Source organism: Aquarana catesbeiana, linkage group LG06 (assembly GCF_042186555.1).
Source record: "Aquarana catesbeiana isolate 2022-GZ linkage group LG06, ASM4218655v1, whole genome shotgun sequence".
In the NCBI taxonomy this organism is placed as follows: domain Eukaryota; kingdom Metazoa; phylum Chordata; class Amphibia; order Anura; family Ranidae; genus Aquarana; species Aquarana catesbeiana.
This window is the reverse complement of record NC_133329.1, coordinates 313,192,296-313,336,474: the sequence shown is the minus strand read 5'-3', so window position 1 is coordinate 313,336,474 and position 144,179 is coordinate 313,192,296. Positions and strand designations below refer to the sequence as shown.

Genomic DNA, 144,179 nt, shown 5'->3' with positions numbered 1-144,179 from the left:
CTTGAAGGTGGATTGCCAGGTTTGTACAGACATGACGGCATACATTTATCTGACGTAGGATTAGATATTTAGACTTGTAAACACGTATAGAGTCGGCTGCGGTCTGGGGTTGTGTTGACAGAAGAGTTGATGTTATCAACTCTTTTGTCGATTGGGAGATTTAAGAAAAGGTTTGATGATAAATGCTGAGTCAGCTCAAGTCTCAGTGGCTGGGTTGAGTATGGTTTATTGATAAATAAAATTTTGGTTGAGAATATGATTTATGAAAATAGAATTTGATGTTATAATAAATTAATTTGTTATAAACCAATAAATCAGGCGGTGGCCAATTTTATCCAATAAATGATAGAATAAATAATTTATTATACATATATTTTTGTGTTGTGTATTTATTGATCTATGCATGTTTGTTGGTTTGCATGATGCCTGCAATCCCATACTTTCTATTTACACTCTGCTCAGGGGTGAATGCAGGCTTATACTGGCCATACACTATACGAAAAATCAGCCGAACCCACTTTCGAAAAGCGGACATTTGGCCGTGAGAGCAAACGATAGTACCATCATGTAATGACTGATAAATCGTTCAATGGACATAAATGAATCCCTTTTTTGTTCATTTTTTTACATAAACCTAGTGCAAACAGTTCGGACGGGAAACACATTAACCTTTCAATTCATCATTTGTTTGGCACAAAATTTCCAAACTTGTCCTTCGTTTTTTAGGCTCAAAAACGTCCCAACGATTACCGATTTTGTGCCCATTAACTGGCCAAAAAAACAACAAACTGGCCAAATGACCGAATTTCGGCCAATTTATCGTATAGTGTTTGGCCAGCATAAGTAGTCACTCACTTTACAGCACCTCCAGAGCCTTCAACTGTCTCATAACCAGACTTCTGGGTTGTAGGAGTAGGAACACTTTCTACTCCTAACATAATATACATTTTTTCCTGAAGTCCTGACTTTCAGAATGTAGGTCTAAAAAGAGAACAGCCATGTAAGGTCTGGCATCTTATAATACCTACTATTAACCACCTCAATACAGGGCACTTACACCCCCTTCCTGCCCAGACCAATTTTCAGCTTTCAGCGCTCTCACGTTTTGAATGACAATTACTCAGTCATGCAACAATGTACCCATATGAAATTTGCATCCTTTTTTTCACACAAATAGAGCTTTATTTTGGTGGTATTTAATCACTAGTGGCTTTTTTATTTTTTATGCTATAAATAAAAAAACTCGTAAATTTTGTGAAAAAAACGCCATTTTCTTTGTTTCTGTCATAAAATTTTGCAAATTAGTAATTTTCCTTCCTTTTGGCCAAAATTTACACTGCTACATAGCTTTGGTAAAAATAACTCAAATTAGTGTATATCATTTGGTCTTTGTGAAAGTTATAGAGTCTACAAACTATGGTGCCAATCACTGAAAATCACATCTGATCAGGCCTTCAGTACATCAGGTGTATCTAATTTCTTGAGACACTAACAAGCATGGGCGTCCGCAGCAGGGGGCAAGGGGGATCAAGTGCCCCCCCCTGGAATCGGCAACGTGACAGTGCGGGCAGTGCCGGCTAAACTGTGCTCAATGGCAGATGAAAATGCACATCAGTACACAGTCACAGATCACTACCCAAGTCAGACCTAAAGTGTCCTTGCAGAGCTGCAGCGGGGTGCCGAGTGCTGGAACACTCCCTGCGCTCCTACACTCAGCTGAGAAGACATCAGTTACACTTCTCTGTCAGGAGGAGAGAACTCCGCCCCACAGATCATTTCTAGTTCCCGCCTCTGACATGATGTCATTCAGAGGCCGGGATAGAAAGAAAGAGAGGCACCGTGAGGGAGCGCGAATGTTGCTGGAATTAGGTAAGTGAGCAATGGCAGACAGAGGGGAATATATGTTGCTTAACAGTATAATGTTGCAATGACGCTTTTCCAGTGCACAGTTCCAGGGAGCTGTAGTGGGTTTTGTGATTGGGGGTTAATTAAGCCATTAGCCAGTAATATGCAGCATGAAGGGGTTAATGTACTGACACTGGCCACAAAAGCACAAGGCCTTTATGAACATTGCCATTGATCTCTAATGCAATAGTGGCCAGTAGCAGTTAATCAACCCCTTTGTGCTGCATTAGTGGCCAGTGTTAGTGTTAACCTATTCCTGCTGCAATACAAAGGGGTAATTATTAACACTGCCACTGGCCGCTACTGCATTAGTGATAAATAGCAGTGTTCATTAACCCCTTGAGCTGAATTAGTGGCCAATGTCAGTGTTAATTAGCTCCTTCATGCTGCATGGTTTTAAATTAGCATATCACCACTGACCATCTATGCTGGGGCTAATATTGTGGCTACTGCACCAACGCTGGGGATTATTATTGCAGAAACTAACACCAATACTGGGGATTATTATTGCATAAACTGGCACCGATACTGGGGATTATTATTGCAGAAACTGACACCAATATTGGGGATTATTATTGCAGAAACTGACACCAATATTGGGGATTATTATTGCAGAAACTAACACCAATGCTGGGGATTATTATTGCATAAACTGGCACCGATACTGGGGATTATTATTGCAGAAACTGACACCAATATTGGGGATTATTATTGCAGAAACTGACACCAATATTGGGGATTATTATTGCAGAAACAAAATGTGCCAAATGTGGCAGTGGAAGGGGGAGGGTTATCACGCTTTATGTGATAATGACTAAGCCCCTCCCCTTCATGACATTATTGAAAAGGGGCGGAGCATTGGTGACCTTAAAATGATGCCCCCCCTGAAAAAATTTCTGCGGACGCCCATGCTAACAAGTCAGGAAAGTACAAATACCCCCCCCCAAATGACCCCTTTTTAGAAAGTAGACTTTCCAAGGTATTACGTAAGTAGCATGGTGAGTTTTTTTAAGTTGCCATTTTTTTCCACATTTCTTTGCAAAATTAAGATTTTTTTTTAAATCATTTTTACAAAATTGTCATATTATCAGGTTATTTCTCACACACAGCATATGTCTACCACAAATTACAACCCAAAATACATTTTGCTACTCTTCCCGAGTATGGCGATACCACATGTGTGAGACTTTTACACAGCCTGGCCACATACAAGGGCCCAACATTGAAGTAGCACCTTCAGGCGTTCAGCGAGCATAAATGACACATCTTATTTCTCAACCACCTATTACAGTTTTGAAGGCCTTGGAGCACCAGGACAGTGGAATTACCCACAAAATGACCCTATTTTGGAAAGCAAACACAGCTATGTATATTCTATGAGTCATGGGCTGCAGATAGGTACTCGGGTAACTTGATGAGCTGCAGACAGGTACTCTGGTACTCTGATGGCCTGGTGACAGGTACTCGGGTACTCTGATAGGCTACAGATAGGTACTCTGGGACTCTGATGGGCTGGTGACAGGTACTCGGGTACTCTGAAGGGAGGTGGCAGGTACTCAGTACTCATATGAACTGTGACAGGTACTCAGATGGACTGTGCAGATACTCGGGTACTCAGATGAACTGTGACAGGTACTCTGGTACTCATATGGACTGTGACAGGTACTCAGATACTCGGGTACTCAGAGGAACTGTGACAGGTACTCGGATACTCGGATGGACTGTGACAGGTACTCGGGTACTCGGATATACTGTGACAGGTACTCTGGTACTCATATGGACTGTGACAGGTACTCAGGTACCCATATGGACTGTGACAGGTACTCAGGTGAACTGCGACAGGTACTTTGATGGGTGGTGACAGGTCCTCTTTATTGGGGGGGACAATCAGTGTGTGTTGGTGTACACTGTAAGCAGTAAGGAGATGTTACCGCAATCTCCTTCTCACACACGATCGATGTGTGAGGAGGAGAACTCGGTAACATCTTGTTACCGCTCTATGTTTACATTTAGTGATCGGCTGTGAAAGGATCACAGCCGATCACGTGGTAAACAGCCGCCGGCCAATGGCTGTTTACCAGCGTCGGTGACGAGCAGTGTTCCCAGGAACACACCGCCACCGACGTGCACACACAGAGCGATCGTGCGCATGCGCCGTGCAAAGTGGGGCAGTACCATCTGTGATTGACCGTGACTTCAGCATGGCCGATCACATGGTAAACAGCCATGTCCAAGGGCTGTTCACCCTCCCTCGGTGGCGAGCGGTGTCTCCGTGGCACGCCACTATCGAAGGTACAGGGCTGCGCGCACACGATCACACACATGCCTGTTTAAATAGCTGGATGTCATATGACGCCCGTTCAGAACAAGAGAAACTCCGGCCGTCATATGGCAAGAGGTTAAAGGGTATCATATTTTACTTCTTATTTTCGGTACATGTATATTTCAACAACTTACGGACCACCCGCCACAGTTTTACATTGGTACTTTGCAGAGGAAGATCGTTGTTATGGCAGCAGCTAACTACCACAACCCCAGTATCCTCTTCTTCAGCGGGCGGTCCACTTTCAAATAAAAGTGGTCTCTGCAACGGATTCACCGTGAGATCACTTTTATTGGCGGCGGGAGAGGGGCCCCCTCCCACCGAGCTTCGGTGCCCTCCGCGCTTACCGGAGCCGTCGGTAGCAGCGGAGGCGATCGGATCCTTCTCCTGGCTTGACATGGAGACGATTGAGAGAAAGATGGCCCCCACCCGTCTCCATATCATTGCAGGGCGGAAGCAACTTCAAAACGTCACTTCCGCCCATAGCTCTTAAAGGGCCATTTTTTTTTTCCATTTTTTCAAATGACATCTTTTATTTATTTATTTTTTGCATTTTAGTGTATATATGAGATCTTTTTTGACCCAGATCTCATATTTAAGAGGTCCTGTCATACTTTTTCTATTACATTCCTTGTAATAGGAATAAAAGTGACACATTTTTTTTTTTTAACGAACAGTGTAAAAATAAAAAATTTAAAAAGGTAAATTAAAAAAGAAAAAGCCGAGCTCGCGTGCAGAAGCAAACGCATAAGTGAGTAGCACCCGCATATGAAAACGGTGTTCAAACCACACATGAGATATTGCCACGATCGGTAGAGTGAGAGCAATAATTCTAGCCCTGAATCTGCTCTGTAACTCAGAATGTGCAACCTGTAGAATTTTTTTAACCTCGCCTATGGAGATTTTTTAGGGTAAAAGTTTGTCGCCATTCCACGAGCGGGTGCAATTTTGAAGTATGACATGTTGGGTATCAGTTTATTCGGCGTAACATTATATTTCACAATATAAAGAAAAATTGGGCTAACTTTACTGTTGTCTTTTTTTTTAATTCAAAAAAGTGTATTTTTCCCCCAAAAAGTGCGCTTTTAAGACCGCTGCGCAAATACAGTGTGACAAAAAGTATTGCAACAACCGCCATTTTATTCTCTAGGGTGTTTGAAAAATATATATATATAATGTTTGGGGGTTCTAAATAATTTTTTAGAAAAAAAATCTCAGAAAGAGGCTCAGTCCTTAAGTAATTAAATACTTTTTATGGAGTAGTTTCATTACTGGCTACTCAGCATGCATTATGTGTGTCAATGCTGCCATCTTGTGTTCTGTTTGAAAACTGCATGTGTAGCAATTAGCTATGCATGAAAGCAGAAAACATTCTATTTATTTATTACAGGTATTTACATAATGCCAGCAATGTATGCACTGCTTTACATATACACTCACTGGCCACTTTATTAGGTACACCTTGCTACTACCGGGTTGGACCCCCTTTTGCCTTCAGAACTGCCTTAATTCTTCATGACATAGATTCAACAAGGTGTTGGAAACATTTCTCAGAGATTTTGGTCCATATTGACATGACATGATCATGCATATCCATGATGCAAATCTCATGTTCCACCACATCCCAAAAGTGCTCTATTGGATTGAGATGTGGTGAATGTGGAGGCCATTGGAGTACAGTGATCTCATTGTCATGTTCAAGAAACCAGTGATGAGATGATTTGAGCTTTGTGACATGGTGTATTAGCCTGCTGGAAGTAGTCATCAGAAGATGTGTACACTGTAGTCATAAAGGGATGGACATGGTCAGCAACAATACTCAGGTAGGCCGTGGTGTTTAAAAAATGCTCAATTGGTACTAAGGGGCCCAAAGTGTGCCAAGAAAATATCTCCCACACCATTACACCAGCAGCCTGACCGTTGATACAAAGCAGGATAGATCCATGCATTCATGTTGTTTACACCAAATTCTGACCCTACCAGCTGAACGTCGCATCTGATATCAAGACTCATCAGATCAGGCAACATTTTTCCAATCTTCTATTGTCCAATTCTGGTGAGCCTGTGCGAATTGTAGCCTCAGTTTCCTGTTCTTAGCTGACAGGAGTGGCACCTGGTGTGGTCTTCTGCTGCTGTAGTCCATCTGCTTCAAGGTTCGATGTGTTGTGCATTCAGAGATGGTATTCTGCATACCTTGGTTGTAACGAGTGGTTATTTGAGTTGCTGTTGCCTTTCTATCATCACAAAACAGTCTGCCCATTCTCCTCTGACCGCTGACATCAACAAGGCATTTTCCTCCACACAACTTTCGCTCACTGGATATTTTCTCTTTTTTTCGGACCATTCTCTGTAAACCCTAGAGATGGTTGTGCATGAAAATCCCAGTAGATCAGCAGTTTTTGGAATACTCAGACCAGCCTGTCTGGCTGCAACAACCATTCCACATTCAAAATCACTTAAATCCTCTTTCTTCCCCACTCTGATGCTCAGTTTCAACTTCAGCAAGTCATCTTCACCATGTCTAGATGCCTAAATGCATTGAGTTGCTGCCATGTGATTGACTGATTAGCGATTTGTGTTACTAAGCAATTGAACAGGTGTACCTAATAAAGTGGTCAGTGAGTGTATATTGTACATTCATATCAGACCTTTTCCTCAAAGAGCTTACAATCTAAGGTCCCTAACTCACATTCATGCATACACAAACTGGAGCCACATGAAAATGCCATAAAAATGCTATAAATCTATTCCCTATTTTGTAGACACTATAACTTTAGCGCAAACCAATCAATATATGCTTATTGTGATTTTTTTTTACCAAAAAAATTTAGAAGAATACATATTGGCCTAAACTGATGAAGAAATTTGTTTTGGGATATTTATTATAGCAAAAAGTAAAAAATATTGTTTTTTTTTTTTCAAAATTGTCGCTCTTATTTTGTTTATAGTGCAAAAAATAAAAAGCAAATACCACCAATAAAAAGCTCTATTTGTGGGGAAAAAAGGACATCAATTTTGCTTGGGTGCAACATCGCACAAGTGCACAATTGTCAGTTAAAGCGACGCAGTGCCGTATCGCAAAAAATGGCCTGGTCATTAAAGTGGTTGTAAACCCATTTTTAAAAGAAAAAAACTAACACCTGCAAGACAAAGCCATAATGAGCTGGTATGCATAGCATACCAGCTCATTGTATAATACTCACCTGAGAACGAAGCCCTCGCTGCAGTGCCCATACACAGCACCGGCCAGCGACATCACTCCTGGAGGGTTACTTCGGGGTATCGTGGCTCCAGCGCTGTGATTGGCCGGAGCCGCGATGACGTCACTTCCGCACATGCGCGCGGGAGCCGCCGGTAAAGGCAAACTCACTGAAGCAAAGGCACATACGTGCCGTTGCTTCAGTTTGCTTCACTGCGCATGTGCCGATGACGTTGGCACATGCAGGGGACAGGGGATATCTCCTAAACCGTGCAGGTTTAGGAGATATCCTGGGTTGCTACAGGTAAGCCTTATTATAGGCTTACCTGTAGCAAAAAGTGATCTGTAAGGGTTTACAACCACTTTAAGGGGGCAAATCCTTCCGGGGCTGAAGTGGTTAATAAAGTAACCCACATAAATTGGACACAGAAAATAAAATAAATACAAAATCAAATAAAGAAACTTACAGTACATATGCTGCACAATAATAATAATAATAATAATAAAAAAAAACATAAAATAAAAACAGGCATAATATTAAAGCCAAAGACTAAGAGCCTCTGTGCTTGTGTAGACGTATTTAGCTGTCAGTGTAGACACACAGTTAGATTAAAATCAGCAATGGAAAATTAAAGTTAGAGACTGAATATTTTTATCTGATTGCTGTGAGACAATATAGACAGTTCTTTAGTTTAGCACAAATTACATGAAGCTGCATGCCATATGATGTCCTTTGAAATCGTTGTAACCACCAGGAACAATATTATCTGTTCCGCAGAAAAAAATGTCAAGAATTTTCAAACAATGAAACAAATGGGGAAAGGGAAACACATGCAGAGCATCTGTTAACCAGGCACTGGAATGAGGTAAAGAAAACACATAGGATTGCATCAGACACAACTACAAACCAAATCATATTTAACACAACTGGAATTAGAATATTCTCTAAACTAGGTTAATTCACATAAAATACGTAACTTTTACAAAACAAATATTGCCACGGATTCTGCCAACAGTACCTGTTATCATAATTGTGAAATAAATACTACTAGTTTACCTATTACTGCTTCAAAAAGTGAAGAGTTTCTATTAGATAAGGAACATCAAGAAGTGTATAACCCTACTCTGAAAATGTTCCCTTTGTCTTGAATTCCTTTTGTAACAGGAGGGCACAATTATTGGGCACACCTGCATGGGTTTACCTCTGCTTTTCCCCCAGGTGTTAGCTGATTAATAGAGGCAGATTATGGCAGAGTAATTAGGGGAGTTTTGGCCCTCCTGCACACCTGGGGCAGGTGAGAAGGGGCCAATGAGTGTGGGGAGAATTTTCTGGAAGCAGTGGGGCTCATTATAAAAGGAAGAGCCCACTATTCCAAAATGTCGCTGACAGGCTGAAGGTCCGGTTAAAGGAAAGATTCCCCCGCCCCCCTCCCGTCGCGTGCTCTTTATGTGGTATGTCACCTTACATATAAGGGGGACTGGTATTATAAAGTTAATCAAATATAATTTGCTTGAGTCATCAAGGCTAAGCAATTTTGAGAAGGATAACTTGATTTGAGTTAGAATTATAATGTTATTATGAGAATTATTATTTTGTGTAAACCAATAAAGGTCCCGCGGCCAATTTATGGCAATATTAATGTATCCTGTTTATTATTTATGGGGTGTGTTTGGAGATGGGGGGGGAGGGTGCAGAGTGCAATCCCATGAAAAATTGCATTGCACTTGACGGGTGTCTAGCCACTGCTGTTCTGGAGCTTAAAGTATAACTGAAGGTGAAACTTTTTCCTGGTGCCTCTATGGCAGCATATGTATGATAGTAGCCCTGCCTACTTCTGCCCACAGGACCAGTGCATAGCTATAAAAAGTTAACACCCACACAACAGCCATTCCATTTTTCTCTGGTTAGTTTCTATCTGTCTACTCAAACAGGACATCCTTATTCGGTTCACCCAAAGGAAGTCTCCATTTCTTGGTTGGATGTGGTCAGGATGGAAAGTTTATCTCTCAGCCTTTACTTTCCTCTTTTTCGTATTTCAAGAAGGATCCTGTACTGATGTTTTGATTTCTAGCTCCATCATGTCAAGTCGACTCAGTAGACCATCAACCAACTCCATGGTCTAGGAACCTGTACTAACAAGATGCACTCTAATCTGTGAGTGCATCCTGGGCTTTTGGCTATAGACTCTAACAGATTGGCAGGGCTGCCACCTAGGCTTCTATCCTCACTTTCCCTGTGTTCTACAAGGGGCTTGGGGTGATTGTAGCCGGATTAACACACTTGTTGCGGGAGCATTTGGGTGCTGTCTGTTGTCCTATTTCCATCTGCGCTGTAATTTTTGGGGCAGGCTTTGGGGGCGTGTCCCCTTGAGAAAGGGGTGCACTCTGGGGGCCTGTCCTAGAAAATTGAATGTTGGTGGAGATGGGGAGAGTATCACAAATGGTGCTCTATTTGTTTTTTCTACCAGGCAGACATTCACCCTTATCTGAAGCTAGCTTCTCGTATAAGAATTATTGGGGAAGCTCTTCGAGCTGCAGGAAGTTCACAGCCCTGCTGTTGTCATGGCATCGAGAGCCTATGGGCATTTGCTTGCCTATCCCATAGTGAGATGTCAGCCAACATGGCAGGCAGGGGAGCCAATCTGGTCCTTTTATAGCACATTCTTTTAGCACTACTGATGGGCTTAGTAGTCTTCAGTACATCTGTCTTTGGCAGGAAGCCAGTAGCTTACTCACTTTCTTATGATATAATTTGCTGAAGTTTCCCACCCTGATCGCTAGTTATTGATCTATCATACATATGCTGCCATGGAGGCACCAGGAAAACAGAAAATTGTATCCTAGAATAGACCTAGAATATCCATGGCAGCATACCGAACCCACCCAGTTTGTTCCTAGCAATGTACAGAGAACGGGCTGTTGTGTGGGTGTTAACTTTTTATAGCTATGCACTGGTCCTGTGGGCATAAGTAGGCGGGGCTATTATCATACGTATGCTGCCATGGTTAGGCACCAGGAAAAGAAAATTACGGTAAGTAGGATACAATTTTCTGTTTTTTTGGAAAGAATGGAGATGGATTAGAACACCTGTCAGGTTTTTATTGCCGTCTGGGCCCCTGTTTGGGAGATTCGCCCTTTCTATTTGTTCTGTTTACTGGTAAAACCGAGAGTGAAAGTGAAAAAAAAAAGATCCTAAATTTTGGGTTGTCACGTGGAACAAGAATAGAAGGGAAATCTCTCAATGGAGACACTAGTTCTAGTGACCCTGGGGACAGCCAGGAATTACTTCACTTTGAAGGAATTTCTTCTCACTTCCTGTTTTGGCTATGGGATAGGAAGTGAGGATAAATCATCCCAAAGGGACACAGATGGGGAGAAAAGTGTTGAACCCCTCCTTTACTCTTTATCTAAATTGAAAAAAAAAAAATTGCCATTAGTTCTACTTTAATCACTTGCCGACCGCTGCACGCCTATATACGTTGGCATAATGGCAGCGGTGGGCAAATGGGCTTACCTGTACGTCCCCTTTAATTGGCGGGGCTAGCGGACGTGAGCATGCCTGCCGCGTACAGCGTGACCGTGCTCGTGGGACCCGCAGACTCAATGTCCGCCAGTGTCCCGGTGATCGTGTCACGGAGCCGCAGAATGGGGAGATGGTCAAGGCATTTCCCCGTTCTGCCTAGTGACGTAACAGGAATCTACTGCTCCCTGTGATCGGAAGCAGTGATCGCTGTCATGTCAGTGGTAGCCCACCCCCCCACAGTTAGAATCACTCCCTAGGACACACATAACTCCTTGATCGCCCCCCTAGTGTTTAACCCCTTCCCCGCCAGTGTCATTTACACAATAATCAGTGCCTTTTTTATAGCTCGCTGTATAAATGACAATGGTCCCAAAATAGTGTCAAAAGTGTCCGATGTGTCCACCATAAAGTCGCAGCCACGATAAAAATCGCAGATCATTGCCATTACTAATAAAAAAAAAAATTAATAATTAAAATGCCATGAAACTATCCCCTATTTTGTAGACGCTATAACTTTTGCGCAAACCAATCAATATACGCTTATTGCAAATTTTTTTTACCAAAAATATGTAGAAGAATACATATCAGCCTAAACTGAGGAAAAAAATTGTTTTTTTATATATTTTTGGGGATATTTATTATAGGAAAAAGTAAAAAATTTTGCGTTTTTTTCAAAATTGTTGTTCTTTTTTTGGTTATAGCGTAAAAAATAAAAACCGCAGAGGCGATCAAATAACACCAAAAGAAAGCTCTATTTGTGGGAAAAAAAGGACTTCAATTTTGTTTGGGTGTAACGTCGCGCAGCCGCGTACTTGTCAGTTAAAGCGACGCAGTGCAGAATCGCAAAAAGTGGTCTGGTCATGAAGGGGGTAAAATCTTCTGGGGCTGAAGCAGTTAATAGCTGTATATCTGCAGTGTGGGTACATCTAAGTAAAATTTGGAGTAAAATTTGGTGATGTCACTACTGTGCTGCTCACTGTTTTCCTGGGGGCCCGCTGGAGAGAAATTTGTACCTGAGATTTGCAGTGCAAAGATCATCCTGCTTCTGTTTAATTTTGTGGATCTGGGCTTCCTTCACCTCAACTGTTGTTTTTTTAAACACTACCCCACTAGTCATCCGGGGACAGCTCTGACATAAGGAGACATTGCTTGCTTTTCTATCAACAAAGAAAAAAGCCTCCAAGAGGCGCTAGGACCTTGTTGTGAGTTCATACAAAGTAGTGAAAGCACTTTGGGAGCTCACTGGCTCAGGTTAGGCTGCTCACAGAAGACAAGGCTACTCTCCAGTGAGTACCCCAGCAAGTTACAAGAAAAAAAGCATGCGCTTATGGAAGGCGTGCCAGACCAAAGAATAAAAGAGTCAAAATTAATTTATTAGCTTGTGCTAAAAAAAATCAATTAACAAAATATCTTTCATTAGGGCTACAGCAAAACACAATATAATGTAAATGTGACTGACTAGTATAATGATAAGTCTATCAATCATAGATAACATACATATATACTGTATATGCGTGCACTACACACTACATATACAGCATGTGTAGTTAAGTATGCACATATACAGTGAGGAAGATCATTATTTGATTCCCTGCAAATTTTGTAAGTTTGCCCACTTACAAAGAAATGAAGGGTATATCATTTTTTTATAGGTGTAGTTTAAATGATAGAGACAGAATATCAACCAATAATCCAGAAAAAATACAATACAAATGTTATAAATTGAGGTTCAGTGAGTAAAATAAGTATTTGATCCCCAAGAAAAACATCACTTTGTATTTTGTGGATAAAAGGAAAAGAGCTCAATTTTTGGGTCATCTGACCACAGCACTTTCTCCCAATCCTTCTCTGAATCGTTTAGATGTTCATTGGCAAACTTCAGATGGGCCTGTACATGTGCCTTCTTGAGGAGTGGGACCTTGCGGGCACTGCAGGATTTCAATCTATGACATCGTATTGTGTTACGAATGGTTTGTTTGGTGACTGGTCCCAACTGCCTGGAGATCATTCACAAGTTCCTCCCGTGTAGTTCTGGGCTGATCCCTCACTTTTCTTATTATCATCCTTGTGACGAATGTGGGTATCAGATCCCTGGCCTCTTCACTAACTCTTATGTAACAATGCCATTCTCAGCTGCACCCAACACAAACATTTTCCGGCTTGCGGGACTACAATCTAGGTGCCAGCAGCCTGGGAGCGATTGTCACTGGGCTAAATAAGCAATTAACCCTTTAACTGCCACCACTGACCTTTGATACGGAAGGGTCAGAACTTCCATCAATTTTGCATTACAATTATGATTTTAGAATAATCATCTGTAATACACACTGCCACCACAGACAGGTATGTTAAGAGGGTTTATCCTATACAGTAGCACTCTTCAAGAGACAGGTTTCTTTTTAGCTTGCATTAAGAGCTTAGGGACAAGGTTAACACTTTTCAAAATAAGGTTTTAATAATCAAAATGTCAAAATTTTTTTAATATTGTGAAATATAATGTTACGCCAAGTAAATTGATACCCAACATGTCACACTTCAAAATTGCGCCCGCTCGTGGAATGGCATCAAACTTTTACCCTCAAAAATCTCTATAGGCGACGTTTAAAAAATTCTACAGGTTGCATATTTTGCGTTACAGAGGAGGTCTAGGGCTAGAATTATTGCTCTCGCTCTACCGGTCACGGCGATACCTCACATGTGTGGTTTAACCACCATTATCATATGCGGGCGCTTCTCACGTATGCGTTCGTTTCTGCGCGCAAGCTCGTTGGGATGGGGGTTTTTTTTTTAAAAATTTTAATTTTTATTATTTATTTTACATGATTTTATTTATTTTTACACTGTTTAAAAAAAAATTGTGTCACTTTTATTCCTATTACAAGGAATGTAAACATCCCTTGTAATAGAAAAAAGCATGACAGGGCCTCTTAAATATGAGATCTGGGGTCAAAAAGACCTCAGATCTCATATTTACACTAAAATGCAATAAAAAAAAAGAAAAAAGTAATTTAAAAAAATGACATTGAAAAAAATGTGCCTTTAAGACGTATGGGCGGAAGTGACGTTTTGACGTCGCTTCCGCCCAGCAGTGTCATGGAGACAAGTGGGCGCCATCTTAGCTTCACTCGTCTCCAGGCACAGAAGGGAGACAGGCGCGAGCGCCTCCGCCGCTACGGACGGCTCCGGTAAGCGGCGGAGGGCACCGGATCACGGCAGATGGGGGGGACCCTCTCCCGCCACCGATGAAAGTGATCTTGCGGCGAATCCGCCCCAGAGACCACTTTTATCTGACAGCCGACCACCTGACAAAAACGGGGATAACGGGGTTATGGCAGCTAGCTGCTGCCATAACAACGATATCCGCCGACAAACTTTGGACGTACATCGGCGTGCGGCAGTCGGCAAGCGGTTAAGTTTTTAATTGGGCGGACGTCTCTGAATGGTCATTTATGCTCTGAATGCCTTTTACGATCCCCATTAATTCTGGGTATCCTTTGATGGCATGCTACAGTGGAGGAATTAATTATTTGATCCCCTGCAGATTTTGTAAGTTTACCCACTTACAAAGAAATTATTATTATTATACAGGATTTATATAGCGCCAACAGTTTGCGCAGCGCTTTACAACATGGGGCAGACAGTACACTTACAATACAAATCAATACAGGAGGGATCAGAGGGCCCTGCTCGTTAGAGCTTACAATCTAGAAGGAATGAAGGATCTATAATTTTTATCATAGGTATATTTTAAATGGTAGAGACAGAATATCAACAAAAATCCAGAAATAACACATAAAATGAATGCTATAAGTTAAGTTGCAGTTCAGTGAGTAAAATAAGAATTTGATCCCCAAACACAGGTTTGAACCAAACTTTGCCTGCACAGGAATGCCCTGTGCAGGACTTCCTGTAGGATACATAATGCCTCTGGTCATATTATAATGAAAACATTTCTTTCTACTTAGACAGACTTTTAGGTCTATTCTACAACAGCAGCAGAACTACAGCGCTGTAAAAAAGTATTTGCCCCCTTCCTGATTTTTATTTTTTTTGCATATTTCTCACACTTAAATGATTCAGATCATTAAACAAATTTTAACATTACACAAAGATAACCCGAGTAAATACAAGATGCAGTTTTTAAATTACTATTTCATTTATTAAGGGAAAAACGCTGTTCAAACCTACCTGGCCCTATGTGAAAAAGTAATTGCCCCCTCCCATGCTGAATCATGAATGAACTGTGATTAGCCACAATTTTTTGGAAAGCTGCGTTAAATTTCACTTGCCACAACCAGGCCTGATTACTGCCAGACCTGTTGAATCAAGAAATCACATAAATAGAAGCTGTCTGACAAAGTGAAGCATGCTAACAGATCACAAAAAGCCACACACCATGCCACAATCTAAAAAATTCAAGAACAGATTAGAAACAAAGTAATGTACATGTATCAGGCAAGGAAGGTTTTCAAAGCCATTTCTAAGGCTTTGGAACTCCAGTGAACCATGGGGAGAGCCATTATCCACAAATGGAGATAACCTGGAACAGTGGTGAACCTTCCCAGGAGTGGCCGGCCTACAAAAATTTCTCCAAGAGCATGACAACGACTCATCCAGGAGGTCATAAAAGAACAACATCTAAAGCACTCAGGCCTCACTTGCCTCAGGTAAGATCAGTGTTCATGATTCAACAATAAGAAAGAGACTGGGCAAAAATGGCATCCATGGGAGAGTTCCAAGGCCAAAGCCACTGGTGACCAAAAAAGAACACAAAGGCCCATCTCACATTTACCAAAAAAAATCTTGATTATCCCCAAGACTTTACGGCAAATATTCTGTGGACTGATGAGGCAAAAATTTTGCTTTTTGGAAGATGTGCGTCCCGTTACATCTGGCATAAAACTAATACAGCATTTAATAACATCATACCAACAGTCAGACATGGTGGTCGTAGCGTGATGGTCTGGGGCTGCTTTGCAGCTTCAGGACCTGGGCGACTTACCATTATTGATGGACCCATGAATTCTGAGCTCTACCAGAAAATCCTAAAGGAGAATGTTCCATCATCAGTTTGTGACCTCAAGCTCAAGTGCACTTGGGTTATGCAGCAGGACAATGATCCGAAACACAATAGCATAACCACCTACAAAGCAAAATTTAGGTTTTGGAGTGGCCTAGTAAAAGCCCGGACTTAAATCCAATTGAGATGCTGTATCATGACCTTACAAAGGCCATTCATGCTGGAAAACCCTCCAATGTGGCTGAATTAAAACATTTCTGCAAAAAAGAGTGGGCCAAAATTGCTCCACAGCAATTGTGAAAGACTGAAACAACTTGTAGACAAACTGGCACCTCCTACAAAATCAAGCGCTTATGGTTTTTGGTGAAGCACTATTTGTGCCAACTAATTGTATATAACACACATATAACCTATTTTAGGATTTTGAAGCTGCTACCTAATAAACCTGTCCAAGACAGGAGAATACAATTATACACAGACACAAATGAATACATTCATCAAGACAGCGCTAATTAACAGGCAATATTCCGCTGTCATTAGTGTGTTTAAAAAACAGTCTATAAAAGACAATAATATAGTCCACAGAAAGATTATTCTAACTGTATCACAAAGGTGTATTTTAGTCCAAAATCAGGGGAGTGTTTGATTGCATCCTCAATGGAACATTTTCACCATCACCAACACCTGTGTGTAATCGGGGGTGAAAAATCCCCTATGAATCAGACTCTTACCAGACACCGCTGGGCAATAAGCTCCAAACATTAGATCATAAATCAATCCTGCTGATCCTGTTGTTGCTGGGATGACGGGACAGCTGCTTATAAGCTCATTCACATAGAAAGAGAAGCGACTCCATAGCGTAATCCCGTTTTAACTGAATTTATAAAAAATGTTCCCCCCTTGTAGGACATACACTTACAATGTTATACATTTAGAAAGCATTTGACATAGACAATCATGCCAATGGGGATCGTAGCGCTGTTTCCTACCTGCTACAGCTCGGCTTTCCAGCTCAACTTGTTCAAGGAGATTCTCAGAAGGCCTGCCCACATTCACTGATGGTTGTGGTATAGCCCCAACTGACGCGTTTCATCATCTGTGACATCATCTGAGGGTGTGGCTATACAACACGACATACCATTATATAGGAAAACACCTCTGCAATCTGTTAGCCTGTACCAGCGCCTCTATAATTGAACAACTAGGTCAGCTGTGAATGCAAATGACTATACACATATACCTAGGCAATGCAAAAGCAACCTGCAACAGTATTAATCCCTATCAACGTGCACCGTTTTGAACTGTGCAGCGGGGTCAATACTCCCTGCCTCTAATGGGAATTACCGTGTGATCGATACCCACAACTTAAGAAAAACTGCAATATATACTTGATAAATCACAAGAGTAGCAACAAGCGCACATCCATATCGTACGGATCACCTCCGACCTCATAGACAATACGATGTGCGCCGGTTGGCCAGATGGACCAATCTATCAAATTATCCATTTCATTAAGCAATTTAAATCTGGCAAAATGAGGACACAACTTGCAGATGTTTATGACATAAAAAAGAGATATAAAATGTAATGTAAAAAACATTTTATAAACACAATATGAAATCAGATCAAAAACGGCATATGTCTAAGTTAACTCTGAATCGGAAACGGTTCATTAATTAATTCTAATCATGATAATAATAATATCCTAACACACAATAGCAAATTTTAAAATATGAATTTAAAATATATAATATACCCTAGAGACTGATCTCCCGTTAATTATTTAAAAATAGTAGTTCACCCTGATAGGATATTTTCATTATACGGTGTGTTCGATTCTATTAGTCACAGATAGACCAAAAGTCTTCTAATACTCTACATGTGGACAAAATGGATGAAACTTGAACATATGTACCTATGCTAAGCTCTTATTAAAAAAATGATTACAACATGGATTGATCTAATCGTGTATAGCTTCCAAGCAAAGATAATATATTAAATGTGAAGAATTAAATTACATATAATACATACATAAGTGAACATACATTAAATCACATGGGCACTGCAGGACATAAACAAGTGTAGTGCCACATGTGATAAATTCCGAAATTTTGAATGTTCTATTGTTACCAGTGGAAGTGAATTCAGTAAGGCCTCTAATATGGCTATTAACCAGTGTTAATTTTGGCAGCAAATTTTGATTTAGTTTTAATCATAGTCTTAGGACTAAAATGGCATTTTCGTTTTAGTCCCATTTTAGTCTTCTGCAATTGTTTTAGTTTTAGTCGACTAAATCTCCAGCATATTTTAGTCAGCTAAAATGTCCTACGTTTTAGTTGACTAAAATCTCCAATACATTTTAGTCGACTAAAATCTCTAGTACATTTTAGTCGACTAAAATCTCCAGTACATTTTAGTCGTCTAAAGTCTAATTGTTGTAATTAAATTCTAATCCATTAGTTAACTTTTCTCTACAATTTCCAAACTCATTATATACTGCTGGAGTGAAAAATCTAATATGTTATTAATTATGTTATTGAGGTATGAACATGCACTACAGACCAGCGTTAATTTTGAAGTCAAATTTCAATTTACTTTTAGTCTTAGTCTTTTGACTAAAATGGCATTTTAGTTTTAGTCCCATTTTAGTCTTTTGACTAAGATGCCATTTTGGTTTTAGTAAAATTTTAGTCATCTCAATTGTTTTAGTTTTAGTCGTATTTTAGTCGACTAAAATAGCATTCATTTAGTCGACTAAAATGTTTTAATCGTTTTAGTTGACGAAATTAACACTGCTACTAACTTGTAAACATGCTTTACACCTCCTGCACGAAAAAATCCAGCACGATCCCAGAACATACATGGTCCATTAGGTGGATTTAGGACTTTCTTTACAATTCTGTCTCCAAAGATAGGAGCTTTTCTATAGATATAAAAGGGAAAAAAAGGTCTTGTGTGCGTGCAGATACAGCCCTCTGCAGGGACAACTGGATGGCAGCGTCAGCCGATGAATGCAGCGTTCCAACGGAGGGCGATTTCAGCGCGTCCACCTGGAGGGGGGCACCCACTGGTCCAGGGGGCCGTGAGTGCAAAAAAGGCAAAAAAGTGCTCCGATGGTGTAGTAAGATTAAAAATATTTATTGCTAAATAAAGGCAGAAAGACAACTCCGCCGTACAATAATAATAACAAGTAAAAAGCCGGCATGTAAAAAGCGAACAACCGTGTAAACATGGGGCGAACTACGTGATGGCGTACAGTGCGTAGCCACGCCCTACATGTTTCATCATAAATTACGTCTTCAAAGGGGGGCTTTTCTATAAATAAATGTCGGATTTTCTGGTAGGGCATTTTTAACCACTTCAGCCCTGTAAGGGTTTATCCCCTTCCTGACCAGAGCACTTTTTGCGATTCGGCACTACGTCGCTATAACTGACAATTGCGCGGTCGTGCGACGTTGCACCCAATCAAAATTGACATCTTTTTTTTCCCACAAATAGAGCTTTCTTTTGGTGGTATTTGATCACCTCTGCGTTTTTATTTTTTGCGCTATAAACAAAAAAATAGCAACAATTTTGAAAAAAAAAATATAAAATAATATTATAAATAATATAAAAATATTGAAATAAAAATATTTTTTACTTTTTGCTATAATAAATATCCCCAAAATATATATAAAAAACTATTTTTTTCCTCAGTTTAGGCCGATACGTATTCTTCTACATATCTTTGGTAAAAAAAATCACAATAAGCGTTTATTGATTGGTTTGCGCAAAAGTTATAGCGTCTACAAAATAGGGGATGGTTTTATGGCATTTTTATTAATATTTTTTTTTTTACTAGTAATGGCGACCGCATCGGACACTTCTGGCGTGATTTTGGGACCATTCACATTTATACAGCGATCTGTGCAATTAAAAATGCATTGATTACTGTGTAAATGTGACTGGCAGTGAAGGGGTTAACCTGTAGGTGGCGCTGTAGGGGTTAAGTGTGTCCTAGAGAGTGATTCTAACTGTGGGGGGGAGGGGCTGTGTGTGACACAACACTGATCACCGCTCCCGATTACAGGGAGCTGTGAGCAGTGACAGTGTCATTAGGCAGAATGGGAAGATGCTTGTTTACATTAGCATCTCCTCGTTCTTCCTCACCGTGAGACGATCGCGGGTATCCCCGTGGACATCAGGTCCACGGGACCCGCGATCACAGTCACGGAGCTCCCAGCGGGAGCGTGCGCCCACAAGCCGCCTCTTAAAGGGCAACGTACAGGTACGTTAATCTGCCTGTATATGCCCTTCTGCCGCAGTATATTAGCGTGAGGAGGTCGGGAAGCGGTTAAGTGCCCTATCCATTCTTGCCTGTCATTCTTTGCACCCTCCTTATCTTGCCTTTATGGACCTTGCTTTGTGCACTGGTGCGCAGCCATGTTGGAACAGGAAGGGGCCATCCCCAACCTCAAAAACCATCAAAAGGGAAGTTTTTTCATCCAGTGTGCATGGGGCCTAAATATCTGTTTGTAGATTGTTATTACCAAACATTTCTAAAGGTACGGTTGTGACTTTTTTTGAGAAGGGTGAAGTTCCTCTTTAAGAAATAGCAATGGTCCTAAACGGCCTCAGGATTGGGTGAAGATAATATGGTTCTGAATCTATGTAGTCTTTTTCATATAAGGTAAGGGCGTGGAAAGGTAAAGGTGTGGACAGAAGAGATGATAGATAATGTTGTACCATTTCCTGTACCTACTTTAATCTCTGTGAGCAAGCCCTTAGTGGTGAAATTCATCAGTAGCACGTTGTATGTTGGGTGGAGACAGAATGTATGCATTCATTTTGGGTTTGATGGAATAAAACAATACGAAGAATTTAAGATGGAGTATGACTCTTCCTTTATCTGTGGATAACTGTCATGATTCTTTAGCACGGAGATATCATTTTGTAATTGGCTTCTAGGAATTTGGTACATACAGAGGTTTTCAGAGTAAAGTATCCTTTGACCTTGTTCTAGCAATATGGTGATTTGTAGGTCTTTCTCCCAGAGTCTGAGGTATGGTACTACTTGGCTTTCCTTTATCCGAGAGAAGAGTGTTTAAAGAAGGGAAAGGGAGAGCCTTAGTGCAGTGGCCCCCAACCTTTTTTGTGTCAGTGATATCAGTGCTCACAGTCCCCCTTTACATCACAGTTCCCTCCTTAAAGCAGTCCCTCAGTGTCCTCAGTTCCCCTTCACAACACAGCCCCCCCTTTACATCACAGTGCCCCCTTACATTAATGTAACGTGGACTGCACTGTAAAGGGGAGGGGCTGTGATGGGAAGGGGACTGAACTGTAAAGAGGCCCTGTGATGTAAAGGGGAATGCACTGTCTTTTACTCTCTGCCTCCCCTGCACAGTCCTACCTTCGGCAGGGCAAGATTCAGCCTGTGTGTCCTCTCCAAGGTCTCCCGCCCCACTGACGATGAGCTCACTAAAATGCTGTCATCCAATGAACGCAATATATACTCACCAAATACCCCACTATGGGGGAATCCGAATTTGCAGGAATTCTCCCACAGAACTGATGGGGGATTCTGGTCTAAACGGGGAGTGAAAACAATCATGCATCTATTTTCAGATAATATGTTCTGCTCTTTTGAGGAATTTCGTCAGGAATATAATCTACCCGTACGGCCTACTTCCTATATTTGCAGATACGTCACACTGCAGCAATGCAGTTTGGCCTTCATAACATAGTTGTTCAACTCTCTCCGCTAGAACGATTACTGACTGACTCTTCTCACACCAAACTAGTTTCATCACATTATAGATCCCTCCTACATTCTACAACTCATAGGGTCAGCAGTACGGCCGATAAATGGAGTGCTGACATCCCTAAATTGACGGAGGACATCTGGCTGGAAGTTCTTCCCCTCCAGGTTCCCTCTGTCATTTCTTCCCGTGACAAGGTGATATAGACAAAATTGCTATACAGATCCTACTTTACACTATTTTTACTGTATAAATTAAATAGATTACCCTCTGCGTTATGCTCTCGATGCAGCACGGCTGATGGCACATTCTTTCATCTGATGTGGGAGTGCACTCCGATTAGGAAATTCTGGTCAGAGGTCATGGCCTTCATCAGCTCCTTAACTCAGATACCCAATATCTGCAATTCTCTACGGTGTTTACTGGGATATATTGATGATGAAGGTATATCTAATAATGTACAAACTTTTCTGCGCATAGTATTGTTCTATGCTAAGAAATCGATAACCATCCATTGGAAGTCTCAATCCTCGCCCACTATAGCCTTTTGGATCACTACCATTAATCATGCTATACCATTATATAAGTTGACGTATGAAGCCAGAGGATGCCCAAATAAATTCCTAAAGATTTGGGGTTCTTGGGTCAGCTCCTAAAGTACCATACCATTGGCTCCTTGAAAGACTAAATGAAGCCCCTGATCATTGATTGGTTCCAATTAAGCAAAATAAACATTTGACCTTTAGGTTGTTACGTATCCACTAAATGTATACCAGTTTACCAGACTTTGTAATGGTTCGAGCGATGTTTGCTCCATATACAGTTTGTTTTCTTTGTTGTGTATGGAAAATAAATTAAAAAAATTACTTTAAAAAGAAAAAAAAGGTGTACAATGTACCCCATACTTATTCACATGGGGTGGCGGGATCTGGGGGGGCCTCTTGTTAAAGATGGCTTCGAGATTCAGATAAGCCTCCTGCTTGCAGACCCCCACAACCACCACCCAGGGTTGTCGGGAAGAAGCCCTTGTCCCCATCAACATGGGGACAATGTGCTTTGGGGTGGGGGGGCGCAGAGCCCCCTCTGCCCCAAAACACCCACCCCCCATGTTGAGGGCATGTGGCCTGGTATGGCCCAGGAGGGGGGGGTCGTTCTCTCGCCCCCCGTTTCCTGACCTGCTGGGTTGAATTCTCGGATAAGGGTCTGGTATGGATTCTAGGGGAGACCCCACGCTGTTTAAAAAAAATAAACTTTTGGCGTGGGGTTTACCCTTAAAATCCATACCAGACTGAAGAGTCTGGTACTGTCTTGGGGGGGAGGAACCAACGCTGTTTAAAAAAAAAAAAAAAAAAAAAAGACTCAAAGGGCCTGGTATAGTCAGATCAAAGTCAGATCACATTCATTGAAGTCGGACATGAAGGCACAGGGCAAAGTCGGAAGTCGTACAACTTTCGTGTTAACATAGCCTTAAAGTCACTTGTTCCTTGATGGCAGCCCTGCTGCATAGATATTTTGTCCCTATGAACATCATCTGCACACAACACTGTTACTGTTGTTGAGACTACAGATCCTGACTGGCCCTGCTACAATGATAACCATAAGATCTCGTCAATAGGTGCAGTTGCAGGAATTTTAGTTCACTGTATGTACAAGGCAGCAGCTCTGTCCTATTTATAATACATGTATTTTCCCTTCCAGTATATTCAATGTAATATACAAAAAATATACTCGACCATCAATGTATCTGTGTAGCAGCAGATGGCACCCTAGGCCATATTCTTCATGTAGAAGCTGCAAGTTAAGAGTGCATTCATACATTGTTTGGCTGTCACCTTGTTTACAAATGTCTCTTCCTCCTCCAGCTGGGTCTGTCTGCACCCCCACCGCAGCAGGAAACCGCTTTACTGTCAAAATGAACAGGACTGGGATACTCTAATACAAAGTTCCCAGTGGAGGCAGGGAGTGGAGATTTAAGTTTGCCTCTTATAGCAGGATTCAGAGCACATTTACTAGTAATCTAGTAAGGAAAATACTGCCAGTGTAATAGAGTAATAGGATCTGCAGCAGGTACAGGTAGAACAAGGCATGAGCAAGCAGGAAACCTGTAGGCGGCGCTGAGAAAGTTATGGAATGTGCAGAATGGAGTCTGCCTGCCTCTATGCCAAAGAAGGACAGAATTATCTCAGTACTAATGACTGTTAAAGATATCTGGTTACCTTCCTGTCTTCATCCTTATCAGTTCTAAAAATAAAAAACTGCATTATGGATACAAAACGGCCATTATGTTAAAGATGCACTCCAGGCAAAACTGGAAAGTGTATGTAACCCTTAACTTAAAGGGTGACTTTTGTTGGGGGAAAAAAAAAATAGCAAATAAAAAAAAATGTTTTATTTTATTAAAAATGACCTTTCCTTTTCCTTTTTGTAAAATTCAATGCTATATGACAACCTAAAGGCGTTCTGTACACAGTTGGTGTACAGTACGCCCCCCAGAAATGTAATTTCATGCTTGAGTGATTGGCTTACTGATTTCCCTGGAAGTCTGCACTAAGATACAAGTAAAATATTAAACACTGTCTCCAAAAGGAATTATATTTTTGGCAAGATACTCCCATAGGGTTAAATCTTTATTAACCACTTCAATACCAGGCACTTTTGCCCCTTCCCGCCCAGGACAATTTTCAGCGCTGTCGCACTTTGAATGACAATTGCGCGGTCATGCTGCACTGTACCCAAACAAAATTTTTATCATTTTGTTCCCACAAATAGAGCTTTCTTTTGGTGGTATTTGATCACCTCTGCGGTTTTTATTTTTTGCTAAACAAACTTAAAAAGAACAACATTTTTGAAAAAAAAAAAAAGTTCTCTTTGTTTCGGTTATAAAATTTTGTTTTCTCCTCCCTGACGGGCACTGATAGGATGGCACTGATGGGGATGCACTGATATGTAGAATTGATGGGCACTGATGAGCACCAATAGGCGGCACTGATAGGCACTGACGGGCAGCAGTGATGTTGAGGTACTGACAGGTTTTACTGCTGGGCACTGAGATGGGCACTGACTGGCACTGTGGTGGGCACTGATTGGCACTTTGATGGGCACTGTGAGCTGTGTTTTTATGGGGCACTGACTGACAGCTTATGGGCACATTTTAAAAGGTGTTGTGGCACATCTGAGGGGGCTGTGCTGATTATCAGCATAGACCCCCCCTCTAACAGGGAGAGCCGCCGATCGGCTCACCCTGTCAGCGCAAACCGAGAAATACCTTCCTGGTTCATGCGATGATCAGCTGTGATAGGTCACAGCTGATCATGTGATAAGAAGCCTCTGACAGAGGCTTCTTATCACGATCGGAGATGCGGGGTGTCAGACTGACACGCCGCACTCGCGTTTGCCACGCCGTGCGCCCACTGGCATGTTATCCTGCTGGACATCATACAACGCCCAGTCAGGATAACAAAGCCACTTCCCGGCCGCCATTCTGCATACGGTGGGCGGGAAGTTGTTAAAGTGGAGTTCCACCCGAAAATGGAACTTACGCTTTTAGGATTCCTCCCCCCCATCAGGTGTCACATTTGGCACCTATTGGGGGGAGGGGGGAGCAGATACCTGTATAATCCAGGTATTTACTCCCACTTCCGGGCATAGATCGCTGCAGTATAAGCGGCTATTTATGCCATGTCCGGCATATATATATATATATATATATATATATATATATATATATATATATATATATATATGACTGTGTCTTTAAATTAAATGTTAGGTCTACTGCAGTTATGGATCCCCCATCAATAATGTGGGGTAAAAAAATGTTACAATAAAAGTGTAACTGTGCTGATCTCACCAATATTAAATATATCTTACCACAAAACACGTGAACAAATGTTATATGTGATAGATCAAAAATTATTAAATAATCAGTAAACTAATTTTCCTTAGTCCAACATAGTGATAACTAAAAAATAATAATAATCTTGTATTCAATGAATAAACAGTCCCATTGATCCTCTGTATAAATTGATCATCCGAATTCCACGTGCACAAATTCACATCCGTGACTGGAAAAAACTTTTCACCAATTCGTGCCATACCACCACCTTCTAGAATGGACACTCACCAGAAACAAGTAAAAAATGCGCCTTTGGTTTATGCTGGGTTAACCACTTCACTCTATGTTTGAAGATTCCCAAATTGGTTGCCAGCGATTATTCCTTATACCTTGAGGCTTCTGGATACACGCCGACATCACTTCCTGCACCAGCCCGCACCAGATCGAGGATTGAACTGCACGCCGATCTCGGGACAAGGAAACGGCGCTAGCTAGCCCTGTAACTAACTGCTGGAAAGACTTAGTGCCGGTCCAAAGGCACTTTATTTGTGAGTGTACATTTTTATATCATTTTTATTGTCTTAAATAAATTTAAAAAATGTTGCGCAAGGATGCTTGTCTGCTTTCCATGAGATATCAAGAATAGTGTGGAGGTATAAGGAATAATCGCTGACAACCAATTTGGGAATCTTCAAACAGAGTGTAGTCGTTAACCCAGCATAAACCAAAGGCGCATTTTTTACTTGTTTCTGGTGATTGCCCATTCTAGAAGGTGGTGGTATCGAACAAATTGGTAAAACATTTTTTCCAGTCACGGATGTGAATTTGTGCACGTGGGATTCGGATGATCAATTTATGCAGAGAATCAATGGGACTGTTTATTCATTGAATACACGATTATTATTATTTTTTAGTTATCACTATGTTGGACTAAGGAAAATGAGTTTACAAGTACTGATTATGTAATAATTTTTGATGTATCACATATAACATTTGTTCACGTGTTTTGTGGTAAGATATATTTAATAACATGAAGTGCTGGTTCACATTGGTGCAATGTGGGAACACAGAGTTCCCACATGACATCCGACTCGCACAGACGTACACACTGCCATATGCGAACTTCTGGGAGTGTCAATTCAATTTTAATGACACCCCCATTTCAGCTCACGTCACACTGCGAACTGACAGTTTGGATATGAATCGGATCGCATGGGTGTGAACACCCGTGCGATCTGATTCTGGTGCGGATCAAAAAAAAGGTCCTGTGTGCGTTTGGTCCGAATGCGATGCAAATTCAGCCATACTATATGTATGGCTGAAATCGCATGTGATTTGCACTGCAGTGCGAATCACATGCGATCTCGCAGAGAGCACCTATGTGAACCAGCACTAAAAGGTTAACTTTTTTTTTTCTATAAATGCAGATTAGGTTACAAAATTATTCTAATGTGTAAAAAGGTGCCTGTACTAGTAGATTAAGAAAAGGGATGGTCAACACTCAGGATGACATCCAAAAAATAGTATTTCTTTACTAAGTAAACATGTACAATGCAGAAAAAAAACAAAACAAAAAACAACCTACGCGTTGTCGGAAGCCTCGAGGTCTGAGCACCGGGCGGAGCTGTTATGTGGGAAGGTTGTAGCGCCTGTACACCTGTTTTTCCTATTCTAGTAAAATATTCACAAACGGTTTAAGCCAAAAGGCTACAGTCACACTAGCATTACCGAGTTTGTGTTATTTAAATGCAAGATCAATTATCTGGGAAATCTAAAACTGCTTCCCAGATCAAGCGCTCTTGTCTTCTGATGTACCGTTCTTGCCCTTCACCTGGGTTTACTTGAATTAACGTTTGTTTAGAGCAGGGGTAGGCAACCTTAGAGAGATGGAGATCTACTTGAACAACACTGATGAAGTCAAAGATCCCCTGGGCACAGTGTCCTGTTAGTGCTGGTTCACACCAAAACGTGATGCTAAAAAGGCATGCTCCATGTGTGTTTTCTGCACCATGTTCAAAACGCACTGCCTTTGTGATCTACTGCAGATGATGATACCTTGTTAACCCCAAACGTAGATCGTAAGCGCAGTGGACACACAAAAAAAAAAAAAAGTAATACAAGATGAGTGCAGGGTTTAGTGGTGCATTGCACTCAGAATGCAGGGTCAAGCTGTGCATTGCGCTCAGAATGCAGGGATTGGGGGGGGGGGGGGGGTTGATGTGAAGAAGTGTGATAGAGGACACTATTATGGGGGTGGTCCTGCCCATAGCAGTGTCCACGGCCCCCTTCACATAAACCCCCCCTTATACACACACACTCACTAAGTATTCTCCTCTTCCCCTCCCATAGCATCCTACCTGTGCACACAGGAGAGCGAAGGACAGCACAGTTCTGGACAGGGGGCAGGAGCTAGCAGAGTGATTTTTCATATTAACAAGCTGGCGATTGGTTACTTAGGACCTAGCAACCAATCACCTGCGGGTTAACGTGGCCAGCTCTGATAACAGCGGCTGAGGAGGCTGAGGGTGGAGAGAGACAGAGAGACGGCTAGCAATCGAAAGTTCCCGGTCTACCTGTCACTTACGCGCAGTCGACAGGTAGCTCGCTATCGACGGGTTGCCGACCCCCCCGGGTTTAGAGTATCTAATCTGCCCCCTGGAGGCATGGAATGCCATTTTCAATAAACACAGTTAAAATGAATGACCCTAAACGAGTTTTTCCATTAACCCCTTCGCGCCAGCAGTACGCAAATATGCAGCCTCTCGGCGCCTGGTCCTTAGCGCTGCGGGGCCACATATTTGCGCTGTTGTCAATACACCTGTGCGCGGTTACCGTTTCTTTACCGAAAGCTCTTGATTGCTCCTTGTGATCGAGTTTTCAGACCACGTGACCGCCAATCACAGCACCATCTTGAATTTAAACGCATTGTAGGGTGTGCCCCCAAATATGTTTTTGTATATCGCCAATCACAGCAGTCACGTGATCCTAAGCCACGCCCCGACTCCCGGCGTCATAAACCTCTTAAAGGGCCAGGAGGCGCCGGCGTCAAGAGGTTAACCTTATCCTGCTGCTGTAATACTTATACAATACATACTGTATATGTGGGTGGGTAGCAATGGGCCAGATTCGGCCTGTGGGATGTACTTTAGAGACCTTTGAACTGAACATAACAGTACTGTGCAAAGTTTTGAGCAGGTGTGAAAAAAAATGCTGTAAATTAAGAATGCTTTCAGAAATAGAAGTGTTAATTGTTTATTTTTATCAACAAAATAGAAACTAAATGAAGGGAAGAAAAACACATATCAAATCAATATTTGGTGTGACCACCCTTTTCCTTCAAAACAGTATCAATTCTTCTAGGTACACTTGCACACCGTTTTTGAAGGAACTCAGTAGGAAGGTTGTTCCAAACATCAAGAACTAACCACAGATCTTCTGTGGAAGTAAGCTACTTCAAATCCTGTGATCTTGTCATGTAATTCCAGGCAGAGTCTATAATGTTGAGATCATGGCTCTGTGGGGCCAAACCATCACTTCCAGGACTCCTTGTTCTTTATGCTGAAGATAGTCCTTAAAGCGGTAACAAAGAGTGAAAAACAAAAAACTTTCCCCTGCAAGTTAATGGTATAATGTACTAGTATGAAAGACTAACCCTAAAACAGATCCCTCCAGCAGTGCACCACTGACAGGGCTTCCATCTTCACCTGGTCCATTGGCTCCAGCCGTTTGAATGGCTGAGCCGCGATGTCACTCCCGCACAGCACTCTGAATGGATGGCATACTCACTATGCCGTCCAGAGTGCAGTGCGCATGAGCCAGGATGTCATTGGTAGCAGAAATCGTGAATATCTCTCTCCTGAAAGGTGCACATTTAGGAGATATTCCTTATACCTACAGGTAAGAATTATTAAAAGCTTACCGGTAGGTATACATCACCAGTGTTTACTGCTGCTTTAATGGCATTGGCTGTATGTGTAGGGTCCTTGTCCTGCTACAGGTATGGCATGATGGATAAGTATCTGCCTGTATTTCTCAGCATTGAGAACAGCATTAATCCTGACCAAATCTCCAATTTGCAAAAATGCAGCCCCAAACTTGCAAGAAACCTCCACCATGCTTCATTATTGTACCGCTCTCCAGCCCGTCAGCGAACAAACTGCCTCCTGCTACAAATTTTGATTTATGATGCTATTTTTCTCTGCCCATGTTCCTATGTTTTCGTGAATAGTTGAGTCGCTTAGGTTTGTTTTAGGTTGGTGACAAGAGTCTCTTTAAGCAAAACCATTTGCTTCATGGGTAGAGCACTAGTTTGCTTTAAAATCAAGTTGTTTTCCTCATTCTAATATTCTGGGAACCCAGACTGTTACCACATGTGAAATAGCTGGCCTAGGTATTCTCAGCCTTGTCCACTGTAGCTCTTCCATGACCTCTCCCAAAGAGAAGCAAATGATGCCCAACACACTAGAGTTACAGGGTCTAGAACAGTAGATTTGCCACTTTCCCCCCTCTTCTGGAAAGAAGGATTTAAAAACCTGGAATCTGGTATAAAAACATAGCAGATATTAGTGAGGTTCAGGCATGTGATGAAAAAGTTGAAGGTAATGCCACCAATCAGGAGCCATCATATGGCTGACCATCACAGGAAATGGTTTCAATGATGGCCCGTCCATTAGGAGCACACGGGCACAGCTCCCCCTATCTACATGCAGGGCGCCGGAGGCATGGATTCCAATTGGGGGGGTTTTGAAGCACGCGATTAGAGCCAGAGGCTCTAATAGGCTTCAAAAAAGGGTGGGCTCGGGGTACAGAGCCCTGCACCTGAAGCCCACCCAGTTGAGAGACAATAGCGAATGAACATTCGCTATTGTAACACTTATTTTCCTCCCCAGCCAATCAGGAAGCAGTCACCCGATTGGCCAAAAGGAGATCTGATCAGATCGGCCGCCAGTAGGAGGGAGGAGACGCTGGGGAACCGAGACAGCAGCCGTCCGCAGCCCAGAGAGAAGCCCCTGCCACCCAATGCGCTGCCCGCGAGATGGGGTAAGTGAGGGGCCCTGACTGACGAACAGGGGGGTGGATTGTCTGCCGCCCCCCCCCCCCCCCCAAAAAACACACAAAAAAAATAAAAATAAAAAAACACACATCAGCCGCCACTGGTTACATTTGTAGGCTATGGGCCAGGACTTTAATTCCCCCATTTGAGAAGATGGTAGTAAGGAGTTTTAAAGCGCAATTCCAGACACAACAGAAAATCTTCCCTCCTCATTATGTCTAGGGGTGCATGAACAAGGATAATATTTATCTTATTCCTTGCTCCAGCAGAGTTCCTCCTGTGATGCAGCCAGTGCTGCAAAGCCCCCTTTCCAAGTTACTGTTGGTCACAGTCTCACTCCTTTGTCCTCCACCTACAATGCAGAGTTAATAGCCCTGCAAAAGTACGAGCTGAAGCAAAAAATCCACCCACAGACTGGAGCTTTGTGGAGAAGAGGACAGTGCCAGAGCTGGGCCAAGGGTAAGTAATACAGCCTGTTCATGCACCCCTAGATATATTGAGCCCATAAGCCTTGCAGTGTAGGGGGCCCAATGCAAGGGTATAATGTTTGTCCAATTCCTGCCATTGGGCTTTAACCAGTTGACGACTGCCCCATGGCACATGTACTGCTTCAGGGTAGCCACGCTGCACAGAATCACTAATATATATATTATATAAACACACACATTATATATATATATATATATATATATATATATATATATATATATATATATATATATATATATATATATATATATATATATATATATACACATATACATACACAGTACATACACATACATATTCTCTGCACTTTCAGGTTTTGGGCGTTAGGGCACGCCGCCGGGAGCTCGCTCCTGCTGTGGCTTTACACAGCGGGAGCTGTTTAGCAAGTCCCGCGTACCTGATGTCAGCTGGAACCCGCTCATCATTCTGTACACAGGCAGAACGGCAGTCTACCTATGTAAACAAGGCAGATTGCCATTCTATCTGTACAGAAAGCATGGATCCTGTGTTCCTGTGAAACAGGATCTATGCCTTCCACCAGTAAGAGCACCTCCCCCACTGCACTGAATCACGTTAGACCAGGGGCAGGCAACCCCTGGCATGCAAAGCCTCTTTTGCTGGAACTCGACTCCCTCCCCATCAGCAGAGCAGCACAGGGAGGTGTCAGTGAGACACTAATGCATTCCAATTTCAGAATTCCCCACGCTGCACCTGCACTGAGGGGGAGGCACTGTGCCCCCACACATTGTAAAAGATGGGAAACATTGTTTGGTTCTCTAACTTTTGCTGTAGCTGCAATCGTCAGCTTTTGTGATGGGGAAGAGATTGGGTGCAGTTCTGCTAGGGAGGGGGTGGTCCCTGTTTCCAGGAGGAAGACTGTCTTGGCCACTGCTAAAGCCAATCACAGTCCTGATAGCCCCGTCCACCATCCCGAGGAAGATGACTCGCTTGGTTGCCACTACCAATCTCAGAAAGAATGGATTTCACTGTGATTGCGAACACCACAATCAGGTGACAGTTTGTGGAATTACTGTTGAGCTTCTGGAAACTTTGCTGAAATTATTCCTGAACCTTTGCGTCACTTACTACTGAACCCCTGCACTCTGAGTCCCTTTAAGCCACAGACAGTATTCAGCACAATGAAAATCACTACCAACCACTTTTTCTCAGCTGTGGGGGGCCAACTTATGATCCTGCACACAGGCCCACTGCTTTCAGAAAATGCCCCTGACCTGAGCTCATCATTGTGCATCCATTCCATATGTGTGACATCACATACAAGCACGTGGGCTGGATGCCAGAGGTGGATGAGCAGTGGGGGGGGTCAGTGTTGGGCCAGATGAGCAGTGGGGGGGGTCAGTGTTGGGCCAGATGAGCAGTGGGGGGGGTCAGTGTTGGGCCAGATGAGCAGTGGGGGGGGGTCAGTGTTGGGCCAGATGAGCAGTGGGGGGGGTCAGTGTTGGGCCAGATGAGCAGTGGGGGGGGTCAGTGTTGGGCCAGATGAGCAGTGGGGGGGGTCAGTGTTGAGCCAGATGAGCAGTGGAGGGGTCAGTGTTGGGCCACGTGAGCGGGGGGGTTCAGTGTTGGGCCACGTGAGCAGGGGGGTTCAGTGTTGGGCCACGTGAGCAGGGGGGGTTCAGTGTTGGGCCACGTGAGCAGGGGGGGTTCAGTGTTGGGCCACGTGAGCAGGGGGGGTTCAGTGTTGGGCCACGTGAGCAGGGGGGTTCAGTGTTGGGCCACGTGAGCAGGGGGGGTTCAGTGTTGGGCCACGTGAGCAGGGGGGTTCAGTGTTGGGCCACGTGAGCAGGGGGGGTTCAGTGTTGGGCCACGTGAGCAGGGGGGGTTCAGTGTTGGGCCACGTGAGCAGGGGGGGTTCAGTGTTGGGCCACGTGAGCAGGGGGGGTTCAGTGTTGGGCCACGTGAGCAGGGGGGTTCAGTGTTGGGCCACGTGAGCAGGGGGGGTTCAGTGTTGGGCCACGTGAGCAGGGGGGGTTCAGTGTTGGGCCACGTGAGCAGGGGGGTTCAGTGTTGGGCCACGTGAGCAGGGGGGGTTCAGTGTTGGGCCACGTGAGCAGGGGGGGTTCAGTGTTGGGCCACGTGAGCAGGGGGGGTTCAGTGTTGGGCCACGTGAGCAGGGGGGGTTCAGTGTTGGGCCACGTGAGCAGGGGGGGTTCAGTGTTGGGCCACGTGAGCAGGGGGGGTTCAGTGTTGGGCCACGTGAGCAGGGGGGGTTCAGTGTTGGGCCACGTGAGCAGGGGGGGGTTCAGTGTTGGGCCACGTGAGCAGGGGGGTTCAGTGTTGGGCCACGTGAGCAGGGGGGTTCAGTGTTGGGCCAGATGAGCGGGGGGGGGTTCAGTGTTGGGCCAGATGAGCGGGGGGGGTTCAGTGTTGGGCCAGATGAGCGGGGGGGGTTCAGTGTTGGGCCAGATGAGCGGGGGGGGTTCAGTGTTGGGCCAGATGAGCGGGGGGGGTTCAGTGTTGGGCCAGATGAGCAGGGGGGTTCAGTGTTGGGCCAGATGAGCGGGGGGGGTTCAGTGTTGGGCCAGATGAGCAGGGGGGTTCAATGTTAGGCCAGATGAGCAGGGGGGTTCAGTGTTGGGCCAGATGTGCAGGGTAGTACTGTGGTGGGGCAGATGTGCAGGGTAGTACTATGGTGGGGCAGATGTGCAGGGTAGTACTGTGGTGGGGCAGATGTGCAGGGTAGTACTGTGGTGGGGCAGATGTGCAGGGTAGTACTGTGGTGGGGCAGATGTGCAGGGTAGTACTGTGGTGGGGCAGATGTGCAGGGTAGTACTGTGGTGGGGCAGATGTGCAGGGTAGTACTGTGATGTGAGAGTGCATGATGTAAATTTCTCACTACTAAAGTAGTTTACTTTATAAATAATCCTTTTCGTGATTGAAAGTGAGAAGATTACATTTTTTTTGTTATAAAATCGGCACGCTAAATTTCTTTGAAAACATTTTTTGGCACACTGTGCTCAAAAGGTTGCCTACCCCTGTGTTAGACAGTTAACCCTTTGTCCCAGTGTCAAAAGTGTCCGATTTGTCCGCTGCAATTTCGCAGCTAGAAGTCGCTGATTGCTGCCATTACTAATAAAAAAAAAAATAAATAAAAAACTCCCTAAAATATATTCCAGAGTTTGTATAACTTTTGCGCAAACCAATCAATATACACTTATTGGGATTTTTTTTTACCAAAAATGATGTGCCAGAATACATATTGGCCTAAATTGATGAAGAAATTCGATTTTTTACATTTTTTTATTGGATGTGTTTAAGAGCAGAAAGTAAGAAAATTTTTTTTTTTTTTTTTTGTGCTCTAAACAAAAGACCAACAATTTTGAAAAAAACAAAAACAAAAGTAGGAGGTGATCAATTACCATCAAAAGAAAGCTCCATTTGTGGGAAAGAAAGGACATACACTTTGAGTACAGCGTCGCATGACCACGCAATTGTCAGTTAAAGTAATGCAGTGCTGCATCGCAAAAAATGGCCTGGTCAGGAAGGGGGGTAAATCTTCCAGAGCTGAAGTGGTTAAGAAGCTATGTCCACTGCACATTATTTTCTTTACACAGTAAATACAAAATGTAAATTACAAAAACCATCTACATACAAAAACCTTTTTTGTAGCCTTGGCTTTTTAGATTCCAGCCCCCCCCCCCAACCCCCACCATATGAAAAGAACAGTAAAAAAAAAAAAAACAGGATTTTTTTTTACCTTACATTTTTATTAGACTTATGTTAAAATCATGCGAGGTAGTTAGCAATCTGTCAGAAATAAAACAAAGAAATAGAAAATAAGGTTTGTCTGCCTGTTCCTGTCCTCTGCTTCTACTAGTCCCTGGAAGTCACTAGATACTAGGAAACCGTATGCAACCTCATTGTACAATGATGAAAGACATGTAATTTGCAATGCAAGCAGGAATGGTAAGCCCGCCAAGGTAGCAGGGCTTGGCTTGCATTAATACAACAGGTATAAGGCACAAAAATACTAACATTGGGACCTGAAGACCATTTAAATTAAAATCATCTGACCCAACACACCAGGCAGAAGATCACAGAACTTCCTAGCTAGGTCAGCACAACCAGTTAAACTGCACTGCGAGACACGGGGGTAAGGGTTTGTCCTGCAATTAGAACTGTCATTAGGAAATGCTAAGCCCGCTCTAATTCTCATTTATTGCTTTAACAGGCACATGTAACAGCAGATTGTCTCATAGATGTTGCCCATATAAAGTCTGAAGCGGGCCTGTTGGATTTACCTACATATATACATGGCTCCACATTTTAGCCAAAGATAAATAACACATGGTAACAAAAACATGATATAAAATTTTTTTTACACAGGGAGTGACATATAAAGCACAGATGACCAAGGAGGGGCAGTGATTACACAATAAAAGTGTATGAACTGAAATTAAAAAAAAATAAAAAATAAAAACTAAACTGTGGAAAAAAAGTGTAGAATGCAATTGTGCTCATAAAGGAATCCAAAACAAGACAAAATTGTCAGGAGGGCCAAAGTCTCTGGCCTATGAAGCACCCTGTGCCTGTGAATCATCCCTACATATTTACATTGTACACACATTCCTCAGTTAGAACAGACAGGAGAGAACTGGTGCCTGAAATCCATGGCCATCCGGTGCATAAACTTCATTGTCTGTCCGTACTGATTTATAAATGCAGCACAAGGTTCAGATAACCCCCGAAAATGCAGGAGTAATATAATCACTAATTTACATGACCTCTCTGAAGAATTAGAGGACATTTACAACTTTTATGCAAGAAAAACTGAAATTCCATTACGCCCCATAATATGTTCTTCTTCAGGCAGAATGGATCTCTAATAACAACGTGTTGACATAAATGTTAAGACAAATCCTTCCCCAAGACATGATTAGATAACAAAGTCCTCATGTTCCTGGGTGCTAAAGGCCATTGACCGAAGGGTGTCCAGAGAATTGACAAGAATCAGCGTTCCCGTAAGATGTTTCCATCTCTTGGTGATAGGACTGCGCATTTTGTCCAGTCCTGTGTGGAGCTCCTGGATGACATCTCTGTAACTGTCACCAATCTGAGCACTCCATGTCAGAAGAAAGTCATAGGCTGGTTTCCACATAGCCTGCAAAAAAGAAGAAAAAATTGATTTACAACCTTTTTAGAACACAGACACACAAGGCTTAAAAATGGCCCTGGACCTGTATAGCACTTTGCAGATAACTTAACAAGGTTCAAAGTGCCAAGGTGAGTGTCCATGGCTTGGGGCCCTGGTACAGCTCCCAAGGTTTTATTGTGGTTGCACCGATCCGGATGCACCCCTTTTACTGCAGTATTAGAACACAGTGAGGAGTTAATTGAAGAGAAAAAAATAATAATAAACTAGTTATGCTACAAGTGATTTCTCTGTAAGGGAGAAGAGGGCAGTCACCTTGAGACACTAGCAAAAACTGAACACTCGTGCAGGGTGGTAGGGTTGCCCAGGGGGGCATGTCCTCAAGAGCTTGCCAGAGTTCAGTCATTTGAAGGTGCCAGACTAACCCAGGATCTATGAATGTGCTGTACAATTAAAATAAATCCTCCACCAAGCACAATTAACATCTACAATTGTCACATATTATAACAAGAAACAACATTCAGGAAAAAACAAACACTTTTGTTTGGCTCCTCCATGCATTTTAATAGTATTATTGTGTAAGAAATTAGAAAAACTATAGACCTGGTGTGGTCATACGCCACACGCCTCCCAAAGATATGCTTACCGCCTTCTAAAAATACTGTTTGCCCGGTGTCTGCCGATTCATCGATTTCAATACTTCCTAAATTACGGACCGGGGACAAATAGGCTGTCCAAGATCTGCAATTTTACTGCATACTTGTTCCTGATCAGTAATAATGACACCAAGGATTTAAGGCCAATGCATTTGCATGGCAGTTGGGCAACTTTCGGCACAAATTTAAGTTTTATATACCTACTTATATAGCTTACTACCATCCTGCACCACCAGAACTATTGCAAACAAAGTGGACTTTCTCTATATTAGGGAGCATTTATGCATTACCAAGTACCATGCCCTAACACTGTCACCAGGAGGTCCTGTGAGATCTACCTCTTCCTAGCTCTGATACCAGAGTTTGGATGCTGCAGCAGTGTATAGGCTCAGGAAGTATAAAGCCCTGATGAGGATGGTTGTGTATAGACACTGTCACTTTTCACCGATTGGGCTCAGCAAAATGAGTGTCTAATTTAAAATAAAAACATCACATCTACTTTAGTAATACTTGTGGTTTAAATGGTAGGTTCACATTTTTTTAAAGCATAATCTAATCCCTTTACTGCCAACAAAAGACTAGCTCAGTCTTTACAAGAAGCATGTGTACCAAGTCAACATCAATCATTTAAAAAAAAACACGCACTTTATTATTGTAAAAACAAAATTGTCCTGGGTCATAATAAATAATGTGATTATTAATGATTACTTTAGTGACTAAATACTGACTACAAACAATAAACGTCACCGTACATGCAAATTACGTTTTAAGCTGGGAAATAATTTGTTAACTATTAAAATGAATCTGTCTTTATACCCAGTAGAAGCAAACCTTTTGCTAGACCAGTCCTTAGCTTTTCTTTCTGCTAGAAGTAACTTAAAGCGGGATTCCATCCATGAAAAAAAAAAAAATTTAAAAGTCAGCAGCTACAAACACTGTAGCTGCTGACTTTAAATAGGTACTTACCTGTCCTGGGTGCCCTCGATGTCAGCCGCCCAAGGCCGACCCATCCCTCGGGTCCCGGCACTGCTATCCTAAGTAAGGGAAACAGGCAGTGGAGCCTTGCGGCTTCACTGCCAGTTTCCTACTGCGCGAGCGGCACGGCTCCCTGAATGGCCCCGTGGTGTTCTGGGAACACACACAGTTCCCAGAAGACAATGGGGGGCGCTCACCGAGGAGCAGAACACGCCGTGGAATAGGAAGAGGCAGATTAGGAAGACTGCCTAGCAACAAGGGTTTAGGCAAGTTTAAAACATTTTTTTTTTTCAAATGTTTTTTAAATTTTTTTTTAGAATTTTTCATGCAATTTTTTTTTTTTTTTTTTTTTTAGGGTGGCCCTCCACTTTAATCCTAAGGCAGAAAAGTTAACAAGATTGGGACTTTATATGAAGACACAGGGCATAGCAAGTCCAGTGCTTCCATCCCCATTTACTGAACATGGGAGGAGAGGTTGGGACTTTGTGTGAAGCATGCAACCAGGGAGATATCACAACAAAAATGTGTCTGGCAGGTACATAATAAGTTTAGAACTATATATATTGCATGAAGGCATAATGCACAACAATGATATACAGTCAATAAGATTTATTATATATAAATTATATAGTGACATAATATTAAAGTAACATATTAGTTCATATTGTAGACATTATAAAAAACAAACTCATAGTTGCGTACCTCCACAAAATAATAAACCTAGCCTTTCTTGGTTGGTACAATCCAAATTGGTATGAAGGGTAGAATGGTAAAAAACCTTGCGATGTAAACACAGGGGGCATCTAATAGCTCAAAGCATTTCATGGCTTCTCCCACTCCTCAGGAGCAGATGTAGTTCAGGTGTCTACAAGAATTGTTAAAATTAGAGTTGAAATTGTGTAATATGAGGAGATCTGTCTATAGGGAGAGGAGGAGATCATCAAATGCTACTTACAGACATACTAGTGAGACTGGGCGCAAGCGTGGAGGGCTGGAGGCCATCCAAGAAAGGGTACTCAGCCCATTTACATTCTGGTGCTCTCCATTGTCAGTATCTAATTTAGATGTTTATAGAATATTAACAAGTCTATGTTCTGTATTTCTAGCTATTATGCTATCTAGGTCTAGAGGAGTTTAAATATTTTATGTATTTTTGCAATTCATTGAGTTTTATTTTCTGTTCGGTTGTGCGGTGTTGGTGTGCTGGGCTGTGGTGTGTTTGGGCGGTTGTTCTGGCCGTTTTGCCCAGTCCCGGGAGCTGTGATAAATTTCAGGGGCCCTCCCCTTCCCCCCCCCCACTTCCAGCGCCGTGTGCATTACGTCATTTCTTGTGGCGTTAGTGCGCCAGCGCTGTGGTGTTCCTCCTTGGTGTCCTACAAGAGGCTACCTGGCGCCGTATAGAGAGCAGCGCCACTGCTTGGTGCCTCTCCTTTTGGATGCCAGCGTGTTGTTGGTGGACACCCACAACCACATTGCAGAGTATATATGCTCTCCTTCCAGTTGATCCTTACATTCCCCATGGCTGTTACCCCTGCGATCACTGGGCACTAGTGAACCTCAACTATTCACCTAGATACTGTAGGTAACTTGTTAGCATCCCCCCTCCTTCCTCCACTCCTTTATACTATTTTTTTTTTCACTGTTTGTGGTTCAAATGTCACCCCTGGTCTTTCACTATATTTACTTTTTATTGTCCTTTTATTGGGGCCAAATTAAGTCACCTATACCACCTTTACCTGCCCTTTAAGTACAGTTTTTCATTACGGTTTTGGTCCCAGCACTAGTAACACTCCCTTCATTTATTAGCTACTACATTTTATATCTTCATTTATAGTTTACTATACACATTTTTTTATAGATGGTTACGCTGCTGAGTGGCAGAAGCCACAAAACACGTCAAGCTATTAGATGCCCCCTGTGTTTACCTCGCAAGATTTTTTACCATTCTAGCCTTCATACCAATTTGGATTGTACCAACCAAGAAAGGCTTTGTTTTTTATTTTGTGGCGACACGCAACAATGAGTTTGTTTTTTTACAATGTCTTCATGCAATGTATATAGTTATAAACTTATGTACTCGCCAGACACATCTTTGTTGTGATATCTCCCTGGTTGCATGCTTCACACAAAGTGCCAACCTCTCCTCCCATGTTTAATCTCAAGGAAAACCTGTGCTTCCCCCTTCATTCTCCATTTGTGGGAAAGCAACAGGTTTGCCTTAGGCTAGGTTCACATGTCTAGCTTCGATCTGGTTTTGTTAACCGGTTCAGGTGCAAATTTGTACTTGAATTCGCACTTGAACTGTACCCAAAATGGCAGGCCCGCCCCGGACATGTGTCAACCGGCACCATTGAAAGCTGGTCTGGTTCACATGTTATACGAATCGGCTGCGATTCAAAATGCATCCGATTCGCATATATGTGAACCGAGCCTTAATTATCCCCATCCACAGCAGCATTTGCTTAACCTTCATCACTAACTCTGTTTAGTGCCAGCAACGGCAGGAAATACCCAATATGTCAATGAAGGGGGAGGGTAAGGTAAATACGTGTCTGCAATAGTGCTGTGGGCTTGTGTCAATGGCATCAGGCTTCTGAGATCATTCAGAATTCATTGAGTGTATTTGACCTGCAGCTGACCTTACCTGTTTCAAACAAGTTTTGTATTGCCATAGACTTGTATAGGAATTCAAAACCCATTTGAAGCAACATAAGTCCATCAACACAGACCCTTAAAGTGAAACTGTTGCTGGCCAATAGGCCGCAGTTTGGAGACCACTACTGTAGACTATAGATTTTTCTTCCCACTTTTCAATGTAAAAGGAGGGCAGAATTCATAAATTTACCCTTTAAGAAGTGTGTTGGCCAAGAATTAAAACCCAAATGCCAGACATTTTTAAAATTACAGTTGGCAAGGTTAATAATTGTGGTGCAGGAGAGGACACAGGAGACAGAGGGCTGGGTTGCGTATGACGGAAGCACGTACTGACGGCGGTTTCAGAGCTCAGCAGCCCAGATATATTGGAGTCAGCGTACAGGGGGAGGGTAGAAACTGGCCGGATCAGACCGGTATTACAGGCGATACAGGGGGCCAAGTGAGCACATTGCTGTAAGGGAACAGGATGTTTTTTTTTTGTTTTTACAAACGCTGTAAGAGATTGCAGACATGATACAAGAGATGGTCAGACTGCATTATTCTTGAGCTTTTCTTGCACAAAAAAAAAAAAAAAAAAAGTGTCACTAATGGCTAAAAATAAATTTATACTTATGTAAATTGATGATAGTAATTAAAAAGTTGAATACAATACAATTATATATTAAAATATACATTTTAAAAAAACATTTTTAAACTGTCAGTTTAAGTTTTCGTCTACGTGCATTTTCGGTTTTGGCACCAAAATTTCCATTCAGTGCACCCCTAGTTTATAACCTAATCAGGTTTTTTGCGGTCTTTCCCAACTGGGGAGGTTCTCTCTTACCTCCTGTCCAGGTAATGAAGGAAGTGAGAGGAAATCTCCTCAATAGAGACATGAGCGCCACTTAAACCTTTTGAGAGGCTTAAACAGAATCTGTGTGTATTACTAGCCTTTTAAACAAGCTAGTTGGGTTTTATATGGCGTAGTTCGATTTTGACCCCATGCATCACCATTGGGATGTTGGATTCTTTTAAAATTGTAATAGACTTATGGTACCTATACTTTATTTATTTTTATTTGTACCAATAAAGTTCACACACACTATTTGGTTTCAGTTTCTCTAGACTTTTTGGATTTGTTACGTTTTTAGCAGCCCAGTTTTTTGTATGCAAGCATTTATGATAGATCCATGGATTATGCCATCACTCATAGATCTTAGTGACATGCAGTATGCAACATGCCTGTAAATCGCAATCTTTGTGGAGCAGGCTTGATTGCTGTTCAGATTACTACCTCTGTAAGCAATTATCAGTTCTCTAGGGTTAGATTCACACTGCATGAATGTTTACATGCATTATGGGAAAGCAACCTATTCAATTTTGAGTTTGCTGCCAACCCACTGCACCAAAATTTTATTGCAACTGCTCCTTTTATAGTTTACACCTGTGTGTTGCTGTGCATTAAAAACGCACATGCATTGTGGTCCCATTGAATGAAAAATGAACGGTATTGCATTTGTGCTACCATGCATTTGTTTTAAAAGGAGCAGTTTAGTTCAGATCTGAATATAGGTTTGAATTATTTTTACTGTGTAGGTTATAGAGTTTTTTTTTTTTTTTTTTAATCAGAAGTCCTAATCTGAATCTGTGTATATTACTGCTGTTTTGTGCAGCATAGTTAGAGGTTTACTCCAGTCACTGCACCAGGAGATCATTTATTAATTCATTAGGAATATTCTTCAGATAACTTTGCCAAGAGTACCAGAAACTTTCCAAAGACACAATCATTGAACCCTAGCTTTAAATAAAACAACCACCATGCTCAGCACAGTTTTAGGTGTGCAGTAAATGAAGCTTCTGCTTAAAGGATTCTGTGTTACAAGACGAAAATGCACCAGATTCCTCTTACCTCGCTATCAAGAACTCCATTCTTGTCACGATGTGGTGCTTCATAGCCATCCATTTGCTGTTTGGACACTTTAGCTAGTTTCTCGGCCAACTCTCTCCAACGCTGAGCAACCTCAACCGCTGTAGTAAGCAAGACAAAATCCTGAATCAGGCGGACCACCAAACCTTGGCAGTCCATCTTCAACAAGGCCTAGGCCAAAAAAAAAAAAAAAAAAATCATTCTATATCCAATGCAAAAGAATGGATTTATTGAATACAATATTTATAAGGAACAATTACGTGTAGGAACCCACACTAACAATATACGGTATATCAAACTGGGAACCCATTTGTTATTCTGCCTTGGGTCACCCAGCAACCCATCACTCTCACTGAATAAATTATAGTCCATAAAAGCTCATGGTAAAACTGTTCTAAAATTAACATTTTGGTAACTTTGCTGCTGTTCAAGCTCTTCCGAAGTAGGTGGAAGCTCATCTGACCAGCTCGCCTCAAGTTACAGCCCCCATCGTTGAAGTTAAAGTCACTCGTCAAGAAAGAAAAGAAAAAAAAAAAAAAAAGTTAGGGGTCTGTCATTGCTTGCCTTATTATGAAAATGCTAGATTCCTGGCTGTGTCTGACTTCAGGTTGTTGTAAAGCCTAAACAAACATTTTTTTTACCTTAAAGCAAAAGGAAAGTCAAAAGGAACAGAACGACAGCCAGGAACTAGCATTTCAAAAGAAGATGACAGCAATGGCAGTCTCCATTACTGCTCACAATCGATTCTCTTTAGCATGTTTTAAACTGAGGAGGACAACGATTCTTGAGTACTGCATGGACTGCCTCCCATCTATGAAGAGACAACTAGGTAAATCTATAGCCAATTAGTATGAGCTGGCTTTATGGTCATATCTACTTAGCTATGCATGAAGATCTAAAAACTTTCCGTTTTCATGTTGATATTTACAAAGGCCACAAGTTCTGCTCTAGACACGCATAATTCTTTTTAAGTATACATTTTCAGAACGAGCAGAAGAAAAATTTCAGTAAAAATCTTTGCAGTCAACACTACCCATTCCCATTGCTTCATAGTGCTTGCCACCATGCAAACCACATAAGTAAGCTTGGCTATAGCCATTGGAGAGTGGTTAAATGTGCAGGTGCAACTAGACCATCTTCAAAGTAACAAACCACTTAACCACTGCGGTGTGTGGCATAAAGTGGACAATTCTGCCAACCTAACAAGCACATTTCAATAAAAGAAAAAAGGAGGATGAGAGCACAAGATGTGCAATGCCTTCTAATGGTACCCATCCTGGGTGGGGAAGAACCGTGATCGATATGTGTTTGATAACCTTCTTGGGGGGGGGTGGCACACAGAACTGTACCAGTTTTTTTAAAATACCAAGGCAGAATACACAGACCATGTTTAATACCATGCTAATAAATAGTGATAATAACCAAGCTATTGTTCATCCATCTGGACCTGTCTGGGGATCCACTATATTTTCCAAGCTGACCACCACCACTATAATCTGCAATATTGCACAGGGCTTTACATCACTTCAGATTAAAAGCTTATCATGATTCTATAAATACAAAAGTGTACTGGGATTAGAAAAAAATTGCTTAAATTAAATTCTAAAAAGGCACCAAGTCAATATAATTATTTTATGTAAAGAAAACACAACATCCCCTATACTTAACCCAGCCTTTATAAAGAAATATAAAATTCAGCACAGTCTGCATGATGGATAACCACATTTTCAGCTTTTATGATTGATGTTTTCCAGCTCTCTGAATGACCAGGGGCAACACAGTATTTCCATTTACTGAATACATCAAGACATAAGCATTCCAGCTTTTAAAAAGGTGTCCATCGCTGAATCGTGAAATTGTTAAGAGGCCACCGCAGTAAACAGGTCACTGACCACCTATACATCTACATTGCAGAACATGAATCGTGTGCGCTGTAGACAAGTTGGGGAGGGCTTTAGGGAGGCATACTGTTATTATAATCTTTTAGTCAATGCAGATGCGGGCTGTATATAAAATCTATTTAATATAGAAGCATGTTCCTCAGTCAATCGTCACACTAGGCTATTAGAATAAGGCATAGTGTAAAGCTGGCCATACACCACACAACCGCAGCGGCTAGTCCCTGGTCCTGCTTAACATCCCTTAAAAAGAAAAAAAAAAAAAAATACTAGTACGCTCAAAAGTGATATTTTAGATATAACAAGTCAGTGGGTGCTTCAGCCCAAGGTTGACATAAGTGACAGTTCATGCAGTTCTATTCATTGCAGTGGTAGTGTGCATTGCAACACATTTTGCTGAAAAAAACACGCATGCAGAAATTTTCAGCGCACACCACCACCGCAACACAGTGGTGTGAATGGACTTCATAGAAAACAAGGCAAATTGTCTTGTACATGCATTGGGCCTGAGTTGGTCAAGGCTGCCTAGAGCAGCCAAGGCAAACCATGTGAACGGGCACTTAGGGTTACCAAATCAAAAAAGCTGATGTCCAGGTTTAATTTCACTTTAAGTAGCCAAGCTGGCTCAAACAACCGGCTTCCTTCACTATCATGTGTGCCCGCTGGGTGCACGGTATAAAATCAGTATGTAGCCTCATCTACCTACAGTATACAGAATTGTGGTCTGGGTGGGAGATGGGATCTTCTGTTCTCACACCGGGAACAAAAAGGTGTCAGGCTAAGCGCCGCTCAGCCATTTATAGGCAGTTTTGTATTACATTATATTACAACAACTTTGCCAATCAGAGGAAGCTTTGTATTCATTGATAGAATACAAAGCCGCCTATGAATGGCTGAGTGCCACTCAGCCCGATGCTTTTTTGTTCCGGGTGTGACACACCCAGAACACAGTGCTGTATACTGCATGTAGCTGAAGCTACATACAATTTATACAGCGTCCAGCCCAATGGGCGCACAGGTTAGTGAAGGAGATAGTTTGTTTGGGCCAGCTGTGAAAGTAAAGCTTTAACTAAAACATACATAGCATGTAGCTCATCTTACCGTAATCAGCTCTTTTTGGAATGATTTCCTTTCCTTTCCCTCATTGTTATTGCACTCCTCTTTCAGTTTCTCCAACACAGATGCCACTCGTTCAGACTCACTTTCTAGTTCCACGCGACAGAAGTAGGAAAGAGGAAGGTTTCCATATCCAAGCGCATCAGCAAAGGACCTCCAGCTGCCGATGTTCTCCATTAAAAGAGTTCGCACTGATGCATATATGTACGTTAAGAATTTGCAAGGACGCAAGATCTGCTCTAATAAGGCGCCTGTGGTCAACTCTGGACCAGAAAAATAGCTTGGTTTTACTTTGCCTACTACTAGTACATTCTTTGCATGAACCAGGCCCAGTTTTCCTTGATGATACCCAATGTACCATTCTTTAGTCCATAACTGTCCCTTAAGCTTGATTTTTTCCTCACTCAAGAGAGCCATCACATCTCCTTTCTTGTACTCCAGCAAATATGGATTTTTGCTTTGACGCACCACAGTCTTAATTAGTTTCCCATATTTCAGGTTTGTTACTGGTCGATCTTGAAATATTGGATATTTGCATGTTATCGCCAGGGGAGACAAAACAATCTTTGCAACTTCTTTTTTCTTGAGAAATCTTCTTGGTCCAGTGGATTTAAGCCCAGTTTTTGGTGGTGGCCGTGGAGTCTGTACACAGTATTGTGACAAGATGTTACCCAATTCATCCCTAACTTGCACCCTCAGTGTGAAGTCAGAAAGTTGTTCAGGATCATGGCAACTAATGGGAAATATTAACCTGCTAACTTTTCCGAGCTTTAGTTGGAAACCTCTCACAATCTTTCCCTGATCTCCAGCGTCTACTCTGTAGTTTGTCATGTTGGAGAAAAGGCAAATCTGAAGATCCTGAGGCTTGGGAAGCACAAACTGTTGTTTGCCCCACAGATGTAAAGTCACTGGTGCTGCCCCATGAGTCTGTTGGCCTACTTCATTGACTATAAGTGTCTTGGGTGCACAGTCATGACCAAAAATGGCCACAACAGCCTTAAACAAAGGATGAATATGTTTAGGCCCATAAAGTCCAACAGTGATCCTTTTATTAATATAGTCCCAGACGTTGCAAGGAGGCACAATATTTTGTGCTTGAGCCACCATCACTATATACATAACTGGCTCAAGATTTTCCAGCTTCACTTGAATCGTGTCTCCATATGTGTAGGAGTGTGGCAGCAAGCTGTATGGGCCTTCTTTAGTATCACTACGCAAACATTTTATTGCTACTGTATTTTGACCAACAACATTATTGCGCACTTCCACAGATGCTTTTACCTCTAGGCTTAACGAACTTTGCACTTCCATGTTGCTCAGTTTGATTTCCATCACAGGGCTTACAGTGGTACATTTGTCATTATTGAGTTCTAAGGGTGGATCTAACATAGCTTTTAAGGAGATTTGCTGTGTCTCACCTGGAGCTACATGTCTTTCTGGAACATGTATACTAATATTCGTATCCGGAAGCTGCACGGCACCCCCTGAGCTGTCCAGCCTGCAGACAATGCTAGTCTCCACAGGCTGAGTCTGACCCCAGCCAGGATTCTGGCCCAACAAGTCTAGATCATGGCAGGACCGGGCCAGCTTGCGGTGGTTGAGCCATGCAATTCTGAAATCCTCCCTACTCTGGAACTGCTCAGGAGCTGGGGACTTGAGACCAGCAAAGAAGCTGCCCGTGGCTGGACTCTCAGACTTTGCCTGGAGGATGGACAGCTCAGAGAGGCTGTAGGAACGCTTGCTCCGGAAGAATGGGTTGTCCCTTCTGACAGGGACGGGCTCTTCAACAACATTGGTTTGATTGGCACGGGGTAACAGATCTAAGAACACATCAGTACTTGTTTCTGTAGAGCTAGCAGAAGGGGGAGCCAATGGGTCAAACAGTAATAAATCAACAGAATTTACTGAATCATCACCATTCTTCTTTTGTGTTATCAAAGGCCCATTGACAAAGGGATTTGACACAGCTGGCTTCAAAAACGGGTTGTTGTTATTGGTTTTAACAGAGTTCTGATTTAAAAAATCTGTCCAATCACCCAAGAGATCCATCTCCTTTACTCCTTCATCAGCACTTTCCAACAGTCCATCTATCATACCGCTGTCACTCAGACAAGAATCTCTGTAATTGACAGGTTGCACATATGCAGATGGTATGTAACCCATTTCTGTAGTATTGTGTGCATACCACCATTCTCCACCAGATGTGTCCAGCACATACAGATGTTCTCCCTTGGAAAATTTCAGGGTGGTGAAGTTGCTGGGACAATAATCCTTGATGGCCACCACTTCCTTAACATTCTCGAGTGACGTGGGACTATCAACACGCAAAGAGCTTGGCGATAACACTAAAAAGGGAGGAGAAAAACATGAAAAAACATTCAGTTAGAAGATGAAACTTTTTCTTGCCCAGCAAATAAAAGGAAATTAATCAACAAGTAGAATACCTGTCAAAGACATGTTTAATGAAAGTTCATTGCCCAACTCACACATAGTTCTAGGGCTGCAACATAATTTGCAGTGAAGCTAAATGGGTCCAGAACTTAGAAAATTCCTGATGCCATCTATTGTTTCTAACTCAATCTGTTTGTAAGTGTTATTTCCGTAATAAATGATTCCCTTTAAATGCTATCTTTCCCAAAAGTGATATTTCAGATTTGGGTAGGTGCTGCTGGGTTGAGTCACTCACCAGCTTCTTACATCCCTCAAGAATGGGGATTTCTAGGTTCAAACTCTAATGCCGCGTACACACGGTCGGACTTTCCGGCATACTTGGTCCGGCGGACCAGAGTGTGCCGGACAATCCGCCCGTGTGTGGGCGGCGGCGGACTTTTCCGGCGGACTTCTTCCCAAAAGCCCGCCGGACCTAGATTTTAAACATGTTTGAAATCTTTCCGTCGGACTCAGTTTCGGGCGGAAAGTCCGCTCGTGTGTGTGCTGGTCCGACGGAAAGCCCGCTCGTGTGTAGGCTGGTCCGACGGACCAAATACGACACGAGGGGATGGTATTGCATCTCGCGCTCGCTGCAATAGGAAAAACAAATCTTCCTATTGCGGCGAGCGCGGGGCATACCAGGCCCTTAGGTCTGGTATGGATTATAAAGGGGAACCCCGCTACGCCGAAAAAACGGCGTGGGGTCCCCCTAAAATCCATACCAGACCCCGATCCGAGCACGCAGCCTGGCCGGTCAGGAAAGGGGGTGGGGACGAGCGAGCGGCCCCCCCCCTCCTGAACCGTACCAGGCCGCATGCCCTCAACATGGGGGGTGGGTGCTTTGGGGGAGGGGGGCGCCCTGCGCCCCCCCCCCCCAAAGCACCTTGTCCCCATGTTGATGAGGACAAGGGCCTCTTCCCGACAACCCTGGCCGTTGGTTGTCGGGGTCTGCGGGCGGGGGCTTATCGGAATCTGGGAGCCCCCTTTAATAAGGGGGCCCCCAGATCCCGGCCCCCCACCCTATGTAAATGAGTATGGGGTACATGGTACCCCTACCCATTTACCTAGGAAAAAAGTGTAAGTAATAAAACACACTACACAGGTTTTTAAAATATTTTATTAAACAGCTCCGGGGGGGGGGGATCTTCCTCCGGCTTCGGGGGTCTTCTTCCGGCTTCGGGGGTCCCTCCGCTTCATCTTCTCCCGGCGTCCGGTTGGTTCTTCTCCGCTCTCTGGCCTCTTCTCCCGGTGTCGCAGGTCTTCGGCCGGCCCCTCCGCTCTCTTCATGTAGCTCTATTGCGAGCGGAGGTCCGGACTTCTTGGCTTCTTGGCTTCTTGGCTTCTCTTCTCTTCTCTTCCCCCAGATGTTGACACGACGCTCTCTCCGGCTGGACTGGTCTCTGAGGGCTGCGTTGTGACTTATATAGGCGGAGACCCCGCCCCCATATGATGTCACAGTCCCTGGGCATGCTGGGACTGTGACGTTTTAGGGGGCGTGGTCGACCACGCCCCCCGACCACGCCCCCTAAAACGTCACAGTCCCAGCATGCCCAGGGACTGTGACATCATATGGGGGCGGGGTCTCCGCCTATATAAGTCACAACGCAGCCCTCAGAGACCAGTCCAGCCGGAGAGAGCGTCGTGTCAACATCTGGGGGAAGAGAAGAGAAGAGAAGCCAAGAAGCCAAGAAGCCAAGAAGTCCGGACCTCCGCTCGCAATAGAGCTACATGAAGAGAGCGGAGGGGCCGGCCGAAGACCTGCGACACCGGGAGAAGAGGCCGGAGAGCGGAGAAGAACCAACCGGACGCCGGGAGAAGATGAAGCGGAGGGACCCCCGAAGCCGGAAGAAGACCCCCGAAGCCGGAGGAAGATCCCCCCCCCCGGAGCTGTTTAATAAAATATTTTAAAAACCTGTGTAGTGTGTTTTATTACTTACACTTTTTTCCTAGGTAAATGGGTAGGGGTACCATGTACCCCATACTCATTTACATAGGGTGGGGGGCCGGGATCTGGGGGCCCCCTTATTAAAGGGGGCTCCCAGATTCCGATAAGCCCCCGCCCGCAGACCCCGACAACCAACGGCCAGGGTTGTCGGGAAGAGGCCCTTGTCCTCATCAACATGGGGACAAGGTGCTTTGGGGGGGGGGGGCGCAGGGCGCCCCCCTCCCCCAAAGCACCCACCCCCCATGTTGAGGGCATGCGGCCTGGTACGGTTCAGGAGGGGGGGGGGCCGCTCGCTCGTCCCCACCCCCTTTCCTGACCGGCCAGGCTGCGTGCTCGGATCGGGGTCTGGTATGGATTTTAGGGGGACCCCACGCCGTTTTTTCGGCGTAGCGGGGTTCCCCTTTATAATCCATACCAGACCTAAGGGCCTGGTATGCCCCGCGACGGGGCTCGCAAGGTGTCAATCTAGCCGATAAAAGCGGCAAGATTGACATCCTTTTCTAGTCCCGTCGCACCTGAGTCACGTTCAAAATGAACGGACTTGTCCGTGTGTGGGCAAGTCCGTTCATTCTGAAAGTCCGCCGGAACTCCGGCGAAAGTCCGTCGGAAAGACGGGCGGACTTAGCCCGCCGGAAAATCCCGGCGTGTGTGGGCAAGTCCGTTCGTTTTAAAGTCCGGCGCACCTGGCGGACAAAGTCCGTCGGAAAGTGTGCCGGACCAAGTAGGATAGAAAGTCCGCTCGTGTGTACGCGGCATTAGAATTTCCAAATGGCTGTAGCCATTATGGGGTGGTCTAACTCTCTGGAAGTTGTAATTTTATCCAGCTATGTCAATTGCAACAAAAGCAGTTATATTCTTGGGGTTCAAAAAAACAAAAGTGGTCATTGTTTGATTGACAAAACCAACAAGTTTTAGCTGAGATTACACTTTACGGTTTAGAATAAGCAGCAATAAACCAGTCTATGCAGCCAAGTTTGTGAAAACAAAGGATGACAACTGCTGACAATTGATCTCACTTGGAAAAAACAACAAAGAATTACCTGCTAATAAGGGAGGGTCAAATCCGTGGAATTCAAATATGTTTACTGTAATCTTTGAATTGTTTATATAAAATACAAGTCAAAAAAGAAGATTATTTCATTAGGAATATTTCAAAGAATGAAATGTAGGATAGTACCTGGAATATCAGAAAAGTGACAGTATGTACAGCCAATTTGTTTCCTTCTGGGGATGCGCAAGGTATCAAGTTGTTTTAAAAAAACAAAAACAAAAACCATACCTTTAGATGCACTTTAAAAAATAACATATAGTGCTGTGAAAAACGATTTGCTCCCTTCCCGATTATCCCCCCCCCCCCCCGCATATTTTTCACACTTAAATACAAAATGCAGTTTTTAAATGAGGAAGGGAAAAATGCTGTCCAAACCTGCCTAACCCTATGTGAACAATCACGAATGAACTGTAATTAAACACATTTTTTGGAAAGATTAGTTAAATTTCTTGCCGCACCCAGGCCTGATAATGCCAGACCTGTTGAATCAAGAAATCAAATTAAAAAGAAACACATCATGCCACAACCTAAAGAAATTCAAGAACAAATGAGAAACAAAGTAATTGATATGCATCAGTCTGGAAAGGGTTACAAAGCTATTGCTAAGGCTCTGGGACTACAGTGTACCATGGTGAGAGCCATTATCCACATATGGAGAAAACATGGAACAGTGGTGAACCTTCCCAGGAGTAGCCGACCCCCCAAATTTACACCAAGAGCATGATGACTCATCCAGGAGGTCATAAAGGAAACCAGTACCAAATCTAAAGAGCTGCAGGCCACACTTGCCTCAGTAAGGCTGGATTCACACTTAGTGTGTACGCGGCTCACAGCAGATGTGCGGTGCGCCCCTGTTCTCCGTTTCAGAGATGAATCGGGCCCAAATTTTTGCTTTTGGACCTGAAACGGAGCCAAAGACGCATAGGACCTCTGTGCAATCTGCTCTGCGGCCGCCACGAAGATATGTGAACCGTCTCCATTGAGAGCCGGGAACACTGCTGTCATATGAATTGGCTGCGAGGAAATCCGCGTCAAATTCGCACTAATGTAAACCCAGGACCCTACATTCACTATATCTGGTCTCCCACGGTACACAGAACATGAAAATACAAATATTTTAGTAAATATAAACTGCTAAATACCCTTTCTAATCAGCAGTATATAGTAGTCTTGTGACTTCTATCAGTTACTGGTTAAAGCTTGTAGGAGGAGCATGGATGACACCTGACCCTCCATCTGGACAGTGCTGATTGGCCCTGTGCTGATTACATAAAAAAATTTATATATATATATATATATATATATATATATATATATATATATATATATATATATATATATATATATATATATATATATATATATATATATATATATATATATATATATATATATATAAACACTCTAGCAATACACAAACTGAGCATGTGCAGAGTGACTCCAAAGGCTCTGTGCTATCAGGATTGGGGACAGTGGAGAAAGGGGAGGATCAGAGAAGACAGGATCAAGCAGCCTTTTAACCTGCCTGGCGGTTTTCTCGAGTGTGGCTCGGGGTTAAATTTCAGTACCATTAGCGGTAACCCCGAGCCACACTCAGGATTGCATTGCAGGATCCTGGTGCAGGTTACTTACCTTGTCCCCAGGATCCTGCGATGTCCCCCCGCTCTGTCCTCTGCCCAATGTCCTGTGTGCCGGGCTCCGTTCCCTGCGAACATCGCGACGCATGGGGACGGAGCCTGGTGGCAAATTCAAAAGATTGAAAATTCATAACACATACAGTACACTGTAATCTTATAGATTACATTACTGTATGAAATGATTTCACATCCCTTTTGTCCCTAGTGCTTTGTCCAATGCCCTGCATGTAGTTTATAATATATTTACTGTTCTTTCTGCCTGGAAACTTGAGATTGTCCATAGCAACCAAAAAGTGTCCCTTTACGTCAAAAGTGGTTTTAGACCAGCTAGAAACCAGCGATAGTAAAATTAGAACACTTGCAGAATTGAGCGATAGTGAATCGTGGTGAAATTCATTTTATTATTATTATTTTTTATAATTAAAGTTATTTATTATATTATAATTTATGATTCTGTCATACCCGGGATATCTACTAGACTCTTGTTTGGACAGATTTAAGTGCGTTATTGCTAAGAATTACAGGCCTACAATATATAAAACGCCAAATTTATATGCAAAACAATTGTACAGCTTTGAGGCTACAGGCTTACCCCTTAGGTTCCACAGTGAGTATAACAAGTAGGCTTTACTGCATATACACACTGATTTTGCGGTTGTTGGTTTAGTAACACTTAAAGATTAGTGTTCACGATTTAAAAATAAGAAAGACTGGGCAAAAATGGCACTCATGGGAGAGTTCCAATGCGAAAGCCACTGTTGACCAAAAGGAACACTTTTGCGAAAAAACATCTGGATTATGCACAAGACTCTTTGGGGAAATATTCTGTGGACGGATGAAACAAAAGTTTAACTTTTTGGAAGGTGCGTGTCCAATACATCTGGCGTAAAACAAACAGCTTTTCATAAAAAGAATATCAAACCAAACAGTCAAACACTGTGGTGGTAGTGTGATGGTCTTCAGGACCTGGATGCCATAATTGATGGAACCATGAATTCTGCACTCCACCAGAAAATCCCGAAGCAGAATGTCTGACCATCAGTTTTTGAGCTCAAGTGCACTTGGGTTATGGAGCAGAAAAACGGGAAGGTTGGGACTTTGAGTGAGGCGGGCAAATGAGGCCAGTGGGTCAGTCACCATGAAAAAACAAGCCATTTATTGGTACATAGTAAGATAATGACATAATGGTGACCCCAATATGGGTTGACTGTTACATCATATACAGATACACCCTAATTGGTACATAGTAAGATAATGACATAATGGTGACCCCAATATGGGTTGACTGTTACATCATATACAGATACACCCTAATTTGTACATTGTAAACATACATAACAAACCCCTAAAAAAAACAGGTGCAGAGCGAATGGTATAAAAGGTAAAAATGTCCATGAAATACATAATATCACAAAGTAAATGGATAAAACTTTAGGATTGGTAGACCCAGTGAGAGGGGAAATGATTATTGGGTGCATGTCGTAAGCATGTCGTAAACACTCTTCAGGGGCGGTTAGGCACCAATATCTAAGGACAAAAGAAAAAGGAAGGCTAATCTAATGGATAAAATGAATATACATGGTGAAAAAGAAGGCACAGTAACTATGCATGTAGGGGGGGGCAGGAACGCCACTACCCTAAATGGATACTCACATGCCGACGGGGTATGAACTCCATGAGGTTCACGGTCACTGGGCCACCAGCTATGTCAGGTCCGGGAGCTAAGGGAGGAGCTCAAACGAGGGAGGGAAAGGGCCAAGCACACACAGGAATCCCCAATGACTAGTATGTCCATACTGTTAATGGCTGCGGGTGGTGATTCTGTAGTGAGGAAAGTGTTGTATGAAAAGTGAGGCCCCAATTGCTAGAGCCCCGATCCCCAGCACATAAGTGAATGCCCATGTGTTGTCCTCCTTACCTATAGGTGATAGAGGATGACCAACCGTGTCTAGCCCAGTAATGGAAGTGCTGCCCAGAAGTAAGCTGTCAAAAAGGTCAGTGCCTTATATGTGTGGCCAGCCACCCCCCCCCCCCCCAAGACCGAAACTCCCCCCAACGTCACACATAGCAGGCACTGGGCGAACGGAGGCTCCATTCAGCGCAGCGGCAGATCGCCGCCCACAGCTGCTGGAGGCGCCGCCGTCCACGTGTCCGCATGGATGAAAAAAACAATGCCACCGCCAGGGCGGCCAAACGGCCGTCACGTGCGTGACGTGAGGTGTGACGTCGACGCACGGGGGGAAGCCCGCCCCGATCCCCCACGCCCACCAGAGCGGACGAGGAGGGGGAAAAAAGGGGGAGGGATCCAGCCGTGCCTCGCAGCTCCCGGACACTGCACAAGGGAGGCAGCGGTCAGACACGGCATCCCCAGGGGCATCCCACACGGCTGCACCAATAGGGGGAAACAAACAAACAAAAAAAAATACAAAGCAATCAATATACACAAAGGATGAGTATAAACCATGAAGGGACATGTTAATGCCATACTAAACAACCCCTAAACAAAGGGGAGGGGGAAAAAGGCAAGTAAAACAGGGCAAGTGCCCTATGGAATAAATATCCATGATGGTGAATAATGTCCCAGAGGCCTCACAGCCCACCTCCATCCCTATATCGGGTTTTGAAGAGGCGAAGTTGGGACTTTGAGTGAGACGCGAGTCTCCATCCCTATGCATACAGGAAAACGGGAAGGTTGGGACTTTGAGTGAGGCGGGCAAATTAGGCCAGTTGGTCAGTCACCATGAAAAAACAAGCCATTTATTGGTACATAGTAAGATAATGACATAATGGTGACCCCAATATGGGTTGACTGTTACATCATATACAGATACACCCTAATTGGTACGTTGTAAACATACATAACAAACCCCTAAAAAAAAAAAAAAAACAGGTGCAGAGCGAATGGTATATGGGTTATGGAGCAGGACAATGAGCTGAAACATAAGTTCCCCCTTGAATGCCTCATAAAAAAAACAAAAAGCATCTCAAAAAGGCCGTTCATGCTGGAAAATCCTCCAATGTGGCTGAATTTAAACAATTCTGCAAAGAAGAGTGGGCCAAAATTCCTCACAGTGATGTGAAAGACTCATTGCCAGTTATCGCAAATGCTTGAATGTAATTGTTGCCACCAAGGGTGGCACAACCAGTTATTGGGTTCTGGTGGCAATTACTTGTTCAAATAAGGTCAGGCAGGTTTAGACAGCTTTTTTCCCCCTTCATAAATGAAATCATCATTTGAAAAACTGCATTTTGCATTTAGGCAGGTTATCTTTGTGTAATAGTAAAATGTGTTTTGATGATCTGAATCATTTAAGTATGTCAAATATGCAAAACAATCAGGAAGGAGGCAAATATTTTTTCACAGCGTTGTACTTTCTGTGCTAGGGTGACAACGTATCACATCTATGGAACGTTTGTCGTTGGTGACAAAATTTGTGTTAGGACTGCAAAACACTTTCCCACTTCTTTCTCCTCTTAGTGAAAAAACACAAAGATAACCCGAGTAAATACAAAATGAGGATTTTATTTATTAAGGGAAAAAAAGCTGTCCAAACCTCCCTGGCCCTATGTGAAAAAGTAATTGCCCCCTAAACCTAATAACTTGTTGTGCCATGCTTGGTGGCAACAACTGTAATCAAGCGTTTGCAAAAGCTGGCATTGAGTCTTTTACATCACTGTGGAGAAATTTTAGCCCACTCTTTGCAGAATTGTTTTAATTCAGCCACACTGGAGGGGTTTTGAGCATTATTGGCCTGTTTAAGGTCAAGCCTCAGCATCTCAATCGGATTTAAGTCCAGACTTTGACTAGGCCACTCCAAAACCTTCATTCTATGTTTGAGTTATTCAGAGGTGGACTTGCTGGTGTCTTTGGGATCATTGTCCTGCTGCATAACCAAAGTGTGCTGGAGCTTGAGGTCAGGAACTGATGGCCGGACATTCTCCTTCAGGATTTTCTGGTAGAGCTCAGAAGTCAAGGTTACATTAATAATGGCAAGTCGTCCAGCTCCTGAAGCTGCTAAGAAGCCCTAGACCATCACGCTACCACCACCATGTTTGACTGTTGGTAGGATGTTCTTGTTATGAAATGCTGTATTTGTTTTATGCCAGATGTAACGGGACGCACACCTTGCAAAAAGTAAATTTTTTGTCTCATTAGTCCACAGAATATTTGCCTAAAAGTCTTATAATCAAGATGTTTTTTGGTAAATGCGACATGAGCCTTTGTGTTCTTTTTGGTCAGCAGTGGTTTTGGCCTTGGAACTCTCCCATGGATGCCATTTTTGCCCAGTCTCTTTTATTGTTGAATCATGAATACTGATCTTACCTGAGGCAAGTGAGGTCTACAGTTCTTTAGATGCCGTTTTGGATTCTATTATGACCTCCTGGATGAGTTGTCGTCATGCTCTTGGAGTAATTTTTGTAGGCTGGCCACTCCTGGAAGGTTCACCACTGTTCCAAGTTATCTCTATTTGTGGATAATGGCTTTGAACCCCTTCCTAGACCGATAAGTGTACATTACTTTGTTTCTGATCTGTTCTTGAATTTTTTTTAGATTGTGGCCTGATGTGTGGCTTTTTGTGATCTGTTAGCGTGCGTCACTTTGTCAGACAGCTTCTATTTATGTGATTTCTTGATTCAACAGATCTGGCAGTAATCAGGACCGAGTGTGGCAAGTGAAATTGAACTCAGCTATTCAAAAAACTGTGGTTAATCACAGTTCATGCATGATTCAGCATGGGAGGGGGCAATTACTTTTTCACATAGGGCCAGCCAGGTTTGAACAGCTTTTTCCCTTAATAAATGAAATAATTTAAAAATGGCATCTTGGATTTACTCAGGTCATCTTTGTATAATATTAAAATTTGATGATCTGAATCATTCAAGTGTGAGAAATATGCAAAAAAATCAGGAAGGGGGCAAATCCTTTCACAGCACTGTATATATCTCTAGGAAGAGTTTTTGGCAAAAGTCTATTTTGCCAAACAACCTCTTCCCTGGCCCCTCGCGTTTTTACTTTTGTGTAAACTACACGGTCACATGTGCTAGGGACAATGCAAGGCCTGTAGGTTACATAATTAGTGGCCATCCAATGGCTGAAAAGAAGCACTGTGGGACCTGGAAGCAGCAGTGTTGGGAGGTGGCATTGGCTTAAAGCGGTTGTAAACCGCCGATGTTCAAAAAAATAAAAAATAAAAACCTGCAAGGCAATGGGATAATGTGTTAGTATGCAATGCATACTAGCACATTATGAAATACTCACCTTGGAACAAAGCCCTCCAGCTCTGTAAAGTCACCACTGAGAGGGCTGACATGTTCCCCCATCTGTCTTCTGGGTTTGCGAGCTCCGACTATGCGATTGGCCAGAGCCGTGATGATGTCACTCCAACATATGCGTGCAGGAGACTCCGTTTTCAGCACAAGCTCTGAAGGCCCGGCACTGTAAGCCGGACCCTCAGAGCCCACGTGTCAATGATGTCATCGGCTGCATGCACTCTGAATATCTCCTTAACTGTGCTAGTTTAGGAGATATTCATAGTACCTACAGGTAGGTCTCATTATAGGCTTACTTATAGGTACAAGTGGTAGTACAGAGTTTACTACCACTTTAACCACTTGCCAACCGCCGCACGCCGATGTACATCCTAATTTTGAGGACGGATATCGTTGTTATGGCAGCAGCTAGCTGCCATAACCCCAGTATCCCTGTTTTCGGCCGGCGGTCGGCTACAAGATAAAAGTAGTCCCTGCAAGATCACTTTTATCGGTGGCGGGAGAGACCCCCCGGCAGCGATCCGGTGCCCTCCGCCGCTGACGGCTCCGCGATCGCGTCCTGTCAGTGGCTGTGCATGGAGACAAGTGAGGGTACGATGGCTCCCACCCATCTCCATGACACCGCAGGGCGGAAGCGACGTCATAACATCACTTCCGCCCATGCCTCTTAAAAGGCACATTTTTTCAATGACATTATTTATTTATTTTTATTGCATTTAAGTCCAAATATGAGATTTGAGGTCTTTTTGACCCCAGATCTCATATTTAAAGAGGACCTGTCATGCTTTTTTCAATTACAAGGGATGTTTACATTCCTTGTAATAGGAATAAAAGCGATCCATCGAAAAGTTAAATAAAAGTAAAAGTAATATAAATAAGAAAAAAAAAAAAATTTTTTTAAAGCGCCCTGTCCCGACGAGCTTGCGCACAGAAGCGAACGCATACGTGAGTAGCGCCCGCATATGAAAACGGTGATCAAACCACACATGTGAGGTATTGCCGCGACCGGTAGATCGAGAGCAATAATTCTAGCCCTAGACCTCCTCTGTAACGCAAAACATGCAACCTGTAGAATTTTTTAACTGTCGCCTGTGGAGATTTTTAAGGGTAAAAGTTTGACGCCATTCCACGAGCGGGCGCAATTTTGAAGCGTGACATGTTGGGTATCAATTTACTTGGTGTAACATTATAATTCACAAATTCACAATCTAAAAAAAATTGGGCTAACTTTACTGTTGTCTTATTTTTTTATTCCAAAAAGTGAATTTTTTTCCAAAAAAAGTCCGCTTCTAAGACCGCTGCGCAAATACGGTGCGAAAAAAGTATTACAATGACCGCCATTTTATTCTCTAGGGTGGTAGAAAAAAAACAATATATAATGTTTGGGGGTTCTAAGTAGTTTTCTAGCAAAAAAAGCCTGTTTTAAACATGTAAACACCTAAAATTGAAAACGAGGCTAGTCCTTAAGTGGTTAAACAGCAGAAATGGTGAGAGGTTTGTGTAATCCAAATGGCATATGTATCGGTGATCCTTCTCCGGCCAGTCCCTACTCTTCTGTGCAAAATGTCAAATACTTAGTAGCTGATCGCATAATTTAATGGACCTAAAGTGCCAATGTGACATAAAGACCGATGAGAGCTACAGATCTAGTCACTGCCCTGCACCATGCAATAGAAATGGAGAGAGGTCTGTGCTAAAATCCGCATGAGCTGGTAAAAGGACAGAGAGGAATCACTGATGTAGCTCGCCTGCTTGAACTTGTATTGCAATATATGCAAAGAATCCCTGTCCTTTTGCAAAAGTCTGTAGAAATATGTAAAGATATATAGCAATGTGAAGACAAGATCCTGGACCTGTCAACACTAAGACCCCTTTCACACTGAGGCAGTTTTCAGGCATTTTAGCGCTAGAAATATCCTCTAAATAACGCCTGAAAACTGACTCCCATTCATTTCAGTGTGACTTTTTACACTGGGGCGGTGCGCTTGCGGGACATTAGGAAAAGTCCTGCAAGCAGCATCTTTGGGGCAGTTTGGGAGCGCTGTATACATCGCTCCCAAAACACCCTGCCCATTGAAATGAATAGGCAGCGCTTCATAAGCGCCGCAACAAGGGCGTTTTAACCCCTTCTTTGGGGGGTTAAAAGCACCCGCTAGCAGCCGAAAAGCACCACAAAAACGAGCAGCGCTTTAGCGCCAATGGCTGGGTGCTGCGATGTGAAAGTAGCCTACAAGCGCCGCAAAAACTAGAGGCGCTTTAGCACCAACGGCCAGGCGATGCAGTGTGAAAGTAGCCTTAAGGTGGGCATAATAGCAGTTATTTTGCCATAATGTTTATTACACATTACGGTGAAAGTCACCTGATGTCGATTTTGGTGCGCTATAATGCACAAAACCATGTGCAAAGGCCAGGAACTCATTTAAAGTGTAACTAAAAGCAAAACTTTTTTTTGCCATTTTGGGTAGAGTAAGGGAGGGTTAAAACCCCTTTCAGTTTTTTTTTTGTTTTTTTTTGGTGATGTGGGTAATGTCATGATCCTTCCATGACATATACAGAGTGTTAACTTCTTGGCGGCAAAGTGGGTGGACCCCAACACACCCTATCCATAGATGGCCAAGATTTGTGTGCTATGAATACTCATTGTGTGCTCCCAGCACAGTGACCAAGGTGTTATAGACCGCTCTTGGTCTTTTGTTCTGATCGGCTCCCAATCATGTGACCATTGTGACAGCCAATCTGAATCACAATTGTCATGTGATCAGGAAGTCTGACTCACCCTCCTCCTACCTGTATAGACCTACTTAAAGGGATGCAAGAGTTGGGTGGGAAAGGGTTAAAATACACATGTAGATGCTGCCATATTTTTTATAAATGCAGGCTGGAATTTCTGCTTAGTAACCACAATAATTTGTGATTTACTATTCTTTACTTGTCTATAATAGGCCAATTTGGAAGGATTTGATAAATATCTTATCCTTTGACAGTGCAGATCCTAGACATACACATGTTCATAGATGGATAAAATAAAGAATACATTTCCAGATGGTTGAATAATTATTCTCTGGAGATGCCAGTTTGAGAAATGTTATCAGTACAAATGATCTTTAAGGCAGTTACAGTCTAAAAGATATCCGGCTACTGTTCATAGTGCAAATGATGGGAACGTTCTAACCAGTTACCCTCAAATTTTTACACGTCACGATAAAATGACTGCAACTGTGTTCCTGTTGATCATTCACTTACAAACATACATTAGGTATTTCTGAAAGAGCGATTCTAGACAACATGTGAAAGCAAAATAATTAAACGACTGCTATAATGTCCAAAATTACACATACTACAACATATGAACATCAAAAGCAGAGAACAGGAAACATGTAAAAAAAGAAAAACAAAACAAAAAAAAACAAAAAAATTACAAAAAAGTTAAGCCGGTCATAGACAGATTGAAATTTGACCAGTTCAGCAGAAACCGGACGAATTTCAATCAATCAGTCTATGGGCAGGCTGGTTGTACTGAATTTGATTCATCCATCAACTTCAGCACAACCAGCCTGTTTTTTTTGCCCGATCACTACCGTCAGCTATAATTGCCAGCAGTGATCATTATATTCTGCAGGTGGGGAAGGCTTCCCGTCGCCAGTACACAATAGCGCCACGGGAGGGATTCCCCATCAACAATGATTGTGTTGGATGGAGGAATCGAGCAATTTTCTTTAAATTGGTTTTAAAGGCCTGATGCCTTTATGCAGGATGGTTAAAAAAATTAAAAAAATAATAAAAAAACACAACACGCCTATGTGCAGCAGCTCCCTAATACTTGAGCTCCATCGGGATCCAGCAGTGTGCAAAGAGCCTCTCTGGGGACTCTGCCTCCTCATTGGCTCCTGCTGCTGTGAATCAGCCAGTGAGCCAATGAGAAGAGAGAGGGGAAAGGGCCGAGCCACTACTCTGTAAATGGAAAATCCCTATTTCATTGTCACTGGAACGGTATTCCCCCACTGGAAGATGTACCTTTAACGCCTTTAAATAATCTATACACATCCTCTACTTAAACGGCCCTCTAATCCATTTTTCATAAAATTGTTTCTTGCTGTGTTTTTCTGCCTCCTTGTAACATCCCCCGTGAGCTTCCAAAGAGAACAAGACCATCCAATGGGAAGGAAAAAAAATAAAAATGGAAATTCCTAGCATTTAAGAGTTACAAGGTTTAATAATATGAATAAATAGCACTGGTCTGTGCTGCACAATTCGAGACACATTGATGGATGAACTGAACTACCCATTTAGAGAAAATAGTCATTTCATGCAAGGAAATTAAAAGGAGAAGTATGGGAATTACAGTTTTATACTTGCCTAGGTGGATGCAGCATCTGTCCCCCGGTGTCTCTGCACTGAGAATTGAGTCATTGAACACCGCCGATGGCTCGGTTCTCTCGGCTACCCTAGAAGAGAGCTACTGCCTGTCAGCATCTCTCCTGCTCTGTTCCTCCATGCTCACCAGAGCGCTGAGCTGTGGAGGGGCGGGGAGCAGCCATCAGTCCAGGCACCTGGGGGATCCAGACTTCCAGAGTTGGGATGATGTGGTGCCTTGACTGATCTGTGTGATGTCAGCAGAGAGTGGACTTCAGACCTCTCTACTGAAAACGGCTCACAGGCGTGCTAAACTAATTGCACTTCTGTGACCCATAGGAGAAGCCGAGCCAAACAAGCTCAGGCTGGACTCCTCCTTTAAAGTCAAGTCAAGAGGGTCAACTCACTAACCTGTACAAGTTCTTTCAAACTCACCTTGAAAGTGTACAAGTGATTTTATCTAATGAGTTTCATGGGTAATTTAATTGGAAGCCTTAATCTCTCATGAAATCATAGTTTCATTTATGGTACATAAAGTCCAAATGTATTTATGATGCAGAAGCACCAAAGAACAAAAACACTGAACAAGTGAACAAAACAGAAAAATATCTTAAAAGCATTGTTAAACCCAAAAGCAAACATTTAAATTACAGTATATTGCAGCTTAAAAAATCCTTAGATGTGATGTTTAGGCTTCCTTTCTATTTTCATCTGGTGATCCATCCGGCAAGTCTGTTTTTTTTTTTTTTTAAAACCTCAAGCTCTTCAGAAGAATGCATCAGTTTACATCAGCCTCTCAAACTTTTCAACACAGAGGAACCCTTGAAATAGTTCTTCGGCCTCAGGGAACCCCTGCTAAAAATTAGAAATCTACAACTCGTGATACATTAGTGTGATGGTCAGTGGGAAGAATGGTCCTTACACTTGTTGTCATTGGGAAGAAATACCTCCTTACAGATAGCTAAAAAAAAATCAATGGTGTCAGTGGGAACTTATTTGAGAGGCAGAAATTGCCCAATGCTGAAGGAACCCCTAGCAACCTCTGGGAGGAACCCTGGTTAAGAATCACTGGTTATCATGGATGAGACAAACCACCCAACACTGGCAGGGGTGATTAAAAACCTTTATCCCAGAAGGAAAAAAAAAAAAAAAAAAAAAAAAAAAAAAAAAAGGAAAGTTTGCGTTAACTGATTATAAATGTGCAAGCTGAAGTTTGGTTTCAATTTGTAAGTGCATCTAAATCATCTAATGCATTTAACACCAAACCCCCCGACTGACAATGATGCTTTGCCTCCTGTGCTCATTCCTCCAGAGTGGTCTCTCACTAGTACAGGTGGTGTGTTACGGGCCAGATCACCGGGTAAAAACAGAGAAAAGAAAACTGATGCAGCCACCACATCTAATAACTGGTGAGCTGCAACATAATACATTTTTGGTTTTGGGTTCAATACCACTTTAATGCAGAGCTCCAACCAAAAGGGGTAGCTCTGCTTGTTTGGGAGCGGGTGTTTAACAGGTAACCGCTCCCACTTCTGGCTCAGATTGCCCCGGTGATCTAAGCCAGAAGTTTGCCCCCTTCCTCCGCAGTCTTCTGGGACACATCACAGGCCCCAGAAAACTGCAGGACAATTCACAAGGCGCATTGCAACTCCCGCATGAGCAGTAGGAAACAGGCTGTGAAGCTTCACTACCGGTTTCCCTTTCTAGAGATGCCGGAGCCTGCAGCTGATGTCGATTGAAGAATCGGTTTGGGTGAGGATGTCGCTGGATCCCTGGACAGGTAAGTGTCCTTATAGTAAGTCAGCAGCTACAGTATTTGTAGCTGCTTACTTTTATTTTTTTAGGGGGAGCCTGGAGATCCTCTTTAATTTATCATAGTAGTGGATTTTCTTTAAAAAAACACAACCATGATACTACCACAGTGCATCCTAAAGTAAAAACGTACTACACTGAGATTACTTTCACAGCAACCAGGAAGAGACAAAGCTCATTTATTTCAGACCTCTCCTCATATCAATATGCATGTATCTACAGAATTCACTTTTCCAAAAGCACGTCTTGTGAATTCTGCCTGCTGCCCCTATTTGGCTATGAGAAAAGCGCTGATGTGTATTTTAAGCGACCTTGGTGATAGTCCCAGGCCTGCAGTACAGCAACTGCTGCTCTTTGAAGTCCATGCAAGAACAAACAAGGACATTGACCTTCTCTTCACACCAAAGCAAGCTCTTTATTTTCTGGATAAAAATCGGGTCCTTCGTGATGTACTCATTCACTTAATATGCTTAGAATGGCACAATATTAGACAATGGGTTAAATCAGATACAAAAATATGGGGATTACAGCAGTGAGATTTCCCCACACTAATTTGCGTGCCCCCTAGAAGGTCAGAACAAAGGGGTCACCCTCACAGCTGGACTCTCCAATTAGTTTCTTCTACATTACGGAGAATCCATTAGCGGAGCAGGACACGATATGGCTTTTTAATAGATCTAGTAATTCTACCAAAATATCACGTCGATAAAGTCCCTGATAGGTATAAAAAGCCAATATGTGAATCAAATTTCAGCAGCCGGGTAAATTTGAAAAATCAGTTTTCAGCAGGTATAGTCTTTTAAGTAAAGAATTAGGCCTCATGCACAAAGAGCATCTGTTTAGCACCTTTGAACGCCAGAACTCCTGGGAGGAGAAAGAAAAAACACCACGCCTAAAGCCACATATTGCACATTCATTTAAGCACATCAAGTGTTTGAGCATTTATGGAATCCATTGGCCAGAATATTAATGTATACTGGCCATTGGAATGCATGAACACTCAAAATGTACCTAGCGTTTAGGTGTGTTGCATGTTTTGCTGGTTTTCAGCTCCTCTCCAGAATGCGCTTTTGAGGTTTGTTTTTTCAGCCCGTGAACGCTCCTTCTAATATGCCTGTAAATGCATGCATTGGTACATAGGCCAACATATTAAAGCGGTGTTCCACCCAAATTTTGAACATTATCTCTATGCATTCTCTTCCTTGCCTAGATGCTGACATGCTGTGTAAAAAAAATTTAAATCACCGTAATTACCATTTTTTTCGAATCTTCTTAGCACTTCCTGGTTTTCCTCCCATGGGAGTAGGCGTGTTTCTAGCCTCTCCCAGACCACCCACAGTCCCCTGGGAGCTAGTCTCAGGCTTCCCAGCATGCATTGTGCAACAGCGTCATCACAACATCTCGGTGAATGCTGGGAGCACAGCATTCACCGCATCCAGGAAATACATGCTTGTGGGCTTCAAATGCCCACAATGAAGATGGAAACCGCCTTCAGTGAATTTTATAAGTTATTCTTTACAACAAAATCGGACACAGGCAGACTTATTACACAGAACATGTGAGTAGATAATCATGAGAAGAAAAGTTTGTGAATGAACTCCAAAAAAAAAAAAAAAAAAAAAAAAAAAAAAAAAAAAAAAAAAGATAGATAGGTGGACCCCCGCTTTAAAAAAAAAAAACCAACACGCCTGCAAAAGCGGCAGTTGTGTGGCTTTCACCTTCATCCTCAGCCTTACTACACAGTGAGCAGCTGATTTGGCACGAATACGGAACCAAATTAAAGCGCAATTTAATTTTTGTTGAGAAAAAAAAAAAAAAAAAAAAACATTCCCCGCTGGGTGATCTATGTAAATTACAAGAATGTATTACAAGAATTTTAACAAACTTTGCTGCAGATTCCTAACTTTTGTTATTCTGAGGAAATCCCTGTGTGTTTGTGTCCATGTGGGAAAGCGAGTCTAATGGGAATGGTTTCATAATTATCAATCAGGTGTGCACCCGCAGAGCACTAATGAGGAAAGCTGCAGGGCTTGCATCCCTTTAGCTTTGATTTGTTTTTTAAAGTGTCTCACCAAAAATGAAATTTTTGTTGCAGGGGGATGAGTAAAATCTGGACTTGTATCTTAATCCAGACTTCTGGGAAAATTGGTGAGCCAATCACACAAGCAGGAAATTATGTTTCTGGGGGGCATTCTGTGTACAGAACACCTCCAGGTAGCCATATTGCATTTTCAGAAAATGACAGAGCTGCAGATTGAAAAGGAAAGCTAATCTTTAATAACATAATATGAAATAATATTTTGTTATACTTGCTGCTTTACTACGCAGATTAAAAGTGAATTCCAGGTATGTTTTTGATTGAACAAGGTAGAGATTATGACATTGCGGCTCCACCTTATCCTTAGAGAATATGCAACGTTTTCTCTGAATGGGGCCTGCGCTGAGTGGGCACCCCCTTGTGGTTACTACAGCAGGGGCAGCCACTCTGCACAGGACCCTGAAGACAGCGAGATGACTGTAGTAGCAGCAGCTACTACAGGGATTGGCCAAGTATGGAAAATGCATACTTACATTGGTTGAACCTATCTGAAATTCAGCTTTTAACTGAGTGATCAGCTCATCTGTTTAATCACCGTACACTCCAAGTCATAATCAGCAGCTGAACCTCCATGCATACCAAGTGATTTGGAAAGCTCTATTGTAAATAGCAGGGAACACTCCTTTATACATGTAAATTAGTACTAGTTATGACTCACCTTTCACATCAGTAAGGTTTGGGTCAGGAGCATTGCTACTAATGTCTATCAACGTCCCCTCAGATTTGCAACGAGGCAGACCATTGGCATTCGCAGATCGAATCTTCTGAGCAGCCATCGTGTTACGGGAGCCCGCTTACTCAGGAAGTCATTTTCGGCTACTAAGAGAGACTTGTCCAGTCAACCAACCAAAAATTAAAAGGCAGCTGCAAATGAAAAACAGAGTTTGTTAGGGCAAATGTCTAAGCAAACTAAATGGGTAAGAAAAAAAAAACAAAAAGCAAAACAAAAAACAAAACAAAAAATAAGAACACACACACACACACACACACACACACACACACACACACACACAAAGGGCATGGGAATTCAATAAGGCTGATTCGCCACTTTTCTGGTGTTAATCCCTCTTGTTAATGTATTGTGCCAAATTTATGAAGCATTTGCAACACTTTTGGTTCCGACACAGACTTGTGTGACAGATTCAGGATGTTTTAAATGCGCCACTTTTACGTTGTGTTGCACTGAATGCTCCAAATGTAAAAGTGGGCCTAATTAAGACCAACTTTCTTTTGGCATACAGAGAGAAAAACTGGTTTAGACAGATTGTGAAAGTGTCTCGTTATAAAAGTGGTACACCATCAGCCAAATTCAGGTACAGGTTCTAGACCGCTACATGAATTTGGAGCATTTTTCACCACTTTTAGAATGCAGGAGAGACACTTTTGCAAAATCTGCCCCCTCCAGTCTTTATAAATTCAAGGGAATGAATGCCAATGCCACAAAAAAGGATCAATAGATCTCATAGATAAAAAATAAAAAAAAAAAAAAAAAAAAAAAAAGGTACAATAGAAGCAGCTACTAATATTCACAAAAAGGTTCCTAAAGGGTGCATCCAAAAGGAATAATATGGCCTCTATTCACCAACCACGCAACGGTTATTAAAGGTAAAACAGCTGATGACCCAAGATTCAAGAAATACAGCTGTTGTGGGAATCGACACCAACACACATGTACAGTACCTAGGCCTACCACGTAAAAGATCAAAGATATTTAATAGTGTATAGAAAGGTCTCGCATGGGAAAAAAAAAAAAAAAAAAAAAAAGCAAACAATAACAAATCACTGGAGTTCAAAACAAAAGTAGAATGTGTTGTATTCGATAACTTGCTTACACATTTGCCAAGTACCCTTGATTTTCCTGGTTCTCATGAGGTTTGCCTGGAAAATGTTATCCTTGGAAACATGCAATCATCTGTACCATTCTTTGTTTCTGCACCAGTTTTAATCTTTACATCTTCCTGGCCGATAAAAGCAAAATGTTTATAGCTGACATTTAAAGTGAACTTATCCTCAAAATACAGTCTCACTTACCTTAGGCCAGTCATACACAGATTGAATTTCTTTCTGCAACCTGAAGAAATTTGCTAGATCCCCCCCATCAACACACAGACCGTGTTGATGTTGGAATCCCTCCTGCAAGCCATTGTTTGCTCCTGACGGAGGAAGATGGTAATTATTGCTAGTGGCTATAGCAGCCACTAGTGATAATCACAGGTAAAACCCGGCATGCTGGTTGTACCCAAGTTGAGCGATCAACTTGGTACATTCAGCCTGCCCATACATGGTTTGAATCTTGGCTGGTTTCTTGCTGAACCGCCCAAGATTTGAATTGTGTATGGCCTGCCTAAAGCCCCATACACACGGGCCGAACCCGGCTGGGTTACACGGAAAAAAGAACTGTAGTGTGTACCCAGTTTTGAACTTGTAAAGGGTTGCAAAAGCTCTAAAAAAATAAAATGATTTAGTGACCGATTATATGATCTTTATGGAAGAGGAGGATTAGACTATTTAAACTTCCGGCTGCAGATGACACATCAACCCCTTGACATTTGGTAATTTGAGAGTGCCACAGAAGAGCAAAAGGTGACAACCTCTCAGGTATCTGTATAAATCTAACAAGAGTAAAGAAGCACATGGTCGAGGCAATCTGTAGGACAACACACACAAAAAAAAAAAAAAATACAGTGAGGGAAAAAAAAAAGTATTTGATCGCCTGCTGATTTTGTACATTTGCTCACTGACAAAGAAATGATCAGTCTATAATTTTAATGGTAGGTTTATTTTAACAGTGAGAAACAAAACCAAAATATCCAGAAAAACTCATTTTAAAAAGTTATAAATTGATTTGCATTTTAATGAGTGAAATAAGTACAGGCAATCCCGTTACGAACGATTACTACTTACGAACGGACCTCAATGCCAGCTGCTTATGCTCCACGCTGGTCCTGGATACCTGAGCAGCTATCTTGTAGCACCAGGCACATCCCACACTGCAGTATCACATGTCCTGCATGACCAGAAGCGCCCGGAACATCCCACATCCCTGTACAGGCTGAAGTTACACTTAAAAATGCACTGTTCCGACTTGCACACAGATTCCACTTAAGAACAAACCTACAGTCCCTATTGTGTTCGGGACTGCCTGTATTTGACCCCTTTGCAAAACATGACTTAGTACTTGGTGGCAAGAGGTTTAAACGTTTCTTGTAGTTGGCCACCAGGTTTGCACACATCTCAGGAGGGATTTTGTCCCACTCCTCTTTGCAGATCCACTCCAAGTCATTAAGGTTTCGAGGCTGCCGTTCGGTAACTCAAACCTTCAGCTCCCTCCACATATTTTCTATGGGATTAAGGTCTGGAGACTGGCTAGGCCACTCCAGGACCTTAATGTGCTTCTTCTTGTGCCACTCCTTTGTTGCCTTGGGTGTGTGTTTTGGGTCATTGTCATGCTGGAATACCCATTCATGACCCATTTTCAATGCCCTGGCTGAGGGAAGGAGGTTCTCACCCAAGATTTGACAGTACATGGCCCTGTCCAATGTCTCTTTGATGCGGTGAAGTTGTCTTGCCCCCTTAGCAGAAAAACAACCCCAAAGCATAAGGTTTCCACCTCCATGTTTGACGGTGGGGATGGTGTTCTTGGGGTCATAGGCAGCATTCCTCCTCCTCCAAACATGGCAAGTTGAGTTGGTGCCAAAGAGCTTGATTTTGGTCTCATCTGACCACAACACTTTCACCCAGTTCTCCTCTAAATCATTCAGATGTTCATTAGCAAACTTCAGACGAGCCTGTACATGTGCTTTTTGAGCAGGGGGACCTTGCGGGCGCTGAAGGATTTCAGTCCTTCACAGAGTAGTGTGTTACCAATTGTTTTTTTTGGGAACTATGGTCCCAGCTGCCTTGAGATCATTGACAATATTCTCTCATTTAAGCTCCACAAGGTGAGATCTTGCATGGAACCCCAGACCAAGGGAGATTGACACTTATTTTGCGTTTCTTTCATTTGCGAATAAATCGCACCAACTGTTGACACCCTCTCACCAAGCTGCTTGATGATGGTCTTGTAGCCCATTCCAGCCTTGTGTAGGTCTACAATCTTGTCCGCGACATCCTTGGACAGCTCTTTGATCTTGGCCATGGTGGAGAGATTGGAATCTGATTGATTGCTTCTGCGTACAGGTGTCTTTTATACAGGTAACAAGCTGAAATTAGGAGCACTCCCTTTAAAGGGAGTGCTCCTAATCTCAGCTCGTTACCTGTATAGAAGACACCTGGGAGCCAGAAATCTTGCTGATTGATCGGGGATCAAATATTTATTTCACGCATTAAAATGCAAATCAATTTATAACTTTTTTTGAAATTAGTTTTTCTGGATATTTTTTAATTCTGTCTCACTGTTAAAATAAACCTACCATTAAAAACTATAGACTGATTTTTTCTTTGTCAGTGGTCAAACATACAAAATCAGCAGGGGATCAAATACTTTTTTCCCCTCACTCTATAGCAATGCTATAAAAGACCCCCTTTCCTTTTTTCCTATACAGGAAGCCACTAACATACACTATTAATGTCAAATGTATTCTGATACACATGAACTTTATAGTGGATGTAAACCCGAAATTTTATTTATTTATTTTTTTGCTATCATACTGTAGAGTATAAGATTTCCTATCATTTGAGCCCAGTCTTGCCACACAGAGTTAATCCATCTCTGAGCAATCCTCTTTTATTGTTCAGTGAGATAATTCTTGACAAACTGAGAAAAACTTTGTCAAATACTCCCCCTTGCAGTGAGTGACAGGTGATTTACATATCTCGTGCACCAGCCTAAGACACAGGCAGTATTTTTTAATTCCCTCCCCCACTCCTTTCTTCAGCAGCTCTGCAAGGATTGGCTGTTCCACACCTCAGCATGATTTGGCATGCTGAAGTCATGTGGTTACTTTCCTGTCTTTTCACTGGATGTTAGAGATCATAGCAGAAGCTCAGTGTTAGAAATACACAGGAGAAAATGCATATTGACAAGGGGAGTGTAGAGGTGGGCGGGGAGTCTACTGACATCACGACTCCACCCACCGAGCTCCAGACAACAGACCCACCCACAGAATCTGCAGTTTTTCGGGTCTGATAACAGACAGAGGGGAGACATTTGACAGGTAAAGATACATGCAGGAGGCATGTATATCCTTATAGATAACCCCTATGGCAGTAGTTTAGAAAGGATGACATTGGGTTTACATCCACTTTAATGTCATCCCAGTCTTAGTCGGTAAGGTTCAATATTGATTTGGCCCTCCCTTTGCAGCTTCAACTCTTCTGGGAAGATTGTCCACAAGGTTTAGGAGTGTATGGGAATGTTTGACCATTCTTCCAGAAGCACATTTGTGAGGTCAGGCACCGATGTTGGACAAGAAGGCCTGGCTCGCAGTCTCCACTCTAATTCTTCCCCGAGGAGTTCTATCTGGTTTAGGGCCGGACTCTGCAGGCCAGTCAAGTCTCTCCACCCCAAACCTGCTCATCTATGTCTTTATGGATCTTGCTTTGTGCACTGGTCCAAATTATTTGGAGGGGGTTTTTATGGTGTGGGTTTGATTTTCAAGGGTTGGGCTTGACTCCTTAGTTCCAGTGAAGGGAACTCTTAAGGTGTCAGCATACCAAGACATTTTGGACAATTTCACGCTCCCAACTTTGTGGGTACAGTTTGGGGATGGCCCCTTCCTGTTCTGATTGCACAAAAGCAAGGTCCATAAAGACATGAACGAGCAAGCTTGGAGAGTAGTTGCAGGAAGGAAATTTGCGCTACTGCCCCACCAGCACAAACTAGTGCTGATGCAGGAATCCCTCCTGCCAGGCCATTGTCTTCTCCTAGCGGGAGGTGGCGGGGGAATCTGTCCCCACTGAGAGAAGATAGCGATTATTGCTAGCGGCTATAGCAGCCACTAGCAATAATCGCAAGAGAATCTGGCAGGCTGGTTGTACCCAAGTTAATTGACAGATCAACTTGGTACATTCAGCCTGCCCATTAAGGGTTTGAATCTCGGCCTGTTTCTGCTGAACCAGCTGAGAGTCAAATTGTGTATGGCCCGCCTTAGACAGATCCACCCAAATGACATTCTCCACAATGCTCCCTCAGTGAAATGTATTACACTCTGCTTTGCAAACACATATCAAATAAGTGTTGAGATATGAAGGCAATTTCTTATCATTATGAGGTATTGAGATACTGCAATGTTTATCTAACTCTCACACTTTGAAGGTACTCCTATGTAAACAGTCTCATGGTATAAACCAGAACAGACGCCATAAGCACACCACTAGATGAGATCGTACAATCAGGAGGTAACAGTTTATGAAGTGTCCGCAAGAGAAAAGAGTGACATTTAGTCAACCCTCTTTGAATTGCTACTTTTTAAACTACCCCACAATAACAAAGACAAAAACACCAATGGCAGCTTCACCTGAGAATGTACCAAAGTTATGAAGAAAACTTCCAAGAGATAAGACATTTTTGGTAACATTTTCAATACATTAACAAGATACCAGTTGCGTGTGTGCGCGCACGAAATAACGTAGGAATATAAGACATTTAATTTAACACATACAAGCACATCACACAATAAGTTTTGATAGTTAAAGGCGGTTTAAATAATTAGTAACATTTCATTTTTGGAGATACCCGCTTCCCAAGGGGCTGTCAACACACAGTACCAGCGACTTAATTTCTGCAACACTCTACAAAAGGTGATAATGGGATTTGCAGCACTGAGAAAAAAAAAAAAAAAAAAAAAAGTTAAATATAAAATTTGAGAAATGCATTTGCATTTCACAGTAGATTATTCACCCATGAACAACTCAATTCATTGCCAACGTACCATGTGGTATGCTAAATAAACTTTCAAAGACAAACTATTTATAATTGTTCTAGGTGTTGTACAAATCAGTATGACTGTTCAAGTTGTTTAAGGTGGGACGACTGATCGATTAGATACAATTTTTGCGCGATTAGCGCAGTGATGGTCCGTGTATTCTGACAATGGAGGAGTCCTGCTCTCAGAATACAATAGCTCAGCGGGGAGGATTCCTCCACCCAGCTCAAGGAAGAAGAAGAAAAAAAAAGGTTGATCAACATATGGCCAGCTTTAGCCACTTTAAAGTGGCGTTATAGCCGGTGGGGTAAAAAAAAAAAAATTAAAAAATTGACAGCTACAAATACTGTAGCTGCGGTCTTTTAATGTAAGGGCACTGTCTGGGGGAGCACTTGATGTCAGAACCCCAAGCCGATCCAGCCATCGCCTCCAGGTTGAGGTGCCGGCATTGCTAGCAAGGGAAACAGGCAGTGAAGTCTTCAGGTTTCACAGCCGGTTTCCTACTGCCCGTGCGAGAGTCGCGCAGCACTTTCTGAATGGTCCTAGAAGGCAGCGGAGGAGGAAGGAGGAGGGCCCAAATCACTCAGGGAAATGACGTACCTGGCCACATTGACATAGGACACAAGTCCAGAAGAAAAAAAAAAAAAAAAAAAAAAAAGAAGGAAAAAGGAAAAAAAAAAAAAAAAAAAAAATTGGGTGGTTGTGTACTATTGCTTAGGGCTCCATGCACACTGAAGCTCAGACGGCCATTTTTGGGCGTTTTTTTTTTTTTTTAACAGCCCATAAACTCCCCTCTATGTTATCCTATGTGTACATGGACGTTTTTGGACGTTTATCAGCAGTGGAGTTTATGGGCTGTTTTCTGAACATCATAAAATCGCGTTCAGGAGTCGTTTTTCTGACCACAAAAAACGCCAAACGCTCATAAGCGCCGATAAACGTTCAAAAACGTGGCTCACCAGCGTTTAACATTTTTGATCCATTGCAGAAAAAAAAAAAAAAAAAGCTAAAGACACGCTGAAAAACGCTAATAGACGCTATTGCAAAAATGTTAAAAAAAACGTTGAAAGACTCACTGCAAAGCTACTGGCGTTTTTATAACATTATTTTAACGTCCAGTGTGCATGGAGCCTAAGACCGAATTGTCCTTTTGCCTGAAACTCCGCTTTAACTCCAGATCAAACATTTTACATGGCCAGTTTAAAGTAAAAATTGAAGGGTTAAGAAAACTGCCTTTGTCTCATTGTAGACAAAACTGGTCTTGATGTTAACCCAACATTTTGTTGTTTTCTGTAAATTCATCACTCAAGTCAATTCAAAAGAAAATGTCAGCAGGGGTCAGTCTATTAGAGACGAATTGCAATTCACATCAGTTTCTGGGAAACACAGGACCAGCTTAAAATACAAAAACAGTAAAAACCAAAACAGAGCGAAACTGCAAGCCAACAATAAAAGTATACTGTCTGCACACACTGAAACTGGAGAACAATGGCTGGAGCAGCATGAATGGTGCCACACACCTTCCTAAACCCTGGGACAACAGAGTCTCCCAATCTTCAAGATATCTACAGTACATGTTTATAAAGAAGATCAATGCAGTTTAAGGACACATTCCATGACATTGGCAGTCAACTATACATGATGCAATCCTGGGGCAGCTTAACAGCTCATATACACGAATGTGCAATTTGCACTGTGGTAAAGTAAATATACATTGAATTTGACATGCGCCGCACCAAAGTTTTAATGGATCTCATTCAATAAAATTGAATGGGACATAAACGGGACTTTCCCAAAAAACACATTCACTGTTGGAAATTTGTTAAGAATTTTTTTTTTCCATCCTGCTCCTTTGTATTTTTTCTTGTAGTGACGAGAAAATTTGAACAAAACATCAATTTGACTCACTAATGATTGAAACACAAAATTGCTAACAAAAATTCTGCTAAATGTGCGGCCGGCCTAAAGCCCACCCCACACAAAGAAAATCGGACGAATGATGGCTCGGCTTTCCTTGAGGTTTCACAGCAGGTCAAAACTAGGGTACTAACTGTACAAAAATTCTTGAACGACAAAGGCTTCTTTTTTGTCGTTTATGGTTTCTGATCATGCGCAGTCTTTTACATCAGATTTTCCTCATGCGAAAACAGTACACATTAAAAATCATTTTTGGAGTTTGCCCCTTCGGAAATTTGTTTGCAAAGTCTGAATCAGATGTTTAAAGTTGTTTATGCACTATAAGAAAATTGAACAACCGTTCCGCGTACCAATTTTCTCATAGTGTGTATCCCACAAATGTATGGGTGTACGTGTTGCAGCTCTCATGCCTCTCGTGTGTGTTATACAAGTAAAAACAATCTGATTGGTTGATCTGGGACAAGGACTGTACTTTTGATCTTACTTCTATTTCCTTTCTATTTTTTTATGAAATTGGCCCCTTGATAAGCAATACCTGAATCACATTTAATTTACTAAAAACACTTGTCATTGAAATGCTGCTGATCTCTGGTGGCCTCTTTCCAGCCACTTCCTGTCTACATGCCCTATAAGAAAGTGACGATTTGCATCTTGGTCAGTGTCCAGAATGGAATACAAACCAAGGAAATCCAGTGCTGCAAGGCAGAAAAAAAAATAATGTGCTGCTCAACATTCCTAAATGGAACTCCCATTTCAGGTGTCGAGTGCAGAGTACGGCAATATTCACATACTGGCATTTTGAAAATGAGACCCCCTGGTCTCAACAGGGTTAGGAACCCACTGGTCTAATACGGCACACGAACCACAACAACTGAAAAGGAGTTGATGGGAATATATGGGAGACCAGAGGGGATTTGGCAGCAGGCGATCTGGGTCATCCCTAATTAAACAGCATTATTTAATTAATTCCTGTACTGTCCGTCTGCAATTATTTTATAGGGCCATGTATGTTCTAAGCGGTATCCCAACATCAAAGGCCATGCAGAGAAGTTGTATGTTGTAAGAAGCAATATGTAACATATCTCCGAGTCCCTCTGGCTGAACTCCCTGCTCGACTTGTCTTACCTCCTCCTCAGTAAAGCATGCAGGATCAGCACTCTTCCGGTTTATACTCACACAATAGCTCAAAGCTATAAATACTCATTAGTTTGGGCAGACTGGGTGGGTGTAAAACGTCCAAACTCTCCCCCCCTCCAGGGGATCTCTTGGGAAACTCAGCCAGTCACTGGTGAGAATTAGTGAACAGGACATCAGATTTCACCTTGGAGATAACTCCAGGCCAGTCTATTGTACACATTAAGCAAATCATATTTCACATGCTGGGAGACCACAAAGGCTCGGGGGGGTCAACACTACTGATGGGATTAAATATTAAACCCATCAGCCCCTGACACATACCATTTGCAGATGGCCGTATGTGCAAAGTCAAAAAGGTATGTTTGCTGTATGTAAAACGTGCAAAGTAGCTTTCTATTCTTAGGCATTTAATTCTTATTTCTTTAAAAAAGTATAAAATATATTATATTATATCTCTCTCAATATAAAGCAGGCATGTCCAGCAACAGTGCAAAGCATGACTGCTAATGAAGGCACAAGACGATTGTAAAGCCTAGATCCTTGGTTTTAAGGTTGCACCAGTGGTGTATTTTGGTTTTGTGCTGCCCTGGGCAAGAGTAAAACTGGGCACCCACTCCATCTAAATCTGTCCCACGCCAGCCGCTTCAAAATTACGCACGCCCGTGCAACGGTGACAAATGACGGAAATGTTACTATCCATTGGTGATAGCTTTACAGGTTACTACTTTAGATTTACACAGGAGGTCTGGTGCTAGAATTACTGCCCATGAACTGACATTTGCGGCTATACCTCACGTGTGGAATGATCACTGCCTGCATGCATGTGGATAAAAGAAAAAATCTCGATCTTTAAAAAAAATGGCGTCAATGATTTCCGAGTAAATCAGAAGTGATGTCAAGTCATCGCTTCCGGTTTACCGTTACGAACAGCTGATCAAAGCCAATCCCAGATTTGCTTGGCTGTCCGGCCAGCCAGCGGACGCGCCAGCTGGTTACTCGGGTCTCCCGGTGGGATGGGAGAGCCCGAGAGAGCTGCGTAAGGCGGCATCATCCCAGTACTGGCGCCGCTCCCCTCAAAAATTCTGCCCACCTTGTTTTCCTCGCTGTAGATACATCCCTGGTTGTACCGATGCAGTTTTTTTTATTGGAGAGTACGAGTATCAATACTTGCGCTCAAGTACTCACCGATAACTTTACAGTTACAAAATGAATGGGCTCAAATCACACTGCAAAGAATCGCATGCAATTTGAATAGGAATTCAGTGCGATTCCTATCAAAATTGCATGTGGTTTCCCACACCACTCCTGTGTGAACCCCGGCTGAAGTCACCACGACAAGCCAGGGTTCACACAGGAGCGGTGCAGGAAACTGCAAGAGATTCAGACAGGAATCTCACCACCATGATCTTCCCGGTGGTGCTCCAGCAGGTTCCCCTCTGAACATACAGAGTCACTCACCCGCAGTAATCACTGCTAGATGTACACAGATAATCCGCTGGCTGTGTGAACAGCCACAGATAGCTGCGGCCACCGGAGACCTGTCACTGAAGTGTACAGAGCTCAGCGGCTGCAGCTAGTCACTCACAGGTGTCAGAAATAGCAAAAGGAAAAATCAGATTCCTGCTGCTGTCATTCACACCGATGCTAGTCACCCATGTGAATGCTACCTAATTGGATGATATGAAGATTGTACTTTAATCTATACCTCCTCTCCACCTCACACAACTGAAAAAAATACAAGGCACCTTCTAAACGGCAGTGGTGCTGTGTGAGTGACTCCCTGTGTTCCCTGGGCTGAGGGAATCCCCTGGAGTAGCACTCAAAAGATCACGGCTTTCACTGAATGTAGCACTAACTACTACAGTGATTTTCATCATCCCCAGTGGCCCTCCAATGCAAATGACAAGAACAGAGATCAGCATAGAGGCTGTAACATTCACTTAGTGCAGGAGTCTTGGGTCCAGACTGGTCAATGGGAGTAGAAAATCAGTTGGCGTCAATGAGAGTAAAAAATGCCCCATCATTGGTGTCAGCGGGGGGAATAGTGCTCCATTGTTGGCATCAGTGGGAAGAATAGTGCCCCATCATTGGTGTCAGTGGGAAAAAAAATAGTGCCCTATTGTTGGGGTCAGTGACCGGAATCATGCCCCATTGTTAGTGTAGAAGGAATAGCTCCTTGTATCAGTGGGAGGAATAGTGTAATTTAACATCTGCATTCAGTATTTTAGGGTCCTTTCACACGGGACAGATCCGTGATGATCCGCCCCGTGAACATCCGCTTGCTCAGTCGGGGATCGCTCAGTTGTTCCCCGCTGAGCCGGCGGATGACAGGGCAGTCCCTGCGCGCTGTGCCCTGTCAGATCTCCGCTCTCCCCTATGGGGGGGGGGGGAGAAATCGGATGAACACGGACCGTCTGTCCGTGTTCATCAGATCCGCTCTGCAGACGGATAGAAAAATAGGATTTTCCTCCTTCTGCAGAATCGGACGCTAGCGGGGACGGATGATATCGGGTGTCAGCGGATCATCCGCTGACACCCGCTATCCCATAGGGATGCATGTATGTCCGTATTTCATCCGAAAACAGATGGATGAAATACGGACATACTGTCCGCACATGTGAAAGGGGCCTTACACAGCATGATTTTACAAACCTTATACAAAGTGGTTGCACATCCCTGAAATGAACAAAGCCTACCCTTCTATCGTGTGTAACTGCCATTATTTAAAGCACCTAGTGTGATTTCTGTCTATTCTGTCATTCATCTGCTATCTGAATGAATCACATCTAAGTTTATGCCAACACCAAGCAATCATGGGAGATGACCTGCTCCTACCTCACCCACCCACAACAGCAAGCAACTGACAGCCTCAGCTGTGCATGCTTCCTAATGAGACTGTGTAGATGGGGCTGTGACTTTACCTTGCACTCAGGTCTCAGATTACACTCGGCTCTACTCTGTTCAGCATGCGACATTGAATCCCCACCCCGACTCTGAAAGATAAGAAATACAATGCAAAATAGAGGCTGTACAGGAGAGAGGCGAACCATCTGAGCCTAGTCACTTCAATTAGTATATGTAAGGGTTTACAACCACTTAAAGGCTAGGCCCCCTTAGCAGATTTTTAAAGTGTTACTAAACCCAGGACCCTGCATTCACTATATCTGGTCTCATTACACAGAACATGGAAATGCAATTATTTTTGTAAATATAAACTGCGAAATCCCTTTTCTCATCAGCAGTATATAGCAGTCTTGTGACTTCTATCAGTGTCCGTTCAAAAACTGGTTAAAGCTTGTAGGAGGAGGAGTTTTCATTCTCTTCTGTCCTATAGGGCTGCATGACCCCTGACTTTCCACTGATTGGCCTTGTGAGGATCACATGCACCCAAAAAACAAAACAAAAATAAAAAACACACACACACACACACACACACACACACACACACACACACACACACACACACACACACACACACACACACACACACACACACACACACACACACACACACACACACACACACACACACACACACACCTCTCTAGCAATGAGAGGCTCTGTACTATCAGGAGATGGATTAAGGACAGTGCAAGAAGGGGAGGATCAGAGAAGACAGAATCAAACAGCCTTTTTACACAATGGACAGGTCTAACTCCTTAGGTTCCACAGTGAGTATAACAAGCATGCTTTACTGCATATACAGACTGAATTTACTGTTGTGGGTTTGGTAACATCAAGTAAGACTCCATACATACCAAAACCCATGTAGTGCAAGGGCCTGCCTGATTGCATACAAATTGAAACTCTTAAGGTTTGACCTCATATTATATGGTATTGGTAAATCTGAAGTCAAAAATCTGCAGAAAATCTAATAGTGTGTATGGGGTCTAAATCTGAAGCATCTGAGAAAATAATAAGAGTATTCACATTACATGCTGCATATCCAATAGATCTAAATACCTGGCTGTCTGAATGGAAGAGCTGACTCCATGTCTAGGCTGAGCAAGAGTTAACAGGAGCACCTGTACGTCACCAAATCCTAAGCAGGTGACAAACGTCATTGTGATCCTATAATCAGAAGATGTCAGGGCAAGGGACTTCTACGGACACAGCACACAGAGGAGCGGGCATGGATTCCTGGATAGTCACACAGTATTATCCAACACCCACACTCTTTGGAGTTAAAACAAACAATTATACTTACTACATGTAATTAAGATCAATAGGTACTTCATTATTCCTAATTTCTGCAGCAGTTTTGGTAATTGTCCCTATAAAACCCTTTATTTTACAGCATTATGAAATTCTTGTTTGGGTTCTAAACGTTTTCAGTGTGCTTGCCAAGCGACTAAAAAAGGTTCCCTAATCCAGTACAGCTGTGATATCCAGCGCCTGCCTGTGTCACCTACAGACCGAGAACCATATGCTGCGCACGTTTAGGAGGTCACTAGGAATAAAGAGGCAGCTGCAGACTCTTGACATGCTGTCAGACCTTTCCTTCCTCACTAAACAGAAGAATCAGATCCTCCATCCAATGAATTTACATGAAGCGCAGTTGTTCATAGCACGTTTTATTAAGGATACATGATGTAAAATCTTTTTCTGTAAGAATCTTTCTTCAAAAATAAAAAAAGGGACAGCAATATATATATATTATTGTAAAATAAAAAATTACTGACATAGTCCATGCCTCATCTGTGCTGCATATTAGTCCCTCTTCTGAACGATTTAACTTGACAGATAGTAATCCACGTTTAAACCGTCCGTTTTGCCGCATTTAAAAAAAAAAAGCAAACAATGAAAAACGCCTGTAAACAAAAACGCGAGTTACCTCGTTTAGAAGCGTTTGGCGCTTGAAATGCCTCTAAACTCAGCGTATGAACTCATTTTTTTGCTTTCCAAAAAAAGGCCTCTAAACTCAACTGCCTAGAAACAACTATAAATGACCCTGTGTACATGTACTGATAAGATAACAGAGGAGAGTTCAGGAGCAGTTGAAAAAAAAAATGCCCAACTGTGCTTAAACATCCGTTTAGCAGCAGCAGTGTACATGAGGCCTTATAGTAGTGTCACATGGGGTGCCTACCTGATACGATAAAACAGCTTGAACAGCTTCCATTCAGAAAAAGTGAAGCATGTGCAGATAGATAGAGTGGCAATACACAAAACTGCAGATCAGCCTGCATAGCGTTGCCACTATGAACTGGCAGGATCACCAGGTATTTACGAATAATCTGTTTTTTGTTTTTTTAAGAAACACTGACAACACAGAGAGCATTTGGAAGTGAATGAGGGAAGAACACACTTCTGGGTTTATATATATATAAGCCTATTGCTCCTGTGGGTACAAGTCAAGGAACCTACTTGTTTTGCAAGACCTAAAATTACATGCACATAGGGGGTTATTTACAAAAGGCGAATCCACTTTGCACTACAAGTGCAAAGTGCACTTGGAAGTGCAGTCGCTGTAGATCCGAGGGGGACATGCAAGGAAAATAAAAAGCAGCATTTTAGCTTGTACATGATTGGATTATAAAATCAGCAGATCTTCCCCTCATTTCAGATCTACCCCTCAGATTTACAGCGACTGTACTTCCAAGTGCACTTTCAGTGCAATTTCAAGTGCAAAGTGAATTTGCCTTTTATAAAAAACCCCCAAAGTGTTTATTCTACTTCTTTGCTCTGGGGTTTCCATAAGCACAACCTTTACATATAAAGAGCTACAACTGAGATCCTGAAAGAACTGAGATCCAGCTAAATGGGATGGCAGATTGGTTCCAGCAGAATTGCTTCACATACAACGTCAATAAATCCTTGAAGCGCCATGTGAGACTACTTACGTAAAGTCAGAGAATGTAATTTTTCTCAACAACTTTCTCCACAGCCAGACAGATAGAGAAAAAGGTTTCAACTGCTGGCTGATTGTCTCTAGCCATTAGACAACCAGCCGCCGCACTTATACTGCTGTATAAATGTCAAAAGTGTCCGATCTGTCCGCCGCAATGTCGCAGTCCCCCCCCCAAAAAAAAGTAATATAAATGCCATAAATATATCCCCTATTTTGTAGATGCTAAAACTTTTGCGCAAATCAATCAATATACGCTTATTGCGATTTTATTTACCAAAAATACATATCGGCCTAAACTGAGGAAGAAATATTTTTTTGGGGGGGAGGGGGTATATTTATTATAGCAAAAAGTAAAAAAAATATTGCTTTTTCTCAAAATTGTCGCTTTTATTTATAGCACAAGGAAAAAAAAAAAAAAAAAAAAAAAAAAAAAAAAATCGCAGAGGTGATCAAGAAAGCTCTATTTGTGGGAAAAAAGGACATCAATATTGTTTAGGTACAACTTCGCACGACCGCGCAAATGTCAGTTAAAGCGATGCAGTGCCGTATTGCAAAAAGTGGTCTGGTCAGGAAGGGGGCAAATCCTTCCGGGGCTGAAGTGGCTAGAGATAAAAATTTGCAGTTACCACATCACCACTTCCTATAAGGAGTAACTGCCGAGGCTGAAGTCTGCGTCATATAATGGTCCATATAGACCTATCAGTCCCTAACTCCTACAGCTACATGGCTTTTCCAGCCTAGGTTGGATTTCTATAAAAATGCTCCAGTTGCTCCACTTGTAATCGTCATCTTAGCCAGGGCTACTTCCCCATTCCCTGAAAAGATCAATATTAAAATATTGGCTATCCAGTAATTTTGAACTTATGATTCAATGCCTTTGATGTCCATACAGCTTGTACAAAATGGGGAAAACTATCACCACATTCCAAGAGGCTCAGAAATCACAACTGCGACATGCAAAGCTTTGGCCTGGGCATTTGGCACTACACCAACTTTCATTACCAAGCCCAAAATGCATGATTGTCAGACATGTTCCACCAATAACTAGAGATGGGAACCAGCAAAGCCTCTTGCTTCAGAGAGAATCTAAATTAATCTTTTACCTCCACACTTTAGCCCTGGGGAGCCTGCATAAACAATTCAGCTACTGAAACAAAGCATATACAGGCATCCAGCTGCTAAGAAAATGCATAAAACGGCTTAACCAAAAAAAAAAAAAAAAAACTCTGCTCAGCTGAACTTACTTGAGTTCCACCCACTTTTACAACTCTTCAGGATCCCTCACTAAACTGCGCACTGTAAACAAATTGGATATTTTTACATTTTTTTTCTCAGCACCTACTGTATATCTGCTGTATTCATTTTTACTTCCTCCTACCTGGCCGTGGCCCATTGCATCATTTCCTGTTTGCAATGCCTTCTGGGAAGGGGCGGCAACTTCCTCTGACACTGCCGTTGCTATGGAAACCTGACCTGAAACCTATTACACTGCTTGTGCTGCACTGAGCATGTGCGAGATCTGCAAGGATGAGATCCAGGAAGAAATACAGTCTGGCTTCAGATGCCCACACTTAAGATGGCCACGGCCTGCTGTAAGTTTATAAAGTAAAAAACTACTGCTATAAACTTACAAAACAGACCTTAGTTTACAGACTAACTTTACTACAATACATTAAGCTTGTGTATTATAGGGGTATTTTTATTTAAAAAGTATAATTTTGGCCGGAACACCACTTTAAGTTGGCCATAGATCAAAATTTGGCCGGTTCAGCACGGACCATCTGCATTTGATCAGTGAGCGCCTGTTCCTGGTTCAATAGATTGTTTGATTAACTTCTGCCGAAAAGGAGCATGTTGGAAAGATTCTCAATTGGCACCTGCACCCAATCATTCAGCCTTGCTATGATCAGCTTTAGTCAATGTCATAAAAGTTTCTTCTTCCAGGTAAGGTTTCTCTTTGAGAATGGCAGCTGCTCAAAAACAGGCTCCTAACACATGCAGCCTAAGGCTTTATGTACTGTACACACAGGCTACTTTGACCGCCGGCCAACTGTTTCCATTTTCCAGCAGTCAAAATGTTCCTATCCTGAATGCGACTGAAGCTCCCCTAACCGTTGCATCTCCAAACCTATGGTAAAAACCTATGTGTACATGGACACATAGGCTTCGAAGGAGTTGAGTTTAGGAGCTTTGGCAAAAAAACAAAAAAAAAAAAAAAACAAAAACAAAAAAAGCCAAAACTTAACTTTAGGAGCTATAGTATACATAGGCTTCATGTACACTACAGCTCCTAAACTTAAGTTTAGGGGCTTTTGACATTTTTTTTCCCCAAAAAAATTCTAAACTCAACTCCAGAAAATGTGTCCATGTACGGTGCACATCCCAGTGAAACATGGTGGTGGCAGCATCATGCTGTGGGGATGTTTTTCAGCAGTCAGGACTGGGAAACTGGTCAGAGGTGAGGGAAAGATGGATGGTGTTAAATACATGGATATTCTTGAGCAAAACCTGTACCACTCTGTGTGTGATTTGAGGCTAGGACGGAGGTTCACCTTCCAGCAGAACAATGACCCCAAACACACTGCTAAAGCAACACTTCAGGTTTAAGGGGAAACATGTGTTGGAATGGCCTAGTCAAAGCCCATACCTCAATCCAATAGAAAATCTGTGGTCAGACTTAAAGATTGCTGTTCACAAGCGCAAACATCCAACTTGAAGGAGCTGGAGCAGTTTTGTAAGAAGGAATGGGCAAAAATCCCAATTGTAAGATGTGGCAAGCTCATAGAGACTTATGCAAAGCGACTTGGAGCTGTGATAGCCGCAAAAGGTGGCTCTACAAAGTATTGACTTTAGGGGGGGTGAATAGTTATGCACATTGACTTTTTCTGTTATTTTGTCCTATTTGTTGCTTGCTTCACAATACAAAAAAAATAAAAAAATAAAAAAATCTTCAAAGTTGTGGGCATGTTCTGTAAATTAAATAATGCAAATCCTCAAACAATCCATGTTAATTCCAGGTTGTGAGGCAACAAAACACGAAAAATGCCAAGAGAGGTGAATACTTTTGCAAGGCACTGTACACATAGGCTTTTACCATAGATTCGGAGCTGCAGCGGTTAGGGGAGCTTCAATTAGGGCTGCAACTAACGATTATTTTCATAAATCGATTAGTTGGTCGATTATTGTTTCGATTAATCGGTTAATAACCTTTAACCACTTGCTTACTGGGCACTTAAACCCCCCTCCTGCCCAGACGAATTTTCAGCTTTCAGCGCTGACGCACTTTGAATGACAATTGCGCGGTCATACAACACTGTACCCAAATGAAATTTTTATCATTTTTTCCCCACAAATAGAGCTTTCTTTTGGTGGTATTTAATCACAGCTGGGGTTTTTACTTTTTGATAAACAAAAAAAGATGGAAATTTTTGAAAAAAAAAAAAAAATCATGTGTAATAGTTTGTTATTAAATTTTGCAAACAGGTAATTTTACTCCTTCATTGATATGCGCTGATGAGGCGGCACTGGTGGGCACTGATAGGCACACAGTTAAGGCGGCACTGATAGGCACAGTTAAGGCGGCACTGATAGGCGCTGATGGGTGGCACTGATGGGTGGCACGGATAGGTGGCACTGATGGGGGGGTACTGGTAGGTGGCACTGATGTGCAGCACCGTGGGCACTGATGGGTGGCGCTGGTGGGCACTGATGGGTGGCACTGGTGCCTATTGCTGTGTCACATTAGATCGCCGTGATCGGGTTTTTTTTTTCCTCCTCACGCTGCCAGTGCGAGGAGGAAAAATAGCCGATTACCGGCTCTGCTTACATCACATGATCAGCTGTCATTGGCCGACAGCTGATCATGTGGTAAGGGGTCGGGACCGACCCTACACTGATCTGTGATCAGGCGAGTCTCAGACTCGCTGATCACCGAGCGCGCAGGCCGCTCGTGCACGGGACGACGTCAATAGACGTCGTCCCGGCAATTTAGATCCACGCTGTTGCCGTCATTTGGCAATGGCCTGGATCTGAAGGGGTTAAAAAAAAAAATTGTGGTGTATAATTTAGTTAATATGTAAAGTTTAAAAAAAAAAAGGCAATTTATTCTTAAATATCTCTATGCAGTGGTAAATATAAAATAACCAAACTATATGATTAGAGAGCAAAATATCTACAGACAGAAGAGATATACTGTATACACTATTAGGGGAGAGATATGCTGTATATACTATTAAAGGGTGAATCTGGTAAATATCAGACTCAGAGATCAATTTTTTTTTTATTTAATGTCTTCCTTCAAAAAAAATTAAAAAAAAATGTCATTTTAAGAACGTTCGTTCGATTTTCTAATTGTTAGTGGGGTCAAATCGACGTTCATTTTCAACCACAGTGACAGGAAAATTTGGAAATAATAGAAAACTTCTTGGTCAAAGGAATTTTCAGACAGTGAATATGTTTTTCGTTTAGAAATTACATTCATTTTAAAAAACAGAATGTTAAAACAAGTGAAAATTTCAAACATTCTTTGATTCAGGGAATGTACAAAGATGTTACGTCTGAAAATTGATCCGTGTTGCCAACATAAGGCTTGGTACACACCTATGCAGTTTGCTTTTGATGTGTTTCTGCAGTGCATTTTGCTGTGCGTTTTGATTTTTGTGCACGTGATTTTGCTGTGATTTGCGTTTTTGCATTTTTTTGGCCAAATTGTTGTTGGGCAGATTAAAAAACACAAATTGCTGCAAAAACACATTACATGCATTTCTGTAGCTTCTCCATTATTGTATATTGAACCAAAAAAGCACCGTTTTGCGGTTAAAAAAAAAAAAAAAAAAGTCCCTGACCCTTTCCAAATATGCAGCGGCTGAAAAAAGCAGAACTTGTCCCATAGGAAACCATGTAAATGAACTGTAGTGTCTTTCTGCAAAAAGGCACCAAAAAACGTAGATGTGAACCAGGTCTAAGACGTTTAGTAACATAATGGGGTTAAAAAACCTCAAATTAGCCCTTTATAGTACAAAAAAAGCAGATAACTACTGTAAGGGGTTCATTTTTTTTACTGTAGAACTGTGAAAGTAATATTTACAGCAGCGATTATTTGCTCTATTTTTACTATAAAGGGCTCATTTTAATATTTTTTTTTAACCCTATTATGTTACTGGCCGATTAACCGATTATGAAAATGGTAATAGATTAATTTCATAATCGATTAATCGATTAGTTGTTTCAGCCCTAGCTTCAATCTCCCTCTCCTGAATGCAGAAGAATCGCTTTTAGGGCAGGAACATTGAGACTGTCACCTGAAAAAATGCGGTATTATCATGGCACAATTTTGCAGCGTTTTGCATTTTCAAAGTAGGCTGTGTGTACATGAAGCTTTAGTGTAGCAGATTTCAGCTTTATAGCTCAGAGTGGCTCACTTAGGCTTCATGTACACTGCTGCTGGTAAACGGACGTTCAGAGGCAGTTGGATGCTTTTTTTTTTAGCTGCCCCGAACTCATCCAATGTCATCTTATGTGTACATGTACACGGGTTCGTTTGAAGTAGTTTTTAAGCAGTTGTGTTTAGGAGGCTTTTCTTTGAAGGCAAAAAAAAAAAAAAATATGAGTTCAGACACCGAAGTTTCCGACACCAAACGCGTCTAAACGCGGTACCGGCGTTTAGCCGCGTTTTCGTTTAGAAGCGTTTTTTAAAAAGGTGCCCTATTTTTTTTACATTACAAAACTTAAAAATAATAGCAAATGATGTAAAATCACAAAAAAAAATAATTTTAAAAACTTGTAATTGCTTGCAATGCTTCATAGACCATTTACATACCCCCAATGAGCACATGATCCAATCCAATGCACCACTAGCATTGCTGTTAGCCAAAATTGAATTGGAATTTGACCTATATGTTGTTAGATTTGAACCAGATGACCCCCACCATTGAGCTTGACCCCCAACTTGATCAAACATAATTCCATGAAATTTAATATCTGGCTTTTTTTTAATTTCCTCACATATGCTCATTATGGGATGCATAGTAAAAGCACGGAAATTGAGGTAGATACAAGTACACTGCTGCTCTCTCAGCTGCTGCTACTCACAGAATGGCTGAAATAATTGACAGTTACTTACCGATAACTGTTTTTCTAGGATATCTTCCAGGACGGCATAACCTGAGAGATGACTGGTCCACCTGACAGGAAACACAATCAACATACAAGGTTAAAAGGCCCTTCCCTTCCCCCTGCACCTCAGTTCTCCCAAAGTAATAGGTTATCCGGGTGACAGAGAGAAACTCTTCCCGTAGTACTTATATTAAAACATGGGTGGGAAGTAGGCCTGCCGTCCTGGAAGATATCCTAGAAAAACAGTTATCGGTAAGTAACTGTCAATTTTCTCTAGTCATCTTCCAGGACGGCATAACCTGAGAGGATGGACAAGGAGTTCAAGGCCTACCTCAGGGCGGGACCACCGCTTGTAGCACCTTCCTTCCAAATGTCAGATCCTGGGGCGACAGCAGTTCCACTCTATAGTGTTTCAAAAAGGTATCCTGCTTCGCCCAAGTGGCTGTGCGACAGACCTGTTCTATCGAGGCCCCAGCTCTCTCTGCCCAAGAAGCCCAAGAAGGATCTTGTTGAGTGGGCCTTAAGGTTCCCTGGTACTGGGGAACCGGTCTGCTCATAGGCCAATGTTATTGTCTGCCTAATCCACCTAGCCACAGTAGATTTAGACGCCTGCCCTCCCTTTCTAGGGCCGCTAAATAAAACTAAAAGATGATTCGACTTTCTGTAGTCCTTTACTCTATCTAGATATGTCAATAAACATTTCCTGACATCTAATAAATTAAATTTCCTCTCCTTCTCATTTTTAGGATTATCACAGAAGGAGGGTAAAGTGATCTCCTGAGATCTATTAAACTTAGATGCGACCTTGGGAAGATATAGTGGGTCCTGTCTAAGAACCACTCTATCCTCCAGAATCAACAGAAAAGGCTCCTTAACTGACAGGGGCTGTAGGTCGCTCACCCTTCTGGCCGTGGTTATGGTCAACAGAAACGCTAACTTAAGAGTCAAAAACTTAACTGAAATCTCTTGCGCTGGCTCGAAGGGCGCTTTCGTCAGCGCCTCCAAAACCAGAGATAAATTCCATGGAGGAAATACATTCATTCTGACAGGGGTTACCCTCTCCCTTGCCAGAAGAAATCTCTTAATCAGAGGTTCTAGTGTGAGCCTCTGATCCAAAAATACAGATAACGCTGCTATCTGTACTCTCAAGGTGTTCGGGGAAATCCCCTGATCCACCCCTGCTTGCAAAAATTCCAGTACCACTGGCACTGAAGGGTAAGACACCTCCTTATCACGGCACCACTGTGAGAAGCAATTCCACACCTTGGAGTAGATCCTCCTGGTGACCAGCTTCCTGCTGCCCAAGAGGGTCTCAATTACCCTATCAGAGCACCCCTTATCCCTAAGGATCTCCTCATCAAGAAGCATGCCGTCAGTTTGAGGAATCCCGGGTCGGGGAGGAGGACTGGCCCCTGTAGGAGAAGATCTCGTCTGATTGGAAGACGGAGCGGAGGAGAAATTGACCACTTTTTCAGAGTGGCAAACCAGGTCCTTTTTGGCCACCATGGGGCTATAAGGATCAGTCCGCAATCTGAGCGGGCCAATTTTTGTAAGACCCGTGGTATTAAGACTAGTGGGGGAAAAGCGTATGCTAGATGGAAGTCCCAGTCCTGAGACAGAGCGTCCACTCCCTGGGATCCCCCTTCTCTGTTGAGAGAGAAAAAACGATCCACTTTTTTGTTCCCTCTGTGGGCAAAAAGATCTATATCCGGAGTCCCGAACATCTGACTTATCTGGAGAAAGACCTCCTGATTTAGCTCCCATTCCCCTTGAAGGATGGGTTGCCGGCTTAAGAAGTCTGCCACCACATTGGCGGTTCCTCTTATGTGAACCGCCGATATGGACTGAAGATTCTCTTCGGCCCAGTTTAAGATGTTCAGGACTAGACTCAGTAGTTTCCTGGATCTGGTGCCCCCTGACGATTCAGGTAAGAGACCGTTGTCACATTGTCTGACAGGACTTGGATCTCTAAACCCTGAATCCTGTCTCCAAAGGATACTAACGCCTGGCCCACCACCAAGAGTTCTCTGTGGTTGGAGGATGCCCCTGCCTGAGAAGGCGTCCAGGCCCCCTGTGCCTGGATGTCCCCCAGGTGAGCGCCCCAACCCCAAGCGCTTGCATCGGTAGTGATTCTTGTGGGATTCCACTGGTCCCAGGGTAAGCCCACCCTGAGCTTGTCCTGATCCAGCCACCAATCTAGGGAGGTCCTTACTCTTGTTGGAATAGACACCCTTGCATCCAATGACTCTCTCCTTTTCTCCCAGGAGGACAAAAGGAAGAACTGCAGCTCCCTGGAGTGGAGCTGAGCCCAAGGAACCGCTGGAATACACGAGGTCATTAGACCTAGGACCCTCATGATATGCCTGCGAGAGCCCTCCCTGGTTTCTTTTAAAAGAGGATACTGCTGTAACCACCTTTAATCGTTTTTCCTCTGGAAGAAACAGTTTCTGAACCTCTGTATCCACCAGATATCCCAGGAACACTTTTATTTGGGACGGTGCCAGAGAAGATTTTTCTCTGTTTACTATCCAGCCCAAGGACTCCAGAGTGAAAATCACTCTGCCTACGTCTATCTCCACCTGCTCTAGGGATTGCCTGTATACCAAAAGGTCGTCTAGGTAGGGTATAAGGGACACCCCCTGTAGGTGCAGGTAAGCTACAACCTCCGCCAGGACCTTTGTGAAGATCCTTGGGCTTGCAGCTAATCCAAAGGGAAGAGCTCGGAATTGCCAATGCTGAATCCCTTCGCTCGTAAGGACTGCGAATCTCAGCAGGGACTGGTGTTCCCTGGTGATCGGGATATGAAGGTAAGCATCCCTTAGATCTATCGTGGCTAAGAACGCACCCCTTAATAGATGCCTGCGCACTGTGTATATACTCTCCATTCGGAAGCTCTTTTGTCGCAAAAACCTGTTCAACTTCCTGAGATTTAATATCAGGCGAAATTTCCCTGACGGTTTTTGAACGACAAATACATGGGAGTAAAACCCTTGGTAAAGCTTTTCCGGTGGAACGGGGATGATCACCTCCTGGAACACCAATCCCTGCAAGCTGTCCAACAGCCCTGCAGCTTTTGAAGTTTCCTTGGGGAGACGGGTCAGAAAAAAGTTTTGAGGGGGAGGGGAGAGAAGCTCCAAACGATATCCCTCGGTTACAAGCTGCAAGATATAGGGGCTTTCGGAGATTCTCTTCCACTGAGGGACAAAGTGGGATAATCTCCCCCCTACCCTGATGCTGGCGTCACTTAGACTGCTTGGTGGCGTCTTTAGGTCCAGAAAAGAGCAGACTACCTTTTTGTGCGCTCTTTCCCTTTCCCCACCTCCTATTCGCATCCTTTTTTCCTTTAAATTGACCCTGGTTAACAGAGGGACGAAAAAACTTCCTGCCCCTTGCTCCTTTAGCTTTGACCGGGAAATTTTTTCCCCTTTTCTGCTGACCTTGACAGCACCTGATCCAGGCCAGGTCCAAAGAGTTGTGAACCTTCAAAAGGGCAAACCACATAGCCTTGATCTAGACATATGGTCCCCTTCCCATGATTTGACCCAGACTGCCCTTCTTGCGGAGTTAAGGAGGGCCGCAGATTTGGCTGTGTTCCTGACAGACTCCACAGCCGCATCTGCCAAATATGCCACAGCCTTACCTATTATTTCTAACAAGTCTGTGATTTCTTGGTTAGAAAGTCTGCCTAACCATGCGTCCACGTTTCTTGCAACGCATGCTGATGCCAAAGCAGGAGCCATGGCAGCCGCATTGGAATCCCACGCTCTGCGCAAAAGCGCCTCCGCCCTTCTGTCCATTTGGTCTTTTAGGTTCCCTGAATCCTCAAAGGACAAGTCAGATTTTTTAGAAACCTGCGACAGGGCTGCGTCTAACTTAGGGGTTTTAAAGAATTTCTGCTCTTCTTCCTCCCCAAAAGGAAACCTTCTCTTCCAAGTTTTGAGTCTAAGAGCCTTTCTTTCCGGGTCTTTCCACTCTCTCAAAATCACCTCCTTTAGAGCCTGATGAACTGGGAACACCCTGGACTGAGGCTTTCCCAAACCCCTGTACATCTTGTCCCGGGCCGACACCTGAACCGGAGGTTCTGGGATATCCTCAGAGGCATAGATCACCCTAAGTAACTGCCCCATGTCTTCCACGGGAAAGAGGTGGCTACTAGCTCTAGGACTGTCACTATCCTGGCTGTCAGCGTCTGTGTCTACACCTTCCTCTAATGAGTCCTCCTCTGACTCCGCTGGGTCCTCAAACTCCTCAACTCCCGAAGTGACAGAGGAAGGGGGTCCTTGCAAGGTTTTCTGACCCTTGTCTGAAAAACCTTCCTGAGAGGAAGTGCCTTCTCTAGAGGACAGGATTTCTCTATCCTCCGCTTTAGGTGCTATAGCAGTCTTAATAGACTGGAGGGTAGAAAGCATCTCCGACTGTACCGCAAGGAAGTCCCTCATAACCTGTGAGGTTTCCTTACTAGACAGTTTTTGTATGCACCTATAGCAAAAAGTTTTCCCATGGTCCTCTGGGAGCTTATCATTACAATTCCCACATCTTTTTGACCTGGGAGGAGGGAGATTTTTGCCCTTCATCTTGTGAGCCCCTTGAGCAGAGCTGCCAGGATCTAGGGAGACAAAAAAGACAAAGTCCAAACTTTAACCAGTTTCCTAAGACTTTCTGTCTGTGTCTCTCTCTCACTCCCCCCCCCTATGGTGTAGGTAAGACCCCTCTTACTTCACCACAAAAAACAGAAGAGGACTCACCACCACTGGCCTCTTCCTGGGCTAAGGTTGCAGCTGTTACCTCCTCTCCATCCATATCTGCTGCTTTGTGAGGTTTTCCGACCTCAAGAGAGGAGTATCGTGAGGCCTCCTGCTTTTCCCTGGAGCGCTGAGTGTCTTCTCCTATACACCGATGATCGGCGCCATTTTGTTGGAGAGTTGCTGTCTGAGGGAGGATTTTGGCCTCTAGTGTCCGAATCCGCCATTTTGGCATAGACCGGAAGTCGGAAGTTACAGCGCCCGGAACTGGAAATGCCGCCATCTTACTCCACCCTGGGAAGTCTGCTCCATACACAGGAGCTTCAGCATTCCCTATGAAGTCCAGGACCTCCAACAGCCCTACAAGGCACCAAGGTACTGACCTGGCTGGCGTCCTCTACCCCCTCTGTGGCCTAGACACCAGCCTGAGCTCCAGTTCCTTCATCACCTCCGTACCTGACTGGGTGGAAGGAAAAAGCATGAGGTATGTGCTCACAGGAGTTCCGGGCTACCCCTCTGTACCCGGGAGGCTCCTTGCCGGGGAAGACTCTCTCCCCCAGCCATTGGGGAGACCCCCTGAGAAGGACAGGGCCATGGCTGGACCCACCACCCTCCCCGGCTTTGGCGTCCAGCCCTCAGGGGGGGGGGGACCATCCGCTCCTAGCTTCAGGTCTGAGAAAAGACAACAAACGTTTCGCTGCCGGGAAACACAATCAAGAACTGAAGTGCAGGGGGAAGGGAGGGGCCTTTTAACCTTGTATGTGGATTGTGTTTCCTGTCAGGTGGACCAGTCATCTCTCAGGTTATGCCGTCCTGGAAGATGACTAGAGAAAGTTAAATAATCCTGTTTTTTGGTGCTTTGGGAGGGTCTTATGATGTTATCTTAAATAAACCCTCCTAGACACGAACACAGCTAAACGCAGCATGCAGACGCGGCTAAACGGGCGTTTTAAAATGCCGGTTTCAAGCTGTCAAAAAAAAATTGTTCAGAAGAGGTTGCCTCAGCCTCAAGCGGCACGATATGGCTCAAATTTCTCGCTGAGAGAAGATAGACCGGAGGAGCTCAGCAGCTGTCAGCAATAGACACCTGCCTGAACCCCTCCGCCTCCTGACCACCCTGGCCTATGAGCACCTCTTCAACACCCCCCCCCCCAAGCTCACCTCCCTAACTGGGAGTACATGGGTCCCACCACCCACCGCTGCCTGATGACCTGATGCTGGAGAAGGTCTCCTCTGTCATGACCCTCTGCCGACCTCTTGTGATGCATGCCCCCCCCTCCTGTCCCTCTGCCTTTGACACTGCCCCCCCCCTCCTGTCCCTCTGCCCTCCTCCTGCCCTTCTGCCCACACCTCTCCCTCTGCCCACCTCCTGTTCTGCTGCCCTCTTCCGGTGACACTGCCACCACCTGTCCCTCTGCCACCTCCTGTAACACTGCCCCACCTGTCCCTGTGCCCCCCTCCAGTGACGCTGTTCCCCACCTGTTCCATGCTGCGCTCCTCCTGTGATGCTGCCCCCCACAGGTCCCTCTGCCCTCCTCCTGTGATGCTGCCCCCCACAGGTCCCTCTGCCCTCCTCCTGTGATGCTGCCCCCCACAGGTCTCTCTGCCCTCCTCCTGTGATGCTGCCCCCTGCCCACCTCCTGCGACTCAGCCCCCCCTCCATGTCTTGTGTTTTCACCCCGGCCATGCAGAGGCTGCCGGTGGTGATGCCTGTACGAGGAGTACAGGGATGGGGGTGGACCCGTCTGCACGAGGAGTCCAGGGATCTGGCGAGTCAGATGATGGGAGAATCTGTCTGTCTGCACATTCCTGGGTCCAAGCATTCTATGCTTGGACCCAGGTAGCACAAGGTCTTGGGCCAGCCCTGCATACAGTATATATACTGTACACACATATAGTATATATACTGTACATACACACACTTGGTAAAGCTGAAAAGAAAAAAAAAAAAAAAAAAAACCCCACATCTGAAATCTATTTTTATATTAGCACGTGAAGAGCATTTACACTTTCATCCAAATTCAGGTGAGGAAAACAACATTATAACACCAAATGTGCTAAGCCACTAACATTTTATTATATAGATACACAGAGGGCTTTTCCCTGCTGTGAGTCTGTTTCCATTAGTGAATATAACAGCTAACAGCCCAAGTTAGGACTTGGCATACAAACAAACACATCTTTTCCAACACCTCAAAGTTGAAAATGAATCATGGCACTTACAAACTTGGTTGATAGCCTTCTTTTTCAACACTCCAGTCAACACTGAGAATTAAAGCAGATCTAAACCCAAAAGCAAAAAAAAAGTGTAATATATTGCAGTTCACCAATCCTTTAGATATGGATGCATCACTAGTTTTATTTTCACCTGGTGACCCAGTCAGTAAAAGGTTCACTCGTGTCTGGCTACGGGCGCAGTAATGCCAGGCATTTGAGCCACGGTTTTACTGCGCGAGCCCCCCCAAATGCCCACCTTAAGGAGGACATGCAGCCACTGGCATTAGGATGGCATTAGGAACTCCTTGATTGACTTCATGTGTGGCTTGCAACAGGTCATTTTTAAGAACCAAGAAAAAAAAAAAAAAAAACATTCTCAAAATGTATTGGTTGTCATACCGGACAACAGCTGCCAAACCAAATTTATGTTCCCCTACTTGCAAAATATAATTACACTCTTAAAATGTGAAGCTGGGATTTGCCTAATTGACTGTGATAAACAACAGGAAGAACTTTGGCAATTATATTTTCATTCCTACAGTGAGCACATCGTTCTCTGGAGAGGAATGGAGTTCATGCACAATCCGGAAAATGCTGAGGAGGGGCAGATTAAGTAAAAAGGTTAATATGTTGCTGTAAAACCTTTTTAAAAACTATACAGGAACAAAAATAAGGCCAGATGTTAGAGTGCCTGTTGATATTTTACGGCAAGTAAAATGTATCATTTATTAATAGCCCTGTAATGTGTATCAAATTGTAGACACTACCGGGTTCTGACAAGTAGCCACCATTTCTGGAAAGGTTTTTATGAACCCGAGACCCCTGAATGCAACTGTAAACCTTCAGAAATCCGGAGCGGAATGTATGGCCTCTGCAACCTCTCATTGAGGTGCGCTTTTTTTTTTTTTTCAGGGCCTACACTCCTAAAAATCACACTTTACATTCAGAAGATGCTCTGGGTTTGGAGGGTGAGCAGAGCACACTTCAGCAACATGTGCCCAGTACTGATCAGCATTTGGTGGTGCCCAATGTTTGATGCACAGATCTCGTTCATGGGCCAGATAGAAAAAAAAAAAAAAAAAAAATTATTAATAATAATAATAATAATAATAATAATAATAATAATAATAAATACCTTGCAAGGAAATCCTATACATTAGCAGTGGCCTGCCTCCCCAAAACAAGACCGCACCCTTCTCTTACTCACAGTTGTCATCCCACCCCCTCCACAGCCCAGCGCTCCAGTGACTGAGGAGGGGGCAGAGCAGAGAGCTGCCGACTGACAGTTGGCAGCTCTCTGCTCAGAGTCCTGAGAACTGATTGGCGGCGTTCGATGGCTCGGTTCTCAGTTCTCAGAGGAGCCGGGGGACAGATGCAGCATTGGACCCATGCTGCATCCACCTAGGTATGAATCTTAAAAAAAAAAAAAAAAAAGGGAAGGGAAGGAGTAAAAGCACTAACATGTTGCTGCACAGCAATTATCAAAAGTTTATGTATACAATGCCAAATATACAAGCTATACATCCTACTCCATAAAAACACACACAAAACCCTTTGCACATTGGGCATCTATCCCCTGTGCGTCCAACCCCAGTATTTTTGTGTGCCCAGGAGGCACAGTTGCAGCATCCAGCTTAGTTGCCTGCAGCCTGTCAGTCTATGGTAGATTCATATACGCTGTAGCTGGATGAATGCCTAGAACACAGAATATCTGTGTTCCAGGCACATGTCCCTGAAAGCATAGTGCCTTAAACATGAGTGTTGAGCCCCGTCCAGTTGCACGGTTTCAGCCTGCCAAAGAAGGACAGGCTGCAGTGGGGCTAGACAGTGCACCTGTGCCTCCCAGGTGCACTAAATGCCAGGACTAGACACTAGAGCTGCACGATTAATCGTATATAAGATCGCGATTTCGATTCACCCCCCCGCGCGATCTGCAAGCTGGATTAGCTCGATTTTCCGGATCTCCCAGTCAGGGGCACGGAACCAGCGTGGAACGCAAATGGCGCTGATATCGGAACTGACGTCAGCAACTGGAACTGACGTCAGTCAGCATAGAGCATAGTGCCGGCCTGGACTGCGCAAGCGCAATCAACACGCCGCTCGTTCCCAATGCCCGGGCTGGTTATTTAATACAGCAAGGGGCGGATACTTTTCTCAAAGGGGCAGATGTATATATGGTTATAAAGACAGCAAGGGGCGGATGCTTTTCTCAAAGGGGCGGATGTATGGTTAACTATACATCCGCCCCTTTGAGAAAAGCATCCGCCCCTTTGAGAAAAGCATCCGCCCCTTGCTGTAATAAATGAATAACAAGCCCCGAGCATCGGGAGCGAGCGGTGTGTTGATTGCGCATGCGCCGTCTACAGCTGATTTTCCTCTTTTAAATTTAACCATTTTAAAGAATCGTGATCTGTATTCTAAGCAAAAGAATCGCGATTCTCATTTTTCCTAGTATCGTGCAGCTCTACTAGACACACAGGTGCTAGACGTCCAGTGTCCAAAGGTGCCCAAAGTGTAAGGCTTCATTCTCACGATTCGGATCCGCTGCCACGAAGTCCTCCAGCACAACGGGAGATCTCTGTTGATCTCCGCTGAGCCGGCGGATGACAGGTCCCTCTCTGTTGACTGAGCGGGGAGGGGCTTGTCAAGCGCCGCTGGTTGCTATGGAGAGATCGGATGAAAACGGGCAGCTTGTCCATTTTCATCAGATCTCACCCGATCTGCCAGGGACGGATACGAACGTAGGGATCGTATCGGGTCGGATGTCAGCCAGCATGTCACCGCTGACATCCGTCTCTCCACAGACTAGCACGGAGCGCCCGTTCAGGTCCACCGACAAAACTGACAGACGGACCTGAACGGTCCGACAGTGTGAAAGGGGCCTAAGGCTGGCCATACATTATACAACTGTCCTTTAGAGATTTACCAAAACCATCTAATAGGAGGTCAAACCTAAACATTTTCCATGTGTATGCAATCAGGCAGGCCCTTGTACTACATAGCTGATGGTAAATCTAAAGGAAATTGAATAGGAAAATTGTATAATGTCTGGCCATCTTTAGTAAACCCAAATACAGTTAGGGATTCTACAAACAAATCGTAAAGTGTATTTCCCCTTTACAGCCACAATTGGGATAACACCTACTCTATATTTGTTATACAGGTGCACCTCAAAAAATTAAAATATCAAAAAGTTAAATTTGTTTCAGTAATTCAATTCAAAAAGTGAAACTCAGATTCATTACACACACAGTGATAATAGTTCAAGCATGTCTTTGATGATTTTGACGAGTATGGCTTACAGCTAGCGAAAACCCCAAATTCAGTATCTCAGCAAATCAGAATATTAAAATTTAAAAAAGGATTTTAATACAGAAATGTCGGCTTAGTGAAAAGTATGTCCGTGTACAGTATAGTGTGCACACAATACTTGGTTGGGGTTTCTTTAGCATGAATTACTGCATCAATGCAGCGTCGCATGGAGGCGATCAGCCTGTGGCACTGCTGAGGCGTTATGGAAGCCCAGGTTGCTTTGATAAGTTCTCAGGTCATCTGCATTGTTGGGTCTGGTGTTTCTCTTCTTCTTGACAATACCCCACAGATTCTCTATGGGGTTTAGGCCAGGAGAGTTTGATGGCCAATCAAGCACAGTGATACTATGATCATTAAACCAGGTATTGTGGTGTTTGGCAGTGTGGGTAGGTGCCAAATCCTGCTGGAAAATGAAACCAGCATCTCCATAAAGCTGGTTAGCAGAGGGAAGCAAGAAGTGCTCTAGAATTTCCTGGTAGAGGGCTGCGCTGACTTTGGACTTGATAAAACACAGTGGACCAACACCAGCAGATGACATGGCTCCCAAAATCATCACAGACTGTGGAAACTTCACACTGGACCGCATGCAACTTGGATTCTGTGCCTCTCCACTATTCCTCCAGACTCTGGGACCTCGATTTCTAAATTAACCACTTCAATACCAAGGACGTCATAGGACGTCCTTGGCTTTGAGCAGGTATATCTGAATGATGCCTGTAGTTACAGATATCATTCAGATATTGCCGGTTTCAGCCGGCGAATCTCTACACCATAGGAATGATCATAGCGGCCGTTCCGCCGCTTGATCGTTCCTTTGGGAGGCGAGAGGGGACGTCCCCCCCCTCCCGCCGCCCTCCGGTGCCTGCTCCGACTCACCGTTACGATCAGTGAGGCGGAGAGTGGATCCGCCGGCGCCGGATGTAGATCATAGAGATTTCCAGCGGACCAGATGGTCCCCGGAGTCTCTATGATCGTCGGAGGCCGGGCGCAATGTTATGACGTCACGCCCGGCCTCTCCATTAAAAAAAAACGGCGCCGCTTCGGCTTGGAAGCGGCGATTGTTTTATTTTTTTTTTTTATTTCAGGCTTCCCAGCCTAGTGGTGAGATATGGGGTCTTATTGACCCCATATCTCACTATTAAGAGGACCTGTCATGTCATATTGCTATTACAAGGGATGTTTACATTCCTTGTAATAGGAATAAAAGTGATCAATTTTTTTTTTTTTCAAAAAAAGTGTCAAAATAAAAAAAAAAAATTTTTTTAAAGCGCCGCTGTCCCCGTGTGCTCGCACGCAGAAACGAACGCATACGTAAGTCCCGCCCACATATGAAAAAGGTGTTCAAACCATACATGTGAGGTATCGCCTCGAACGTTGGAGCGAGAGCAATAATTTTGGCCCTAGACCTCCTCTGTAACTCAAAACATGTAACCAGTAAAAAAATTTCAAGCGTCGCCTATGGGGATTTTTAAATACCGAACATTGGCGCCATTCCACGAGCGTGTGCAATTTTGAAGCGTGACATGTTAGGTATCTATTTACTCGGCGTAACTTCATCTTTCACAAAATGCAAAAACATTGGGCTAACTTTACTGTTTTGTTTTTTTTAAACACAAAACAGTTTTTTTCCCCAAAAAAAAAAAACGCGTTCGAAAAATTCCTGCGCAAATACTGTGTGGGATAAAAAGTTGCAACAACCGCCATTGTATTCTCTAGGGTCTTTGCTAAAAAAACATACAAATAATGTTTGGGGGTTCTATGTAATTTTCTAGCAAAAAATTATGATTTTTACATGTAGGAGCAAAGTGTCAGAATTGGCCCGGTATTGAAGCGGCAAAATGTACTTTCATCCGAAAAGAGGACTTTGGACCAAAGCAACAGTCCAATCCTTTTTTTCTTAACCCAGGTAAGATACTTCTGATGTGGTCACTGGTCCAGGAGTGGCTTGACACAAGAAATGCGGCAGTTGTAGCCCATGTCCTTAATACGTCTGTGTGTGGTGGCACTTGAAGCCCCGACACCAACCATAGTCCACCACTTGAGAATCTGCCCCAAATTCTTGAATGGCCTTTGCTTCACAATCCTCTCAGGGCTGCAGTTATCCCTGTTGCTTCTGAACTTTTTTCTACCCCACTTTTTCCTTCTACTCAATCTTCCATTATAATGCTTGGATACAGCACTCTGAACAGCCAGCTTCTTTAGCAATTAAATTTTGTAACTTACCATCCTTGTGGAGGGTGTCAATGATGGGTCTTCTGGACAACTGTCAGGTCAGCAGTCTTCCCCATGATTGTGTAACCTACTGAACCAGACTGAGAGACTATTTAAAGGCTCAGGAAGTCTTTATAGGTGTTATGAGTTAATTAGCTGATTAGAGAGTGATACCACGAGTCTACATTATTGAACTTTTTCACAATATTCAAATTTTCTGAGATACTGAATTTTGGGTTTTCACTAGCTGTAAGCCATAATCAAAATTAAAAGAAAGAAATGCTTCAAATCTATAAGAGTTTCAATTTTTGAATTGAATTAACTTTTTGATAATTTAATTTTGAGATGTACATGTTCTCTTTCACATAGGAAAACATATTAACCATTATAAAAATTGCTGCTTACCATTTAATATTCTTTTATTTGGGAACTCTAGCACTAAAAAAATCCAAATGATGCAGGCCATACATTGTTAAAATTTCACATAATTCTTCTGAACCAGATGAAATTCTAACAGTGTTGATGGAGCCAGGTCAAAAATTGTCTAACGGTCAATTTGCTGTGGCCACTGTTGCCTGCTATCAACTGGCAGAATACAACAGCCTGGCAAGGAGGGGGATTCGTCCATCCATGATATTTGTGTGAATGAAGGAGTCTGTTAGATTTCTTTCGTATAGCACTCAGGTCAAATTTAGTTCTCTTTGTTTAGGAAGGTGCCGGGCAGCTGTGTTTGCCATAACTAATCCTGTCTGTATTATGCTGACAGATCTCATCAGTAAACTAGATTTGAACACCCTGAATCCTTACAAACAGGGGTGGCCTGTGCATTGTGAGCCCCCCCCCCCCTCACACACACACACACACACACACACACACACACACACACACACACACACACACACACCCACACCTCCGCCTTCCTCCCTATCCATGTGCCTGTCCCCTTTCAGGATGCCAGGCACATGAATTCCTATGGTGGGGGTTGGGCAGGGGTGTGCTTTTTTGAAGCACCTGATTAGAGCCAGAGGCTCTAATAGGCTTTAAAATAGGGTGGGCTCGGGGTGCAGAGAGTGCGCCCCGATCCCACCCAATTGTGCGACCATGGTGAATTAATTTTCACACTACACTACAGCTACTCCCCGCCAATCAGGAGGCAGGTCAGTGAGACCTGTTTCCCGATTGGCCAAAGCGTCAGGCGATCCTATTGGATGCCTAGCGCTGTGGAAGAGGAGACGCGCTGGGGCCAGAGAACACAGCAGGAGAGGAGGACAGTGCCACGAGCCCCATGGCCGCCCCTGGTGCTGGGGGGGCCCCCTAATCAGTGCCGCGCGGCCCAGAGGGGGTGGGGGTGGGTGGTAGCGCTGGTTGTTTGCTGCCCCCCCAGAAGAAAAGCCCACCAACCGCCACTGCTTACAAAGGGTTAAAGATTTAGCAGCTTGCCTTCACCACCTTATGTGAATCAGAGGAAACTCAGCCTGTCCTTAGCCTTTCTATTGGGACAGACTCCCTCTGAAATAGTTCAGAAAAACTTGCAGTCTGCCTTCTAAGAAACAGCAAAAAAGGTAATGTTATCATTTTTAAGTATGCCGTCTGATTGAGGCAGTCAGATCTGAGAAAACATAGGGGGAAATTTACTAAAACTGGTGCACACAGAATATGGTACATAGTAACCAATCAGATTCTAACTTCAGCTTGTTCCAAAAGTGGAGCTTCTGCTTTAAGAACTCCTCACCCCCTTACATGCCACATGATGGAAGTGGGTACCTAGTTTTGACAAGTATCCAGCTTCCACTTCCTGTTCTTTGCAGCTCTTCTGGGATGTCACAGGTCCCAGAAGATTGTCTGGCCACCAAGAGAGCGCAGTGTGCACCCGGCTGTGAAGCCGCAAGCTATCACAGTTGGGTGCCCACACTTGCAATGCCAGTGCCGCTGAGAGGTGGGGGGAGAGGAACGAGGCTTCAGGCGGCCGCATCGCTGGACCGTGGGACATGCGAGTGTGTTTATTATTAGTCAGCAGTTACACTTTTTGTAGCTGCCAACTTAATAAACTTGCAAATGAGTGGAACTCCTCTTTAAGCATTGACAATAAAACCTAGAAGTCGATCGGTTACTATGCACAGCTGCACCAGATTGTGTGCTCCAGTTTTAGTAAACCACCCCCCATAGTTTTCCCAAATTTGACTGCAAGAGTAGAAGCACATTTTAAGCAATCTCTAAAAAGCCTTTATTTATATTCTACTTCTCTGTATTATTTACTTGGTGATCCTGCCAGAAGCCTTATCTTCCTTGATCACAATGACAATTGATAGGTGCTGTGCAGCAACTTGTCCTAGAAATGCTTTCTCTCTTCTATAGCTCTGAAAAAATTGTTTGCACAGCTTTCTGGCACGCGAGAGTGGTGTCCTCCACATATGAAAAATGTGGTAATTAAGGAACTGGTGCTAGTAAAGCCGGGTACGCACTAGCATGCGAGGTTAGTTCAGTGGTCCCCCCTGCTGAGCTGTTGTGTTCGGACAGGGGGACGTGCCCACCAGAACATTCCAATCAGCGCTCTCAGCCAATCAGCTGCTGATTTTCTAGCATGCACGTCCGACAGAAACCGGCCGAACGGCTGGCTCCTGACAGACAGACCGTCAGGAACCAGGCCGTTGTCTCCTGACATTCAGCCCGTGTGTATGGGGCTTTAGATAGAAAAACAACCAATTTGACCAACAGAGCAGGCTCATGCACAGTCCTATCCCCCTGTTCTGTCATCCAGGGGGCTACACCACTATAGCTGTCACTCAACAGGGTCCTTGCTCAGCTAGAATTATAGCTCCCCCCCAAAAAGAAGGCAAGGGTTGCTGGGGAAGAAGATAAAAATTATCTTCATGCATCCCTGTACAGTTAAAAATCTTTACCTGTAAAGCATAGAACACATGGGCCGAAGGTTGGGTGGCATCGGCCCGTTCAATAAAAGCCGGCCAACATTCAGCCCGTGTGTACGGTAGCCGGTCCGACAGAGGCCAGCCGTTCGGCCGGCTTCTGTCGAAGCGGCATGACCGAAAGAGGTCTGCTGATCGGCTCCTGATCAGCGCTCTCAGCCAATGCCAGAGTGTTGCGGGAGGGGAGGGGCGTGTCCCTCTGTCAAAACACAATAGTACAGCAGGGGAGAGCAATGTACTAAACATTGGATAGTCAGTACAGCGACTTCTCCTGAACTGTCCGTTTTTTTTGTTCAATCAAGTGGGCGAAAAAAAATAAAAATTTAGCAGTGTGTATCAGGCTTTAGCTTCAAAATTGCAGCTCTACAGTACTCAACTTACTTGACAACAAAAGTATCATCTCTTCCAAGCATGCTAATTAACTGTATAGCTTAGCCTTCAGTCACACTTGAGTGTAGTGTATGTAGGCAATATGGATTTTTTGGGGGTCTTTTAAAAGGAGTGAAGTGGCGTACAGGAGCTTCTTTGGGGCAGGATCAGATGCTTTTCGGCACCATTGATCATAAGATACCTATGGAAGTGCCTGAAAGACGTGTATAGTAATCTGTTTTTTGCACGCTGCCATTGTGGCCAAAAAAGCCCAATTCTGCTTCAGAAGTAGCTCATGTTCCTTTTGGAGCTTCAGGCTTTGAGCTACAGGTGCCTGAACGCCAACAGTGACAATTTAAAAAACGTGGGTTTTGGTTTGTTGAGTTTTTTTTTTTTTAAAGCTTTGTGCTTCAAGTTACAAAACCTTCCCTTTTTAATAGGGGACTTCTACAGCAGCACAGCTATAAAGGTGCAAGCTCTACAGCAGCACAGCTATAAAGGTGCAAGCTGCATCATTAAAAAGCACTTTCTTCCCTGTTTATGTAGCCATGATAAGAAAAATAAACCAATGTTTCTACATACAAAAGACAGAAACAGCATGGAGATACAGTACCACAAAACTCATTCCACTCCAGAGGAAGGGCTGTATTTTCTTCCCTTTAATTACAGTGTGGTGATGTTATGTGGCTATTTAAGGTACAGACAGCACATGGTGCAGAGCTCTCGCTTGAAGAGGGTAAAGTTTCAATATGAAGCTGCATACAATACATTAGTGAGTGTTTTTTTTTTTTTTTTTTAAAAGCCCGGCAGGTAGGAAAAAAATATATAAAACAAAAAAATTTAAAAAAAATGAAATAAAACAAATAAAAATAGTGTAGGGCAAAAAATTACCAAAAATATATTTTGAATCTGCTATCTGGTTAACTAGCGAGCAGTTTTCATATTAAGCGTACTAACATTCAACCTGTGATCAAAGAGTTAACTTGCTTCGGAAGCAGCAAGCGGATGGAGGATCTAAGAGGGCATGGAGATGGGCCCTAATCCTCTCATCTAAAGAGAAAGCAGAGAACATCCACCCATTCCCTCCCAGAATCCCACACTGCCTGGAAGAGCGACACTTCACTAAAACGCTAGCGGAATACTTCATAATGTCTTCACAGCTCCAAACAGAACCTAAAGAATACATGACACTACATCAAAGTGCCCAAGAGTGTTTTGCTTAAATACTAGATCTGTATTGAACCATGACAACCAGTTTTTCCCTTATTCTTGGGACTCAGTAAATGACACAGCCTGAATGAACTAGAGGTAGCCAGAAGAAAGGAAATGCCAGAATAGTGAGTGAATTACATTGTAGACTAGGAAGGAGATTGAACATTTATCCCAGATAAGAGGCTGTAGCTGTGGGGCACTGCTGGGGCTATTCAATGATGAAAGATAAGCACATCTGTCTGTAAACTGTGAGAGCACCCAAACAGTCATCTGATACCGCATGTAGACAGCGTATAGCTTTTCATTCACTAGCAGATTAGATTAATGTATGATGAGGTCTGGAGACTGCATCCAACTGTACACTGGAGCACGCTTACTGTACGTCTAGTACACACGATTAGAAAACCGGAGGAAAAATACCACTTTTGACGTGATCACACAATAATCTGATCGTTCGTACACAGCCTTCAAGAACCAATCACGGCAGTTCATGCGGAATTATGCAAAGGGACAAACATGATACTTTTTCTCATACGATACCAGCACGTTTAATCAGTACAGTATTCGTCCGAAAAAAATTGGAAGCCCAGGACCATGCATGCTCAGAAATGACAGTATACATTACAATATAATACAACACATTACATCACTTCTGAAGTTTTATTCTGTTGTATGGGAATTTTTGTAACTTTTGTAAAGGCAGAAGGTTTTTTTTTTATCTTCATACATTCTATGCATGGAAATAAAAAAGCTTCTGTGTGCAGCAGCCCCCCCCCCCCCTCCAATACTTACCCGAGCCCAATCTCGATCCAGCAATGTCAGTGCCTCATCCCTCCAATGCTCTCCCTCCCGATTGGCTGAGACACAGAAGTGGTGCTATTGGCTGTCAAAGTCAGTTAGCCAATGAGGAGAGACGGGGCAGGGCTGAACCGTGGCTCAGTGTCTGAATGGACACACGGAGCTGCAGCTCGGCTCGGGTGTCCCCATAGCAAGCTGCTTGCTGTGGGGGCAGGAGGGAGGGGCCAGGAGCGCAGACGAGGGACCCAAGAAGAGGAGGATCTGGGCTGCTCTGTGCAAAACCACTGCACAGAGAGCAGGCAAGTATGATTTTTTTTCTATAAAAATAACACACAAAACTTTAGTATCACTTAAGTAACCTGTTCATTTTCAATTTGAAACTAGCATGCAAAAAAACAGCAGACGATCATTCCTCTGATATTTTCATCATGCGTACGAGGCTTTAGGCAGGCTATACATTATGCAATTTTCTTTCCTTCAACCAAATAAAATTGCTCGATTCCCCATCAACACAGTCAGTGTTAATGGAGGAATCCCTCCTACAGCACTATTGTGTTTTTCCTGCAGGGAGCCTTCCCCATTGGCAGAATACAATGATCACTGTTGCCTGCTAAAGCCGCCAGCAGTGGTTGGGCAGAAAAAAAAAAAAAGGTAGAACTTTTTATTTTAATTTTAAGACAAGGTGGCGAGAGATTAGAATACCTGTCAGTATTTTATTCCTCTCTGTATCCCCATTAGCGAGATTCACTCTTTTTGTTATGTTTACTGTTTTTACCAAACATTGAAAGAAAATCCCAATTTTTGGATTGTCCACAGAAAAGTAAAAAAGAGGGGAAACCTTCCAATGTTGATAACACTAGTTCTGGTGACAAACGGACTCCCTCCCTTTGGAGGAATTTCCTCTCACTTCCTGTTCTGGCTACGGGATAGGACATGAATGGAAATCTCCCAGATGGCAAAAACAAAAAACACAACACACACACTTGACAGGGGTTATAACCCTCCCTTACTCTATCTGAAATGAAAAATAAATAAATAATGCCTTTAGTTCTATTTTAAAAAGGAAATGCACTGGTATGCAAATGTCCAAGATGGTGATCAGCAAAACCTTCCTCAGTGACTTTAGCCACTGCCACCCTGCTCCATGGTATATCCTTCAGGCAAGTTCCCTATGCCAGCAGATCCTACTACTCGTGTGATTACCTTGCTCACTAGCCACCTGACCCATTTACAGTGCTTGCTAAATACTGTACTTAAAACTTGGCTAGGGCCGTTAACAACAGCAAGGGCTGCTCAGTCATCTGATGTGGAGAAGAAAGACAGCACTACCTAAAGCAGGGCAACAAGTCTTCTGAAATGACCCAAAGGCGCAATATTGTACATTATAGGAAGGAGGATTATTAGATCTACTCGTTTCTTCTTTTTACTGCAGATTGGTAGAGAATGTTTTGCTTTATGCTGTAACACGTGGCAGATTCTTAGTGGGAATTTGGCAGTGGTTGTGCCCATTATATCCTGACAATTTGGTTCTGAAGGCAAGGGCTTTGGGGTGGCCATTCATAACCATGTCTTGAACAATCAACTGCATTGGCACAACCAGGGAAAAAGATTTTGGGCCAAAAAGGCGATTTCTGCAAGATGTGACTGCCCAATTTATTTAATTATACTGTAGATCTGAGGTAGGTAGGCATGTAGGAGGGGACTTCAATGTAAGTTGGGGTATAGACAAAAGGAGTAAGTGAACTTTCCCAGAAAGCACAATCATTCCTTATAAAAGGGAAAACAATGAGTGCTTCCATATTCAACAAAAGCCTTCTTACCGTGATCTCTCAGTTATGCTCAGCTAATAAAGGAACACATTTTGGCCTTGAAGAAATGAATAGTCTTTTCCATCAACTCAGTCTTGGTGGAGGCTGAAGAGTTGAAGAAAATATTATTTCATGAAAAACACGCCATGGCACAGCAATTGCTGGCCTCCTGGAAATGCTAGTTGACATTCAGTGTATCTTCTTTCAAAAAAGTAATGGCAACCTACATAATTCTCACACACAGATGTACAGTACTTTAAACAAAAGACAAGTATTTATTATTTTTAATGAGCCTTTTTTCAGTTGTGGATATTGGTTTAAGGACTAGGCTGTGACTTCCATGGAACTGGAATGATTTTCCTTATGAATGTTTTTGTATACATCCTCAAACAAGAGCAGCAAAGACCTACAGTATTTAATAAATATTCTAACATTGTGACTACTTTTCTTTAGTTGTGACCAACCACTAGCTTGTTCTATGACTGGCTATATTATGACTGCCTGGGGATGGGATTGAATTTTCCTATTTTAATAAATGTTGGTTACATATACCCTCAAACAAGAACACCAAAGACCTAGTCCATCAAACAATCTAACATTGTAACTTCTTCCCTGAGGGCATGTTTCAGCCACATGCATTGTCATCTGATTGGCTGCATTAACAATGCAGACATCAGAAAATTCCTTGTTTTTCAAGAACGCCTGTTCTGCATTGATGTGCATTGAAATAAAGTCTTCCCTGCTGCATTTTCAGTGGGATGACCAACAGTTTGCCATTCAAGGTAATGCAAAAGGTTCTTTCAAAACACAATGCAAGTCAAGTATGGCAACACCCATTAATGCAATGCATGTCAACCTATGAGCTCAGCTGAAGTTTTTCATTTATCAACAGAAAAAAAATAAATGAATAAAACACACCACACACACACAAACATACAGGGCTCTGGAAGAATCTGAGACAAGAATTGTCACATTTCATACGTATTGCCTTACGTCAACCATCGAGGATGGGCTTGAATATGATTTTTTGCTATGAGACAGACAGAGTCCTATCTTCAGAAACTTTGGCGAGGCCAATTTATGATTTTCACCTACAGCTGTCAGCTCTGCTAACAATCAAGACATATTACCAAAAAACAGAAAAGTAAAGATCAGAAAGAACTAGAAAAAAAAAGCAAAGAACATAAAGGGGTTGATTTACTAAAACTAGGAGTGCAAAAATCTAGTGCAACTCTGCAAAGAAACCAATCCGCTCCCAAGTTTTATTGCCAAAGATTAATTGAACAAGCTGAAGTTACCATGAACAGCTCCATCAGAATTTGCACTCTGCAGTTTTAGAAAAAGTATACTGTACCTAAGGGTGAATTCAGATGCAATAAATCCGCCAGAGTCTTCTTGTATATCTTTGGGATTTCAGCTGCAAAATTTCCTCCCCAAAGTACCAAGCTCTGCAACATCTGACATGACTCACTAAACCTCAAAACAGAGAAAGTAGGACCCTGACCCCCTTCCATTAAGACTATAAACCGTGGTTCACACTGCCGCGATTTGTCATGCAACTAAATCTCACCCCATTAACTGCAATGGAACAGTTCTAAAATAGGTGCAACTCAAGTCGCTCCAACTTAGAAAAAGGTTCCAGCACTACTTTTGGTGTGACTTCAATACGACTTGCATTGACTTCTGTTAAAGAAGTCGTATGCAAGCAGCGATGAAGTCATGTAGGGATGTCAAATTCGAAGCCGTGGCAGTGTGAACCCCGGCCTAACTGGTACAAAGAGCTGGGAAAAAAATCGGTACAAAGATCTTGTTGGCAGGCTCCACAAGAAACATGACAAGTCCGAGGTTTAAATCAATCCATGGGCCTATCCAAAACGCAGACATCACTTTTGGGTAAGCCGAGCCTTTCGCGTTAGCTCAAGGGACTGTAGTATTTTTAAAATTGCCTGCGACATTTTCTGGCGATGAAAGGAAATCTACTACAGCCTGCAGACTATAATCATTGCAGTGAAGCATATGTGTCTTCCAGCTGCTCTGTTTGGAAAAAAACTGCTGCCAACTATATGATCATAATGGCAGCAAAGAACGCCTTGTATATACACACACACACACACACACAAAAGCTAGGAGCACAACACAGTAAATGTGCACGTCTTTGTTGTTCGATTAGGAAACAAGACAAAAAAAAAATTAAGTAAACACCCTACGGCTGAGAAAAAAAAATAAAAGAAAAGAGACGCAGCATATTTGTCCCTAACTGGTACACTCCCACAGGTGCTCCTGCTTACATGTCACCCTCTGAGACGTGGCAAAAAAAGGTCTATTTACCAAAACAGAAGTGACCTTCTCTAATGCGGCGTACAACAAAGGCAGGTATAGTACAGCAGATTAGCAGTAATTTACTCCAAGCAGCACCTCAGCAGCGGCTGGCGGTATATTACGTAGCCCTGGCTGGAAATCTCTTTTGCAATGAAGGAGTTAATTTGTCGGCGGTCTCTTGTCTACTTATTGTACAGTCTTCCAGCAGCTGGGACAATGAATGAGGATTTGCCCTTAGGAAAACCTCCTGAGAGCCCTTCAGTGCAGAGCCAGGGCCTTGTACACACACATTACCATGGATACCTCAGCGGCTGTCCCCACATCCGCTTGTTTTCTCCATTTCCAGTTGTGCGAGTCAGTTTTACACAAACAGAGAGCTGCTGAAAGCAGCGTGAATAAAATAAAAAAATAAAAACAACCAAGGGCTGCCATGTAAAAAAAGACACCAACCTAAAACCTGTCCTAAGGAAGTCTTCATGTTCCAGTCATAGCCATCATCTCCTCAGCATTGCCTTACTTTTATCATAAAACCTGTATGCCAAATGCAGGTGCGGCATGGAACATATATCCCCAGGAACCTCCGTGTAGAACATGTCCCGCGGGTTTGGGAAATGATGAGTGCTGTAAAAAAGGGAGGCAATTAATTCCCAGCAGCTCCAGAGCAAGCAGAACGCCTTGGCTTTACAGCTCGGGTGAAGAACTTTTACAACCAATTAATGGCACGCTTGTAAAAGATGAACACAGATTACTGTAAAATCACCAGAACTGTTAATCTGGTTATGTGAAACATTATAATATACTATGGCACCCTCTCCCACCCCCCTCTTCTCTCTGGGAACTGAACTAAAAGCTGCAGCCAAGTAACCTGACCCAGTCAAAAGAGAGCGGCTCAGCTAGATGACTACAGTTGTCAGCCTCACGCTACTTCTATAACACCCCCCAAAATAACCCCCAACCTGGGGAACCAACTACAACCAGATTCATCCTGACCGCGCCTGCACTATGGAATTAATGCACACACATGCTCCAGTACTGGGGGAGCTGGAATTTAATGTAAGGAAAAAGCATAGCAAGAGTAAACATTTACTGAGGACAGCTAATTTTAGCAGCCTGCAGGAAGGGTCATTAGCATGTCCTGGTGTCAGATGACTGGCTACAAAATGAGCTAAGGATATTCATCATCATAAGCCATTGGGACGTGAGCACTTTCTGTACGTAATGCTCACTGGAAAAGCATCAAGAAGCATTTGATTGTCACAGTTTGTAAAAGTTTCATTTTTTTAAGAACATGGTGTTCTGTGGTCACCCAGTACTGGCAGGGTTACATTTCCCTTTCAGCGCCAAGGTGTCAGCATATGGGAGGAATCAGGAGAACATTCCAATGACGTCAGCTTACCGGATCTTCACACAAGTTTTGTATGAAAAGCGTGCCAATATGAAAAATTCTTCTTACCCAAGGCAACCAATCAGCCGACAAGGATTTCCCTCTCCGTGCAGAGCTGAAAATGAAAAAGAATTCTGATTGGTTGCTACAGGCAACAAGAAACATTCTTTCTTGCATGCTTTTCATACACAAGTGCCGCAGGGTGACCATCAGACAGTAGCTAATGTGAATTTGCATAGAGCTGTGACGGAAAAACAGAAGTCATCATCACCTAAGGCTTCACACTAATGCGATTGCAGACATCGCATGTGATTCGCACCGCATTCTGGTGCGCATCACATGCGATGTCTGTGTGCTGCAAATTCAGCCATACAGTTTGTATGGCTGAAATCGCATCGCATTTGGACCAAAGTGGTGCAGGACCCCCTATTTTTTTTGTCCGCAATGGAATCGGATCGAATGGGTGTCCTGACCCATGCGATCCGATTTCATCGCATTTCCACAGTTCGCACTGCATTCTGCAAACCGATTTGGGGGGGGTGGGGGGGTGTCATTAACTTTATTTTGACACCCACAGCGGTTTGCAGACTGCGATGCTGATGCGGTATGGGAACCTGCACAGGAATCGCTGTGGTTTCCCCATCACACTAATGTGAACCGAGCCTAAAAGGCTGTCAAGTACAAATACTGGATTCATAGAAAAGAGCTCTGAGCCCCCCCATTCACATCTCAGCGTTTTCTAGCTCAAAGACCTAAACACTCAACAAGCCAAAAATTCTTGTCATGTATCCCTGTTCTCATTTAAGCATTCAGATGCCCGGCTCGGTTCACACTGCAGAGATGCGAGAACCCTGCAAATCCAGTACGGGTTCCCGCATCGCATGTTTCCCGCAGGCAGTTCACACTGCCCTATACGAATTGCTGAGAGTGTCAATACAAAGTTAATGACACCCCCATTTCAGGTCGCATGTCGCAGTGCAAACTGTCAATTTGGACAGGAATCATATCGCATGGATGTGAACACCTATGCGATCCGATTCTGGTGCAGACCAAAAAAAAAGGGTCCTGTGTGAGTTTGGTCCGAATGCGATGCAAATTCAACCATACAATCTGTATGGCTGAGTTCGCATTGCACAGACATCGCATGTGATTTGCACAGCGGTGCGGTATGAATCACATTGGACAGCGCACCCGTGTGAACTGAACTTTGAAATACTGTCCAAACGTTTATTTAGGCGATCACAGTGGTAAAGTGCAACATTTCAGGGCCACATAGGACCCCTTCATCAGGCATAAGGTGACATCACATACCTGACAAAGGGGTCCTGCGTGGCCCTGAGACAATGCCCTTTACCAGTGCGACGTGATCACCTGAATAAATGTTCACACAATATTCAAGGATCTGTGGTGTGCAGGCAATATATTCTTTGGCTTATAGTACCAGTTTCCAGCTGGCAATTGCTACAGCGCCAGCTTACATCATGTGGGAATATCACACGTGTAGCTTAAAAAAAGTACACATGCTACTTCTGAAGCAGAATGGGGTGTTTTTGGCCCCAATAAGTTCAATGTGAGCACACACAAAAAAAAAAAAAAAAAAAAAGGAAGGATCACAAGAACGTGTGTTATGCCTTTTTTATTTATTTAATTTTTTAGGTGCTCTCATAATAAAAGTCTACAGGCCAATTATGCAATTTAAGAAGCTCCTGTGTGACACTTCACATGCAAAACTGCACCCAAAAAACAAAAATCACCTCCCTACACAACTCAAGGGTGGATGGGGGGCCGAGAGCACTGACAGGTAAAAGTTTCAGGACTTGTCTCTCTACACATAGCTGATCGCTTTGTCCAGTAAGCCTGTATGCACTGCAAAGACATCCTGGTAGGTTAATTGGCTCCGGTCTAATCCGGCCCTAGTACATGTATGCATGCGAGATAGGGACCTAAAGTTGGCCACACATGTAAATATCCAACAACTTCCTCCAACAGCACAGATGGATGAATGCTCCTGTTGGACTACTGTATTCTGGCATGGGCAGCTGTCAGAATACCTGAACAGCGGCTGCGTCCGAATGAATGCATTTGCTGTTTGGCTGACCATTTTTCACCCAGCGCCTTTGATTTTTCCCAATCGGAGGATATCATGCAGAAGGGGATCACAGGACCACTAAGTGAAATTTGGCTGCTTTGTTGGGAGCTAGTACGAAATTCAGACTGTGTATGACCAGCTTTACATTGGAAGTTCCTTGAGGGCAGAGTATGCAAATGTACAATATGTAAAGTGCTGTGTAAATTGTCTGTCTTATATAAATTACTGTAATAAACGGGCAGCACAGAGAACAAAAACACACACCTTTGTAGTTTTTGTTGGCAGTTCCTCTGGGGCCCCTGCCAATCAGCTGTCTGAGCACAGCTTGGAGTAGACCTGGGTACCTTGTACCTGCCTATTATTATTCTTATTATACAGGATTTATATAGCGCCAACAGTTTGTGCAGCGCTTTACAACATGAGGGCAGACAGTACACTTACAATACAAATCAATACAGGAGGGATCAGAGGGCCCTGCTCGTTAGAGCTTACAATCTAGCCTATCATATATTATCAAGCACTAGGATTTGTGAGGCCATTATACAAAAACCACAGATATTGATTTCAATGAGTTTCAATCTCCAGGGACTTATCGCTCGAAAGCCTCGTACACATGATCAGATTTTCAGACGACCGTTTGTCCGTTTTTTTGTTGCATTCTAGTCTCATGTTAAAAGTGAAGAGGTTACGCCCCAATGCGAAAATTCTCATATGACAGAATTCAACTTCAGAAGCGGCGTAATGTGCTAAATAGTTTTGTATGTATTCTTTCATTTCTGATCATGCGTAGTCTTGCTCGTACGTATTTTTTCCGGACGAAAACCATACTAATTATACGAAAATCAGACATTGTGTTCACAACCGACAAAAAGTTTATAGTCTGCACATCCAGCTTTTGTCGTATGAAAAATCAGAATCGGCTGTCGAAAGCCCCATACTAACGATCTGAAAATCAGCAGATCGTTCGTCGTACAAAAATTTTGCTTCCGATTTTTGGATCGTGTGTATGGGCCTTAAAGCTCAGTTCACACTGGTGCAGGCCGTGCGTCCCGTGTTTGCTTAGGCACATATACCCATTCATTGGAATGGGCTGCTGTGTCTTTTTTATCATGCAATTTCCCTGCAGTCCCCACACTGGCAATTGCGCTGCGGGATGAAATGCATGCAGGGGGTTACATTAAGACTGAATAGTAGCCCCGCAGAAGAGCATGAGCAGTGCGGTTCGGATGCGGGTATTGATACGTTTCCTGCACCCGCAACTGGACCACACTAGTGTGAACCAAGCCTAAGAAAGTAGTCCTGCAGCATGGTTTAGAGAGGGGCTAACCTACAACTCTGCCTAAAGATGACTGTACAATCTCCATAAGGCTAAGTTCATATCTATGCATGTGTGGTTGATGCGTTTTTGCAGCATGTTTCTAGTGCATTTTGTTTTTTCATGCACATTTTTAATGCGTTGTAGCCCTGGTTCACATTGGTGCGTTTTGACAAGACAAAATCGGCGGAAACAGCACCGTCCTAAAATCGGTGCGACGTTGCATTTGTGGCACTGCACCGATCTCAAAAAGTATTCAATAACAGTTTCTGTAACTACTTTTTGCAAAAGCAGGGTGCGATTTCCAATGACATCTGTGCAGAAACCCGCACAGAGGTCTGTGAAATCGCAGCCGAAATCTGGATTGACATGCGGGAGTGAAATTGTGCAAGCTGAACTCACACGGCTTCATTCCTGCAGCTCAGTGTGAACCTGGGCTTAATGCACTTTGAATTTGGGAAGTGCGAATGTTGCTAAGAGGAGGCCTCTGTTGTCACGCAGGATAACGCACAAAAAACACATACACATTATTTTTTCCATGCGATTTCATTGTCATCTATGGTGCCAAAAATGCACCGTGCAAAAAGTTTTCTGCACCCTTCCAAAATAAAAAACACACCACACATTGCATGGCACTGAATAGATGTGAACGGGATCCATAGGAAATATAGTGAAATGGATTGTAGTGTTGTGATATTGTGAACCTAGTTTTATATCTACCATCAGCTATGTAGTGCAAAGGCTTGCCCAATTAGATAGAGTTTGAATGGATTGTTCAGGCTTGTCCTCATAACATACTTTTGGTAAATCTAAGGCTCACCATACATGTTACAATGAGACCATACAATCTACAATCGAGCTTAGATTTACCATAACTATATATTAGGAGGAACGCCCTCATCTTTCCAAACAATGAGTATCCAATCAGGCAGCTCCTTGCATTACATAGTTGTTGGAAAAAAATCAAAAAAGGAGGAGATTGTAATGTGTGGTGAGCTTGAAGGAGAGCGTACAATCAGATTGTATGACCAGTTCTCAGACACAAAGGTTACCCCAATAAAAGTGGGGCACCTCTTTAGGTAAAGCCCATCCAATGGAAGTGCTGTCCTTGTATTAGTAGATCTCAGATCTCAGATCTCTCCCATATGTTCTCTGCTGGTTGTAGCCTCTGCAGTACACAGATCTCCATGTGATGTGATCCAGGAATACCCCAGAGAGGGGCAATTAGAGATCCCCCCCCCCCATAGGAAAGTCAGGAACAAACATGAATCACCTCCACAAGGCAGACATGCTCACCAATACGTGCACAGCATCCATCCCCGGCCACACAGCACTAAACAAGGACAAAGTAAGTTGGTGTCCCCTCCAGGAATCAGCTGTCCGGGGTGTCACCGTGTGACCGCTCACCTCTGTGTCCGGCATGCTCCTGTCACCCCGGGTCACCGCAGTCCCATCGCCTCCTCTACTCTCTATACTCTCTACAGCGGCTCACTGCTCAGTCCTGGCAGCTTTCAGAGGAGGGGGCGGAGTGCGGGGGCGGGGCTTGTCCGGGGAAGAGGGAGGAGACTCTTCATCCTTATTAACTCGTGCAGAGCAGATCCTAATCTGTAGACTGTGCCAGGAATCCCGCAGGATCGGGGTCAGTTTAGTGCACGTCACACCGGGGCTGATAACAAGACACAACATACAGCCGGATAGTGACCAGCAAAGCAGCCATGTGATCCCAATCATCAACATGTCATCCAAGATTTACCATCTGATTAGAAAAGAAATGTTCAATCTGTGTGTAGCCCTTGTTCAAATCATTGCTGGTGTCCCCATGTCTTTGTAAAGACACTTCCTGTTATGTGTCACTGTCTCCTGCGATATCACCCTGTCACATGGGCTTGTGATAGAGACTACAATAAACATTACACAGCGGTGATCAGGGCCGTCTTTAATATTGATTGGATTCTGGGCAAAAAATGTCTTGCCCTTGCAATTTCACTCTCAACCTACTCAGAGACATACAATAAATAGCAGCTAGACTTAAAATCAGTTTACTGTATCAGATCAGGCAGCAGGTGAGTCATCTGTACACAATAGGGCAGAGCTGGGCAGCATTAGTACCAGCACTTCACACTGAGATATCAGGACACAGCACAGGACTAAAACTTCAAGGGACAAGGGAATTTAAACTGGGATAGTTGGCAAGTATGAGGGCCCCACAACAAAGACAGGGCCCAGGGCAGCTGCCCCTTTTGCCCTGCCTTAAAGACGGCCCTGGCGGTGATCCATTGTTGTCACCATCAGGAAACCCTTCCTGAGAAATGCTATGCAGCCCTCCTTAGGTTAAAAAGGAACTGCAGTCTGCTCACATAATTTGTAATAAAAACATCTTTGCCATTTTGAAGCTTCCCTCCAACCACTTTGCATATTATTTTATATATACTGTGATTCTGTACTTGCCAAATATGCTGCAGAAATCTCCCTCCACTGAGTCTGGCTGCAACCATTTTAACTGTGGGCAGCTGAAGCTGCTACCTGTTCACTTCCTGCATTTACACAGAGGCACACCTCCAGCTCTGCAGCTCTCATTGGCCCTCTTATGACTCATTCCCCCTCCCTTCCTGGCAAACTCTCACAAGAGTGAGAGAGAGCTGTGCATGATGTCATAAGCCTAGGCTAATGACCAGACAAGAAACAGGAAGTGGGCTGTATAAGGTATTTACTGGCAGACAAAAAATGTTTTACTATCAAAAGTTAAAACAACAACGGCAGAGGATTTAATAGATCAAAAGTTGAAAAAAATAACTGAAGTTCCACTTTAAGTAGAAGATATCGCTGGACTGGTGCCGCTCAGGGCTGCCTAGTGGCAAGTTACTGTGTGGAGGGATTGGAAGGAATTGCTTCCAATGGGTTGTATTCCAATTGTAGGTGGTAAGTGATAGACTCCTTTGGGCTGCTACCTTTCTGATAACAACAATGGAGGTGTTACTGTAGTGAACACTTGGGTGATTGAGGAAGAATGCCCAATGTCCAAAAAGAAGGTCTCACTTGATTAATTTTATAGTTGTTTATTTGAGATAAAAGTATACAAGTAGAGCCAGCTTGTTTCATTGGAATTGCCACCCTCTTCTTCAGGGCTAGTATATAAAGCAGTGATGGCAAACCCATGGCACACATGCCACAGCTGGCACACAGAGCCATCTCTGTGGGCACGCGAGAGAGTCCAGGTTCGTGGCGGTGAAAGTGCGATAGTAAGCAGCTCCGAGGTGCAGGAATCTATGTGCACGGGTGAGTGGGTGGCCCTGCAGCCTCCGCGGGGAAGAAGGGGACAGGCCTAAGAGCACAGGAGGGAGAGAAGAGCTTCACCGCCTTCTTGACCTCCGAAGAGGCGAGCAGTGGACACAGCATCCCCGGCGCCTGGACTCCTCCAACCTCGTCTTCAACAGTGAGGCCCAGACAACAGGCTGACTTGGGGTCCGGAAGATGAGGACAGGTGGGAGGCACAGGCTGCGAGGGAGCCGCTGGATGGAACAGAGCAGAGAGTTCCCCTGCATCAAGGGCAGGGACTGGCATGGAAGGTACTGGGCACTGGGTACCTGCAGACAAAGACTGGGACAGGGAGGTAGAGCAGGGACTGCAGATAGGGACAGAGCTAGAGGCCTCTCTCTCATCTCCCCCCAGCCCCCCTGTCTCTCTTAGCCCCCCTCCGTCTCTCTCAGCCCCCCTCCCTCTCTCAGCCCCCTATCTCTGTTCCCCCTCTTTCTCTCAACCCCCCTGTCTCTGTGTCCCCCTCTCTCTCTCAGCCCTCCTCGCTCTCTCTCTGTCCCCTTCTCTCTCACTGTCAACCCCCCTCTCTCTCAACCCCTCTCCCAACCCCCTCTCTCACACACACACCCTCTCTCTGTCCCCCCCTCTCTCTCTCAACCCCTCTCCCAACCCCCTCTCTCACATACACACGCCCTCTCTCTCTCTCTTTCAACCCCCTCTCTCTCTCTCACCCCTCTCTCACTCATCCCCCCACTCTCTCACTCCCCCCTCTCTCTCTCACTCCCCCTTTCTCTTTCTCACACCCCCTCTCTCTCTTTCTCTCAAACCCCCTCTCTGTCTCTCTCAACCCTCCCTCTCTCTTTCAATCCCCCTTTCTCTCACACCCCCTCTCTCTCTCTCTCTCTCTCTCTCACCCCCCCTCTCTCTCACTCCCCCTTTCTCTCTTTCACACCCCCACTCTCTCTCTCACACACACACCCCCTCTCTTTCTCTCTCGCCCTCTCTCTCTCTCTCTCTCTCTCTCTCTCTCTCTCTCTCTCTCTCACACACACACACACACACCTCTCTCTTTCAACCCCCCCTCTCTATCTCTCTCTCTCTCACCCCCCCTCTCTCTCACCCCCCTCTTTCTCACCCCCCCTCTCTCTCTCACTCCCCCTTTCTCTCTCTCACACCCCCACTCTCTTTCACACACACACCCCCTCTCTTTCTCTCTCACCCTCTCTCTCTCAGCCCTCTTTCTCTCAGCCCTCCTCTCTCGCTAATTGCAGTGTTGGCACTTTGAAATAAATAAGTTGGTTTTGTGTTGCAGTTTTGGCACTCGGGATCAAAAAGGTTCGTCATCACTGATATAGAGAAAAATGTATATGGTTAGAACCCATAGCCAGGCCATAAAATTCATACAAAGTACAAAAAGAAAAAAAAATCTATGTAGTTAAATATAGTTTGAAGTTAAATTGGTATCCTCATTTCGTCTTTAGAATCATATTGCGAATGGTATATAGAATGAAAACATGTCCACATTGAATTTTAAATGATACAAGATAAAAAGAGTAAAATAAAAAGCAAAAACACAAAAAAAAAAGAAAAGCAAACACAAACAAAAAGCAAAAGCAAAAAAGCAAAACCATCCCGGGAAAGCATGCATGTAGAAAGGAAGTGGATGTAAAGAGGCTGCAGGAAATCCATAGCACTAAGATGCAACCAGTTAAAAATTGGTTGTAGGCAAGTGTAGAAACAACCTCCTGCGCTCCAATGTGGTGTTCAACGTTCAATAGGTTCCCACTCCTCCAGTCGTGACAGAATGGCATCACCATACTTTGCTGCCCCCTTAACACTGAGGGTATCCTATCATGCACAGCACTAAAAATCTACCAAAGAGGGCGCACCAGCCTAGAGCATTACCTTCATATGCCATTTATCATTCATAAAAGCAAATATACTTACAAACAGTATTAAACAATATTGCGTATTAGTGAAATGGAAAAAAAAGAAAACGGATCAGTGAAATCAAAACCACAACTGCAGCGCTTAGGCTACTTTCACACTGGGGCGTTGGCGGTAAAGCGCCTCTATTTTTAGTTGTTTTTGCGGAGGTCTTCAGCCGCTAGCGGGGCGCTTTTAACCCCCGCTAGCGGCCAAAAAAGGGTTAAAAGCGCCGATGCAGCGACGATTTGCCAGCGGTTCGGCACTGCCCATTGATTTCAATGGGCAGGGGCACTTTAGGAGCGGTGTATACACCGCTCCTACAGCGCTGCAAAGATGCGGCTTGCAGGACTTTTTTTTACCATCCTACCAGCGCACCGCTCCAGTGTGAAAGCACTCGGTCTTTCACATTGGAGTGAAAGGAGAGGCTCTTTGAAGGCGATTTGCAGGCGCCATTTTTAGCATTATAAGTGCCTGTAAAGCGCCTCAGTGTGAAAGTAGCCTTAATCAACAGCATAGAATAAAGCCATCAAAGTCCAATAAGGCTAACGCGTTTCAAGGGACATTCCCCCTCATCAGAGCCGAAATACTGCCTCCTCCAATATAATTCCTGCCTGTTTTAACCCCGTAAATACCACAAAAGCCTGCACTGCACGCAGTTTCAGAGCCATTGAAGAGCATCCCCATTTGCTTGACTGGGTCACACTGAATCCATCGGGGGGATACATTTTGCAAAGATCACATCAACGGCATGTGAACACCGCCATTCTGCACTACTTCTGCATGCACTACTTTTTGTGCGGTGCGGTGCGGTGCAATTTGAGCCCATTCAAAATGAATAGGGTCCAACCGCACTGCACTGAATCACATGTGAATTGCACAGGAATGTGCAGTGTTCCAAGGGATTCGTAGTGTGAACCGAGGTGAAATAGGATTTTGTTTTTAATTTTTTTTATTTTAATCCAGAGTTTAGTATCACTTTAATTGTAGCAATGCACAGTTTTAGTTGACATGTTTATTTGTGTATCAAAACAGCACTGGTAACAATATTTTGTTTCCTTTTTGGAAAAAATCTTTCGCCTGCTAATACAAGTCAGCTAGTTCAGTTAGGCCCCTTTCACACTGGGGCAGTTTGCAGGCGCTATTGCGCTAATAATAGCACCTGCAAACCGACCCGAAACAGCCGCTGCTGTCTCTCCTGTGTGAAAGCCCCGAGGGCTTTCACACTGGAGCGGTGCGCTGGCAGGACGGGAAAAAAGTCCTGCTAGCAGCATCTTCGGAGCGGGGAAGGTGCGGTGTGTATACCGCTCCTTCCCCGCTCCTGCCCATTGAAATCAATGGGACAGCGCGGCTATACCACCGGCAAAGCACCTCTGCAGAGGCGCTTTGCGGTGGTTTTTAACCCTTTCTCGGCCGCTAGCAGGGGGTAAAACCACCCCGCTAGCGGCCGAATACCGACTGTAAAGCGCCGCTTACAATAGCGACGCTTTACCGCCGTCGCCGCCCCCGCACCAGTGTGAAAGGGGCCTTATGGCTTTATAAACACCATTATTGGACCTATGAAGCTGGCCATACACAGCAAGATTGCTCATTCAGGGATTTCACTTGATTCCCCCACCCATCCTAAAAAGTGTGGATGGATGAATCTGTAGTGGCAGCTATTGTGTTCTGACAGCCCACATCCGTGGCTGTCAGAATACCTAAAGGCCTGGTTCATACCTTCTGCAGTGCGTTTTGCGTTTTTATACATGTGTTTTTGACGCGTTTTCATGTGTTTCTTGATAGGTTTTGCGTGTTGCCTTTTTTATGCTTTTTTTTTAAGGGGAGATTATTTGTTGTTAGGCAGATTAAAAACACAAAACGCATAAAAAATGCACTGCATGCATTTCTGCAGTGTGTCTATTGAAGTCTATTGAACCAAAAACTCACTGTGTTGCATTTTAAAAAAGTTCTTGACCCTTCCCAAAAACGCAGCGGCTAAAAAACGCATAGATGTGAACGTGTCCCATAGGAAACCATGTTAAATGGACTGTAGTGCATTTCTGCAAAATGCACTAAAAACGCATAGGTGCGAACCAGGCCGAACAGATGCTGTTTGGTTGAGAATTTTGCCCTTGATTACTTTTGACCGAAAAATTGACTTTTGTTAATTTGGGTGATGCCAACCAGGCCACCCTCAGAATGCATTTTGCCCAATTTAGCAGGAAAAGGCAAAATGTGTTCAGTGTATGGCCAGCTTAACCCATAGTAACTGTTCAAATTTCTGTGTACTCAGAGAATTTAAAAAATGTGGATGTGGTTGTACTGAAGTTGAACTTTTTAATATTACATCACTGCAGGCTGTAAGACGTTCCACTTATGTTACCATTTCCTCTTTTAACTCATAATTCTGTAAAATAGTTTTTTAGTGTATGTTTTTAAAATTAATACTGTAATTTGCAGAAATGTGTCTTTATATTTAATTCCCATAATCCTATGCACACCAGCTTCTACCCACTTACTCCAGTTCATTAAACACTGCTGATATCCTAACATGTTTCAGGCAATATAGGCTGGAGTGGGAGGTGTTAAGGTGTTTTCTTCAAGTGTAATAGACAGCAGGTAGGTAGTGCTTGTTCATAGACCAAACTGCAGGGAGGAAGCAATGAGGACCCATGGAAAGCTGTAGAGTTGCAGAGTGTCTATAGTGGTGCCACTCTCCTTATGTAACCCAGCAGGGCAGTATGGATCACAAAGTCACTATACAGAATTACACCTATTGTTGCTTACATTCATGTATTACCTGTATGTAGCACCCTCTACCTAAAGGTAGGTGCTAGAGTAGTATTTTTCTAGCTGCAGGGCCCAAGTGCAGGTAAATTTAGCCAGGCCTATGCTTTAGGCTGGGCCTGGTTGTTGTGATTTGGGACTGGGAGTGATCAGTGTAGTGGGGGGTGTAGCAACCTGTACTTTGGCTCAGAGATTCCTTCTCTGCTTTCAGATGAATTGTTCTGGAAGGGAGGTTGGACCTGAGACCTGAGTGGCAGGCAGCTCATGTGAGGAGCCCTGACCAACCATTAACTTGCATTGGCAGGGGGCAGGCCTCTCATATAAGCTGAGGTCACATGCTTCCAGGAAGGAATTCGGTGGAGCAGAAAGATAGCATGGAGTGTTGATGTGCTGTTCCGCGCGTCCCCACATGGGGGGTGCAGAGGAGGGATGGAGGAACAGCTGGGAAGGAGCTAAAGATAAAGATCTTCATCTCTAAGGTGGCATCGGGCTGCTGTGACCAGGGAACACAGAACCTGGATGTAAGGAAGATCAAGCAGAGGAAGTAGCAGTCAAGCGAAGAGAGTAGAGCAGCATTCTGTGAATGGGGACGCAGAACTGTTCTGGAGGAGAAGGTCAGTGTAACAGAAGAGAAACTTGTTGGAGCAGTGTAGAATGCTGTGGCCGGGGAACACAGCATTGTTAGTGATGGACTGGTTGGAATCAGTTGTCCATTTATTGCCATGTGTCAGGTCAGCGGTGTCATCTCTGGCCTGGTTAGTACATTGGTGATACCTTCCAAAGACTGGGTGACTGTCCATTTTCATAGAAGCTGGAGATGGAAGCTGTGTGCACCTCTAGTTCTTTGACTCATAGGACAATATCATTCCGGTTTACCAATGGGAGTTATTCAGAGTGGTTCCTTTTGTTCTTTTGGAAGTAAAGCTAGCAACTCAGTAATTAAGCAGTAAAGGATTTGCACAAAGTAAAGAAGCAACAGTCAGTAAAGAAGTTAATGCACAGTAATACAAAGAGACAAGGCCACAAGTAATTTCAAGAATGTGCTGCATCATGGGCATCTCATATTTCCCTTTTCTCCCATCCACCTTGTAACCCACAATAAAAGCAACAAAACAGAAGAAAATTGACTATTCATTGTCAATGTCTTTAAAATGGTGAATGGGGGTTGGCAGCAGGGTGACTGGCAGATGCTAGTAACCAAATCAGCAGCCCTTATGAGAGTACCACTCATGTATATGTAGCAGTTTTAGCTGGAGTTCTATATTGCAGCAAGACCCAGTCATAGGGTCTTAGGGTCACAGGGTGTGCCAGGTGTGCCTGGGCTTACCCTAATCAACCAGTGTGGCACAGATTCCCCCTGTTTAGACCATTGATATTTCACTAAAGCCCCCTAAGGGGGCTCCTAAATTAAATGCATTGTAAAAAATAAAAACATAAAATAAAAACTACTGACACTGTCCACTGCCCTACTGATGCCATTCTCTGCCCTACTGACACCATCCATTGCTCTGCTGACACCATCAGTATATACTGTATACACATGCACACACATGCAAATGTGTTTAAGCTTTGGGGTGCACACCTATGGACCCAGGATTGATGTACATAGTCCAAGCCCAGTCTTGTAAGCAACATGAATGTATCAGTATATTTTGAATTGTGGAAAGAAATTGGACCACCTGGTGGTACTCCATGCAAATATTTGGGGAGCCAACAATCTCCATGCAGATATAGGCCCTAATGGGCTTTCCAAATAAACATTTTTTACCATCTCAGGTCCGAAAGGTTTTACCCCCTTCATGGCTAGGCCATTTTTTGCTATTTAGCACTGCGCTAATTTAACTGGCAGTTGTGCAGTCATGCAACGCTTCTTTTTTGTGGTATTCGATCACCACTGTTTTTTTATTATTTTTATCATATAAATGAAAAAACACTGAAAATTTTGAAAAAACCCCTCCAAAAAAAAAAAAAAAAAAAACAATATTTCTTTACTTTCTGATATAAAACATATCCAAAAAATAAAAAATAAAAGTTTTCATAAATTTAGGCTAAAATGTATTCTTCTACATGTCTTTGGTATAAGTGTATATTATATTATTATTATAATATTATTATAATATTTGGTATTAAGTGTATATTGATTGGTTTGTGTGAAAGTTATAGTCTGTACAAACTATAGTATTTACAGTATCTCACAAAAGTGGGTACACCCCTCACATTTTTGTAAACATTTTATTATATCTTTTCATGTGACAACACTGAAGAAATGACACTTTGCTACAATGTAAAGTAGTGAGTGTACAGCTTGTATAACAGTGTCAATTTGCTGTCCCCTCAAAATAACTCAGCACATAGCCATTAATGGCTAAACCACTGGCAACAAAAGTGAGTACACCCCAAAGTATCAATATTTTGTGTGGCCACCATTATTTTCCAGCACTGCCTTAACCCTCTTGGGCACAGGGGTGGATCCGGGGGGGGGGGGGGGCAACGGAGCAATTGCCCCCCCCCCCCCAGACAATAGTACTGACTCCAAGACTTTCTCCCTCCACCACCTCACCAGATTTGTGTTATGAGGCATCTAAATGCAGCTGCAGGGACTTTATTTCTGCTTCCCCTGGCTCTCCCAGGTGGCCTAAAATATATTCTTTGGGCCCCATCAGTTCATTTAAAGGGGGCCAGTGGCATCATTATGGGGTCTGGATCGATGTGACCCCAGGGCTGCTGCTACACGCCTGGCAGAGTTGCAGCAGAGCGGTGCGAGTGTCACTTCACTTCCCTGTCAGGCGGAGTGATCTCCACCCGACAGGAGCTTCCTAGTCCCGACTGGTGTGACATCACGATTCAGAGGCGCGCAGGATTGAAGACAAGATACTGCGATAGGACTTGTAGCCAGCTCAGTGCACTGCAAGTGAGTGATCGCTTAGCTAAGGCATTGTTATGTTAATGAGCTACGGAGGACATTGTTATGTTAATGAGTTAACACCTTGTTTTACAGGTGAAGTGGTTAACGCTTTGGGGGAGGGGAAGGAGGGTTAAATAATTTACATTGGTAATTGTAATATGGCACATGGAGGGGGTTAATGTACTCACTCATGTATTTGTGACCAGTGGCAATTAACCCCTTTGTGCTGCATTAATGACAGTGGTACCATCAGTGTTAACTGTTTGCCGACCGTATCAAAAGTGTCCAATATGTCCGCCGCAATATCGCAGTCATGATAAAAATCGCAGATCGCCGCCATTACTAGTAAAAAAAAATAATAGTAAAAAAAATGCTATAAATCTATCCCCTATTTTGTAGACACTATAACTTTTGCGCAAACCAATCAATATACACTTATTGCGATTTTTTTTTTTTAACCAAAAATATGTAGAAGAATACATATTGGCCTAAACTGAGGAAAAAATTTGTTTAAAAAAAAAAATTTGCATATTTATTATAGCAAAAAGTAAAAAATATTGTGTTTTTTTTCAAACTTGTCACTCTTCTTTTGTTTATAGCGCAAAAAATAAAAACCGCAGAGGTGATCAAATACCACCAAAAGAAAGCTCTATTTGTGGGGAAGAGGGTACACTGGGTACAGTGTTGCATGACCGCACTATTGTCATTCAAAGTGTGACAGCGCTGAAAAATGGCCTGGGCAGGAAGGGGGTGAAAGTGCACTGTATTGAGGTGGTTAATTAACCCCTTTTATGCTTAAGTCTCCTTAGTTTCCTCATTACGTTACGTTAATTTGGGCATGCCATCAGTGAAAATGGTGTTGCCTATACACTTCCATCGCAAGTGCCCCTACAGTCCTTAGCAAAGATGGCGTTGCGGCACTATTTAAATGACATGCGTGCTGACTCAGTTATAGCAGCCAATCCCCAGACAACATCCGATAGTGATGAAACGTGTAGTGAGGAGCCTGCATCTCTGACGTCATAACGCTTTTCCCCTTCAAAGGCGATGGTTTACAGCGGATAGTGAGCGAAGGAAGCCTCGGGAGACGCCGCTCTGCGGATTCATTGTGTGATTTACCGCGCTTATTCAGCTGCATTTTGTAAGTGCAATCCTTTTGAGCTCAATAAATGTTACACTTTAATGCTACACTATGGGAGCCCTTTCTGCTTTTATGTTTTTGAGTGACACTGAGTGATACCGATCCAGCATTCTCAGATGTCCTATAGGTTTTTGGTAGACCGAATTCCCTGGGCTTGGTGAGACCGATTCATTGGTCTTTTCAGTCGGTAAGGAGTATATATACTCACTTCGGGTGTTCAGCTTCTCTGGGTGAGGGATCCTTTGTCACGACCTGTTTTGTTGGATTATTCACTGGCTAATTTCTTTCATGCAAAAATATTGGGACTTATTTCACAATGGGATTTAGTTTTTCATATTTGCATCGTTCTCACATATGATTTTGAGATCAACTTTTATATTTTTTATTTGGATCTAGAGTGTTTTCATTTCTGGATTGTTTTCACCTATGGTTGAGAATAATTATCTATCACCCTTTTAATGCTCAATTTATATGAATCTCTTTATATTTATGCTTTATATTTATGTTTTATTATTTACCCTATTTTTTTAGTGCTTTTATTCATTTTTTAGCACATATCGGTGACGTAATATTCACGATTTCCTACTCACTAGTTTACCAGAATTTATAAATAAATTTTTGGAGTTGACACTCCACTTTAGTTTTCATTTGTTTGACTGCTTTCATCATTTCAGGATGTCAATATTTTTCTTTGGTGATATTTTTTGGGAATATCATTTGTATGATATTAGCGCTGCACCTGTATCTCACTATTTATAAACACTGCCACTAGTGCCACTAATGCAGCACAAAGGGGTTAATTAATTCCCACTGGTCTATAATACATCAGTGAATACATTAACCCCCTCCATGTGCCATATTACAATTACCAATCATCATCATCATTATCATCATGATAATCACACAGTACAGGTGCGTTGAGCCACAGAACCTGTATTGTGTGATTATCATGATGATATTGATGATATAGAATGACAGAAAAATTCATCTTTAGGCTTCATTCACACAGGGCGTGCTGCAGACATGCGTCTAACATGCAGGGCTGTCTTTTACTGGCTTGTGGATGCATAAAGTGTTACATACATCCCAATGCCAGCATCCCATTTATTACTACTGAGACACACAGCCGTTATATCCCAATATGTCATGCGTGACCCCAGAATGCATGCAGGGTTCATTCAAGGACCCGCACCAGCATGTCATTTTGGGATATAGCGGCTGTGTGTCTCAGTAGAAATAAATGGGATGCCAGTGTTCTTTCGAGAAGTGCCCGGTATGTACTGCGCATGCATCGTACGGAACAGCACAAACAGCTGATTTGCTGATCAGCTGGGCTTACGTAACCAGGGCGCATGCGCACATCGTAGGAGGTATCTCTCGATGGGAGATACCATTTCACAGGCACAATTTACACCTACACAAACAGTGGGGGTGACCGTAGTTCTCAGATTGTGCATCGCTGCTGCTGGAGGGCAGCTAGTGACTGTGTTGAAGAGTTGGTTTTGTCTGTGTTGCGAGTCACCCTTTGACACAGGCAAAACCGGCCATTCAACACAGCAAACCCGCCCTGCAACGCAGACAAAACCGGAGCATCAGCACACTGTAAACAAATTTTAAACAAGGTTAGGACTGTATGATACGTTAAATACAGTTCTGTAAGCAACACCTTAAGCTACTTTCACATTGAGGCGCTACAGCGCTAAAAATAGCGCTTGCATAGCGCCTGTAAAGAGCCTCTCCTGTCTCTCCAGTGTGAAAGCCCTCAGGCTTTCACACTAGAGGTGGGCGCTTGCAGGACGGTAAAAAAAGTCCTGCAAGCCGCATCTTTGCAGCGCTGTAGGAGCGGTGTATACACAACAATGGAAACAATGGGGCAGTGCCGCCAAACCGCCAGCATTGTGCCGCTGCTGCGGCGCTATGCGGGCGGTTTCAACCCTTCTTCAGCCACTAGCGGGGGTTAAAACCGCCCGCTAGCAGCCGAATATCGCCTCTAAAACGCCGCTAAAAATAGCGCCGCTTTACCGCCAACGCCCGCCCACCACAGTGTGAAAGTAGCCTTATTTTCTGGCAGTGCCCCTCCCGAGACTAGACTCTGGATCCGCCCCTGCTTGGGCATGGAGTTCACCAGAGCTTCACAGGTTGCCACTGGAGTCCACTTCCACTCCTCCATGACGAAATTACGGAGCTGCTGGATGTTAGAGACCTTGCACTCCTCCACCTTCTGTTTGAGGATGCCCCACAGATGCTCAATAGGGTTTAGGTCTGGAGACATGCTTGGCCAGTCCATCACCTTTATCCTCAGCTTCTTTAGCAAGGCAGTGGTCATCTTGGAGGTGTGTTTGGGGTCATTATCATGTTGGAATACTGCCCTGCGGCCCAGTCTCCGAAGGGAGGGGATCATGCTCTGCTTCAGTATGTCACAGTACATGTTGGCATTCATGGTTCCCTCAATGAACTGTAGCTCCCCAGTGCCGGCAGAACTCATGCAGCCCCAGACCATGACACTCCCACCACCATGCTTGACTGTAGGCAAGACACACTTGACTTTTTTACTCCTCACCTGGTTGCCACCACACACGCTTGACACCATCTGAACCAAATAAGTTTATCTTGGTCTCATCAGACCACAAGACATGGTTCCAGTAATCCATGTCCTTAGTCTGCTTGTCTTCAGCAAACTGTTTGCAGGCTTTCTTGTGCATCATCTTTAACTGCTTCCGGACCAGCCGCCACAGTTATACTGCGGCAGGTTGGCTCCCCTGCGTGAGCCGTCATAGCTGTACGTCGGCTCTTAAAGCCGCTTTAGCAGGCATGCGCGTACCCGCAGTGTGTCCCCGGAGCCGATCCGCAATGACCGCCGGGCACCCGCGATCACTCGTGACAGAGCGAGAACCGTGATCTGTGTGTGTAAACACACAAATCCTGGTTCTCTCAGGGGAGAGAAGACAGATCGTGTGCTGCTACTAAGTCCCATCCCCCCTACAGTTAGAACACACCCAGGGAACACAGTTAACCCCTTGATTGCCCCCTAGTGTTAACCCCTTCCCTGACAATGACATTTATACAGTATTCAATGGCTATTTTTAGCTCTGATCGCTGTATAAATGTCCCTTTCCCAAAAAAGTGTCAAAAGTGTCTGTTCTGCCCGCCGCAATGTCGCAGTCACGATAAAAATCGCTGATCACCGCCATTACTAATAAAAAAAAAAATAATAAAAATACCATAAATCTATCCCCTATTTTGTAGACGCTATAACTTTTGCGCAAACCAATCAATATACGCTTATTGCTATTTTTTTACCAAAAATATGTAGAAGAATACATATCCGCCTAAACTGAGGGAAAAAAAATATATTTTTTTTAAAATTGGGATATTTATTATAGCAAAAAGTACAAAATATTGTGTTTTTTTTTCAAAATTGTCACTTTTTTTTGTTTATAGTGCAAAAAATAAAACTGCAGAGGTGATTAAATACCAGCAAAAGAAAGCTCTATTTGTAGGGACATCAATTTTGTTTGGGTACATTGTCACACGACCGCGCAATCGTCAGTTAAAGTGATGCAGTGCCGTGTCGCAAAAAATAGCCTGGTCAGTAAATTCTTCCGGGCCTGAAGTGGTTAAAAGAGGCTTCCTTCTGGGATGACAGCCATGCAGACCAATTTGATGCAGTGTGTGGTGTATGGTCTGAGCACCGACAGGCTGACCCCCCCACCCCTTCAACCTCTGCAGCAATGCTGGCAACACTCATATGTCTATTTCCCAAAGGAAGCCTCTGGATATGACGCTGAGCACGTGCACTCAACTTCTTTGGTTGACCATGGCGAGGCCTGTTCTGAGTGGAACCTGTTCTGTTAAACCACTGTATGGTCTTGGCCACCGTGCTGCAGCTCAGTTTCAGGTTCGTTGCAATCTTCTTATAGCCTAGGCCAACTTTATGTAGAGCAACAAATCTTTTTTCAGATCCTCAGAGAGATATTTGCCATGAGGTGCTATGTTGAACTTCCAATGACCAGTATGAGAAAGTGAGAACTTTAACACAACTGCTCCCCATTCACACCTGAGACCTTGTAACACTAATGAGTCACATGACACCGGGGAGGAAAATGGCTAATTGGGCCCAATTTGGACATTTTCACTTAGAGGTGTACTCACTTTTGCTGCCAGCGGTTTAGACATTAATTACTGTGTGTTGAGTTATTTTGAGGGGACAGCAAATTTACACTGTTATACAAGCTGTACACTCACTACTTTACATTGTAGCAAAGTCTCATTTCTTCAGTGTTGTCACATGAAAAGATATAATAAAATGTTTACAAAAATGTGAGGGGTGTACTCACTTATGTGAGATACTGTATACTGGAATTTTGTTTTATGCTACTAATGGCGGTTATTAGTGACATATAATGGGACTGTGATAGTGTGGTGGGCAATCTGGCTAACTGCCACTGATCTCACCAGTGACACTAATACAGCGATCAGTGCTAATACACTGTCCCTGTACTAATGACATGGGAAGGGGTTAATATCCAGGCTAATCGAGGGGTTAAATGTGTGCCTAACAATGTGTAATGTGTGTACTGTGTGCTGATTTTTACTAAAGATCTCTATGTGTCTTATGCCGCGTACACACATCCGGACTTTACGGCATACTTTGCCCCTTCTGACTTTTTGACGGACTTTACGACGGACTTTCCGAATGAACGGACTTGCCTACACACGATCAACCAAAGTCCAACGGATTCGTACGTGATGACGCACGACCGGACTAAAACAAGGAAGTTCATAGCCAGTAGCCAATAGTTGCCCTAGCGTCGGTTTTTGTCCGTCAGACTAGCATACAGACGAGCGGACTTTTCAACCGGACTCGGGTCCGTCGGATAGATTTGAAACATGTTTCAAATCTAAGTCCGTCAAACTTTTGAGAAAACAAAGTCAGCTGGAGCCCACACACGATCGAATTGTCCGACGAAATCCGGTACACCGGACCAAGTATGCCGTAAAGTCCAATCATGTGTACGCGGCATTATACCTGATTTGCAGGGATAAGAAACAGAGAGAATGTTCCCTCTGTACAGAGCTCTGTGTTGATTGTCAATACAAGGCTTTGGTCTGTGATTGAACACATAGGGTGTCGGCAGGGGGCACGCATGCGTGTGCCCTAAGCCCGAAAACAGGCAGCAATGTACCAGTATGTTGCTTTGCCTGTGCGGTCCGCAAATGGTTAAGTAAAAGTATAGCCAAAACATTTTTTTTAGCTTTGAAAAGTAGGGAACTCCTGTCAAGTTTGTGTTGCTCTTTGTACCCTCACTATATAGAGACGCTCTTTCTTAGGGTACTTGCACACGGTACTGCTATATGAACATCAGATTTCTGGCAGAAAATTGCTGCATAAAAACAAGATGGGCAGTATAGTAAAACGCACCTATGCCACAAGTTCATAAAATCTCTTCTAGCTATTCTTGGGATGTGCCATACATGTGTTATACTGTCCAGCAATGCAGATTTTTACATTTTGTTTACTGATCTATGCATAGCACAAATTTACACGTCTGTAGGCCCACTTTAACAATGGACTGTATTTAGATCAGTTAAAAAAAAAAAACAAAACGCTTGCTGATCAGCTGCCGCAGTTGTACTGTGGCAGGTTGGCTCGGCTGTGCGTTTTGCCGTCATTGTACATCGGGTGCGTACACGGTGACCTGTGGGGGGTGCACGCATGCCCATTAACTAGCGGGGGAACCAACCAGCGGGTCCAGCAGACTCAATGTCCGCTGCCCACCCGTGATCGCTCCAGAGAGAGGCAGAACGGGGATGTGCCAGTGTAAACAAACAGATCCCTATTCTGTCAGGGGAGTAGAGTGAGATTGTCTGTTCCTAGTGATTAGGAACAGTGATCTCTCTCCTCCTCCAGTCATCTCAGTCCCCATACAGTTAGAAACACCTCTCAGGGAACACATTTAACTCCCTTGATCACCACTAGTGTTAACCCCTTCCCTGCCAGTGTCATTTGTACAGTAATCAGTGCATTTTTATAGCACTGATCACTGTATAAGGCCCCTTTCACATTGGGGCGGTGGGTGCATCAGCGGTAAAACGCTGCTATTTTCATTGGCGCTCTACCGTCAATTTCGTGGCACTCTTCGGCCACTAGCGGGGCGCTTTTACCCCCCCCCACTAGCAGCCGAGAGAGGGTTAAAACCACCGCAAAGCGCTGCTGCAGTAGCGCTATGCCGGTGGTATAGCCACGCTGCCCCATTGATTTCAATGGGCAGGAGCGGTTTAGGAGCCGTGTATACACCGCTTCTTCACTGCTCCAAAGATGCTGCTAGCAGGACTTTTTTTTAGCGTCCTGCCAGCGCACTGCTCCGGTGTGAAAGCCCTCGGGGCTTTCACATTGGAGAGACAGCAGCGGCTCTTTCAGGGCGCTTTGCAGGCATTATTTTTAGCGTTATAGCGCCTGCAAAGCGCCCCAGTGTGAAAGGGGTCTTAATGTCAATGGTCCCAAAAAAGTGTCAAACGTGTCTGATCTGTCTGCTGCAATGTCGCAGTCCCACTAAAAATCACAGATCACCGCCATTAATAGTAAAAAAAAAATAATAAAAATGCCCTAAATCTGTCCCCTATTTTGTAGACACAATAACTTTTGTGCAAACCAATCAATATACGCTAATTGGGATTTTTTTCCCCACAAATATGTAGAAGAATACATATTGGCCTAAACTGAGGAAGAAATTTGTTTTTTTTTCTTGTGCCAGTAGTTGAGACAGTTCTAATATTGTGCATTTTAAATTGCTCTAAATCTGTCTTTGTTGAATTGTTATTTATTGCTGAAAGTGTCTATTACCCCAACATTTCATATTCCCGTTATGTGGCTGCTGTACCATGTACTTGTATGAGAAAGTATCCTGTTCTCTTTGTATTGCTTCCTTTGTATAAAATCCCTGGTGTTCCTGTTAGTCCCTCTGCTTTCCTATTAAAAACTGATCACACTAAGCAACAGAATACAACGTGGTCAGCTCTCTAGCTATGCTGGGAACTCAGCCTGCTCTCCTCCAATGATCAGATTTGTCCTGACATTTCCCCCCCCCATCCTCCCCTGCACAGGCTGTCACTGGGAAGCTCAGTGTGCTGCTGCTCCCCCCCCCCCAGCTCGTATGTTGCTGAGAACAGAGGGAATGTGATCACTTAGGCTTAATGTACACTGCTGCTGGTAAATGGATGTTTAGGAGCAGTTGGGCGTTTTTTTCCAGCTGCCCCTGAACTCACCTCTGTTTTCTTATTAGTACATGTACACAGGGTCGTTTATAGTTGTTTCTGGGCAGTTGAGTTTAGAAGCATTTTTTGGAAAGCAAGGAAAAGCCATCAGAACGGATGTTCAGAGGCATTTGAAACGCCAAACGCCTGTAAAAGCTAACTCGCATTTAGCCGTGTTTCGTTTACAGTTGGTTTTAATTTTTGACTATTTGAAAAAAAAGCGCTTCTAAACGCATGTAAATGCGGCAAAAGGGATGTTTTTAAACGTTAGTTACTATCTGTCAAGTTAAATTGCTCAGGGGAGGTTGTAAAACGTCCCGTGTACATTAAGCCTAATAAAAATGGAAAAAAAGTATTTATAATGTTTTTTGTTTTTTTTAAATCTATAGAAAAATGTTTTGCCTTTGATTTCTATTTTAAACTGAATGGGTTGTTTTACAAGGTGATTGTACAATCACTTTTCCCTTACTGGGCTTTTTTTTGTTGATGTTTCACAGGTCCAGCTACAGGGTGGGTCATCACTGGAGCAGGGCAGGAGCACTCAAACAATCCAGCGATTCCTCTGAAAGTAGAACTACATATAACTTGACACTTAAAGTGTTACTAAACCCACAACAATAAAATCAGTCTTTGTATGCAGTAAAGCATGCTTGTTATACTCACTGTGGTCCTCTGCACTTCTCTGTTCCTTCCCTTCTTCCACTGTCCCCAATCTATCTCCTGATAAGACATAGACTAGGGCAGTGGTCATCAACCCTGTCCTCAGGGCCCACTAACAGGCCAGGTTTTATGTATTACCTTGGGGGAGATGCAGACTAGAATACTGGAATCACTGAGCAGCAAATTATATCACCTGTGATGTATTTCAGTTATCTTGCAAACCTGGCCTGTTAGTGGGCCCTGAGGACAGGGTTGATGGCCACTGGACTAGGGGACAAGCTGCACATGCTCAGTTTGGTGTGTATTGCTAGAGAGTTTTTTTTTCTTGGGAGAGTGCATGTGATCAGCACAGGGTCAATCAGCACTGTCCAGACAGAGAGTCAGGGTCCTGCAGCCTTATAGGACAGTCAGTGCAGCATGAAAACTCCTCCTACAAGCTTTAACCAGACACTGGATAGAAATCACAAGCCTGCCATTTACTGCCGATGAAAAAAGGTATTTAGCAGTTTATATTTACTAAAACTATTGCATTTCCATGTTCTGTGTACATTGGGAGACCAGATATAGTGAATGCAGGGTCCTGGGTTTAGTATCACTATACCAGCTGCATAGACCACATTTGTTTTCAACAAATATCTGAACACCAACAAAAATACAGACATGCTGACTCTGCAGACTTAGCTATATTTGGAGAAAAATGTCTACTGGGAAATGTAGATCTAACGTGGTCCATACTCTGAACTCAAGGTGTCTGCAGAGGTTTGGAGGTATATAGACAGTGCTGTTTGTTTCATAGACTAACTAGAATGCAGAGGGCACCAGAGGGAAGTGGGAAACACCACTTAGTCTTAGATGTATGAGTAAAGACAATATAGCTCTAAATCATCTGTATAATGTAGGAGGCTCTGCCTAACAAGAAAATTAGTGGTTCTGACTAAATGTAGATTCTGCTGTTGATATCTACCACATGGTTCCTGCTGCTGCTCTGTTCTGGAACCGCCAGCTAAAGTGACTGTGGAATAGCTTGTAAATAAAGCTAGCCATGCACTTATAGATTGGGTTGCCACCTTTTCTTCAAGTCAAACCCGAACACTTTAGCGGCGCACAACATTTTTTTTTTTACAGTATAAACTATACATATATTTTGCTATTAAATAACATTTCTAATCATATGAAGTTAATAACAAGAGTTCCCCTTTTACATCTGAATTTGCAGAGTTCCCCTTTTACATCTGAATTTGCAGAGTTCCCCTTTGACATCTGAATCTGCAGAGTTCCCCTTTGACATCTGAATCCGCAGAGTTCCCCTTTGACATCTGAATCCGCAGAGTTCCCCTTTGACATCTGAATCCGCAGAGTTCCCCTTTGACATCTGAATCCGCAGAGTTCCCCTTTGACATCTGAATCCGCAGAGTTCCCCTTTGACATCTGAATCCGCAGAGTTCCCCTTTGACATCTGAATCCGCAGAGTTCCCCTTTGACATCTGAATCCGCAGAGTTCCCCTTCACAGTAAGGGGGGACTCTGCGGCCTCTGGTGTAAAGTGGAACACTGATGTAAGGGATGCTCTGAGAACCCTGATTTACCTTAGTGTACTCACTCAGAGGCAGGAGAGAGAAGGGGGGAAACTTCAGTTACAGACAGGGATGGATGGTGAGCTCACTTACCCCGTGGCAATCAATACCTCTCATCCAGATGTTTCTGAGGCTGCTAGACTTCAAATTTCCGGCCCCCACTTTCCTTTTCTGAGGCACAGCCCTGGGGATTGGAGTGTGGGCAGACCCTGAGGGGTAGGGGCGGGAGGAAGAGGTGCAGATTGAGCCCTGTCTCCTCTCCTGTCTGTGTATGTGTTTGGGGGGGATTGTTAGTGTTGGCTTTGGGCAGTGTGAAAGAGAGTGTAACAGACACTCTCAGCCTAGACAACTGCAGCCAGCAACCCTGCTGGGAAGCCATAGTCCAGTCTGAATAATGTGTCCGGGTTTCAGACCGTCTGAAACCAAGACGCATGATTCCAAACCCGAACTGTCCGGCTGAATCCAGGACAGGTGGCAACCCTACTTATAGATTGCAGGTTATACAACGTAAAAAAACAAATCTCCTGCTGTGGCTATTGAATTCTGACAGCCGGCTCCGATAGCTGTCAAAATACCTGAACAGCAGCTGCTTCAGATTAGATGCAGGTGCTGTTCAACCAAAAATTGAGGACTGTTGTGTAGGAAGCGCCCCTTAGGTCCATCCACTAAGTGAGTTTCCCAGGGCTAGATTTACATCTCAGGAGCCTATAGGCAGAGAATTCTAAAGCTCCCCCCCTCAAAAATAAAAAAAAACAGCACTAATCAACATGCTCACCCCTAAGCATTAATTCCTTCTGCAAGTAAAAATTCTCCCCAAACAAAAATGCAAATATCCCCCCCCCCCCCAACAAATACAGTATTTTGCCTCCCCAATCCCACCTTCCAATTCAAATCCCCCTCCCCCCAGTTCCCCATAAATCAACCCTCATAGAACACATCCTCTTTCCTTCCAAATCTTCCCTCCTAGCCCAAATCTAAGATTATCCTGTGTAGTGCGCTGTATGGAGGAGGAGCGCTCCACTGACAGGAGCGGGGAGAACACAGCAAGCCCATTCCAGCTCTCTTATTGTTGACAATTCTCCTGTCCGGACTTGCAGCAGGCTTAGGCACAATGCCCATGGGGGGGGGGGGGCAGCCTGGGGGGGGGACACAACTGAAATCTGGGGGGGCGCAGCCCACCCCTGCACCCCCCTAGATCCAGCCGTGTACAGTCAGGCACCTCTCTAGGAAGGGCGCCTGTAGGCACGTGTCTACAGTGCCTAATCGGAATTACGGCTCTGTAGTTCCTCAGGTACCAGATGAAATTATAACACTGTACAGCCAGCTCCAGTATCTGAAGGCCTTCATTAGCATATTAAATAACCAAAATGTAAAATAGCTTAGATGTAGGGTAAAATTTAGGTCTACCATAAAGGAAACCTATAGTAAAATAAATTAAGAGAGTTGCCATTGCTGACATCCTTCCTTCTGAAAATTCTAGTGCCTGAATGTCTGTGGTTTGAGTATATGACATACTATCCTGAAACAAGCATGCAGATCAGGAAAGTATGACCTCCTGATCGATATATTGTTTCGGAAGCAGAGACTTAAAGAGACCCTGTAGCCAGGCTATTTATATCAACAATGATCTTCCCATAAGGTTATATGTGCTTTTAACATATTTTACCCATGTTATGTACCTGTAAGTCTTGTGTGGACATTAAAAAGGCCTGACACCGCTGCTGGATGCCACCATCTTGGATGTGATGTTGCCAACACCAGCAGACTCAGAGCTGTCTCTCAAATGACACTTTATAGCAGGGGTGTCAAACTTTATTTTATCATGGGCCACATCGGCAGTATGGTTGCCCTTAGCCGGTTGTATAGGGGGTGCACTATGTACAGAGTACAGGGTTCAGAAGTTCATTAGGTGCAGAGTTCAGAATTACACTACGTACAGATTGCAGAGTTCAGGAGTGTGTTACGTACAGAGTGCAGTTCAGAGGTGTGCTATGTACAGAGTGCAGTTCAGAGGTGTGCTATGTACAGAGAAATTTGGGGTAATAGGTCGCCAGTAGACTGGGCTTAAGTCCTACAAATGTCATGCAGGGTTGCACAGTGTGCAACCCCAAACCTTTACCGCAAAGCTTCTTCACATTTCTACTCTCTCCTACCTCTCTAGGTTCTAGTACCTCCCTGTGTAGGCAGCTCTAATACCCATATATTCTGCTCTAGTACCTCCCTGTGTAGGTGGCGCTAATACCCATATATTCAGCTTTAGTACCTCCCTGTGTAGGTGGCTTTAATACCCATATATTCATCTCAAGTACCTCCCTGTGTAGGCGGTTCTAATACCCATATATTCAGCTCTAGTACCTCCCTGTGTAGGTGGTGCTAATACCCATATATTCATCTCAAGTACCTCCCTGTGTAGGCAGCTTTAATACCCTTTATATTCAGCTCTAGTACCTTCCAGTGTAGGCAGCTCTGCCTTGCCTTGCAGGGAGATTGTTCTCTCTCTCAGATTCTGGAGATTTGTCCCTGGGGTGAGTGTGTACAGGGATCTATTAGATTTGGGAGCTGCTGAGAGCAAAGCTGTGCCTTGTAAACACAGAAGGTTTTTGTGTTTACAAGTGACTGCAGGGAGCGGGAGTGGAGGTTGAGAGCTGGAGGTGGTGGAATGGTGTTCCGCCACATTACAGCTACAAATAGGGTTGCCACCTTTTCTTCAAGCCAAACCCGAACACTTTCGTGGCGCACACCAATTTTTTTTGTAGTACACGCTATAGGATTGTAAAATACTTTGGGTTACCCAAAGAGAGTAGTAATGAGGTGTGCTACGGTGAACAGTGGCTGTGGCCAAATTGGGGGGGGGGGGGGGCTTAAAGGGGCATGGTTAAATAAAACAAAAGCATTAGTGTACCCATAAAATATGATTCTATTAATAAAAGTAATGTCAGTTAAAATATGAAACTAGCCTACCTTAAAAGTGGACACGGTCAGCCAGTAGAGCAGTGGATGGTGTCAGTGGAGCAGTGGATGACGTCAGTCGATGCTGTCAGTAGAGCAGTGGACGGTGTCTGTAGAGCAGTGGATGGTGTCGGTAGATGTTGTCTGTAGAGCAGTGGATGGTGTCAGTAGATGCTGTCAGTAGAGCAGTGGACGGTTTCTGTAGAGCAGTGGATGGTGTCAGTAGATGCTGTCAGTAGAGCGGCGGAAGGTGTCTGTAGAGCAGTGGATGTTGTCTGTAGAGCAGTGGATGTTGTCTGTAGAGCAGTGGATGTTGTCTGTAGAGCAGTGGATGGTGTCTGTAGAGCAGTGGATGGTGTCTGTAGAGCAGTGGATGGTGTCTGTAGAGCAGTGGATGTCGTCAGCAGTGCATTGGATGGCGTCAGTAGAGCAGAGTACGGTGTCAGTAGAGTAGAGGATGGTGTCAGTAAAGCAGTGGATGGTGTCAGCAGAGCAGAGGATCGTGTCAGTAGGGCAGTGGATGGTGTCCCCTGGTGAGAACTGTATATATGGGTGGTGTATGGGGGGTGAAAACTGTATATATGCATGGTCTATGGTGGGGTGAGAACTGTATATATGGATGCTAAAGGGGGGGGTGAAAACTGCATATATGGATGGTGTATGGGGGGGGGGGTGGAGAACAGTATATATGGATGGTATATGGTGGTGGGGGGGGGTGGAGAACTGTATATTTGGAGGGTGTATGGGGGGGGGACTCTATATATGGGGGGGACTGTATATATGGATGGTGTATGGGGGGGAGAACTGTGTATATATGGGGGGACTGTATATATGGATGGTGTATGGGGGGGACTGTATATATGGGGGGAACTGTATATATGGTGTATGGAGGGGAGAACTGTATATATGGATGGTGTATGGGGGGACTGTATATATGGGTGGTGTATGGGGGGGGATAACTGTATATATAGGGGGGACTGTATATATGGGGGGGAACTGTATATATGGATGGTGTATGGGGGGGGCTGTATATAAGGATGGTGTACGGGGGGAGAACTGTATATATGGGGGGAGTACTGTATATATGGGGGGGATTGTACATATGGATGGTGCATGGGGGGAGAACTGTATATATGGGGGCACTGTATATATGGATGGTATACGGGGGGGAACTGTATACATGGGGGGACTGTATATATAGATGGTGTATGAGGAGGAGAGAGAGAACTATATGGATGGATGGTATATGGGGGGGGGGGGCGGCAGAACTGTATGTATAGTGTATGGGGGGGGGAGGTGAGAGTACTTTGAAATCCTGACATACTAATATGGCAAAAACTTACCTTACAAGCTGGACTCCAGTCCCAGCGCAATGTCTGCACACTTTCCAACAGAGCAGCAGGGAATGGGGAGGCTTCGCCTTCAACCACACCTCCTTGGCCCTTCTGCAGACAGCCAGAGGAGAGCACCCGGCACCATGGAGTCTCTGTCTCTGCCTCTGTGTCCCCTCTGCAGCACACAGAGCGGACAGAGGTGCACTGACAGTGCGGGGGGGGGGGGTAGATAGGGAGGCACCCGGGCACATGTTTCAAAACCCGTACTGCCCGGGTGAATCCAGGACAGGTGGCAACCCTAACTACAAACCTGGGTGCAAGGGTCACTCAACAACGCCTGGCGGGCCTTGTGTTTGACATATGTACATTATTGTATTCCCCTTTGCTCCTCCTCTGGCAGCCCTATAAATGGTTATGAAGGAAGGTGATGGAGGAGAGGCAAAGGAGTTGGGCCATCACAGACAGTAATTAGACACTCCCTGAAGAGAGCAGGGCTGTGACAGGGCAGGAAAGAGGGGCTTATGCTAGGGAATTAGCTCTTGAACGAGTCAAATTTCGTAGCATGTACAAAGGCACATTGTAGAGTAATTTTTAAAAGTACTGACAGCCAAGGAACTAGCATTTTCAGAAAGAGAAGCCAGCAATGGCATTTTCCATGCTTCCTTACTACAGGTTTCATTTATTGTTGCTGATGGTGTGATTTATGTTTGACAGTAGCATTATAGGAGGCACAGTAGGTGTCTAGCCTAGGTCTCCATAATGGTCCGAAAATGATCTATGCATGGCCTTAGCTATTTTAACCATATAGTCAAATACATTACCACATATGCAGTAGAAACGTTTCTCACAAGCTCCTACAATTTTCATTGGGTGCTCCTACCCTCGGCCCTCATCTTTGTCACCCTATTAGGCCTTGGTGGTAGATTAGAAGTTGGCAGTATGCGATACACCTTTTTGTTTGGAAAGTATCCTTTCACCGTACTAAATAAAGGAAGAACATTTTGACATAGATTGGCATTCAGACTCCTCACTTAACAAGCTTTCAGGCTACCAAGATGCATTTTACAAAACAGAGTGGAGGAGGAGAGAACAAGGAGGACAGGGTATGGGAGGGAGTGCCATGCAAAAGATAATTTTTCTTGATAATGTTACAGGGAGAGTAAGCAGCATTTCCTTTTTTGTTATTGTTGTTTGTGCACCAAATTGTAATTTTGCAAAAAGCACCACTTAACATCAGTATTGGATGTATAGTCTTTGTTTTGATCCAAAAGGTGACCAATATCATTAATTTTCATTGATGCTGATATCATCATATAAAAGCCAAGTATGTTCAATGGATTGGCCTTTATGCACTTATATCTTCTAGTCCTGCCTTATTTTTTATGCATGAACATTATAGACATATAAGTCTTTGTAGCCAAGCTAACTAAATATGTTAAAATATATTATTTGAACAGATATCTGGCAGCCTCAAATGGTGAGGCAGCCCATGCACAGGCTAATGACAGAGAAATCCACAAGTTGTTTGGCAGATAACTGACCGATCTATGAAGTAAATTCTCATACCGCTGAACTTACTGAGCTGGGAAAGATGAGATAGCGGGATACATTTTAGTACATAGTATGCATAGTATGAGGACACACCTCTGTTACACTCCCAGTAGCGCAGTCCTTAAAGGATGAATATGCAAAAAAAGATTTGCGAAACGAGCCCTTCTCAACTAAGGCTCCTCCTGAGGTTGCTTGGGGTTCCTTGAGCAGTGAGCAATGAAGAATTGATCTCCTACTTATACCCCCATCACAAGGGCACAATTTTCCACCACCAATAAAATCTAAGGCTTCTATACTGACTGACAATGTAAGACCATATCTTTTCTTTACATTTTATGATTGCTACTGAAAATTGTTTTGATGTATCGTACAGGGGTGGTAAAAATGATCTGCCTTGGGTGTTAAATATACTAGGTAGGTATGCCATATTCTTTATTTAAGGTATTTAAAACTTTATATGACTTACTGATCCTGCTAATGTACTATTGGTTACAGGTTTATTAATTCTTAGTGGGTGTTCTCTGAGACCTGTATATTACGTTAAGGGTCCTTCTGAGGCAAAATAGTTAAAAAAGGCTGGCCTAAGCCCCATAAGTGCCTTTTCACCTCTGTATTGCCTTTATACTGGCTTTACAGAATGACGAATTACCCAGTTTTCACCCAGCCATCATTTGCGAGCACCCATGGACCACGCTGCAGCGCAAACTGTCACCCATTGTGTCCGGCCGCTATTGGTTCCATGTGATCACTGTGACCAATCACCAATACACAATGAATAGCTTTGGGTCATGCCATTCATTGTGTACTATTGTGTTGGTCACAGTGATCACATGGTACAGACCATGGTCTGACACATGGTACAGGGCCAATCACAGCAATAGTATTGAGGTTTTGATGAAAGATTTAGTATAGTATAACACTTTGAAAGAGTGCAATATTTATAGTGTTCTACTTCAGACCTAAAAGAGGGACAACTAATAATCAAAGAGTGACAGAGGAATAAGGTCCCAATAGAGGGACAGGTTGGAACTCTTCATTCACCAATAATATAGAGCAGTACATAGACTGTATACTTCACTAGGCTTTTGTTGTTATTTGGCATACCTCCCAACAGTCCCAGATTGGGCTAGACTGGCCCGCATTTTCATCTTTGTTCCGCAGTCCCGGAGTAGAGGGGCTTTGTCCCGCATTATAACAGCAGAGCAGGACTTGCAGCAGTGTGAAGTACATAGCACAGCCAGGGATAGGTGGGAAAGCCGTCTGGGGTACAGCCAGCCTCAATGAGATAAAATGTAGCTCAAGCTGTCAAATTCTGCCTCTGATGTTGGGGATGGGTGGGCCAATCTGGTGTCCCGGCCCCCTTTGTCAGGCAACCTGTGCTTAAACAGCCTCCTGACTCCCCATACACAGAGCACCATCCTGCCCCTCCCTGGCACCGCCCACCACAGAGGGGAACCCTGCTCTGCCTCCCTTCTCTGACCATCACAGTGCAGCACCCTGCCCATCCTCTTGACCCCGCCCACCACAGAGGGGAACCCTGCCCCTCCTCCCTTCTCCGACCATCACAGAATGACACCCTGCCCGTCCTCTTGACTCCGCCCACTACAGAGGGGAACCCTGCCCCTCCTCCTGACTTCACCCAACACAGAGCGGCGGTCACCCGGTGACATGGGGGTCAGGTGAGGTCATGCTCCTTGGCAGGCTGAAGAGGATGGACGCCGGTGCCCCCAGGAGGGAGAAGAGTAGTCCGGAGGCCCCTGCGGTGCGGAGCCATATACTCACCCTGCAGTTTATGCACCCCAGGTCCTGACTACAACTACCAGCATGACTATGACAGGGGGACTACAACTGCCAGCATGACCATGACAGGTGGACTACAACTACCAACATGACCAACTGACATGGGGACTACAACTACCAGCATGACCAAGTGACAGGGGAGCTACAACTACCAGCATGACCAACTGACAGGGGGACAACAACTGCCAGCATGACAGGGGGACTACAACTGCTAGAATGACCAACTGACAGGGAGACCACAACTGCCAGCATGACCATAATATCAGGGGGACTACAACTGCCAGCATATCCTGAGTTACAGGGAAAGTAGAAGTTCCTGCATGCATGGGATAGCACGAGACTGTATATACTTACTGCATGTACTCCTGAACCTCACACTCTGTACGTAATGTACTCCTGAACCTCACACTCTGTACATAATGTATTCCTGAACCTCACACTCTGTATGTAATGTATTCCTAACCCTCACACTCTGT

General features: G+C 43.6%; 1 protein-coding gene across 2 annotated transcripts; it reads right to left on the bottom strand.

Annotated features, from left to right (window-relative positions):
• Window positions 1–34,792: 34,792 nt before the first annotated feature.
• SH3BP4 (SH3 domain binding protein 4) lies at window positions 34,793–116,116 on the bottom strand. 2 transcript variants are annotated; one of them, XM_073633664.1, is made up of 6 exons: window positions 115,994–116,109; window positions 111,252–111,297; window positions 66,660–66,865; window positions 45,390–47,749; window positions 42,373–42,561; window positions 34,793–36,207 (listed from the first exon to the last, which is right to left on the bottom strand). In XM_073633664.1, the coding sequence occupies exons 3-6, from the start codon at window positions 66,775–66,777 to the stop codon at window positions 35,983–35,985; spliced, it is 2,892 nt and encodes a 963-aa protein (XP_073489765.1). In that variant the 5' UTR covers window positions 66,778–66,865; window positions 111,252–111,297; window positions 115,994–116,109; the 3' UTR covers window positions 34,793–35,982. The 2 variants fall into 2 exon arrangements, with proteins under 2 accessions (XP_073489765.1, XP_073489764.1); XM_073633663.1 differs by lacking the exon at window positions 111,252–111,297 and having other exon boundaries at window positions 115,994–116,116.
• Window positions 116,117–144,179: the final 28,063 nt, after the last annotated feature.

What these genes read in the sequence shown, in the direction of transcription:
- SH3BP4 (XM_073633663.1), bottom strand. Translation starts at nt 66,777, where the DNA reads ATGGCTGCTCAGAAGATTCGATCTGCGAATGCCAATGGTCTGCCTCGT. An exon ending in TCCAAAAAGAGCTGATTACG is followed by an intron (nt 42,562 to 45,389) that starts GTAAGATGAGCT and finishes TTTTTGGCCTAG; the next exon opens with GCCTTGTTGAAGATGGACTG. An exon ending in ATGGAGTTCTTGATAGCGAG is followed by an intron (nt 36,208 to 42,372) that starts GTAAGAGGAATC and finishes TCTTTTTTGCAG; the next exon opens with GCTATGTGGAAACCAGCCTA.